We start from the raw sequence: 127,648 nt of genomic DNA on the forward strand, positions 1-127,648 counted from the left end.
GGCATACTTACAAAGTTAAAACAAAAGAAAACGGGAAAAATCCATCCCTATTTTTCCCTCATTATAAACGAACTAGACACCACGCCGTATTCTCATAGAATTCTCTGAGAGTCAGCATTCGGCCGTAATTTAATGAATCGAATAAATTACATTTCCGCTTGGGAAGTTTTATGAAAACGTGTCACGAGTGCTCAGCGCTAATGCGGGCACGACAAAAATGTTTAATCCAAAAAATACGAAAAACCAACGTTGTTTGTCGTTGTATCTTTTGAAACTGACGGCTTAGTGTTATAAAGGATAAAGGATGAAAGCGGACTCTAAAACTACAAGAGAAGTAGGTTAGTGGATTCAATGCACTGAAAATTCATAGCTCTACAAAGACGTCATCAAAGCAACTAAAGCCTCAAAGGCATTAATGAAACCAGCAGGTGTTACCGCACCCAGCGAAATATTCGAGTTAACAACTATTTGTACTATTCGACGTAACATAATAACGATGCAATCGACGGGTATACAAGCGACAGCACTTCAGACTATAAAGTTTCGTCGCAAAATCGCTCCTATTCCAACTGGAATAAGATGAGTGTTCAGTTTCATGTGCTGTCATCTGTACTTGCAATCCGACTACGACGAACACTTTGAATTCATTGAACAAGTACGAGTATCCGAGTTTCCGTATAAATTAATTTTCTCAGAAATAATGATCGTGGTATTTCAATGAAAATCCTAATCAGCTCCATGTTTTTGTGTCGTTACATTGGCTTTTTAGTTTCCAAAGGCCTGAGAGACTAACGTCCGTATTCACAAATATGACTATGAGGTCTCACAGTGCGCGTGGACGCATAGGGACACACACGAACCAATCACAAAGCTCTATTCAACGCTGTGCGTTCGATTTGCTGCTTCACTTAAGCAAGCATCGTTTGTGAATACGGGCGTAAGATGAAAGCATTTCTTCGGCCATCCATCTTCCATTGCATGGGGTAAAAGTTTCTTAACTTCTATGATCGATTGTGGCACGGACATAAACAAAAGATTGTACACACGGTTTTTTGTTAGGCTTTATTGTTATTGATGCCAATTTTACGAACAAGACAGCTTACTAGATTTTTCTCTCGGCTTATCTTACCATCACTCTTGTTGATTTTGTTTGTATAAGTATTTATGTTTATGATTTTCTTTTATTTCGAACTTTTTCGTAAAATGTCTTCTCCCAACTAACCTTTGGGTCAAATGGAATTTAAATGAAGTGATGCATGAAATTGCCGATCTTTGATTTGAAGATTTACGATTTGAATAACGAAATTGCACGATGCTACTCGTATTGTTAGGGGAACATTATCAATGGGCACGTTGCAGTTTCGTTTGACTTTCATAAAATAAAAATGACTGCTCATCAAACTAAACAATAGGTAATGTTTGTAGAAAATCACTTTTATTGCAACTAGGTTATTTAAGATGCCTTATTATATATCAGTAATATGTAAGTATAGTAATATTTTAAAGTCTCCATACAAAACATTAAGGCTGAGTTGCACCACCTAACTTTGACCGTAACTGGTGTTTTTTGTATGCAGTTTTACAGATTTTACGTTTGTCAAAGTTAAAGTAAGATAGTGCAACCCAGCCTTAGTATCAAATAAATATTGTACTATCTAAATACTGTCTGTTTACCAGGTTCAGCGCGCGAGTCCTGGAGCGCACGTGCTCCGCTCTGGGCGGGCGGCGCGTGGCAGTTCTGCTGGTGTGCGGCGGCGGCTCCGCGGCGGCCGCCGTGGTATCCGCCGCCGCTCGTGCCGGCGTCCCCGTCCTGCGCACCTCGCCTTCGCACCTGCATCTCTCTTACACCATCGCCAATGTGAGTGAGACAGCTAGTTGTCGTTTTCTCCGCTCTGGGAGCCGCCGTGGTGTCCGCCGCCGCCCGCGCCGGGGTCCCCGTCCTGCGCACCTGCATCTCTCTTACACCATCGCCAATGTGAGTGAGACAGCTAGCAGTCTGGGTGGGCGGCATGTGGCAGTCCTGCTTGCGGCTGCTGCCGTGGTGTCGGTCATCGCCCGCGCCGAAGTCCCAATCCTGCGCACCTCGCCTTCGCACCTGCATCTCTCTTATACCATCGCCAATGTGAGTGAGAGAGGACATCATCGTATCAGGTCATTTAGTTCGCTATGGCAGTTGCACGACACTCTGTACCATGCCAATGAAGGATTTCTGAGTTTGAATACGCTGCCCAGATGGCGTATTCGTCTAGTCGTCCTAATTTAACCCAAATGGTTGGAGAATCTCTCCCACCCAGTACACCACTGTACCTTATACTCTCTCTATGACTCTCATGAGATTATAGCTTGTACAATTAAAATCACTGTACAATCATCACTGTATCCGTCATGATAATCTGTTTTGTATTTTTTTTGTATTTACAAGTTTTTATCCAAGACACTATTATCTATCAGATACCACTTTATTGGAACTTAGTTGAAGTAGTAGTAGTGCTAAAGTTTATTCAAAGGGCCTCAATCTTCATTTTCCATTACAGTGATCGACAATTGCCCACGTTGCGGCTCCGAAACCACATCGTCACGTGCCGTCACGTGTGAAATTCCATAAGGGATTAGCTAGCGTGCGATAAATAACCCTTGATGTAGGTAGCTTAAACTAAACGACCAGAGATTAAACTATACTGGTAGAGAAATTTAAAAGGTAGTGTTCAACGCTTGACGTGCTTTAAGAAAAGTGCAGAAATGCATGAAAATTGAGATTCGTAAAAGACCTTTCACCGTCCAAAGAGTAAGGTATACTTATTCAAATTTTTCAAAGTACACGAACTAAAAGCTTTTGTCTGGATGCCGTAGGATAAAAACGTAACTTAATCTCGCTTGCCCTATTGCCCTTAATTTATGGTCTTCATTGGCCATTTGTTTGTCAAGATCTGTCAAGAAAAACAGTTGGGTTTGCCCCGGGGACCGTAATATATTGCTGTTTTGGTTTCCCTATGGCAGGCATATCAGGAGCATGCCTTCTGTTGCGAAGGTCAGCCAGTAAAGATACTGAATAAAGTGGGGCTATGCATTGTGTGAACTTAATATGTACTTTAATAACAGGAAACTGTGTATTATTCTTACAGCATATTCGACTACACATTTTTTTTACAAAATAGTATCTATTTGGATCCGCATAGGATGCTTCAGTATTAAGCTTGACGTGCTGTCGTACATAATTATGGATCGAACATGATCGCAGGTTTATGTTTGGACAGTGATAATCTCCTTTGCGAGTTGATTAATCCAACTTTCAATCGGATACAACCTAATTTAATTTGACAACCCGTTAATGGCTATTTGGAAGAGAAACGGGAATTCAATACATGGACCTTCAATAGCTCTGTACATCAAATCAATGGCGACTAATTTACTCGTACACTACGTGTACCGTGTCTAACTTACTCATGTGAGTAAATCAAAATAAGCGAGAGAGATAGATAGAACCGCAGTATTGAAATCGTTAAGAGGAATTTGTGGCGAATTTCAGGATTCATGCCATAGATTTAGTTACTAATCCCCAAGATTAAGCTGAATAGAGACGAAGACTGATGTGAGCTGTCCAGTGACGAACACTCCAGACGAAACAAGTTGAACAGACGCTTTGTCTTTGTAATGTTGATAAAAGTAAATACAAGAATGTTGGTAAAGCGAATAGACCTAAGTACTTTCCATAACTCATCTCCTGGGCAGACTAAAGTTTTAAGAGAAAAGTTCCCTAAACGACCGCTCAGTGAAACTCTGATATAAATATTACCAAATATAAATAAATTGGGGGTTTGATCCCTTGTGATAGCCCAAGCTACGGATGCCTCGAGTTATGTTAGCACGTTTTACATCTTATTTTCATATGGAAATGTGTTATCCTTGACGGGTTATTCTTAAAAGAAGTATTCCAATAAGGAATGAAAACAATACAGAAAAGTTAAAACTTTTGCTTCGCTATGAAAGTCATCGTTTGGTATCAATTAACTTACCCATTAAATAGTAGTTCAATCTAGGTCACTAAAGAAAATTATTATTAAATACAGCTTAGAAGCTAACATATTCTTTCCGCCTGACCTATTTCCAAGATGGCTAACCAATAAATCTGAAATCGCTCCCCTGATTACCGTCCTACATTTATGTGTGAAGAAAAAATGGTCGGGTCACATTTACGGAGTGAATTAATGGTTTTCCAGATGATATAAAATTTGCATAACCATCAATTGGACTTTAGCCTTTAACTGGTGACCTGCCCGTCTCTCAGACACCGCGTTTCGTTTTTTTGATTTATCTCCCCGCCTTTTTGTCGCTTCTCCCCGTGCGTTTTAGTACCTTCCGCGTTTGCCATACACCTTCGCTCAGTAGGAGGCGCACGAGCTCAGGGTCTCCTGTGTTGCCTGTGTGGAGCTTTCGCCGTCTCACAGACGTCAGGTCAGTGCTAATGTGTATTTTACCTATGTGTCTGTTGTTCGTCACCTCACAGTTAGTTTACACAACTTCATAGTGTTTGAGGGACATCACAGCGGTGGTAATGTATTGTTATTATCTTTTATAGAATGTCTCACGATAAACAAAAGAGGTCTGCCAAAAGAAGAAGGGTTCTTAGTCAGCGAGGTATAATACAGGAGCTTCTAACAGAGAACGACGACGAGTGTAGTAGTTTTGACGACGATATAGGCGATCCTGACTTCGTTTTAGAAAGTCTGCATGTTACCAATTCTGAGCAATCTGGAGATGAAATCAACACCTCCACCATTGAATAACAGTGTCCTGACGAAATAGGAGGGGTTGATGGATGAGATGGAACAAAGTGTTTCAACTATTCAACATCCTTATTGGCCTATGTATAATCATATTCTATAGCTTAGTCGATATTTTTCAGGAATAAATTCTTACGTCTTAAACAGTGATTGCGACAATACTAACAAGGTAACTAGGGGCAGCTTCTTATTATCATTGGATAGCTCTTTAGTTATACCTCAATTGAAACTCGAGGCTTATAATGACTACCCTACCCCGCGAGCTGCGTTCATTTGGTGTTGATGAAGTACCACCTAGACCGACTTCTGCCTCGTCCCAAAACCATCCTGGGGTTAAAAGAACATGTGCCATTTGTCTTAGCCATGTAATAAAATGTACTAGGTTCACTAGAACTTATTATGATAAACCTATGTGCCTAAATTGCTGCAAGCAAAATTGTGATGTCTGTAGACATGAACGTTTCTAGTAAGTGATGTTTGATGATTGTAGTTTTTTTAATTTCTTATCTTAGGATAGCTTTACCTGCTGAGTTTTGTTGATTAGTATCTAAACTATCTAAAAATTATGATTAAGAAGGTCCCAAAGTGTATTTCTGGGGGCTAGTATGCCCATTTTAGGTGTCTAACTTTTTTTTAAATGAAAAGTACGTTGCTCAAATAAAGACTGCTTTTGTACCAAAAACTAATGTTTTTTTGAACCATGTTTTTATATTATTTGGACAACTATATAAGTTACTAAATTCTTGGCCTCAAACTTATTTTACGTTAGCCAATTTTTTTGTACATTCGTTTTTCTTTGACGTCTCTTAAACGTCACCTCACCAAATACGCACTGTTGACTTCAGGTCACCAGTTAAAGGTTAGTACAATAAAGGATAACAAGCAATTGATTTGTTTGTTTACCACGTGAATGCGTGACTAAGTTTTGCTAGTGACTCTGTTCGCGTGGGTTTCGGCTTATCTTTGAAGTTTGAAATTAAAAAATGAAGAAAACAAAATGGCTGAAACACAGTCGGCATAAGCGACGTCACTCATCGCGGCAGTTTGTGTACTAATGGTAGCTTTGTATCACAAAAAGCGGGTTGTCGCCGGATAGTGACTTGCCAAGGATTCCATTCATAAATGCCATTAATCATGCACTGATAAAGCCAGAATAGTCAGCCACCCTATGATGTAACGGTTGTACGTGCCTTTCAATGGTTACAAGAAAGCCTCCTAATAAATTAATAAGGATCAATTGGTTTCCGACAGTTTGGTTTAGTACAAAAATTTGTACTAACGTCCTTTTGCAATGAAGTATGCTTGTCTTTTTTTATTCTGATGCTATTTTATACAAATCACTATTCAAAATAATGATTAAAATTTCATTTAATTTAAGCTGAACTTTAAATTTTTGCTGATTCTGAATAATCAAGTATAAATAACTCAATCATGGCTCGAACCAAAATCATCCTTAATTGTTTCGAACTAAAAACATAACTTCAATTGTTTTTATAATCGGTCGGATCAATAAAATTAATCAGAAATTATTTTCACTACACACAACTTTGCCAAGGGCACAGAAATGCAATCATTTCGAAGTTTTCAAACTGTCCCATATAATTTACTCATCACTATATTCTCGGCACGATGATACGTTGACGGATTAAACCTTGGTAATGTGGGAACAAATGGATGCAAGTCAACTCATTAACCCGGTAAGTCTCCCGTGGGAACTGCGAATGTCATTTGTTTCATTTCCCTTTAGGAAATCCAATCCTAGACTTCGTTCCATTTGAATTGTTGTGCGTATTTATGTAATGTTCATTTAGATTGGTTAGACGTCGATATTCCTTTTTTTTTTTATAATCCCTTAATCTACTAACCTACCTTAAAAAAATCATGGATTCAGAAAATCAGGTTCGAAAACTTTTTCGCTTGAAACTTGAAACTCCCATATGTTTCAGTTTTGGGAAGGCTATTTGCCGTAAGTGGGGTCAAAATTGATTCTGATTCATTCAGGAGTCGTGGATACTTTGCGTATCACTGTGATTTGTATTTGTACCCTTGTGTACTTAACTATCTCAACTATCCATTCAAAGTCCAGTGATTTTGACAAATTTTGAAGGTGAATTAGGCATCAAGAGATGAGACTGTGTATTTTTAGAAACATCATCATAAGTTCTCAGAGGTAACAAATAATTTTGTAACAAAATACTTTTTGTTTAACGAAGGTAAAGAATGTTTACTTTAAATAAAGTAATGCGGCTGAAAGCTCTCAAATTTAAGTTTCACTTCAATATAATCCTCGCCGAGGCACTCCCATTAAAATAAGCCAAACAAAATGAAGGAAGGCTTTATTCACGGTTTACTTTAATCATTTTGTATTCAATTAATACACCAAATTGAAAACGGAGGGAGCAAACATGACAAGTCCCATTTTAAGTCACATGGCTCGTCATTTTTTAAATAGAATATGGTAGGAAGGAATACACTTAGTCTTATAGAACTATAGTTACTATTCATTCAGGGACGCGACATCGAATAATAACTGAGGCCTATATTAAAAGTGACTACACATGTGTAATATCAAGCATGTACAAAAATGCCGAATACTAAGCAGACAAGCATGATAATAGTTACGCCCATACATCATCTTCGCGGCTACCGCGGTTATGCCTAGTAATAACACCGTTGACACGTCCGCATAATATATTACGCGATGTGACGCCTCAGTGCCAAGTCATGTAATTAAACTTCACATTTAAGAATCCTGCCAAATAGTAGCAACGTAATTTTCTTAACTACACAAAATCGGTATCTTTGAATCGCCTTAAGCAAGCATCCTGGTGGATTTAAACAACATTAAATGCTTGCTTTCCTGTCAAATTCAAATTACGTTATTCAACTTTGTTACCAACATCGCCACAGAGAGCCTGTTGTTGTTCTTTAAACAAATTGAGGTAGAAATTGGATCACGAAAAGTAAAAAGGTGAAGATGTCTCAGACCACTGAAGTATGCTTATGTAAGAATAGGGAAAGAACAGCGGAATTTGTTATGCGTGAGATGAATCAGATTTTACGATGTGCATAATATCTCAGAACTTGAGGACATTTCTCGTTTTGACGGCAACTTTTTTGAAGCGATATTCAGGACATTTCTTTTTACTCGAAATGCGAGCGCGGGGTTGGTGTCTCGGAAAATGATGGTCATTTATAACTCACTTTAGCACCGATTACGGTGGGACGTGAACTAATAACGCTCTTTAAAAGCAGGACATGACCGGGACATTACTATTACGATCGCCCATATATTTTCTAAATTTATAAATCAATACAATATTGTTCGCAGGACCTGCTCCCTCTTGAGATCCGATTAGAAATTACAGCGAGGGAAACTTTACACGCATTACGGTACGCATTTGAAATTATTTAATATTATTCACCTTAATGAAAGCTAGTTTCAAAATAGGTATAACATTTTTTTCTTTGTTTTTTCCACAGGGCAACTCTTATGCATACCCATTGGCATACCTTCACCTTGCTCGCCGTGGAAGATATTTATTCAACATTGTCACTAAGAAAAGACCTTTCTTCCATTCTTACCGCGCAACCGCTTAATCCTAAATGGCTTTCACTCCCAACAAAATACTCTCGCCATGCTCTTTTCAGGTATTTATTACACTTTTATTATTTTCTTATTGTAATTTGTTGCAATCACATTTCTATTTATACGCCAGTACAAAAAGGGTTGCCAATATTTTAGATAGGTATTTACTTTTCACTTTGAATTAAGTATGTTTTATATTTACAGACGGCTTGCTGAGGTTTCAAGACTTACACGAGGTGTTATCGTTTTGATATGTGACATCCATTACGCCAAGCTTGTAATGGATGAAGCGAGACGTCTAAACATGCTTGATGGCCATTTTTTCTGGTTATGGATCGATGCTTCCAAGGAGCTTGACGTCTTCCACACTGTCAGCAACAAAATACAAGACGATAACCATGAAGATTTCGATAGCTTCAGCGATAAAGACGAGGCTTTTAGGGGCGACCTTATAGAGCGCCGTAAACGAGATGATGCAGACAATAATACAGTAAAAGATATAAGTCGTAATACAGAAGAACAGCGGGAAATAAATTTTAAAGAAAATATTAATAAAAGTATTGAAGATAGCATAAATAGTTCAATAAAATTGAGTTTACTTCGTATTAGTAGGGATATAAATAAGTCGGAAGCGCACAGTGTTAATAACAAATTATTAAGTATAAATTTTAGTGAAAATTTGAATAGTAGTCGCAATATTAGTTCAGAGGATGTAAGGAATTATAATTATGTAAATAATAAAGGCGTTGAAACTTCTAAAATCGAAAAGAATTCAATTGAGAAGGGAAAGATGTCCTTCCTATATAGAGATAGTAGTAGAACAACTAGCTACAGTAAGACGAAAAATGAATCCTTTAATAAGTATGTAAATAGCATAAATATAGGAAGCGTTACCGCTGAAAATAATTTACTTAAGCAAGAACTCATTCATAGTAGAGATGAAATTAGAAATTTGAAAGATAGGCTATTATATTCAAGTGATATTAGTGATTTTCTAATGAATCCCACGGTGCATATGGCTAAAATGCATAATGTTAGAGATACTATTGAAAAAAGAAAAAAATACCCGTTTGTTGAGGAATATGATGAGATTACCAAAGAGGATAACGTGACTGCAATTATAGATAATCTTCCTATAGGACTGTTAGCACTCCATCCACAGCCAATGAAAATCGGTGAGTATTAACAATGTTGTATAAAATTAGTATTTAATAGTCATACCAATTTGATTAGATTTACATAATAGGCTAACGACAGACAACAGCAAAACAGAGAAAGATTTTTGTAGCAAAATCACCACTTTAACTTCTAAAGATGCCATAGTTCTTAGCATGATTTACCTAGGTACCGTCGGCTAAGAAGAAATAAATCTAAATTTAATGCAAATCAAGTGCTATTATAATTGTAATGGTGTAAAAAATAGACACTTGGCTGTGTTGCACCACCTAACTTTGAACTTTGACCTAACTACCTATATAAATACTATACTAACCTAAATACCTAACCTAACCTAACCTAACCTAACCTAACGATAACCGGCGTTTTTTGTATGGAATTTGACAGATTTTTGACGTTTGTCAAAGTTAAAATAAGATGGTGCAACCCAGCCTTAGTTACTTATGAGATATTGTATTGTAAAAAAAACAGCTACAAGATGTTAATTTACTATTGTTTTTAGATCGCGCATTCGTACAAGCGGCAGTGCGCATGGCAGTGGGAGCGCTACGCAGAGTTTTACACGCGTGTGACGCTTGGTCGGCGCAGGCGCAGTTTTTCAGCGACGCTGCTGCATCTTGCTGGGACGAGCCGAGCGATCCAGCGACTGATTTTTCTTTGGAGTTCGTCAGGTAAGTACCTAGTTACTAATTTTACTACTGTAAGCAACAGAAGTTTATTGTCTAATGAGATAAAATTGTTCTAAAAATGTTAAAATAAGTCCGTGTTATAAGCTCGAGCATAATAATTATAATTAGTTACTATAATTAAAATATACAAATGTGTAATAACTATCGAATTCACAATCAATCACCACTTCTGTATCTGACTGAATATTCTTTGCGTTCTAATTTATTTTTCGTATAAATTTTAGCAACGAGCATTACAAAGCTTTCCTATTTTGGATAGCCATACACTCTTTTATCTATTCAAAGTAAAAATTTGCCATTATTATTACTACTACTACTACTATGCTGGTCTGAATGTGCAGTCTAGAAACCAGTATAATAGAGGCCATTAAAGCAATTTACATTTTAAAAGTTAGAACCGCATTCAAACTAGAGACGATAATAGAATGGTAACAAGCGGAGAGCATCACCATAAAAACAAATTGACTGGCGACTCGGAGAACGGTGCGAGATTACTTTTATGCCCTTCTATCTGGAAGACGAAGCTTGCTCGGCTTATACCAGCCCACATAATGGTTGATCAACATTTGGCTATGTAATGTTTAAAGAAATACAAGATGTACAAATCCAATGAAATACAGCTTACTTGGAAATCTTAAATTAAAGTTTATTGCAAAAATAAAACATAGTAGACATGTATCAACAAACAAATATCTTTAGTTTTTAGTGTATCACTAATGCATTTCAGCGCAGTACTCATTTCAATTAGATTGCCTAATCTAATTGATTTTTTTAATATTCAAGAATTTGGTAAACAAATTAATTGCTTGCTTTTTACGATTGATATTAGCAACACTACAATATTTTCTGAAGCGTTGACGGCCCTTTTTGAGAAAATTGTAAGTACGGTCTTTTTCTGTAGACCCATCAAACATTGTATTTTGACAATCCATTGTAACTATGTTTGGCATTTCAATGTGGCCAACACAATGCACATAATTAGTTACAACTTAATTTACATACCTACTTATTATTTAGCATCAAAATTGTTGTCAATTTGCCAAACATGCGGTTTGCAGCTGGTTGGCTCGATTATATGCGTAGGGGAGAGGGGGGCAGCTTTGAACAATTTTCATACTTTATTAAATATCTTCCAAATTTGAACGATTTCATTAATTTTTTCTTCCTAGATAGAGGTCATGGTTATCACACAACAAAATAATGATGTTCTTCTTAATTATTCATGAACGCTTATTAAGATATTTAGATTTTTGCACAGACCTGTAAACGTTCAAAACTGCCCCGTAGTCGGGGCAGCCTTGAACACGCCTGGGGCAGTTTTGAATTAGTATTTTTTTCAATGAAATAAAACTGAATATTTATGAATGTGTATTTTTAAAATAATTAATAAACAATATTTTAAATGATCAGTGTCATTTGGGATCAATTTAACATGTTTATTTTATTTTACATCACTCTGTAAAGTAACACAAAACTTAGTGATATTATTTAAAAAAAAAGTAAATATAAGATTATCAATTAACTAAATACTAATAAACTTTCTGTTTAATGACACATCAAAGACAAAACTCCATAATTTAAAAAATATCAATCAACTACTAAAACTAGCTTTTGCCCGGACTTCACCCAGCTTGAAATTTTATCTGTCACAGTAAAGCAATCTGCTTATTTTTTATGTAAAAACCTTCTACGAAGTATTAGAAAACTTAAGGTTTCATAATACCACTTAAAAAAGAAAATTTATAAAGTTCAAAGGTGCCCCAACCATTTCGTTCAAAGCTGCCCCATGGATATATTTCCAGAAAAAAAAACAAATTTAATAACGGAACATACTTTTATATCGCAATTTCTTATCAAATCTTCATTGAAACTATTTAAACTTCCATATAGTAAACAAACCACTCACTATTTTATAAAACTACGTCCACAAAATCCTTAGAACCAAAATAAAAAAGTGCGAAATTGGCAGTCAAAAACAAAAAACCACTTTTTCCGGTTAACCTACAGTTAGATATTAAAAATGAGATGTGACGGCTATGCGCATCAGTGCTGGCAATATAAATTATGATTTATACCATTGTAGCCTAAACCAGTGATTTTTAAATTCATTTGTTCTAAGCTGCCCCTGTCCAAAGCTGCCCCCCTCTCCCCTACTGATGTCCAGCTTGGTGACAACTTGTCAAACAAACCTACACGCCATATAAAGTTAGATACGAATTATCAAAATGGTACTAGTTCAGAGTAAAATTATTACCCAGTGCAACGTTTCCCGTTTCAAACCAATAAAATGTGGCGTCCCAGTTATACTTTTGATTGCTTACCACAAACATGTGGTGTGCAAAAAAGAAAATACAAAATTGTTTGCAACTGTTGATAGGATTTGAGGCTGTAGTGCGCACTTGCTCTAAAACGAAACTTTAGAATCGTTTGCCTTCTAGATTAAAATTGATAACGTGTTAATTTCATCCTTAAAATAATATAGTCGTAATTTGCAATTTCATTATTTGCAGTAACATCATCATTCATCAGCTAATTTCACACAAAAATTCTTTTTGGCGCCATAACGTGCGAACAATTCCATGAGGTCGTCGTGAGGATTGACGTCTGTCAATCTCAAGTTGACAGCTATGAGGCACAGTTTATTGGCCGCAAATCTGAAAAATAAAACGCTGGATTTTTCAGTAATAAAATAAAAGCGTGTAATTTTACAATCAAGCTTATTGTAAACATTTAAAATTCTTTCATTTGTAAATCTAAAACCAGTTAAATGTAAATCAACCCTTACACATCATAAAACCTTATCAAGCTCAGTTGGTCACAAAATCTCCTTCGGACTTCGCCGGAGGCTTACATACAAAATACTATAGACATAGTATCTTATCTCATAACAAGATTAATTACGACCGTTGTAACGACGATTGTTTATCTACTTAATACATAACCTCTAATAACTATTATGGGCTAGTAAAATTTATCTTGTTCCAATACATTGATGTTTCATGGCAGTTTTCATAGAGGAATAAAATATGTACTTAGTACGTCCAATAATATTTCGAGTAGGTATCTACTTATCTGACAAAGTCAATTACGATCATTATTGAGATGTTTTAAGTCCACTTTCAAAATAAATTAATTGTATTTAGTTTAACCGGTATGCATGTCGATAAAATTATAACTCTTAATGATTGTTTATCTGAAAAATTAATCCATTAACACAATTTAGACCACTTTTATGCAATTAGAACTGAAAATTGCGAATGGTATCGTTAATGAAATTGAACTAAACCACTTTTTATGAGTCTTCAAACCGTGCTTTAATAGCCCCAAAATAATCTAATCACGCGATTTTTAATCTAAATGTAATAAAAAAGAAACAAAATTATGAGTTTTGACAAGGGTGATGTAAAAAAATTAATCACATAGGTTTATGGCGTTCGATCGCTTTAGTTTATTTATTGGTGCGGACCGCAGATCGCCATCGAGCGTGCGACTTTGACAAGGGTTTGCCGCTCTGTGTCGCTTCGTTGCAAATCACAGATCGTTGCGTGCGGCTTACTGATAAAATCTGATAGTGATAACGTTTCCGTGATAGTGGTAGTGGTAAGACTACCTGTACTCAGAATTCGATTCCTAGGTGTAGGTAACCAACTTACTTTTTGGCGAGAACTTTAATGGTCACCTGTGTTTATAAATACAACGTAGCAAAGAAGAAACATATGATGAAATGATCACTGATGTACGGCTTAGAGATTCGCGATTGACATGAGACGCCGTAAATGGTTCTTCTCTAATAATGGATTCTTAACTGGTGTGAAATCCGTTATCTTAATTTTTTAATCAGACGTTTACTAAAAGACTCAAACCTAGAACGTTTAAGTTGGTTGTCTAACTATCATGAACTATAATGAGGAACCACATAGAATAAACGCGCGTTTATTTATTGACGAGGTCGCGCGCCGCCGCGCCGTCGCGTCGGGTCACGACCGGTAACTCTGATGGATGGGCATCCTTCAGCTGTAAGCAGGGGCTTAGTCCAAAAACCTTACGTATCTAATATTATCCTACTAAAATCTATGAGTATATTTATTACATGGTGTAACAAAAACAATGATTAACCTTGCACCTAATTATTGTAAGCCTCACTATGGTTTACCTAACAAATAGAAAATGTTCACCTGCGATTGCGATGCGGGATTACGAATTAAATTTTCTTTTTATTTTTAATTTTTTATTTTTTTAAATACTTTGGAACATAACTAGTTTGTTCAATTTCATGAGAAAATCTAATCAGAGATGGTAGGTAATTTCCAAAAAAAAAATCTTTAAATCTGTGATATTTTTACTAAGGTCAAAATTTTGATATTATAGAGATCTTGAGGAGCCTATCGATAGATGTAAGGTTATCCATTGTTTTTGGGACACCTGTAATATTTTGATGTTAAGTACAAAGTGTTTTGCATCAAAACGTAGGTACTTTTTTATGAATATAGGCATAATGCAGTCTGACTCTGAGGTTTCTCTTTTGTTCTGACTTATCTCTGAAACGGATGAGCCGATTAGGAGGGGCAGTGTCATGTCAGAGCGTTATCGACCAGTGTGGGCATAATCGGAGCTCATGAGTGTTTGATGCGATAAAAAAGTTACATCGCATCGCACAACCCGCGGTGCATAAATTTTCCTTATTATAAAAAAGGTTCAGTTAAACCTACTAAAAAATTCAGTTTATCCTACTAAAAAATTCAGTTTATCCTACTAAAAAATCCAACTGTTATTTTACTTCTTTGTGAGTAAAATATCATGTAATATTCAATATGAATTAAAATGTTCAGAGAAAAATGAAATAAAAATTTTAACTTCCCATTTCTACCAACATTTATTCGCGAGCAGAAATAAAACACCACTATTTTTCACTCGCCATTCGGTAGTATTTTCGAAACCTCGGTTTTTTATCGAATAAACATGTGCCCGCGGGTAAAAGCGACCCTAAAAAAGTCGATGAAACTGTCAGATGTTATCTCTTGGAAAAACAGCCTCACGAGATAATATAAAATTGGAACCGGAAAATAAGGATGAACATGGAAAGCCTATCATGTCAGATACTTCAATCTAAATTTCTTTAGCCCAAAGTTTGGGTTTATCCATAAGAAGAAGAGAAATGTGAAAAATTGTAAGAGAACCATTTTTACAATTTTATTACAGGTATTTTTTGGGATAATAAGACAATGTTACATAATATCAAGTTGTCTTATTAACATACAGATTACGATTCTCCTCACGTCTAAGTAGTTGAATCAATTTTGTTAACTACTTATTTGTGGAAGGGATGAACCAATCCTAGGGCTGGTGCTCATTGGCACCTACATAGGTGTACTTATTTTGAAAAATAACAAATTTTCTAAAAGTTGTAAAAAGAATAGTTACGTAAACAAAATCGCGGTGAAAGTAAACAAAATAGTAAAATAAAAAAAATATTTCAACTAACGACACCTCTGCCTAATTACCATAATAAATCCCCATGTAACACCATAACTCAACCAAAAGTGTTTCAAAATAAATTATTTTAATTATTATGCCCGTCGTACATAATCCGCGCAATCTCCCGTTTATTCAACAAGGAACTTAATACACGCGTTGCGTACCAAAACACTTTGCCCCACTCCAACCGATCTCGTAACGAAACCGTTTACAAAATTGGAAAAGTGCGAAAGTGGTTTCGGTGCTCGGTACAGCTGGAATAAAGCAAACAGAGCAGCACTCGAAAAAGTTTAATTGAGCTATTATAAAGATTATGTAATACAAATAACAACAACTTAGTCGAGTTTCCTCAATATTCGTTTAAGGATACTGATTGGCCGAGAAAAGCACCAACTTCCGCGCGAATCGTACCACAGACAAACCAAATAACAACATAAACGTTATCGCTCGCGTGTGATGAATAACGTTACCGCGTTATACAACGTTATTTTAATATAGTGATCGATAGTTATGACACGCGGTGGCTAGCAGTTAGAAAATCAGGGCTACTCGTATTTTGTACCCACTAATATAAAGTTTGTAAGCATTATAAGTTTTTTTTTCTGTTTTTCACAACGAAAGAAAAAACAAACTTACAAAAAGGAAAGTGCAGAAAATAATCCCGAATTATTAAAGCAACCTGGTTCTGGTTATACTATACATCCTACCAATAAATTCAATACAGTCACAAAACTCACCTTTTTTCCTTTATTTCTACTTTTTATGAAATAGAACACTTCCTTACTAATACAAGTTATACACGCGTTGAACAGTAGTATAAAATGACATTTCCATACTAAACGTCGCTTTAAAACTAGAGTTCAACGCGCGTGTAACTTTTATTAGAAAGGAGTCAAATGTGTAGCTATAGCTAGATAACGTGTGTTCCTGCCATAACACGTTGCTAGTTACCTCTACTCAGTTTTCACTGTTCGTTTTCCTACACGTGCTTCCATAAATATTACGTTTGAATATGTACTAACGAGCTGGACACCTACACAGAGGATGGGGCGGAACCGTTTGTAATATTTTCAAAGGCAAAACGTGCTTTGCATCGGTACTAGGTTTATAACAGACGGCTTTATTGTATAGATACCGCTTAAAAAGCTGTATGTTCAAATTAGAGTTCAACTTCGGAGTGGCTAGACGATCCTCTGGTGGGACATGAAAACTGATTATGAAATAACTTTGCGTTGGTCCCTGGTTTGGTTAAGGCAATAAATTGGTTTATCTGTTGCTCCGTTATCTAAAACTCGTTAAATTTCTGTGTTTAGACTTAGTAGATCATATTGTCATCTGTCATCAGCCTTCTAATATAATGTATGTTAATTAGGTAATAAATAAAGTTCCAAAAATATTCAAGCTTAATTTTTAAATATCACTATCCATTTCTTATTTACCGAACACTACCTCTAGCGCAATAATTTACATACTAACGAAATTAGCACAACGAAGCTTCTATGGTGCTAATTTGTGTTATGAAGCGATAAAACTTCTAAACCATTTTCAAACTCTACTCTCGCGTCGAAAGCATAAACAAAATTGGCAATGTGCGAAAGCGTTCTGAAGCTCCATCCAATATGTGCTAAGCTAAAAACGTACCAGTATGTCGGGACTGTATCCCCATTTACCCCGTGAATCGAAGACTCACACATTATTACTTCTGCTTTCCTGAGATAATAAATTCTGAGCTTGGAGATATCTCCCGAGATTGTCGGGAGCGTGGTAAGATTCCCGTCCAATTGCCCGACTTACTTTTTTAACTCACTTTTCCGCTACATTACGACTTGTTTTTGCGTTTTTGTTCGCAATAGACGATGGTTCGATGAGCCCAAAAATAAAGATTAGGAGTTTGTTGTCAAGTTGTCAGAGAATTTCGTTTCTTAAAGTACGACTTTTTATTGTGATTTCAAACTTTTATCACAATTTATTGGTGAAACATGAGTTCAACGTTCTCTTTGAAAAGGTCTAGCTTTTGACATACAAGGACATCGAACCCATGTTTTGCTTGTTCTACTGTTTTCCGGATTACAATACCCTTTGACCTCATCTCCGGTGGGCTCAAAGAAATTCTATTTGTCCATCCCTTGAGTGCTGTGTATCCTTAGGATGAAAGTAGCCCGTGCCACTCAAATATTATTTTTTAATTGTATCCAACGGTGGGCTTAATAGCACCATAACGGGCATTAGCGCGTTCCAGGGGTCGCTGCTAATAAAGTATGCAGGAGCGTCCCTTGTCACGAGGAACTTCACAACTCGGGTGCGTCGCTAAAACTAAGCGGAATGTACAAATAAATACGCCACACGAAGTTTTGTGAAATTAATGAAAGGTCACGTTTCATTATGTCTTATTCATGACCGTTTTGTGATACAAATATTGTTATTTAAAACGTATTGTTTGGGCGGTGACATAGATGATGTAACTGGCAACTGTACATTGTAATGATCAATAACATCTGTGATTTCAGTTCAAAATAAACAATCAAAGCACGGTGAATGACTGTTCGACAGCAGGCAGAAGACGGAAATATTACCGAATCTTTTTACCAAAAAACCTTAAGAATCACAATGAAACCATTTGTTCCCAAACTCTATTGCAACTAGCTTATCTAAATTGTAGTCGGTTTCGCAGACTCGAGAACTGGAGAAGTGCGCTCTTGACCTCTATTATAATGCTATCTAAACGCACACGTTCTTCAGGCGTTATTCAATAAGATACGTGATCGGCATAAAAAGCCATCCATATAGGGATGGGCAGTGAGTCTACTGTAGCTACGAACTGCAAACGGGACTCGACGTGGACAAATACTGGAAGTCACGGAGTTTTCATCTTGACTGATGAAGAGTGTATTTAGAATGGCGTTGTTATATCAACAGACATAAAGCTACCCAACAGCAGGTCGAACGAAGTTACTTTGCTGGAGCGTGTCCATTAAACAACACTTGAGTTTACAAATCTGCTGTTATTGTTTGAACTGAATTAAATTAATAAGAGATGGCAGTTTTGGCGTTCATGGAACTAAATATCATGCTAACATAATATCCATTACTTGTATATAAATTTTACATATACCTATCCAATATTTTAAACGCGCTATGTATTTACGATCATAACAATACATACCTACCTACCCACTTTTACCATAGATTTTATTCTACCTAATCTTTGCACCCCACTTTGTGTGCCTACTGTCAGTCCCTGCGGTGTCTTAATCCGAGGGTAGTCGTGTATCCAGAGTAAAACTGTGTAAACGAGGATTCCGGCTATTAATGAAACTACTATCAAATCCATTCCGCCTGTTAGGGTCCACTATGATACTGTTATTGCGACCCCATCGCAGATTTTGGGTGTGATACATTTTTGCGGTTACATATACATAATTTCGGCAATGTTTTGTTGTAAGAGATCTGGGATTAATGAAACGTATTCTCTTGATACACATTTCAGTGTGATTTTAACATGATTTGTTGTTGTTCTGCCGTTTTGTGTTAAAGCGCAACACCCTTTTTCATTTGTTCCAAGGTTACAAGTTTCTTACAAATTTACTTCGGCTTCCTTCTGGGATAGATTCCACAGTTACTTGGGTATATTTGATCTATTATAATTAAAAATAACCTCTCTGAGTCAACGCTATATATCAAGTATACACTTGCTAATAAATGTTAAGTAAATCTCACGGAATTCAAGCTGAATTGCAAGTTCAATAGTTCCATGATCTGCCTCAATTAATTCGAGTGATAGCACCATGATCGTGGGCTTACCTACTATTATTAATTGCCGTCCATAGTTATGGGAATCAATTTTTTTTTTTTTTTTTTTTTTTTTTAATAATCTTTGGACAATTTCACACAGCGCCAGCTAGCCCCAAAGTAAGCAACTCAATGCTTGTGTTATGGGTGCTAGCTTAACGGATATATTTGACAATTGAGGCTTGGCTTTCCTGGATTCCACAAAGGATTTGCGATCTTGATCTTTGGATTTTGCTAATGGTACCTTAGCTATTCTAAAGATAAATTCTATCCTACGATCAATAAATAGGTCGCCAAGTAAACCCCTTTATGAATAAAAGTTATTACGTGCATTGAAACCTAGTTTAAAGTGACGTTTAGTATGAAAATTACATTTTAAAGTTCTGTTCAACGTACGTCTAACTTTTTATTAGTGACGGAAAGGGGCCATATTTAACGCATACAGGGACTGCTCAAATAAAATAAAATTGCCTTTTTATTCCTCAAGTTTCTACGAAAAATTCGCGTTTTCCATAATAAAAATATGAGATGTTGCTAGCAATTTGTTGACACAATATTTCACGGACCCCCCACGGGAACTACTTGTGCAGAAGAGATAAAAAGTTCCGTGCCTACGACGACGTTGTCCTTATGAAATTTATGAAGGTTGCATCGTTAAAACTTGATACACGGGCAGAATGAACTTAGCCATGCTGGATGGACAGGTACGATTTGTTAACTTTGCCAGTTTAATTGAGAACTAAGATACTAAGACACAGTTCGAAGGAATAGTTTTAAAGATCTTCAGTGTGTTTAAGGTTTAATTTAGTCACAATTGTATAGGTTAACTCTTAGCGCTTCTTGTCATCTAATATTCGATACTGTTTCAAATAACGCCTTGATCATAATGATATTTATTTTAGCAATATTAGTATCTAGAAATAAAAAAAACTGTAAGTCTACATTGTATTTAACAATGAAACTAAAACAGCAACAATTCACCTTTTACCTACAAAGACACTGATTATTGTAACAAGATTGGGGAAGAAAAATTGAATTCATTACATTTAAAATCTCATTTCGAATAGCTCACCTTAATCGGTTTAAAATAAACCTGGACCTCAGAACGGGGTTAAGCAAAAGTAGATTGAAAAGAAATTACTTAACCCACTTACTCCTACCAGGCGTTATAACACCGCTAAAAAGTAGTTCGGAATATCCTCAGGTAAATTATAAAAATATCGAGAATTTGTTTACTGTTCCTTGTATTTTCTTTTCATTACGAATCAAGCTGTAATTGAGTATGTTCGATATCGCATATTTGCATTATTTTGTTAGATTTTTATTATTTTGAATTCTGTTATTTAGTTTTGTGCAAAACCGACTAATAAATGGTAAGATATTTCATAAACTTGCTAGTAATACCTCAGATTATACTAGTTATTATTTTATGTACTACTGTTAGCTACAAAACTATAAACATATGTTTTTGAAAAGCTTTACATTTTTGAGACTTTTTATGACAAAATTACGATCGGTGTTTTAACACCTGGTCGCATAATCCACGTCTAACCTGTATATTCATTAAAAGTTTAGGCCACGATATAAAAGACCGCTGTGACTTCACGAAATTGTGGACGTATTAGAAAACATTGACGACGATGCTCAGATACCGAATCACATAGCAATTTTACCACCAGAAAATGCTAATGCAGAAGCAACGGATGGATATTCTGGTGAAGAAGACCACGTTACCTTACAAAATCTTCCAGGTTAGCCTGGTTCCGTTTATCTTACTATAACCTGGAAGATTTTGTAAGGTAATGTGGTTCTTCACCAGAATATTCATCCGTTGCTTCTGCATTACTACTTATAGCGTGTAAGTTTTCTATTGCTATTTTTCCTGAACTTCCAGGTTCGCAATTTAGAGCCTAGGCAGAAGTACTGTACGACAATTAGTCTTCTTTAGATAAAGATGATAACATCCCGCTGTCTGATTTTTTTAAGTAAGACGAAATGAATCTAATGATGCCTCCAATGCAGTTAGTTCTTCTGCCATGAAAGTACCTACCGGAATCACAATTACGACAATGCAATATAGTGCAAGTACCTTCTGTGAAAGTTCTGTGCCAAAATGTCTAAAATATAGATGGCAAAGCAGTCATACTCCTAAACAATATTTATGAAGAATGGCACCACAACCAGGGTCCACGGAGCTTACATCCCTCCCTGTGTACAACTTTACTTACGAGTACTACACGCAACTGACATGTAAAATTTGCAAGAAAAAATCAATTTAGTGTAAAAAATGCGCCACGTACTAAAGCATCCTAGGCTATGATTTATGTCTTACCATATACCATAGCTCTGAATAAGATTTTGGTATTTTTTTAGTCAATGAGTATAACTTACAACTCGTTTTTAACTCTTAAACCTAACAAAATCGTATGTTTTTTTCTCATAGTAGTAGTTGTATGGTAGTAGTCCATTCTCCGACCAGGTGTTAAAACACCACCCATTTTCCGGCTTTTCCAGTTGACCAAGAATTTTTCTAATATTTTTCTGTGGACATTTGACCTCTATTTAGAAACATACTAAAAATTTATAAAAATTGACAAGTATAAAAAGTTTCAGGAGTATCTGGGTATAAAGCTACAGAATTACTTTATTCCCTAGAGGTTGATCCTAATGATGCTTATTTAAAAAGTCAGCCTAAAAATACTCCAAGTTCTACGGCGAAAGATTAATTAATTTGTACGCCTTTTTCATTAAAATTCGCTTTATTTCCGAGGTAATTTAAAGGGTTTATGAACTGTGTGTTAATGTTGTCCCGGCTTTCCTTACATTATAAATTGAAGTTGTTTATCAGTTTATGTTCTTCAGGTTCGGGTGTACCAGGATTTTGGATAATTTTGGTAATTGTGTTCTTTGTGTAGGAGACAATGAAGTGTCTTTGTCATAGCAATTAGCGACCAAACCTTTTCGCTTACCTTTAGCTTAGTAAACATTAATTAAGTTACGTTTACAATGTCGAAACATATTATTCAGATATTAAAAAGTTTTTTAATAGTTTTAATTGAAATATCGATATTACTTTATAAAAAATATGTATTTCTTGGTCTAAAATAGGAAATATACGAGTATTTATCTTTTCATAATATCTTTTACCAGTTTCGTTCAAAGTAACAAGAAAATTAGCGAGAAATGGGAAGTCGTTAGTTATTCCGTTAAATATAAGAAAACATCAATCTTTTCTTTTTTATGCTCAAGGTAATTTGCTTCATAAAGAACTTTATGAAATAAAGACGTAAACATTTACATACACTACAAAATCCGAGAAGATTTCTTTTAGTTACGAAAAACATCTAATAAAATGTAACTTAGTAGATCTACGAGTACAAAGAAGTAAAATAAGCTCTCCAGAAAAACGGTCCTAATAAGAGCTGTAAAAAAGAGCTAAAAAATAATCTAATTGTATTAGCTTCGGAATATTTTGGGCAAAATCCAAGTCGATAGCATTAACATAAATTGGTAGCAACTGCATGAAGCGGTTGGCAGCCGGCCAAGCGGCCCGCGAAGTGATACCGCCTATTGACATGACTTGACGTAGATAGTTCCTTTTTAGTTCATTCAGAAATTAGGACAGCTATATAGGTCAGCCAGTGAATACAGTTTTACGCACTCGGTTTAGCTGCCATTAAGCCTTCGCGTCCGCAATCATCTCTTTTATTACGTGCCTTGATTTTTATTTTGCCTAATGCGTCCTCGTTAAAACTGGACTCTACGCAAATAAGCCCTAAAGGGTTTTATTGCTTCCAGTAACTAAACCTTAATAGCCACTGAAAATAACATTTTTTAAGGTTATATTAATTTGAATAATATAGATAGATAGATTGTTTTTAACCTTGACTCATGCCCATTTTCACCATCAATCCCTAATTTTTAAGTGACCCCTTTGAAAACAAAATTCCTGTTATATGTTACCGTAGGGGTCGCTTAAAAATTAGGGATTAATAGTGAAAACGGGCATCAATCTCTCTTTTAGAGTTTCTAAAAGTTTCTTTAATTGAAGCTACTCGTTAGTTTCTAAACTAAACTATGCAGTGGATGCACGCTGGAAAATAAACAACTGAAATTCTTGTAACTCCTTTACACCGAAACCGCGAAGTCCTTGGCAAATTAAACTTGTGAAACTTTTCCTTATCTCCACCCATATGGTTGGCGTAGTTCGTCTCGAAGTATGTGTACCTGCCGAAAACAGTTTTAAGTTAAGCCAGTCTCTGTCTTATCGGGTTTCTTGTCCTGAAAGCTTTAACACGATTTGAATCTTCTTGTTGAATGTTCACTACACTTAACACTCATATAACTTAGTTTTTGAAATCAATTCTACGAAGAATCAGCTATACCCGCGACTTCGTACGCGTGAAAACAGTTTGATTAATTTTCCCGTTTTCCAACATTTTTATTGATGCTCTGCTTCTATTGATCGTAGCGTGATGGTATAAATAACCTACTTAAATGGGCCATCCAACACAAAAATATTTTGTTATTGGGCCAGGGTTTCTGGAATTAGCGTGTTCAACGAAACAAACTTTTCAGCTTTATAATATTAGTTTCTGTTTCACGAGAATCACTAGCCCTGGTGGCAAAAATATCCTGGATTGGTCCTCAATAAAAGCGTGATTACTGCTCATAATACTCGTGTGGGAGTTACAACCTTGATGCCAGAGTTTTATTGCTCATACTCGCGTGCAGTGACCGGAGCTGACTTAACCCTTTCACGCATATGGGACACATTTGTCCCCGCTTAATTTTTACGATTTACAGTAATACTAGTTAAGTTAAACCCTTTGTAGTTTAATATTCTTTAATTTTATTATTATCTTTTATGTTTATGCGCTATAAATAATAAAAAACGCGATTCCTTTTGTAAAAAAATACTGGCACAAAATGTGAAAAAAAAATTCGTTAGACGTCAAAATTAAAAAATATTTTAATATTACTTAGCAGCTTTTTAGCCATTATTTTTCTTCCGACTTACATTCACTAATAAGTATAATTATCGTTTTATTACATATTTTCGATTTTCTTCGTATGCATAATGAATATTATGTAAAAATCTGTATTGGGACACGGGTGTCCCTATGTGCGTCAAAGGCAACTTGGTTCTTACTAAGGATATTGTTTGCCTCATTATAATTTGTATGTTTATATTGATGTTTTATTTATAATTCATACGTATTTTTGTAAATAATTTGTCTTCAAATCGACTTAAGAAATTTCGCTCAAGAAAGACCAAATTTAGAAGTCATGATGACTGACAATAGTGACAACGAGGATGGTTTCCTCCTTGATGAAAGGGTGTCTACTGTTGGACAGAGGCTTCCCTGAGGATTTCCACAACAATCGTTCCTGTGCTGTTCATATACATGAATGTATATGAGCAGCACAGGAAAATGAGGCCTGCCACACTGCGTCTTCCTATCCGTGGGCGCCACTCGAGAAATTTTCTGCCCAAACGGCCATCTCTTCTGCGAGCTATGTCCCCTGCCCATTGCCGCGAAAGTTTGGTAATTATGCGGGCTACGTCTGTTACTTTGAGTCTCCTGCGGACTTCCTCATCACCCTTTGGGTGACTTTGAGCCTTCTCATAAGGCCCGTAGTAGTAAGGAACACGTCTTCGTTCCGTGCGTCATCACGCCAAGCCAACACACATTGGTCAAAGACTTTCAGTCAAAGGTCTGAGACTTTCAGACACTGCAGTATTTTGGATAAGAAGATGTCGCGAAGCCTCTCGGATGCTGTCCCCCAAGTAAGATTCAACGATTGTAGTCACGCTCTATGGTCTCAGTAGAGGCTCTCAATAAATGGGATTCAAAATAAACATGGACAAGACGAAAAATTATGTCAAATATCCGTGTTACACGCACTCCTCTATAAGCTGGAGACTCTACACTCAAAGTTGTTCTTGAAACAAATAGTCTAGTTAGGTAGGTCTAACTTCAAGAAAGAGGTCTATGATGAGATGAGGATCAAATATAAAAATACGTAAGATATTATGATGCTATCTATTTGAAATTTCTTATTCTAAATATTAAAAATAAGCTTATTGATTAAATTTGATGTGAATTTTTAGTGTGATTTGTATTTATTTTGCAATAAAAGCGTTGAAGTATTTTATTTTCAATATATGAGGCAATGTATACCTTGACGCATATAGGGACATATGTGTCCCCGACTGAAAAACACTGAAATACATAGCACTTATACTTTATGTACTACTTTTATGTTAAATTAGACTAAAATAAGTAGATATAGCTAAAGAAAAAATAATTTTATGGTCTGGAATAGTTATAAGCGTGTAAGGGTTAATGTACCCTTTGAAACGGACTTGTCTTTGAAGACAATCGGGTCAAGCCGACGAATAAAACTGGTTCACCTCTCCAAGGATTTCTTGACCACTTTTTGTATGTCTAGTAAGACAATCAAACTATGGAAAGTTAGGAACAATCTTTATTAGCAGGAATCTATATACAGTGTGAGTCACGTTAAAGTGTACATATGAAAATAGATGAAACTAGACTTGTTTTTATCGACAAAAAAGAGGTCAAAAAATTTTTGAATTTTTTTTTTAATTTTTTATAGAATTTTTTTTCTTCCAATTACTTATTGTAAAGAAAACGTAATAACTTTTAAACTAAGCGGTATATCCTGATAAAATAAAAACAGTAATAATTCTAAATAACAGGAAATACTAAAAAAATACATAAAATACACAAAAAAGGCCAACAAATAATAAAAAATAATACTTTTTGAAAAAAATCTGCTTAAAAATTCGTGTTTTTTTGGTTATTTGATAAATTTCTCCAAAAAATGCCCCTATAACCGGTGGTTTTTATTACTTTGTATTATTCTCTATCGTATTATCTTTGTAAAACCAAAAATCGCATGTCTCTATCCCTATCACAACATTTGCTATGATCGTTTGAACAAAGGCCTGCCACAACATTATTCTCCGCTACAGGTAGAGACAATTTTAATTTTAACTAAAATGCTTATTTTACTTCGAAATTTTTTGTTTTTATTTGAAATCTAACTTGTCTTTTTCAAAATTACAAATCTAGAGCCTTTTTCAGTTTTGTTGTTAACGAAGCGTTGAATGGCGCGCCCGGAGAGGCTTAGTTCAAACGATCATTGCAAACGTTATGATAGGGATAGAGACTTGCGAGTTTTGGTTTTACGAAGGTAATACGATAGAGAATAATACAAAGTAACAAAAACTACCGGTTATAGGAGCATTTTTTGGAGAAATTTATCAAATAACCAAAAAAACACGAATTTTTAAGCAATTTTTTTTCAAAAAGTATCATTTTTTATTATTTGTTGGCCTTTTTTGTGTATTTTATGTATTTTTTTAGTATTGCCTGTTATTTAGAATTATTACTGTTTTTATTTTATCAGGATATACCGCTTAGTATAAAAGTTATTACGTTTTCTTTACAATAAGTAATTGGAAGAATAAAAATTCTATAAAAAATAAAAAAAAATAAAAAAAATTTTTGACCTCTTTTTTTGTCGATAAAAATAGGTCTAGTTTCATCTATTTTCATATGTACACTTTAACGTGACTCACACTGTATACACATAGGTATACAGAAAATATATTTTTCTCACTCAAATCAAATTTTATTCGAAAAGTTTTCTATAAAGGGATATTTTGTTTTCATTAAACAATTTATCTATAAAATGTAGGTATAAAAATGTTAAATATGTAGCATTACGGTGCACTATACATTTCGCTTACATGCTTGCGTTATCGCGTATTTTAGTAATCCTAAAAATAGCTGTACCAATCGATTGCTCCAGTTTAAGTGTTATCTTTGAATAGAGCAATGACAAAAACCCTAGTACAGTCAGCTTCAAATAGTTCATGACACCCAAAGTGGCCAAAAAGACAACACAACCTTATTCCAATTGTAACAAAGACGTGTTGCAAACTTATTGGCTACTTTGGGCGTCACGAACTACTTGATGCTGACTGTACCTATCCATTGTTATCTTATAATCTTACCCTAATCATGAAAATGGAAAACGGTCAAGAGTGACTAGAAATTGGCTAGTGGGGTAAAGCCTTAATCGAAAATGGAAAACAAGCGACCCGTCTGATTGGCAATACTCATTGTGATTGTTACGAACTACGAGTTAAATGAAACAGAGTGTGTTTAACGTGTTTATTTATTAATGTTTGTGTTTGTTCATGCATCATTCAAATTGAACGGGCTATTTAGTAGCATACAGTCATTCTATGTGCTACGATTTTAAATGAAATAATTGCTATGAGAGATTTGATGTGTGTAATCAAAACAATAAAGTGGTTCTGATCTTTTGATATTTCTAAAGCTGATCAACAATAATAAAAATTACAGACAATGGAATTAGATTTTACAGTTTAGGCAATAATTGAGTGCTGGAGTCCCACACACGATTAGAGGATCATCATTTATTTGCTTCCCAAGGCTGGACGCAAGTCCTAAGGAGCACGATGAAGAGTCTGTATTGGGGTGTACTAAACCTTACTTTATATTATTTCATCATAGTACTAATTCTATACTTATTTAATAAATGCGAAAGTAACTCTGTTTGAAAGGGGACCCTTTACGCATAAACCACTGAACCAATTTAGATGAAACTTCGTCTATACCTACCAGGCTGCGTCACTAACATGTCTTTATTAGTCTCTTTTGTCTATTGAAATTGTGATCCCAGTTTTTCAACCCGATTTAAGTTACTTTTGATCCTGTCTTTCTCTGACAGCGAAATCCATGCAGGGAAAATCGCAGGTCAATGCTATTTTTAAATAAAGCAACATAACAGGTGGGTATCGGCCGGCGCACGTACACTCCACCTGCTTCCCTTCCGGGGCCGGCCGCATAATTATCGGATAGCTGTATAAAGTACGCTCCAGCGATTTGTCAAGCGGACTCTGACGTACCGTTAAGCTGCGGTCTGATATTTTTGGGAAAATGATAAACGAGTTGCGTAAAAAAGAAATTGGGGACACTATTTTGAACTGAATTATACTTTTTGCTTGGATACTATTTTTGCTCTTGTAAATTGTTTACAGTTTTCCCGATCTCATAGTTCATGCTTCGAAAATATCTACAAAGTGTCCCGACAGGAAATTATATTTGACTACAATGCACGCACTATCGCTAAAATATTCTTAGAACCTGAAATACGTAAGTAGGTAATAGTTTATAAGAATTCAAAAGACAGTCTCAAAGACATAATAGAGCAGTCAAACTCAATATTTCATAAGACGTCCTGAAAAACATGGATATTAAAAGAGAGGGAGAGTTTAAAAATATTCATAGAGTCAACATCTTTATTCTTTATACAGCCTCTCATAATTCGGTTTACTAATTTTTGGAGCTCTCCAGCGATTTGTCAAGCGGACAGTGACGGCCCGTCATTCTGTGGTTTGATATTTTCGCGAACCGGCTTTGTAACTGAAAATGCGGAAACCACCCTCGAGCATTCGAGATTATTGTGATGGAATAATGCTGTGTCATTTTATGGTTCGATTCAGTGATGGAAATTAACTGAATTATGATTAAGCAATCATTTAAAGTTATTCATTGCATACAATATAATATTAAATATGCACTTTGGGCAATGAATTCATAATTTTTTAACTTTCGAACCCGTTACTTTCGAATTGACAAAAATTTTTTTTCAGGACTATTAAGTACCTACCACTAATAATTTAATGAAATTTGTATACGGTAACATTAAAACTAGAACAAAATTGTAGAAGTCATTTACAATTTCGTATTCTATTTGTATCTTTTTATTCTATTGGGATTGCGGAAAATGAGGATGAAGTGGAATACAAATCTACTTACTTGATTTATAGCGACACTGTCGATACAAAAGATTTCCGTGAACTGAGAGAACTTATTAAATTCACTGAACCTAACGCCACCACTGCCAACTAAGTCACAAGTGCAATAAAGCTAATAATCCTCTATAGAATGCAATCGACTAACGGCAGATGTGACACCGTTCCCATTTGCAATTTAAATGTAACTTATTTTGCACTTATAACGTTTGTGACAGAGCAGCACCTACACATTCCACCATTCAAAATACTTCAAAGTACCTAGTGAAATATTCAGTCAGTATACACCTGGGGTGCTGTAAGTGAACTAAGCTGGAAGATTTAGCGGTTTTCTGCCGGTTCCCACTTCCGTCGCGGTAAAAGCGAAGTTACACAAACGTCGAAAAGTTACGCAGCAATTTGATAAAGAGGTCTAGAAATTTTACGTTCCTGCAAGCTTGAGATTACAACTTTAATCCTCTGAATTAACGTTGTATGTTTAATCCAATGCTTCAGACGGAACCGTAAAATTAGAGTTAATGAATCTTCTAAAGTAACATTAATTGTTTGCAGGGAAACAAGAATTTCCGCTGCAGCCGCGCTAGCTGGGGGGACTGAGAGACCCGAAAAAGCATTAACAGCTTCATTTGCTTTATTAAACCTTGTGCCAGGATTTGACGGGGGTAACTCATGGAGGCAAGTGGGACGCATACAAGGACGCAGCGTCAAATTGCATACCATCGTGTGGCCTGGAGGACGTCTCGTCGCTCACGGCCAATCTGATGGCGCTCGTACCATATTTCGAATAGTCACAGCTCTAGCGCCACCTTTTGTAATGGAAGGAGAACTGGATGAAGATGGTCAATGTCTCAGAGGGCTTCCATGCCATCGACCTCGAACCTCCGACCGGGATAATCTCACTCTTGCTTTCAACGACTTGGACAGAGATAACGATCAAGAAGCCGATGATTTCTTTTTTCCAACACCTAAACCTGTTTTTTCACGAATGGCCACACACTGTTGCTATGGGTTAGCTATGGATCTCCTCGAAAATATTGCACAAGAACTGGAATTTGATTTTCATTTATACATAGTAGAAGACGGCCTTTACGGCTCCAGAAAGCTTGTTAGGCCATTTCATAAATTGAATGAGTACAGAAGTGTTGCTAATGATTATTTATTGAATCAACAGAGCTATCGCTCGCAGTATCGCAATGGTTATAAAAGCTTAGACGAGGATTACGTGTATGAAGATGACCCGGATGAAGATTTCGAGAAATGGAACGGCATTATTGGAGATTTAGTATCGGGAGCTGCCCATATGTCTTTTGCGGCACTTAGTGTGTCTGCAGCAAGAGCCGAAGTAATTGATTATAGCCAACCATATTTTTTCAGTGGAATATCCATATTAGCAGCACCGAATCAAAGACCTGATATCCCGTTGCTAGCTTTTCTTTTGCCATTTTCCCCTGAATTATGGATTGCAGTTTTTACGTCACTAAATGTGACTGCTATTGCTGTAGCGATATACGAATGGTTGTCACCTTTTGGTTTGAATCCATGGGGACGGCAGAGGTCAAAGAACTTTAGTATTTCAAGTGCTTTATGGGTGATGTGGGGTCTATTGTGTGGCCATTTAGTTGCCTTCAAGGCTCCAAAGAGCTGGCCTAACAAGTTCCTCATAAACGTTTGGGGTGGATTTTCTGTGATATTTGTTGCAAGTTATACTGCCAATATTGCCGCTCTCATAGCAGGACTGTTTTTTCATAACGCCGTAGATGATTATCAAGGAAGAAGTAATGTAAGTATCTTAATGATCTTTCTAAAATGTATGTGTATAATAAGTAACAAATGTATTTAATAAATTGTATTTGTCCAAAGTATTGAACGACGAATGAACCTTTTTGTAGAAATTCAAACATTTTACAGCAAGAACTAAATCAAAAAGAACCAAACAACAAATTCATTTCACAGCTCCACCATTCCCAGCTTATCTAGAAATGTCTTCTTTGTTTCATTATAATTAAAATGTCCAATATACTTTTAGTGGCTTTCTCTAAGAGTGGGAACCGCCAGGTCGTCGGTGTCGGAGTATTATGTCCAAAGGAATAATCCACAGCTGGCTCAACAGATGCGACGTTACGCCCTCCAAGACATTGAGGAGGGCATTCAGAGGCTTAGGTAAGGGAAGTTAATATAAAATGAATGATGCTTGGAGAAAAATTGTATTACTTTCAGACCACACTGCACAGAAATAAAAACGGTTTAAACTTTCCATTGAAATATTTAAATTAAAAAGTGAATTGGTGATTGAATTCTTTCATATCAATATTGATTGACGTTCATAAAATATCGGTACATTATTTTAACGAGTTTCATCCGTTGCCCGAAATATTATTAACTGTCCCAACCGGCTCAAATTACCAACACGTTTCCCGTTCGATTATAATGGAAATAATCCGTTTTTGCGGGCCAACCTCGGATAAAGTGTCAATAAAAACCGAATTCGATGAAATCCCTCGAAATACACGTTGAGTGTCAATTATTTATGATTTACTTGATTGTTTCCTGTTAAATGACGCTTAAAAACGCAGTTAAGGGAGTTAATTTAACCCTCACTAGCTTCTTTTTATACTGTCTCCGTTAAAAAGGTCACTTTCTTTGTTTATTTTCAAAATAAACTCATCCTCATTAAGTAATAAACCGCTAGTCAAAGTGTTGGCACATTTTTTTACAAAAAGCATTATTGAAATGTTTGCACTTCCCATTCCGTTAGATGATTGTGTGCCTTATTTAATGTCCCATTCAGCTTAAATTTGCTTGCAAGGAGCAAGCTTTTATTGTTCTTTTTATTGTGGTGGTGGTATATATTTATATTCCACTCCCAGCTTCAGGGTCCCACCCGCTTACGGGTTAACACTTCGGGTTTACGAGGGCTCGTGCTATACGTTTGCTTTGTAAATATTGCGTTTCTTTTTACTCTCATAACATTTTGACATGATAATCTTTGTGCATTATGAAAATGTTATCTCATGTGGAGGAATGTTCGCTAAACTGTTGACGATGGTCTGGTCTAGACACAATGTATTTAACATTTTCTCGTTTTATTTAGGGTTTCCACAAATTGCATTAGCTACTTGGGGGTTGCTGTAGATTTATTCAGTGATTGCTTTTGTAGGAATGGAACATTGGATCTTCTGATAGCGGACACGCCAGTTTTAGACTACTACCGAGCCACGGACCACGGGTGCAAGTTACAGAGAGTTGGAGACCACGCACTTGCCGAAGACACGTACGCTATTGGTATGTCTAAAGGATTCCCACTAAAGGTAAACATCAATTTTGAAACTTAATAAGCTACATTGAAATAAAAAACATAAACACACATAAAGAATGAAAACAACATCCGTGCCAGTTAAATTAAGCCGATGATTAATTCAGGCGGCTGTCATCGGCATGGATAAACCAACAAATATCTCACAGGTGACGTGCGCAAAACAGACATTTTAAGAGCAGCGTCTAAGTAACGTTGCGAAGTAACATATATTTCCATAAGGAGAGCCCTGGAAGGGCGGCGCGGCGGGGGAACGATTCCGGATCTTTGTAAGGCAAGATTGATGGATGACGCACCAGTCTCCTAATGTTGTGATCGATAGTCGGGTGTCATGTAGCCCAGACTCTGCCGATTATAAGTCATTTTATCTTGACGGTGTTCAATACCACGGTCGTCAGCCAGCCACATAAATCAACGGATAATAAAAAGTTTTGTTTTCCCGTGACGCAGCGACACAGAGCTTCGTTTTTTGACGCCTTTCTGAACACGACAAAACGGTCGCAGATGTGGAGCCATTGTTTTCAACGTGATTCGGACGAGTGACATTTACAAATACGTCCACTTATCTCCCAGCGCAAAAAACATTTGTGTACATTCGTTAGAAATTCTTTTTTTATTTGCAGGACAGCGTTTCGGCAGTTATAGCGAAATATTCGTCGAATGGCTATATGGATATTTTAACTGAGAAGTGGTACGGAGGTCTGCCCTGTTTCAAATTGAGTCCTGATTACGGAATCCAGCCGAAGCCTCTTGGTAAGAACTTTTCTTGTTAAACATGTTCTTGTAACTTTCGGCTTTGTAAACAAAATTATGATAGGTAATTCTGAGAAAATGAGCTACTCAAAGAATTTAGTCTGATTTATGTCAGCAAATCTGAGATTTACGAGCAGCACGTGTAAACTAAATCCTGGATACGTTTTGCAATAGTGTAATAAGGATGGTTATTAATTTAATGTGTATTCGTAAGTGATTTGGCTCGTCTCTGGCGGAAATTTCATTAGAATTTATCGCCACCCCCTTTTAATCCAACCCGCAGAGGCGCACGGCGGGGAGAGGTATTACCACCAGTCGACCTAAAGATTAAACATTGGATTTATCGTTGAAAAAAATGGATGTGTGTGAAGCATATAATTTCTTTTTTTGATAATATTATATTATATTGAATAATGATGGTGTTTCGGACAGTATTAATTACCATTCAGTCGCTATGCTTTGCTGGTCACGCGTGGTCAAAAGCGGTCATGGGTTCCAAACCCGTTGGGAGTTAGGTATACCTCTTGAGTTATGAACGTCTACTATACATTCATGTGTATCTTACTACGTCTATCTTGACTAGGTATATGATGATGAGAGCATATATAAATAGTTTGTTATTTAGACCAAAAAGAAAATTTGTTTGTTTCTTGCGTGACCATGCATACTAAGACGCTGCACTTAGTACCGTGTAGTACCTTTTCCTCACTTTGACCGCTTTTTCCTCATGCAACAAAGTAATGTGTGTCTATTTTTGTAGTCTTGAATTGTATGACATTTGATTTCTAGACAAATAACAAACTTGATACGACTTTCGAGATTGAGTTTTAGGATATGAAGAGGTATTATTGTCTTACTTATCCAAAAAAGTAATAATTGTAAAGTTTGCTTAAAACAGGTAAATAAAATATCAACAGTAGTAGATAAAAATATAGTGTTGCAAGCAGTCGACTTTATAGAAGCCAATAACAATTCACTAGCAACAAAAACAGTATCACACCAAACTGCTACCGTAAAAGCGAATCTCGGGAGCGAAGTTGACGCGGCCTAATACGTAAATATTGCCGGCCGCAACTTTTCGTATCTGTTGCCAATATTGCCAAAGTTTCCGCAACAAATGGACTGTTCTGTAAAATTTCAGTCAGTTGGAGAAACGGTAATGGTACTAATGGAATCCTTGTAATTAAGAATGACTTACCGGTTATTGGAAAGTAATTATGATTGATTGTTTTATTTAATTTGTCTGTTCCAAAACATAAATTGGAAGGAATGGCATTTTAAAAAAATCTATTAAAACGGTATCCAATCAATAAATGATACAGAACGAATAATGACGAATTTTAAACACGACAGTTATTTTAAACATATCAGTAACTTGATATGCTTTATGACATACTCGTATGACTTATGAATTAATGTATTTCCCGAAGACTATAATCCGGGCCTTTTAAAGACGAGAGAGAATAGGCACTTACAGGGCAGATATGTACCTACCATCCTACATTGCCTCTCACGTAACACCAGGTGCGATTGTGGTCAAATACCTCCCTTGTAGCGCTGGACGCAGGCCGCTACCAATCGATCAACATGGAAAGCATTGGGGGAGGCCTATGTTCAGCAGTGGACGTCCTATGGCTGAAATGATGATGATGATGATGATGACCTGCCTTGTTACGCATAAAAAAATTGCGTTAGATAGTTGCAGACCAAGAGTTCAGTTACCACCCGCTTAGAGATAGTGTAAAATACCTCTCTCTCATCCTTGCTCTCTATGGAAAGTCTTATTAAGGCTGTACAGTCACTAATTACATTAATGACTTTTTAGCCTCTTAAACAAGTGCCTAAACAGTTCGAATGTTGTTTATCAATCCTGTCATTAGCTAGGCATGAGAGTGATCAATCAATTTAACAACCGCTCGTTTGGACATCAGCAAATTGCTCTCTTGATAGATCGCGTAATGCGATAACACACTGCGGACATAAATACCAGATTTATTTTCTCCTATAAATATCACGTCGTTTGTCATTTGTTGATGAATTATAAAAGCCTAGCTGATATTTTTTTGGATGTCTCTACCCATATTTCTCAAAAAGCTTATTTCTGTTAGCAATTTGTCAAGGAGAGTTAGTGTTTGAATATGAACTATTATAGTCACAAATATAACGGCAACTATCACAGTCCGTGAATACAATAGTCTGAAATCAGATTTTGCTACATACTCGTACATGCATAGGTAATATTAGTGGATGACAATTAAACACAAGAGACTTAATTATGTAATGTGTAGTTGTACGGTCACATTGACTTACGCATCTATGATTAAATTATTATACAAGTATTGTCTCCACACCAAATGTCCTAGCATTTAGTTAATTCAATACTAAGGTTGCAGATTAGTTTCAAAGTGTTGACAAGGATTTTAAACAGAATAGCCACTAATACTAATTAACACATTTGGTACTAATTGAAATTAGAAACCAAAAAACGTAAATCAGTCTCAAGTTTAATGTTGTTAGAATTATCCCAAAATGCGTTTTACGACTTACATTCTGCTGGGTTACATCATAAATTTGATCTTATCATTTTCAGTAATTTAATTAAGAGCTCGTGCAAATTTTAATTAATTTTATGTTTCGTTGAAGGTGTGGCGGCTGTCGCTGGAGTCTTCATACTGCTGGGAGTGGGAATGGTTGTTGGCTGCCTTATATTGATTCTAGAGCACCTGTTTTATAAATACACGCTGCCTGTGCTACGTCACCAGCCCAAAGGAACGATATGGAGGAGTCGCAATATTATGTTTTTTAGTCAGGTAAGATGTGTTTTATATTGATTATGTGTTTTAGGGGTGTTGACGGAATTTGACGGTATCCACTTAACTTTACTGACTTATTCGATGTATCAAGTATAATACTGTTCCATCTTTTGTGGTGGTGGATTTTACCAAAATAGTTGCTATGTTGTAACACAAATGTAGGTATACTTACGCTAAGCTGCACCACCTAACTTTAACGGTAACTATATCGGTAATTGGTGCTTTTTGTATGGAGTTTGACAGATTTTTGACGTTTGTTAAAGCTAAATTAAGATGGTGCAACCCAGCCTTAGTTTTATGTACTGGCAAACTGCAAGTAAAGTCATACAAATACTTCATCATCTTTTCAGCAATATTTTGTTGTGTTAACTCATGAATCATGATATCTGAAATCACATTCTATAAAATTACCATAAGACCTCATGGCTTACTGATTTGAAATGATATGGATTAGCTGCACCGTCCCATACACTAAGCTCGCAGCCATTGATCAAAGTTAGTAACGGACTGTAAACAAACTGAACTGAAACTGAAAATAGAACGTGTAATATGAAAGATGACAACTAGCGGAACAAACGCAATTCAGAAAGATTACGCGTTGCCCAGAGACAAGTGCTCGCTCAGCTCTAAAAGCCGCAGTGAACTGTGGCTTGGCTGACATAATCCGCCCCCCGTCTTGGCTCACGCTTGAGTAGGGCAAACAAAGTGCCTCAGTGTGCCGGACGCCCGTAGGCAAAGTTGCGGCGAGCGATTGCCTTTGACTTCAAATACTTTAATGCCTCATTTTAATACCGGTGCTTACACCGGAGTGACGTGATTACGCTCGACTTTATGGAATATTCAAATTTTACGCCCATTTTTCACCTCAGGTTAAAGGCGTTTTTAGAAAGGCTTATAAACATCAGCCGTTAAAGCAATAACCCTGAAGTTGTGGTAAATCAAGATTCTTTATGCTGTAATTTTACTGAGATTCTTGCTGTAACAGCACACTTATGAACGCATTATCAGATTCATTGCCAATTTAAATTATGTATTTTCATTGTAACACAGAAAATACATGTACTACACTGTAACTAGTTCTACATGCGTGCTCCGCATAATAATATAGAATTGTCAAACAAACGGTGTGTTATGTAAATCGTTGGTTTGAAATTTGTTAGTACCTCGAAATTATAAACTAATATCCTCCACGCGTAGATAATGTTCTATTTGTAATGAAATGGGATTCTCTAGGTACACAAACAAATGTTTCCCAGAACAGCCAATGAGGTGAAACAAAATTATAACTTGGGTTCTCAGTTTAAGGACTATGATTTGAATGTTAAATTTTCACAGTTATGTATTTGGATTTTTCAAATTAATATACGCTCCAGCAGACATTATTATTATCTATCTGTATAAATATAAATCATCACACTAATATTATAAAGGCGAAAGTTTGTGAGTGTGTATGTTTGTTACTTCTTCACGTCTAGACGGCTGCAGCGATTTTAATAAAATATAGTATGGAGTTACCTGACACCCTGGATTAACACATAGGCTACTATTTACCGCGGGTAACACCGCGGGACACAGCTGGTAATATATAAAGTAAGCCGTATTTTATTGCGCCTTATTCGATAATACAACACTTGTTACGACCTAGTGACTAAAATTTAACGAATGTCGTTGAGCATCAACCTGCATCAAAGTGCAATATAAACTAGTTATTTCATTAAATCGTTCCGTCTGATCTGCTGTCGACTGTACTTCATTAGATTTATTAGCGGTTGCAAACGTAGGCGTAAAAGCAGCTATACTACGATTTACTCGATCTACTTTACTGAATTCGTGTAGGTACGGCTCGGAACGTTCAAACTAACTTTTAGACTTTGAAAACTTCACTTTAACGAGTTTAATTTCTATTGAATAATTCTGTAACAAAAGGAAAGTTTTCTCTTCACTGTTCCTTTTATTTTCAATGTGACTGTGTAATAGAATTATGTAAATATTTAACAGTCAAAGATTTATCACAGCATTGTGACTACAAACCAAAAGCATTAAGAAGAACAAAACTATTAAACAATTACAAAGTTTCAGACATCGTAAATACGCGCCCTATTAATTCCAGTGCCGTTATGATATTCGTATGTAACTTATTCTGCTTTCTCCACGCGTACATAATCTTAATATGTTTGTTTCAGAAACTGTACAGATTCATAAATTGTGTGGAGCTAGTCTCCCCACACCACGCGGCTAGAGAGCTTGTCAACACTATTCGACAAGGACATTTCACTTCGCTGTTCCAGAAAAGTGTCAAAAGGGTAATTGTCTGTTCTATTTAACTCCCATAAATAATGTATGCTCCCAACTTGTAAATGAACATTTTTGAGTTATTGTAAAATGATTGAAGTAATAAGTTTTTGGCAGATTACGATAGGAATCCACGTTTGTTTCAGAAGGAACATGAACAGCGTAGAAGAAGAAAGAGTAAAGCACAATTATACGAGATGATACAAGCAATACGAAGGTGAGTGATTAAATTATATGCAATGCACATAATAGGTTTGCCGATTTATGTTTTCTAACATGTAAAATTCTTATCAGGGTGCAACAACGGGACCATTCGTTAGGTTCTATCAAAGAACAAGAACCAGTTGAAACATCTGCAGATGTAACAGAAGAGGTGACTGAATCAAAGTTTCTATATACATCGCCGGACGTCTCTTCGCGGTCCCCGCGCCAAGGCCGGTCACCAAGACAACTGCGCTCGCCCAGGGGACGACGGAAAAGATGCAGTCTTGCCGGACTCAACGTACGAAGATTTAGCACAGACTCGGTTTTAGGTTCAGATTCGATTTCGAATATCTACGAAAGAACTAGCCATAACATCGGAAGAAGACTCAGCAGAGATGTCAATTGTCTAACCAGTTCACCTCCTGATATAAACACCCGTCTCCGGACACCGTCGCCCATGGTTCGTCGCGCTGAAGGCTCGTCCACAAGAAGTTACCAAGACGTATCTGATAGATCTGACAATTACCTCAGTACAGACGTCCCAACTTCTCGAGCGAGCGTGGAAATTCTTGTGTCCGAAGATTTAGACGTACCACCTGCACCGCCCTACCCTAGAGTGTCACCGACGGGCGGACGGTCGGAGTTATCTCTGCTATCTGAAGACGAACTAATAAGATTATGGCGAAGTTCCGAAAGGGAAGTCCGGGAAGCTTTACTGGCAGCGTTGCAGGAGAGGCGGGCTAATTTAGATCCGAAACAAGATCCCGGATGAACGAGACTTATTGCCACATATTTGGGAAGAAATTGGTCAGTAGATTCACTTAGGATCTATTTTCGCTGCACGGCGTGAGAACGATAAGGAGTATCGATGAATCAAGCGCAGTGGTTGAGTTAGTGCCTTTTTACATTGTTTGATGCGGACGTCTTTCAGGCGTTAGATAGACAATCGGTGTTCATTTTAGTGTCTTGATATTATTATCATATTTGAACGGCTGCCTTATTTTATATTTAATTGCTTCATCAATCGGAATCCGCGTCAAACAATTTAAATAATGGTACATGTAGGTACTATACAATATGGAGATGTTTACGTCCAGAAATCAAATTAATCTTATTATTAGCAACTAACAAAATGTAGACGTCATAAAGTACGAGTATATTGTATGTATGTATAAATATTAAGATAGCTGACCACAACATAAAGTGCTTTATCCTATCTATGTCTATGTAGATGATGATAGATATTTCATTGATTGTAATGAGCTACTTTAATGATTTTGATGATTCTAGAATTTATATGTTAAGTCCTTGCCTCATTCGTTGAACGATCCTTCAGAAAATGATTTATTATCACCTAGGGCTGATTTGTTCTTTACCCAGGTGACTCGCCTAGTGGGTCAATATTATAATAAATGTGGACTATTTTTCCTCCTTCCTTGTCTTAGTATACACGTATTAATTTCTTCTTCTCACTACTGCAAATTGAACAAGAAGCAGTGAATCTTTAATAAACAAAAGGATTGGTGTTGTTCCTATAAATTCATTGCATTGAGTAAATTGTGTATGAAAATAAAGCGCGCTCGAGATAATTGGACCAGTGCAGTAGAATCCAGCATGCAGTATAATTGGATAGCGAATACGATATTTGACATTTAATGGCTAGCTTATAAAATAAAAAGACACAACAACTGAGCAGTAGCATGCTTCGACGGAATTGAAATAAAACGGCGCTGTTTAATCCTTATAAAATGGTGCATTTCTTTTATTCTTCTAGCTCTTTCTTCCTTCGCTTTCTATCCCTTCGTACTTTAGTAGAGCATGCATGTCTTTCTTAATTTTTTACTCAAAAGTATTAGTTTCAAATGCTATAGATACCAGAAAATTAGATCTTAATCTTGCCATTAGAGTAGGTACAATATCTATCAGAATTATAATCAAAACAAAAACAAAAGTTAAAAATTTTAGTTTCGCGCATTCGGGAAATTGAAGTCAAGTAAATAATCTCAAATTAAATTACCTACCTCGAGCGGAAAAAAATCTCTACCATATTAAAACGTTAAAGAGATTATTACAGTTGGATTAAAACATCACAAGAAAATTGTTTTCTTAATTGAATTATGTATAACGGTAACTAAAGATATTATTAACGTAAGCATATAAAGTCGGTTAAAGAATGATAAATACTGCCAAACGTATCTGAATAGATAGAATAACCTAGCATCTAACACTTTCTTAGACCTTGCACCCTAGTAGATTTAGTTTAGATTTTTTTCTCTCTATCATATCCTATCTATATTCTTCGAAAAATCCCTAATTAAGTAGGTAACTTAACGAGAAATTAAAGAGAAGCAATATTTTTCCCTATACATTTTATACTACGAGTCGCCTATAATTTTATTGTTAAAAGCAGCGTGAGTTCTAATGGTGCGATAGTTCTTACTTTGAAATGGTTTTCAAAACAAATAATATTATACTTATTCAACAGAAAAAAAACCCTTACCTACCTTTTTATTGTCTTCTGACTTACCTATGTATGATGCATATTAAATTTTATTTACAATGCATGTAACTACACTTTCTTCACGTTCTTAGAACCCAGTTGAGTTATTTTCCATGACCCATTTTTCCAATTTTGGACCAAACTACAAACTTTAAGTTGTAATAATAACTTATTAAAATTCGATTGGATGTGAGTCATCTAGTGATATTTAAAGTCTTATGCATTTCTCTCTCTAATGTCGTCGTATAACAATACTATGATAGGTAGACATTATAAAATTGCTGTATAAGTAGTAGGTATTAAACATTAGGAGTAGAGATAATGTTAATATTTAAATGCCAGTTTCTACTTGTAAATTTTGCCAGATGTTTTTGACCTCGCCTTAGTTCATTGATGTTTTTTTTGCTCTATGAACACAACCAGTTGCATTAAAGATTCTTTCCACCAACCAATAAATACTACGTGCCATTATCTGTAGCTTAAGTCCGGACAAATGTTGAATGTCACAACATGCGCATTTTATTGTTTTTTTTTAACAAATTCATCGTGTTTTTTTGTATGATGAAATGTGTTGATTTCGTCATAATTATTTTATCTACTATGTTAAGTTGCAGTATTTTGATGACTAGAAGAACTAAGCTATGACGTAGGTTATTCTGGTGAATATACGAATGTCATTTTACCCATTACACTTGTTAGTATGGATTGATAGTTCTAAAATGAAAATGTGTATTGCTTACTTATTACTGTAAACTAATATTTGACAGATTTATAAGGAGGTTTTACTCTATAGGTATCAAAGATACCATGTATTATTTACTAGCTAGTTATTAACTAAAATATTAATAAACTCATTAGTAACACTTTAGCATTTACTTATTTTTATCATAATTGATATGAAAAAGACGCCAATTTTAAAATTAGTGACGAAATAAAAATGTACTTGATATTTTACCTGTAAATTATTGTACATAATGCAAATGACTTTATTGGTATTGAAGTAAAAGTATTAATGATCTCGTGAACTGTCATAAGAAAAATAACAGTCCTAAAAGTTAATGTAAAGCCATTTTTAAATAAGTTCTAAAGCACTCATGTTTGATGAATACCTAAATAAGTTATTAAAAAAAATTGTTTCTTTTGAAAACTAGGGAAAACTCCTGTTTTTCTTATGTATTGAAATGAAAAATAGGCTCTCCTTCAAATCTGAACGTTTTGAATCTACGAGTAGCAACGTCAATGCAAAGCGTCCTCTCAATTAAAAAAAAACATTGTAATCAAATTACGAGTACATGCTATAATTAAATACCTAATTATTACATTTCACAGTATTACGTTTGCTATCCGATATTAAACCTTAAGTGTACCTAAAATGTAAGCTCGCGACTGTACCTATTCAATGTGATACATGTTTGAGGATTTCATAATAATATGATTATGTTACATTTCATTTAAGAATTTAGAAGGTGTTTTGCTTGTTATGTTTTGGAAACTACCTACTTAGTCAATAAACATGGCTGAACCTCTACTTTATTGTGGTTATATGTTACTTTACTTAAAACATTAATTTATTCATATAACAAAAGGAATTGAAATCTAGATCTGTATTGATGACAGTCACGGCGATGATAGTTGAAAAAAATAAATATTTGTGCCAAATCGTTCGTTTTATTCAATTACTTCACCTAATTCATCATTATGGACTTTTGGAATAACTAAAACAAAAAAAGCTTTCACAGATGAAATCATAATTACTTTTCACACGGTTGATAAATGCAAAAGTTTGTGAACAATCATTCGTCGCGCGAGAAAAATACCTAAGTTTAATGTTTAATTGAATGATTTTTAGGGTTCCGTAGCCCTGACGTGGAACCTTTATTAGTATTAGTTAGTGTAGGTACGCTTACCAAAAGTTGTAACGATTTTACAGGGTTTTAATTATTTCCATTTCAACTCATTGTTTTTGTCTCATATTTGGCGAGAGTCTTACTTTAAAAGGAACGAAAGCCAACGATTTCAATTCCACCCTGTATAATACTCGTATTATGATGACTAATATTCTTGCAACACCAAACAAATAAATTCTTGCAAGTCATTAATCCTAAATAAGAGAAGTCGAAATTCCGAGTAATCGTTTAAGATGTTATTGTTGACTTTTGTGTTTAAATTAATTCGAACTGGAATCCCCAAAGTGCCCTTGGGTAAATCCTAACAACCGGTATGCCGAGAGAATTATTTATCGATGTCTGATAAAATTTCGACTCAGTCTTTTACAGACAGTCGAAGCTTAGCACCAAATTAGTTAAAAATGGCTTATTTTAGACTAAATTTATTAATCTCTTGTTTCATTATATGTTTCACAAGTTCAGTGAATTCATCAGTGTGTTTCTGGAACAGTGGTTGTCCCTACAAATATTTTGCGGGCAAAACACCATACAATTCAGTGAGGGGCGATATAAGGGACTCAGTCATAAATGTGAAAGGTAAGTTGATTTTCCCTTTTGTCAGCATATTTACTAAGCCTTTTGTATGTTCAAGTACACCATAAATCGTGGTTACACTCAAGCTTCAACCCACTTTTGGTCATGGGCAGAGTTAATTATAATTCTTGCGAATAATTAACAAGATTAATGAGTCGATGTTCCGTAAATTGTAAGGGATTTTGTAATCTTAACAGCTTTTTAGTAAGCCACTGGATGTTAGGTAAATAAAATTAAATAATGACTTTACATTAAAATATTATTTGCTTGATTCTACTAATATTATACCTATATGTGAAAGGTTCTGAGAATGTATGGATATTCGCAAAAAATACTGAAGGAATTTTGATGAAACGACAATATTATAAGTACCTATATAAATATTAGAATAACGTAGGTCATTTATAACGATCTGTGACCAACTGAATTTTACGCGTGCGAAGCTAGAAACAAGAATGACTTTATTTTATTTTTAGTGGAATGAAACTACAGTAGATGGCTCATTAAATAATCATCAAATGTCAATTAAGCCAAATTCTAATATAATATTTATAGCTAAATTTAAAATTATTAGATAAGGAAAATCTGCTCTATTACTTCGGTACAGTTAATAAAAAAATATCCATCTTCTATGAGAATTAATTTCTACAGGCTGTGAAGCAGTAAGCATTTGGGGACTCTACAAACATGGAAAAAGTTACCCCAATAATCACTACGCAGCAAAAATGGAGGGTGCGGTGATTATAAGAAATTATTTGCAAGACAGCCAAGCTAAAGGGACGTGTTCTCTCTGCGCCCAAGACGTTGAAAATTTAAAGAACTGGCCTATAGATAAGAAAGTTTTTAAAGGACTTAATGAACTTTCTGATGAGGGCTATCAAGAAATGGTCGGCCTCGGGAGGAGGTTGAGGGCAGTGTTTCCGAATTTATTGGGTAATCTTGAGCAAGGGGAGTACTCTTTTCGACCTACAAGTGTTGACAAAATAGAGGACAGTGCTAAAGCGTTTATTGAAGGAATTGTTAATAAGGGCCTCGAACTGGATAAAGAAAAAGATTATGTTATGGCTGTAAGTATTTTTAATTATTGGCTGTGTAATTTATTGATGCATTATCCCTTTTAGCTGTATTCTCTCAATTTTATTTATAAAACACATTCTACTGAAAGTAATGTCCACTTAATGAGTAAAAGTTATTAACATTCTACAACTTAATCCTGAATAACAAATGGGCTAATAACGATTGCACGAAAAAAGTGTCCATAAGAGAAATTACCGTTCTTGTTTTTCATATTGTGATCACCTTTATTTACAGTCACACACAACATGTGAAAAGTACGAAAAAGAAGTTAAATCTAATTCAAAAACGTACGAGGAGGTTGTTAAATATCAAAAATCTTCGGAATTTTTGGTGGTAAGTTAGTTCACGTATTACATCATTCAGTTTTACTTCAATATAAATACCATTCCCATTCTATACATTGAAATATCTTTTGGATTACACAGAAACTACGAAACTAATCTGACTGAAACTATAAAACAAATTTTGAAGCTGGAGATCGTGTTGATTTAGGTTTGGACGGTATCCATAATTTATTATTCCTTTTCAAATTACAGACTAAGGATAGAATACAGAGACGAGCTGGTTTAGACGTTGCGTTAACGGATGACAATGTGACGGCATTATACGACTTATGTCGGTATACTTGGTCAGAAATCGACAATAAACCTAGCCCATGGTGTGCCATTTTTACTTCGGACGACCTACAAGTACTAGAGTACTTGGAAGACCTGAAAACCTACTACAGAAGTGGGTACGGCACTCCAATGAACAAAATATTCGGGAATATCCCCTTAACAGATCTCCTAAAGGGATTTCAAGAGGCTAAAGAAGCGAAAGGCAAGAAAATTACAGCGTATTTCAGCCGCGGTACTGCAGTTGATATGACGATTACAGCTCTGGGAATATTCAAGGATGAGAAACCTTTGACTGGTGCAAAAAGGAATCGAGATAGGAAATGGAGGAGCAGTAAATTGTCGAACTTTGGGGCGAATATCATGGCAGTTTTGAGCAAGTGAGTAACTTTCTGAAGAGTTTATTAAAATCTTTATTAAGATGTTGAATTAGGATGAGGTTTAGCAGTATATTATATTAATTAAGCCAAAATAATTTTGATATTTAGTATAATAATGTATTAGGATTTAGGAGTAATATGTTTATTAATCCTCCAGAATATTCTTAAAAATGTTTTTTATGTTCTAAAGTACAATTAATGCAAATTGTTGTGCTAATTAAGACAAAAAATATCATACCAAACAGAATGAGCTAGGTGTATGATCGTATTATGTTTCATAATGCATAATCCCTAAAATAGATAGGTACTAAAACCAACTACCATTGTAAAACTGTTTTAATTTTTCGTTTCACAGATGTGAAAAAGAAGGTGCAACGGACTACAACGTTGTGTTCTATTTGAACGAAGAGCCAATAAAGGCGATTTGTAACGAAGCTATTTGCCCCTGGACAGAGTTTGAGGAGAAAATGAAGGAATACAGCGACACTAAACTCGATTTTTGTAAAACCGACTAAAGTTTGTAAAGTAGAATAGATACTTATAAATATTTATAAATATGTAATGTACAATCAATAAGAGATTCATTAAGCTTGTTCATTTGTGCCATTATTTGGAAATAGAAAATAAAAACGAAAACAAAATTACGCGTGTTCACAAAATTTCGTTCGTTCGTTTCAGCCAAATGACGTCCACTGCTGGACAAAGGCCTCCCCCCTCACAAAATTTACTTCATTTAAATAACACTTCAGAAATAAAACCTGTAGCTTTCGCAATAAACTTCTTTTGAGCATATCGCTTAGTCAAAAGTACTTTGAAGAGTTTATTCTAACGTTTTAGAAGGCTGATTCTTGTGTAGAACAACAATGAACAAAGAAGTTAACAAATCCGATAAAGATCCTCTCTTCCACAGAACAATACGGATTGTCCCAACTTGGTAACATTGATGAATAATAAAATTCTCGCGCAGGTAGCGAGAGTTCTGCGATATAAAAGCTGTGGCTACTTTCATATATTTGTACTGATATTATTTGAACAGAATATAAATTGGCATGTTTTTAACTCTTATGTAGTAAACATAGAAGATTCATTTATAAACAAAGTAAACTTTAGAGTTATGACATAAATGAGGGATGCAAACTAGATAGTAACTATACCTATCTACTACTATTATAGGTATAGGCTTAGTTTCGGATTTAAAGCCTAAATTACATGAGTATTAAATTGAATAACTGTAGTATTAAAACAATAACACTTACTTTGAGGCAATGGCAATAGGTAGGTATAATTCACACCATTTTGACCTTATTTCAATGATTTAAGGTTGGCCAATAAGGAAAATTTAATCTTAAGGTTACTAAAGATAAACTGTCTTAGCCACGAATCCACGATGCGTTTTATAAACAAAAAAGACATTTCTCATACATCACCCAATACGCATGGCGGATACAAAAGGAATTCAATGACCTCTTCCTTTGGAGTGCAAATTAATGTGCCTTATAATTATTCACTTTGTTAATGTCATTTTATCTACTGTTTATTTTATTTTATTCCTTGACTTTGACTTTTTTCGTATAACTTTTGTTTTTTATTGGAAATATTGGAATTTTACCTGCTCTGAGACACACTATAAGTTTAATAACACGTTATCTATACATCAAGCAATTAGTCATTATGGAATGAAATATCTTGTAGCTCTCGCAAACATTTTTGGTGTTCTAAAACTAGGTAAGTATACCTACTTAAAACTGGATTCAAATCCAAGCTTAGATTCAATATAAAAACATTGAAATCTAAACAATCAGAGACTTGATAGTAGTCGTTAAAAATTGAGTATGTCTGTAATCAAGGCTTAAATTAAGACCTAACAGACTATGTCAATAAATAAATTACCGATCTTCCAAAATCCTGTTTTGATTTGACGAAGCCAAGTAGGTGCTACGAAGGCTAAAGCTGAATTTTAAACTAGACAGCGCTAAATCCAGGGAATTATTAGATTACCCCGGCTATAAGTCTAATCTAGCGCGCGGCTTTGCGCTGTTCGCTTTGTGAAAAATCAATTGGAGGTTGCCCCACATGCATTATAGCGGTCGACGAGCCGTTTCAACCGTAACTGGAAATGTAATGGGACAAAGGTAATTTGAGGGACGCAATATCGGATTAAAGGATGCATTTACAGATAGAAAAGGATGAGATCGAACAAGTGTGAGTGGTGTCGCACCACTGTATATTAGTTATCACTATGTAATTTGTTATTGATACTTATGATTAAAAGAAAACGCCTAAAACTCAATTTGAATATGAGGGGCTAGAGTATAGATACTTAAAAATATCTGCTTAAATTAGAGTTAGGCATTCGATTTTTTCAAGTTATTAATTTTCAAATTAATTAGAGTTATCAATTCGTAATATCATTTTTTTTTCACTGTCTACAGTTTAAAAGATAGATAGGTACAGACTTGTCTTTGACCTTAGAAATAAAGAAAACTAACCAGGAGGAATATCTGTCACGATAATTTATTACCACAAGCAAATACGTACAGATGAAAATAAGATTAATTAATAAAATAAATAATCTCTCGATCCACAGTGTTCTTTTTTTGATTTGTAAGAATCGCGTGCCAACAAATATAAGAATTAATTAAAACAGATCTCAGGTTGAACGGAAATTTATTTTTAGCTGTAAGGTAATGCATCTCTCACTCCGTAAACATAAACCGGTAAAGTGGGAATACTCGTGTCGTTTTAGTCGGTAGGATTCCGTACCTACTTATAACTTTGGAATGTTTTCTTCCTCAAAACACGTATTATATTATTAGGTACCATATATTTATGAAAATAAACTGCATCATGTGTATTAATAATATGATTAACGCCCGTATTCACAAACGATGCATGCTTAAGTGAAGCAGCAAATCGAACGCACAGCATTACACAGGCACGCGCAGGATTATTATCTGTACCCTCCGTAGGTAGCATTGAGTGACACATCACTGATTAACCCCGCCACGGGCGAAGACTACGTGACCAAAAACAAAGGCTCGTAATTTATGAAATTGGATTTTCTAACGTCGTTTTTGTACATTTTGGATTTACGCAGATTTTTGATAAGAGCTTTCGTGGCATATAAATACTTGCTGCTAATACCGTCACATCTACTATTTGAAAAGAAATTAAGAATTCTCTAGTGTGATATTTTACTTTTTTGAACCTCAAAGGGAGAGCTCTTGGCACTGGAAGATCAGAACAAAGAATCTTCAACTACTTACACGGGAAGGAGGTATTTTAACCTGTAGGTTATATTAGTTCATGTGTGATTTAGTTTAATCAATGAATTGACATGAAACCAAAGAGTTTTAAGTTACAAGTAACGTTTTACTGCACAATATTTATTTTTATAAAAAAATAATATAATTATAATAGTAGGGTTGCCAGACTAGAGTTTACAAAACTTAAACCTTGCTTAAGTTATGAGTGGCATAATTAATTAGGCTAAAACAAGGGAAATAGCAAGACCGCGCGGCGACTACACAAACACACTGATTTCACTCCGCGCTAACAAACAAGATGGACAAATATTAGAGGGAAGTGGGAACTACACAATTATATTCTAGGAATTAACAACCGGCTCGTGGGCAAAGAAAAAGTGTACGCCCTGAAAAAAATACTGCTTACTGAACAATAATTTTTTAGATAATAATCCTACTAATATTATTAATGCGAAAGTTTGGATGTCTGGATGTCTGGATATTTGTTACTCTTTCACGCAAAAAGTACTGAACGGATTTTGTAGAAACTTTACGGTATTATTGTAACCCAGAATAACATATAGGCTATAAATTCTGCCGATCTGTGACACTAAATTTCACGCGGGTGAAGCCGTGGGCAAAAGCTAGTGAATTATCTTGCTAGAAGCTTTGATCTAGTTTTCCATTGTTTGGCATGTTGATACTGAAAGTATTTGGCAACAGTGATCTTGATGAAGTTGTTTCAAGGCCCCAAAATGCCTTTACTTACCTATGTGTTTTTTATCAATAATAATAGGTTTCAAATTCTATGTTACTTTAGTTCTGTGTAGTCTGCGACAGCGCGCAATTACAAATTTTGATTTTCGCAGTTTTTTAACCATTTATTTAAAAAATATAGGACTTTCGGAAAATAAACAAAAATAATGCTTTTCTTTTTAGTGGAATAGAAACCAACAAGCAACAGTGACATAATACAACATTTGATAACGATGCGTTAACTAGAACATGCTCCAAAGTTATTATCCTGTCCTACATAACACGTAACGTTACATTTCGCAGTAACATCTTCTTACTCCGTGACGTCACGATTGTCTCCTTACTGGTTGGCAAAATTGCCAATAAAAATTTGATCGCAGTCCGGGGGCTCTTTTGCTTTTGATAGATCATTTTCCATTCCCTTTGATCATTGGCGCAAATTGAAATTGTGGAATTAAATTGACTAGATGCTTTGTGAGTGGAGGTGCGAATGTGTAAGATTGAATTGGTTTTGCTATTATGTAAATGAGATTCATTTGATAAGACTAAGTATCGATACTAATAACAACATTTTAAAAATTAGCTCGACGTTTTTACACTGTAAAGGGCTGAAGCTATCAACTGATAGGTATTAAGTAACAGAGACAGAATCACATTTTATAGTTAAAATTAAACTTATTTCATCATCATCATTATCTCCCCCAATGCTTTCCATGTTGCCCGGTTGGTAGCGGCCTGTGTCCAGCGCCTTCTACAGCTACCTTTACTTTATTTATTAAAGTTAATTTAGTAAACATCATTTAGTAAAGTACATTTCGCCGCTAACCATTGTATATTACATAATATCTACCTTCCAATAATTGTGTCTAATTAAATACCTATGAGACTAAAGCTTTTGCAGTTTCTTACATGTAAGTATTATCACCAAGATTAATTTCTTTGATAATTTTCATTTCCAAGTAAACCTCGAGGAAACAACATACCACGTGTATGTAAAACTTTTTGTTTATAATGTAAGCGGATTGCTAATCGGAAAAGTTCGCTGTGAAATGTGAAATTCACGACTTTGTTTGCTACGGAATGATTTACCTGCTACGCTTAATGGGTTTGGCGCGTGTAGCCGTTAGCTAATACGTTTATATGTAGATATATGTTATGCAGATCACGAATGGTCAGGAATTCTTGTTAATCTGTTTAAATTACCTATAAGCAGCTCAAACCTTTGAACAGATTGAGCTAAAAGGCACGCAGATAGACAATGTGACGTAGGCATTCGTTAAGAAAGGATTTTCCAAAGTTCACCCATTATGAGGATGAAAATGGGAGTCCAAATTTTAACGCAAGCGAAGCAGCGGCTAAAGCTAGTTAAATTCACTACTCACTCACTCAGTCTACTGACAAGGCAGAAGAAGATCGGTATCTTTTTTGGTGTGATTTGCATAAAGACAGAAACCTTGAAACAAAACCCTGCTTAGGCCCTCACACAGGCTATTTACAAATTCCGAGGGTCGAAATTGTTTATTTTTGTATCAAACCTAAATTCACGCGATCGGATCCAGGAAATAAACGCTGGCATAAAACGAAAACTCAGTGCAATTTTTCTCCTCTGACACTGGCTTTTGACCCACTAAAAGCATGAAAATCGCGAAAATTTGGAACAAAACACGTAAAATAGTTCGAAAGATAGGTCAAACCCATTTCGTAACCCGGCCTACTTCGTTAGGGGTCCGTAATACGCAACCTATGTTTATTTGTGATATTTTGTTGTCGGTTTACGAGTTTAGTTTTTTTTTTCTTTCATTTTAATCGCATCTTTATGGAGCATTTTTTAAAATATGAGCAGGAAATTAATATATTTTGTAATGAAGATGGGATAACGATTATCTATATATATAAAAGAAAGTCGTGTTAGTTACTTCGCTTATAACTCAAGAACGGCTGAACCGATTTAGCTGAAAATTATCAGGGAGGTAGTTTAGAGCCAGGAGAAGGACATAGGATACTTTTTATCCCGTTCGAAATAAAAAAAAAGTCTGCTTATTTATTGCCATTAAGGCGGAACAAAGTTCGCCGGGTCAGCTAGTTTTTAATATAACCTCATGAAAAGTTTTATTCGTTTCTTACTATAAATGATATTGTGTCATCATACGTTTAGCTTTTATAAATTGTTGAAGATCACGTTGTAAAATACTAATTATGAAATGGTTGGTTGTAATATTCTTAATTAATAACTTATTTGGATATTGAAATCTATTTTACTTTTCCCGGAACGGAATTGCAATTGGCTTTTCGGAGAAACTCATTTCAACTGCTCTCCAAACTTTTATATTCGGTCCAAACGAACCAACAGTGCTGTAATCGATTTTTTCACACAGGATTTTTTACGGTTTTCTGCCAAAAAAACTGCTGTCTGTTGAATGCAAATTCATGCAAATGTGCTCGACTTCGAGACGTCAGTCTGTACGAGTTTTAGTTAGTAATTGTTTGTAACTAACTTTTCAGTTGGTTTTATTCGAACAGTTTTAAAACTTCTTAATTTTGGAAAATCTTCCTTTTGTTTACCTACTGCTTAGGTAAATGGGTATTATTGTCGAACATCCGATGTCTGATAATTTGATACATGTTACCTAACAACCTAGGCCCGTATTAAGAAAACAAGTTCCATTCTAAGGTTTGCTTGTTAATACATAAAAGCGGAAGATCGTGCTCCTTGATAATGACGATGATAGTGATAAGATAAGTGATACTTAAGTGTTATTATTTTGGTTAGATTAGCACAACGTTCTCTAGGTTTCGCTCAGCCTTCATTGGTCGGGTTTTTTGTTATTCAAAATGTAAAACCTAGATACACAGGAGTAAGTGGTGAAAAAGAGCGTTTGATTTCATTATTACAACGTTTGAATTTTCCGCCTAAAATGTGGGTACGCCGAATTTTTCCTTCTAGCGCCATCTACACGGTGTTCAGTGTTATACCTACGAATTGGTTCTGTAAAATTACTCAGCTTTTCTTGCTATTTGAAAATCATTTTCTACAACGTTGCCGAGTTTTCATCACCTGGAGTGTTCCAGAGATGGCGTGAATACGGATAAACCGTAAGTACACCAGTACTCATACTTATTTTAAGAATAAATAAGGACTCTTAAACAAATTAATCAGATAGGTACCAAACACTACTACTTAGTACTTGAGCAAGTTATTTTTGTATAATTTTATTTTCAAAAAGGAATAGTTTTCATTGCAAGTGACCTTATCTCGTCCTTGACCCAATCGATTGTTTTAACGACCCAGTTCTGTCTGTCTGTGTGGTACCTACTTTTGGTGACCATGATGAATAATTTATGATAGCACCACTATCGCCATAATCAATGAAACGTTGCATTTGTTGTCGTTGTAATGGCATACGATTGCAGAGTTAGTGCTCATCAAACAAAGTTATCTAAATGAATATGAATCGAATATGAATAATTTAAAGCTACTGGACGATCCATCTAAGTCTGCTCTTCTTCTTTCAATGATTTAACACTCTTTTCTTTTCTTCTTGTATTAAGCAATCAGAAGAAAAAAACGAAAATATACTCGTAAATTTTAAAAGGATTGATTTTAAAGTAAAGTAAGTGATTAAAACAAAAACTTGATTAGAATTTATAAACAGGACAAGGCTAGAAATTAATAAAAACAGCACTTAATATGTTATAATATATATTCGTGAATCTTTTACATGGGTGTACTTTAAATAATTCCTTTATTTTAACACACAACAAATATACAAATAACATACAATATATCCATGAAGGACAGCTAATGGATTACAAATTCCGCTTTTAGTGAGCCAAAGCTTGCCAAACGTTTGCCTAGTGCGGCAAATGTTGGAACAGAAATGGAAAACAATTGAAAGTTTAAAAATTACAATTGTGTAGATTCTATGTTTTGCTAAACAACACTCTACCTAAAGCCCGTCACTACGATATGCTTCTTTCATGCCCTTCTATGGGACCCACAAACACTGCTAATACGCTATATTACAACTTCTGTATAGATTTTATATTAGACGGAGCCCACGATCTTATATCATTAATAAAGTAATGCTTGTTTTTCTATTGTTTTTTCAGCACTTACTTTATCCCACCTGAAGCATCTTTTGGTATTTTGACTGTTGAATAATAATTATGTGCTTTTTAGATATTGGTAAGTATGTTTAATCTCACTTAAACTAACATTTATTAATACTGGCAAGAAATCACACACACCAACACAATGTTTTGCTAAAGCTGAGTTGCACCATCTAACCTTAAACGTAACTTTAACGAAAACCGGTGTTCATGGTACGGAATTTGATAGATTTTTGACGTTTGTCAAAGTTAAAGTAAGTAGTGGTAACGTCAAAACTCTGTTAGAATCCATACAAAAAACTTTGGTTATCTTCATAGTTACGGTCAAAGTTAGGTGGTGTAACCCAGCCTAAGTGTCTCTTTGTGATAATCATGAGACAAATATAGGCCTTTTTAGTTAGATTTTTACAAGTGTCAAGTTTTAGACTCGAGTTATTTCGGAGCTGCAGGAGGAAATCCTGAAATAAATAGGGCTGATTTAATGATTATAAGATCGTCATCATTCCCTTCCTGGTGACGTTGTGTCCACGCTATTTAATTGATTTCGTCAAATTGACATTTAAAGAAGTCCAACGACTCATATCTTGAAGTACCAAAACTTTAAATTTAAACCGGCTCAACATTTCATAGCATACAAACAGAATTAAATTCGGCTACATATCCATAATGCCAATATTTTAAATATTTAGTTAGTATATTCAATAATCTTTATATTCTGTATTTATAAATTTGGCGTCATAAGTATTCTTCATAAACTTGTTAACTTCTTTAGGTACTTGTAAATATCTATATGAAGCGACATCACAAAAGACGTGAGAATGACAATATAATTATGAGAGCGTACGTATTTATTTTGAATGTCCCATCCGTAAGATGCCAACACATGTCTTAACTAATTTTCCTAATAATTAGTTCCTAAAAAAATAATGTGCTCATGTCTCAACAGAATTTGATATAAATTGTATTGTCTATGTCTTCTACAGATAATAGATCTAGTGATCCCATACAGGGTACACGTAGAATATAATTTTACTCAATAATACGTACTGAGATGATGCTCAAATTAAATTTTAGTTACAATAGTATAATTTTACTTATCCTAACGACTGCGGTTAGACAACACCTATCGTTAGATTTAACATAGCGTAGTAGGTAACAAGAATACAAACTGATTTATATGTAGGTAGATATAATACTATACAATTGTTTATTTAATTTTATACACACGTAAACGTATTTACAAACATTTCGGGTCATTTACTGTACCCGTTAGAACATTAGTTTGCAGGCCAAGTCGTTAAGCGTTAATATAGGTAGGTACTTACCAATGCATGCAATTTTACAAACACTGAATATAACGTTAATAACTCCAAGGTACACATAGAATACGCCAAAGTATAACAATCGATCAACTACCTTATTTAAGAAGCAAATCGTCATAATACTAATCGAGAGTCGAATAATAATGCCAATTAAATGAAGAAGAAAACCAGTAAATTGCTAAACGTTATGTATTTACTATTTGCGCCATGAAATTGGTTATTGCGGAGACTAATATTGGTCCGAATCGCAATGGAGATAAAAACATTGGAAAAGACCAATCGATAAGAAAATGCATGGAAATAATATTAAAACAATGAAGAATCCAAAGAAACTAGACGCTAGAATTTCTACATGTAACTAATTTAAATTAAATCGTTGTCTTCAAAATATACTAATTATGACTCTAATAAATATTGAAAAAAAAGAGCCGTAATGAAACTGTAAGCAAACGAAACAAAACCATGATCTCATCATACGTTATAATAAAGATAAAAATATTAACAACTATTAGAAGTACATATCAGATCCCTACTCCAGCTCGCAATATACATAGACATAGCTATCTAACACCTATATAGAATAGTACTAATACATAATTTCCATTTATTGTTACACAAGTTTAACAACGTTCAATTTTTTCTTAAATTATTTTATGCTTGACATCGTAACGATTAACATAAATAACTATACCGTTATTTTTTAGTTTAGTAAACTATAAACACTAATGATTAAATAAATTTCTCTGAACTGCATCAGGAATAATATCCAAGTCAAGGAACATCAAAATTATAGGTAATTGAGTCTACGCTTAGGTATCTCTATAAAGCAAGTGTAGGTAATACTTGAAAACGTACAAACTTATTGCTAAGTAACAAAAATGCAGTTCAGTCCCATTCCGTTAAAAAAGAGAGTTCAAAATCGTCGTCGAAAATTTTCAGAAAAATAAATTAGTAAGGAAATAAATATTAAAAGACCGTTTTCTTGTCAGGGAAATTTGAACCTTATTAACAGTTGCAGTTAGGGCTGCTGTTGCCTTGCGGCTGCTCTGTAAGGCGTTGCCCGCGCGCTCCACCTGCCAGCATTGCTGGTTCGGAGTCCAGACTTTCTGACATCTTGTCGCAAATGATGTCCACCAGCCGCTCGAATACAGCCTGTAAAGAAATATAACCAAACGTCAAGAAAGACCAGTAAAAAATCTAACAGAAGATAGGCAAGATTATGGTCGTCTTCGACTATAGTCTTATAACGTAGGGACATGAACTACAGCTTGAATCCACAAACTACCGTTAGCCGGTTTTTTCTTAAAAATAAAATTTAAATACAAAATTCGAATTCCTAAACCAAAACTAAAGGTCTTCTAATCTATTATACCGAACTTCGAGACTTTTAACAAAGTTGATGATGAAAGTCTATTTTTATTTGTACACAAAATAACATAGTGTTTGATTATAATCATAACATTCACAACATAAAAAGTTTTCTGGGATTGAGCTTTAGTTTTATTTTTATCAAATCTTTTCACGTCGCGCATATCTCTTGAATAATTTGTTAAAGTTTTGCGACTAATATTATCTTTTGATTACTTTTATGTTGATGTTTCCCAGAAATATGGAATAAAACTTGTTTCTTGCGTGGCATAATGTTGTTATTTCTTAGTTCTATATTAAGAGCCATTTCACAAAAATATTCCGCGCGAATTTAGCTACAAACTGTCAACGCAACGACAAAAGAGTAAAAAGAACGCCGAAATGGACAAAAAAATCTTGAGCCGTGACCGTATTAAGACTTGATATAAGTTATTAATTTTAAGGTAGAATAAGGTATTAAAACATGATAAATTAATTTAAAATTTTAATAGAGTTTATTTAGTCTTTTAAAGATTTTTATACTTATTTCGATTAATAATGAAACACGAATAGGTATAATATGTAAAATATATTATATTAAGTACAAAATAAAGACAGTCACATAGTGAAAAAAAATCTGCCCCCTTGCAGCTCCATCATCGGACCCTGGATATCATTTACCTAGACGAAGTATTCGTCAAGGCGAATTACACAAGCCCAAACTCCATAGGGTTCTATTGTTTTGTTATGGAGTTGCAATGGAGGTGGCCATTGCAACTCCTCCAGATCCATTATCAGACAGAGCTAAGAAATAAATAAATATTATTATTATTTAACAAATAACTAAAATAAATTCATCTTACTATCTTTCTTCTTACAAGTCTTACTAATATTATAAATACGAAAGTTTGTATGGATGTTTCGATGTTTGTTACTCTTTCACGCAAAAACTACTGAACAAATTTTGATGAAGCTTTACAGTACAGTACAGCAGTACTAGGCAGTTTGTGTTCAACTATCACTCGGGTCGGACGTTCCTATCGCAAGACCGTTGGTTCACTCAGTTCCGATACGACTCTAGTGCTGTGTGTAATTATTCTCGTGTATATGTTACGGTTAATGTGATAAATTGAAAATTATTAATAATAACCGGTTATTATGAATAATTACCGACAGTCGCGGTAAAAGTGATAAATTAATCACATTTAACAGTGATTATTTGATAATTCAACCTTAGTACTAACAAATTTCATAAAAGAGAACAACATCTTGTGTACGTGCTCGTGTACAGCCAAACTTTTGAACGTTTTGATATCATATATTAATATAATTAGGCATAATAAGTTTGGAATGTTTCTTGCATAATATTACTTTTCCATGATGCCTATAACACAATGTTTTGATTTAAAGTGAAAAATAGGTTAAGGTGCGGCGGGGGTGGCCCTTGGGCCACCCCTAAGCCGCCTATTTAGTTTTATACACACATAAATGACCTCATATTAATTACATTTACCAAATCATGCGGTAATTATTCATAATAACCGGCGATTATTCATAATTTTCACATTTATCACTTTGACCGTAACATATACACTAAGTTTATTAATTTCTATGAGTGGATTTCATTTTGCCTGAGAACTACGTCATGAACCCTTAACCAGAAGACCCTGTCGCCAGCGACAGCGATGCTCATCCATCCCTGGCGTCGACCAGAATAACAATATATTTATGACGATCTGTAGCAAACTAAATTTCACGCGAGTAAAGCCGCGGGCAATACTACATATTCCATACTAGCTTTTTGCCCGCGACTTTTTCCGCGAAGAAGTGGAAACTGGTTCTGATAAAACTAAATTATTCTAAGAAATTATTAATTTTGTTATATGATAATATTTTTTAATATAAAACCTACAAATTATTAGGTATGTTTAAATATCTGAATACTTACAAAATTATGATATCTTTCTACAACAAAATTGAAACATTTCCTTCGGGTGCTAAAATCACCAGGCTATTGTGTGCACACTCTCGAGCATACAACTTACAACTGGCCGTCGGAGAAGCATAGATTTCCCTTAAGTCTACTCCCGCTACCACATGGAACTCCGCTAAAACTCGTGAGCCAACACTTGTTTTTGTATCGAAAATTAGTATGAGCAGCGCACGCGGTTGCCCGTTGCAGGCTCTATGCAACCACGCTATTTTAAACCGTGGCGGCCCTAAGCATGAGATGGGAAACTGCACTCTCTAGAATTCTCTTGAATTTGATGGTGTTAGGGGAATCCTAGGAATGAATACAGACTTTCCAATGGAATCTCCTCATCAATATTGAAACATTGCAATTTGCAATGCAATGTTTCGTTTTCATTTGTTGTATTATTGACTATTTCTTGATTTTACAAACACGTGTCAAAATAAAAAAAATAATTTAAATCAAAAGCACTAAGGAATATTTAATTGATATCAACTTCGAAGCAAGCACAGATCACAGAAACTAAAGGGAAATGTGATAAGGGGGCGGAGCCGGTGTCGCAACAATATGCCCAAAAACAGAACATATTGCTTGTGATAGCAATGATGACAGCAGCGACGTTATAATGTAAACAGTTTACATTGCTTGCATACTACTAAAGATTATTCGAACGTTGAATACTGACACCGCAGTGGATAATGAGCACATATTTTGATTTCTTTGACACTGAGTATCGAACTCAGCGCATTACTTAGCATCTTTCTATATCTCTATGGAAGCAAGTTATCTTCAAAATAACATTCTACACCTTTTTAACCAAATACGAAGCACGTCATCTATCAATAGGGAATATATTTTAGAAGTTAATAAATTATGCATAAAATAACACTTTAGTTAAATCATAGAATTTCTAAAAACTAGTACTGAAATCGTACTGGAAACAATAAAAAAATATTAATATGTTATCTAATTTATTTATTAAACGACCAATTATCGAAGATTTTGGAGTAAAGTTTTTGAAAATATTTTATAGCCAACATAGGAAACATTTAGTGAAAGAATTTCTTTTCGGAGCCTATTGCCTTCAAACAAACAAATAATCAAATCTTTCCTCTTTTATTACTATTGATTTAACAACAAAACTTCCCTCTCGAAACAAAACGGTTCTTTTTCTTCTTCACGAAACAAAACTCAAAGCGGATAAATAAATAAATCTTTGGACAATTTCACAATGCCATCAAGTCCCAAAATAAGCAACTAATATACTTGTGTTAAGGGTGCTAGCTTAATGGATATACTATGTACTTACAACCTTTTTTATAATTTATTTATTAAATTAAATTCATACATAAATACATAGTTACTCCCAGTCCCGTCAAAGAAATTAAATTTCATCATTTCAATTTCTGCTCGGCCGGGAATCGAACCCGGGACCTCTCGGCATATTAGTCCGTTTCGAACCACCAAACGGCCGACTCAAAACGGACCTCCCGGCATAGTATCAAAAGTATTTGGTCGCCGTATAAATCTCCGCTTCATGACACGAACACACGTAAACGTCATGGCGGGAAAAATGACACAGGTCCTGCCTTGACGGGCGCTCGCGCCGTACTAATCAATGTCGGCTTCCGCATTGTAATTTATACTGATATTCACATCAATATTTTGACAAAGTAGTTACTAATATTTAAACAATAACTGTGGAAATCAATTCTCCAATGAATATTCTTTATTTTGGGATACTTTTATTGCTGTTATTGCTGTGTATTAAAACCAAAAATCACGATCAAAATGTGACGTAAATCTTAAAAATTTGCCAAAATATTTTTAGATTTTACTCAATAATGGTAATGAAATTCAAGAATCCGTTTGATTATTGGACTACAAGAATATATGTCCGATGATTTCTATATATTTTTAAGCTTATTATACGAGCATAAATAATAGATACAGGACTTTGAAATTGAGTCTGCGGCAATTTTTCCGTAAAATGGTTGTGGGAGATGGGGCACTGAGAATTAATCAAAAGAGTTTTAGTTAATCCGTTACATTATTGGTCAACAACAAGGATTGAACTATCTTTCGCAGTAATTAAATAATCTCTGGGTGTTGCTTAAGATAGTAATTCATGCTTCCAAAATCTTAGAAATTTGCACGAAAATGTAAAATGGCTCTTAATATTAAAACCAAACCACTAACAACTCTGCAAGTTTTCACTTCTAAGTTACTTGAACCACTTACGCTGAAAAAATAGCTAAATGTATCGAGATAACCTTAGAGAAGGATACGATTTTTTTAATGTGGCCAGCATTTACATTCTCGATTATTACACCCGTATTCACAAACATTACTATGAGGTCGACAGTGCGCGTGGATGCACAGGGTGACATACGAACCAATCACAGAGCTCTATTCAACGCTATGCGTTCGATTTTCTGCTTCACTTAAGTAAGCATCGTTTGTGAATACGGGTGTTACATTTTGGAAAATCCTGTGCTACTTTTATAACACTTGCATTGGGCTTACTTCTGATATGGTGGGTAGGTTTTGCGGAAAAAATATTGTGGCCAAATGCTACAGACGCAATAGAATAGGCAACTTCCACTCTTCTCGTGGTCCTAAAAGGCGACAGAGACACGTCACGAGGCGAACACCAGTTCTCCCCAACCAGTCTGGCTGTATACATATTTTCCTTGGTAAATTAGAGCCCAATGACGTCCACAGCTGGACAAGTCTTCCCCCAAGGATTTCCACAAAGACCGATCCTGCGCTCACATCTAGGCACTTCCCGCAATCTTCACCTGATTGTCGTTCCACCTAGTGGGAGGCCTGCCCACCAAATTAGAAATTAGAGAGGGTCGTACTCTTGCAGTGGATGCTAAATGATCCGAAGATGATGATGAATTTTTTTATGCATGACAAGGCAGATATTTGGCCGCAATCGCACCTGGTGTTAACTGAGATGCAGTCTAGGATGGTACATATCTACCCTGTAAGTGCCTGTTCACTCTCGAATTATAATGTCCGGGAAAGACAGCAGCAGGCAGCGAATTCCAGTCCCTAGCTAGACTTAGGGACAAATGCTAACAACTCTCCTCCCCAAATGGGCTGGCGTACATTTTCCTAGGTAAATTAAAGAGGGTCGTGTTCTTGAAGTGGAGCCTAAAGAAATGACCTGAAGATGGTAATGATAATTTGCTGCAACTTACCTTAACATTGATGTTCTCTTTAGCGCTGGTCTCATAGAACTCGACTCCAAGTTGCTCAGCCAGCTGCCTCCCGCGCTCTTGGCTGACCACGCGTTCCTCCTCCATGTCACACTTGTTGCCCACCAGGATCACCTGCGCGTTGTCCCAGGAGTACGTCTTGATCTGTGTCACCCTGGAAATAGAGGTAATTTTAAATATTCAGGTAGGTTTATGACGCATGATTTTCATAGAGAAAAGCCACACGGTGCGGTGCGGCGCCGCAGCCGCACCGCAAACATTTTGCCGCATCGCTGTACACAAATGTGGTATATGCGGCGCTGCAATACGGCATCGTCCCGCTCAGTTGAAGTGCTGTGTGCTTGCGGTGCGGCGTCGAAACGCACCGTTTGGCATATCATTGATTTTTATATTCACGACGCCGCAGCGACGTCGCTCTGGCGCCGCGCCGCGACCAGTCCGCACCGTGTGGCTTCTCCCTTATTTGTAACAAAGATAAACTGCACAGGGAAAAATATACCTAGGTATTACCTACTACAGAAATAAGGCTAAAGTGACTAACGCCCGTATTCACAGACATTACTATGAGGTCTCACAGTGCGCGTGGACGCACAGGGTCACACACGAACCAATTACAGAGCTCTATTCAACGCTGTGCGTTCGATTTGTTGCTTCACTTAAGCAAGCATCGTTTCTGAATACGGGTGTAATTCATGAATGAATTATTGTCTAATTTCTACATTAATCATTTTATTATTGTTTAGTTATTCGTATAAGTATGTTTTCATAAAAACATTTTACAGAGCAATTAATTGTAATCACAATGTCAATTTTATGTGATTGTTGTTCATGATGTCAGGATGTCAGCTATCTAGTCATGCGAGGTTGCTATTGTTTTACAAATAACCTTGTTTATATTTTGAGTACCTATTCATTAATTTTAAACTTTCGCGTTGCATAATTGTACCGCCGCCGTTTGTTACCTATCCTATACTACTTTTATTTGCCCTACGAGGTAAAAAAAAACTCCCCCATTACTAATTGGTATGCTCCACTGACCCGCCGAGAGTTGGTTAGATTAATAGGCTCACCAAACTTGGCTGTAACTTCAGGCATAAGACAGGAGCGAACCTGGTCCTACTTAAAATGCTGCTCGCACCGCGGGAGCTCAATATCAGAACGACCGAGGATATCTCATAATTTGGTGTTATTATTACTGCCCAAATACTGACACTAAATTTCGGTATTTTTATAGCCAGAACAATATTTTTGGGGATGTATTTTTCCGATTCCTTACTGAGTCCATAGTTCTAGTTTTTTGGTAACCAGAACTGGCTGTACATACATTCTATATTTTGATAGCTATATTTTGAATGTGACTTTTATACTGTTTATTTATATCTGTCACTTCACATCTCTCTCTAAAAATACACGGTCTATCTCTCATCACTATCTTCTTTTTCTCTAAATCTTAATTCTATCAGCACTCTGCAATTCTACTGGTGTTTCTACACTCGACATCAAATAAATCGCACCTCCCGCGACAAGCATTTTCAAACGTATGCATCCCCACTTCCCACCAATATTGGCACCATTTAAAAGCCTAGTTCTAACCTTCATTTCATTAAAGGAAAGGTTTTTACCCCAAAAATGTGTCTTTAGAAGGATCCAGAGTCACTTCTTCAAAAAATAGGTAGTTACGCTAAAGCCAACTTTTATGGCTATAAAACTGTTAAGTTGCGATTAATCGCTATCCATCTGTTAAAGAGGACACGTGAGATCATTATTTGGTTTTATAACCATAAAAATTGGTCTAATTGATCCCATAGTGGGCCCAAAGTGAGGTATTTTTTCAAGTCACATTTATGGTATATGTTAATCATTTATTAAGAAATTAAATATGTTTTTCTTTAAGGATATTTATTGGGCTTTCATAACACCAATATTGTTGGGGCACCATGATTGTGTCAGAAGAAAATCGTTAAAGTTCGCGTCGCGGAAGGTGCGGTTTATTTGATGTTGAGTATAGTTACTAGAGTTCCTAGAATAGTCCATTTAATGGGCCTGTAGCCATCAAAAGTTTCCCACACGCCTAAATCGGGAAAACTTATTGTCTCTTCTGGAGTTGTTTCACTAGATAATAATATGCCTGTGATTCCTTTTGCTTCAAACTTGTTTCCAATTCACGAAGATATCCCATTTTTGTATAAATTAAAAAAAACATCAAACTATTAAATTCTAGTGCTCCTAAATTTTAATAAGACATTCAACATCTATTATCGTCATAGTTAAGTATTTACTAAGAAATGTACAGAATGCCATTTTTCAAAGCATCATTTACCAAGAAATACGAAAAATTACGCAAATAAAGAAAGATTTGATTTGATTTCCTATTTCTAAACAGACAGAAATTATAATAAATTGATTTCTTTTTAGGTATTTTGTGAGCCCTAAATTCTGTCTGTCGGGATTTGATTTATCGTAAGCTGGCCTTTTTGGCACGAAAGAACATGCTGTTGTCTGTATTATGTTCATCGTTTTTTGTGTCTAGTACATAAATCTATTCATGGTCTTCTTCTTATTCGAGTTGTTCTTTTTACGTCTTAATCACAGAGATGTTTCTACTAAAGAACGAATATAGCGAATCAATTTATGTGTAGTATTACTACTATCTTGAAGCGGAACGGTGAAAATGTCGGACTGGCCGACTCGAGATCTGAGGAACGCTGGCTAGTTCGAACCCCATCGTTGCTTGACTGATGTGGTGGCCCACTCGTAACGCAAGCATATTTAGCATAGTGGTGAGTTTGTGTAATAAGTAGGTACAAATTACTAATATTCTTAAAAAAAAACTCACCAATCCTGGACACTGTTGAAGCTTTCCTCGTTGGTGATGTCGTACATTAAGATGAAGCCCATCGCCCCCCGATAGTAAGCAGTTGTGATGGTCCGGTAGCGCTCCTGGCCGGCGGTATCCTGGAATATCAGTTGGTATTACAAATTATCAAGCTTCAGTCTTATTGCCTTATAATAAGGTCTTAAAATACGCTCAAATCTAGATGGATACTAAAGCACAGTGATGTGACTGGAACCACATAGAAATCACACCGGTAGGCACACCGAAATCAAACGCGTTTTGTAAGAAAGTGATAAAAAATTAAAGGTACGAAATATTGCAAGACGTTATGACGATTTTCCTAAGAGTAAAGCAAACCTACAGATCTATCAGTAATAATGACATCAATATTACTTTTATTTCTTCCTTCTGTAATCTCCCTAAATAGCCTTGTCACACTAACTAGAACCATCATTCCTTCATTTCAACCACTATACTCTCTGGTCTTCTTGTAATAGTCACGGTTCTTTATGTGCAGTTTAGCTTTTCAAGGAAAATCTCAAGCTAGAATGGCGGAAAACCAATAACTAATCTAATTTATGTGACGCCAAAACTTTCCCGTGACATAAAAAGCGTAAATAACGTTACAGACTATAAATGACATTGTTATCGGCGACCTAGGGAAAACTTATCTCATTTCCAACCAAGCTGGCTAAGTCCTTGCTCTACTAAACTAGTTGCATAGGAAATTGGAAGAACTTCAGGCATTTACCGATGTGGCCTATGTAAGTTATTGCTTTGCGATTAAATATTTTCCGCCATCTTCCTTTCCGATTGCAAAGAATTCTAGCAATAAGATCAACTTCATTTCAGTAACTGATTGTGTGAACCATTTATTAATTCTCTAAGCAAAATGCATAGCATCACAACGCTGCGATAATGCGATAGGTAGAGATGTGCTGCAGACAATTTGATTCTGTTACAGAATCAGCCTTAAGAGCATCCCGTACTCAGAAGCTCTGCTTGACAATAATAACCGTCAAACTGAAACGCATTCTGGCTATTGAGTGGTGTCAAGATGCGGTGTTGTAGCACTCTAAGGCTGGGTTGCACCATCTTACTTTAACTTCGACAAACGTCAAAAATCTGTTAAACTACATACAAAAAGCACCGGTTATCGTCATAGTTGCCGTTAAAGTTGGGTAGTGCAACTCAGCCTAAAAGTATCAGAAACACGTTCTAATTAGGTATATGAGAAACGACAAGCATCACGAGTCCTCTTTAACCCTTAACCACTGACGTACGTACGTGGTACGTCGGTCAAACGGTTTTTCGTTCAAAACTTCATATTGTGCGGGAATTTCTGCGTGTCCTTTTTGGTAGTATCCTAGTGGCCAGAGATGCGTGTGCGACGGGAGAAAATAGATGGGTAGCACGTGTTATCGAATACTTTTGTGTTGATTTTTTTTTTAAATGCCTGTCTAACTTTTATTACATCTGGAGGATTTCACCAATATCATACTATTCTATTAATGTTACTATGTTTTTTTTTTCTATCTCTGTTTAATATAAACATGTGTAAATAATTTAAATTCAAATTTCACCAAAGTTACTCTCTATTGATACATCAGGAGGTCTTCAAAGTTACGTACGTATGCCGTACGTACGTCAGTGTTAGTGTAACAAAATGACAGGTCAGTGGTTAAGGGTTAATTCCTTTGAACATCAGCACTATAGGGTTCTGATGTGTCCTACATACATTTTCTTAAACTACTGGAAACAACATACATTTAAATTAAGTATAATAGAAAAGTTCATACCCATATCTGAAGCTTCACGCGTTTGTCGTGACGAAAGACTGTCTTCACCTTGAAGTCGATACCCACGGTGGAGACGAAGGCCGACGTGAACGAGTCGTCCGCGTATCGGAAAAGGAAACTGAAAGAGATGAAAGATGCCATTATATGAAACAGTTCGGAAGAATATAACATTTCTTATAAGGAATCCTGCTTCAAAGAAATTGTGGGAGCGGAGATATTCCTATTTAAAAATACCTCAGGACTCTGCGTGCCCACTATGTGCGTGTGTTATTATAAATTGAAGAAAAAGAAAATGAGTGTGTTTGTAATTTAATTTTCTCTCTAAAATCGTTTTTTTTTTTTAGATCTTTTATAAGAAAGTAAAAGCCATATTTCAAAAAGTACCTACAAAGAAAAACGCGGACGGAAATTTTGAAAGCTTTTTGAGGAGCAATGTGGAAATCTTTAAGTACTTTACTTGTACCAGCTTTACGAGAAAGTAATTTCAAAGTTTTTACAAGGCGAAACGTGAATGCCTGTCTAATATGTGTTTTGAAGACACTGGTTCCTAAAATAGCTCTTATGTTACCAGTTTTAGGTTCAAAATGCAGTATGTATGTTACGTATGCGTTCATTTCAAATTACAATTTATATCTAAATGTTTTTTTTTTTATATTAGGTATAATCGCGTTCGGTTTACATAAATTTTGCGACGGAAGAATGACAACGCAATATCCACCCACAGTACCATCCACCCCTTGGATATAATGCAAATACATATTAAGGGCGTTGAGAGCTATGTTATACAATTAAGTATTAATGATGCTGAGTGATGGATATATTGACGATGTATTTGCATTCCCCTTTTATCCACCCGAACATAAAAGCAATAGCGATATTTTAATGAATGCTTTGTCACTTTCAGTTTAACTCAATATCGTTGTGATGAGATAAAGAAAGAAATAGATATTATAATTTTAGTTAAACCGAGCTTTTATGACGTCTCTGATTTACTTTCAATGTTTATTGTACATCAAGACACGAGGTAGAGTGTCAAGCCAAGTTCAAGTAACAGAACTGACGAGCAGCACCGTGTGTAATATACACGAACCATTTGGAGCCACGTCTGACCTCCTCATAACTCATACAGTTGACAGCATTACACTTGGTATTTGTTTTTTGTTGCACAATGTCATCTATTACAACGACATAAGATGCCACAGTCACACACAGTAAACAAATAAATAAATAATATTTATTACAATTATTATTAATACAGTATTTAGCTAGTTTATTAATATCATCTGTAAAGTGAAAATAAATGGGAACTCACCTAGTCTTTCCTACAGAACTGTTTCCTATAATGAGGAGCTTGAACATGTAGTCGAAGTTTTGGTCCGCCGCATCCTTTTGCCATTTTGGATCGCCGCCACCAGCCATCTGGAATGATTCAAGTATTACTTCTTACTGAAGTCAATTTGTACACTTATACTCGTATTGAAGAAGATTCTAGAATATTGGTGACTATAATCAGATATCAACTCAAATGAAACCTACTTTATGGGGACGTGTTTTAACTTGTAAGTACCTAATTAAAATAAAACTCTGCTCAGTATACTTATTTGATATTTAAAAATTACATTTCCAAAATTAGAAGATATTCTTCCTTTTTCAAGAAAATATAAAATGTAGCGCATTTTATTGACATGCTAGCCATATATTTTAAGGTAATATAATATTAGTTATGTATTGTAGAGAAAGTTAAAAAGACCTGGAGATGATTTGCTTTGAAATTACTCATAAATCTACTGCTGAATTAATTTAACATTTTTATTGACAGCAAAATATATTTTTAAAATTTCTTTTGTCAGTTTTCAGTAATAGTTATTGTCGTTTACTTATTTATTTTTGCGTTATTTCACTAGCGTTAACGTTAATATTTTTACTGTAACTACCTCTGTGTGCTCTTCATTGTTGTTAAGCGCAGGTTCGTTATTTTTCATCACGTAAACAAATACACGCTCAAACAAACATTATTAACACGACCACCTTTTCAATTCGCTATGTTTGACTACGGAAAATATCACAAAGTACGCTTCAAAAGCATTATATTCCCAGTTACAAAGGCAACTTAGACCCTACGGCTCTTACTTTACAATTTAAAATGCGTTGAGAAAAACTCGTGGCGCATGTTATTAGCCACGCTCCTTATCTCTCAAAGGACAAAAGAAATTCACTCTTATTTTCAGGACTACAAAGACCAGTTCATCATCGTGTTTTTTTATATTCTTTACATGGGACCAAAGCAAAATGAATTCCAGATAATTTTCCATAATATATTATCACCACATCCTACACACATTATTTTTATTACTAAATTATTTTGATTGTATCTTTTGTTGATACTCATAAGAGTGATAATAATATAATGTGCTCCTACTCTTACCTACTCGTAAATAAATTTTAAATTATTTTTATGCGTAAGTATAATCATTCACACATTCTTGTTCTTTATTTTATTTCTCTTGTAAATTGTACCAGACATTTGGTACATTATTTTACCTTTTTAAATCAGAGTGGAAATCAAAACGTCACTTACTAAGTAGTTCGCTGGGTTAGACGACAGAAATTAATGGTTTGTTAAAGCCTCAGATCATAGAATCTGAGGTTAAAGCATTGTTAACGTATCATTGCTGCCGCGATTGCTTGATGAGCTGTTAACAATAGCTTAACAAGTCGTTAAATGTCGTCTAGTGCCCCACTGGGAATTAGGTTTTTACTAAGTACCTTTTATAATAAGTACTATCACACAACTCTACCAAAACCATTTTTAATTGTTTGAGTAATAAGTTTGATTACTATAATGATAATAAATAAATAATAACAAACAGATTTATAATGCAGCAAAACCTTTTTCAAAATGCAATACCCACACCAATACATAGCCATAAGGTTTATTGATGTCTATCTATTTATAGCACCAATCAAAGATCCCGATTCCAGGATTTACGAGCATTAGATCTAAGAAGGTTTTAGTCCTTGAAATATATTTACCTTTTTTCAGTCTTCTATGTAGCAGATCAAAAACGGGACGTTAGTATCACTATTTATTTTTTATCACTGAAAATCGTTTGAGCTGTGTAACAGTAGAGAACACCACCTATGGCTATCTCTTTCACATTCACACCACGCAACGAGAGGCCAACTGACAGAGTTTTACGCGTTTATCGATTTCTTGTAGCTGTTTTGCAGACCTCACAACACCTATACCACTTTTTGAAACCTTACAAAACCAGCTCCATCGAACACAGCGTCGAACTAAGCACCGATGCTTTCGCAATTTCGAACAGAAAATCGATAACTTGGTAGTTATTTCGTAACTCACTATCACTCGCTGCTATTTAGTATTCACTGGTACAGCCACGACTTCTAATTTGAGTAATCCGTATGTGCGTATTCCTTTGGCCTAAATATTCAGTAATAAAAAAAATAACTATAGGGACAGATAAAAGAGTGAGTGATGTTTCGCGCTCACAGCTGTTACCTCCTGCGAGCTCCCCACAGATTAAGTAGAGATACTCAGATGGACATCTATGGTACATTCGATTTGTTCTATGAGCAAAATAGAATATGACAGGTTTTTTTTTTTTAATCGCAATCAAGGTGAACTTTTTTTTTTTTAATTCATGGCAAAGGAATTTCCGTTTTACTGCCTATATTAACTGGGTTCCTACCCCTTGTAGTCAAAATTAGATAAATTAATAAGTTTGTGAAAAAAATAAATAAAAGACAATTTTTTATTTATTAAATGATTTATTTTTTAATTTCTTTTTATATTTATTTAACACTTTTTTCTGCATTGGTGGCAGAGTTCTTTTCTCTAGCCTGATGATGTCAGTACCTTTCAAAATCCTATTGATGATGTTACACCAGTTGTAAATACATAATTTAATAGACAATTGAATAAAATATTCTAGTACAAGAGCTTTGTGATCGTTACATTTCAGGAAATCAAATGGATACTTGGCTAATATATGATTTTTAATTTTAGTTGAAATATTTTCTTCTTGGCCATTACATTCCAAGTATCCATTTGATTCCTGAATTACATAACCAAAGTGCCTCACGGCATATTCCGATGGATAGATCAGCTTTCTTTTTTTTATATTTTGAAATTCTCTGTGTGAGATCCATCTATGCACATCGTTATCCTCATTTGTACATAGATGGGTCTCACATTCTTTACATTTTATTTTATTGATAATTTTTTTAACTACCCATCCAGCAGTATATGCCCTCGAGTGTACATTCAATCTTTCACGAGCCGCTTGTACGCGAATATTTTCTGAAGACAGATCCTCAACACATACAATATTTTCATGAATATTTGAATCAATATTGGATGTGTTGCATCTGTCCTCAGTGCGTTTTACAAATAATGACTGTACTTTAATTAACTGGCTGCAAGCATCATCCTCACAATTATAAGTTTGATTGTGGAATTTCATAAATCCCGTTATTAATAAAGATCTAAATGTACTAGTGAAGGTGTGGCAAGTCGGATCATTGTTCCTAAAATTATACGCCCTCACCCGACCAAAAAAGTTTTCTATGGGGTCTGAGTTGAAGTAGCGAGGGCGCATAACTTTAATATTATTATTGTTCAATACATGCCACACCCTCTGGTAACTCTTTAAAGTTGTTACCCAGTTTTTTAAAGTAGGCACTGACTTTTCGCTACTCCCATCAACAAATTTAATTGTTTTTATTTTATTAATGGCGTCTTGCCAGAAACCATGGTTCGGGGAGTTCGCAGTTACTGCTTTTCTTAGAGGTTTTCCTTTGTTATTTTTATGTGCTAAAGTAGAGCCATTAACACTGTCAAAAAGATTGTCGAAGAATGCTACTGTGTCCGCAGTATTTTGCAGCGTATCACTGACAGGTCTGCCATCCGAGTAGTGAGCTGAAAAAAATAATTTGGACAATCAATATAAATACTAAAGGCACCAGGCACAAACACGGTGTTAATTCAAAAATAATATTAATTGACGTTGCTGCAACTATTGTGACTTTCATTCCTAATAGGCAAACATTATGCGAATTGTTATTATTCAATATTGTATGAATATTACTTACAGAATTCAGCTGTATACGACAAGGCAGCCGCCATAGTTTTCGATAGAACCCGAACGCAGTTTTTCACCTGTAAAATTAAAAAAAAAGTACATTAAGTATGGTTTATTCAATGCTGAAAACAAAGAACTGAGTAAAGAAGTGATTTTCTTTCCTTACCTTCATTTTTTTCACTTTTTCGGGAATGACGTGTTCGTCGTTTATTTTGTGTAGTAAGCGACTTTGAGTGTGTTTGCAGTCGGTCTGGTATACGTCGACTATGTCTTGCCACTTTGATATTTTTCCATTCATTTTTATATTTTTCGTTATAAAATTATTACGTAGCCCTTTTATCAAATGTGGTGGATCGAAAATGACACTTAGTGAAGCACCAGAAATATTAATAGTATCATCTGTAAATAAAGGACAATAATTTATTCTCTTTTTTATTGTCATCTACACTAATATTATAAAGAGAAAAACTTTGTTTGTTTGTGTATAATAAATAAGTCTTTATTTACTGTGTGTAAATGAATTATATATTAAAATCAATTGACTAGATGCTGACCTGTCTCTATACCAGCACGTATTTGTTCACCTCTGGTATTTTCCTGCAGGGTTTTTAATGCCGATTGAAACGAAGACCCTTGGTCACTCACAAGGGCAATGGGGAGGAGGCCAGTTTCGACAACGGCATTTACAATTTCCTTCAAAATTATTTGTAAATTTTGTGATGAAACTGCTCCTTCTGTAAAATAAAACGCCACAGGCTGTTGCCATTTGCAGACGGCACCTCTAGCCATAAATACGAGAGCATGGTCTGCCAGGTTATTAATTTTTTTGTTGAGCTCGACGAATCCTGAGATATTGTCATTCTTGTTTGAATAAAAAAGAGCCGGTTCAAGAGCCATTTCGTCAAACATAATGGTGCAATACTTTTTTTTTTCTTCCCAGCAACTGACCTGAAACAACAATGTAAAAAATATGAAATCGGATAAATAATTTATGACTGTAATATGGATTCTGTTTTACCCCCTAAGGGGTTGAATTTTGTAAAATCCCTTCTTAGTAAGCACCTTTCTGAGATTTCGCGATGAGCGAGTGATAATCCAAAAAAAAAAAACAGAAACAATTAGCATTTACATACCTCATCTTTAATTACTGCAAACAATTGCTTGTTTATGCCTGTCTTTATATCTAGCCCAGCTATTAATTTCTTCAGCGTGGTGTTAGATGGCAGAATAAAAATTTTTTGGAGAAATCTGTAGGCTTTGGGGCTCTGTTTATAAATAGATAGAGCAATCAATTTCTCTTCCAATTTAAATCTTCGCCCTTTTTTTGCTTTAGTGCAAATATTTATTTGCATAGCAAACATTTTTTTTGCTATCGGATTCATATTTTTGGTCATTTCTTCAAAATTATTTTTCTTCGAAAAAGCCAATGCTCTCTTGGCCCGGACATTATAATTCAGTTGTCTCTTTGATTTTTTAAATATTTTATATAATTGCTTGCATTTTGGTGTAAGCTGCTCAAAATTACGAATAAGCCTCTTCTTTCTGGGTGGTGATATCAGAATACCTAAACAAAAAAAAATCATTTAAAATTTTAATTAAAACTAAATTAATTTAAGAGGGTTTTTCAGTCGAAAAACTCACTATTCGCAGATGCAGGCTCATTATTTGCAACAGAAGAGGATGAAGCAACCATAGTATCTGAAAATATATTATATACAATTAATATTAGAGTAAATAATAAATTCACTTCACTTTATTTAATTCATTTTTACTTGTAGATAATATAATTTATTTTCTAATTATGATAGAACATAATAAATTACCAGCAGTTATGTCCATATGTCCCTCATATTCAAGTGTACTAGTGGATGTTGATGGCATATTGGTTAAATCTGTGAACACAAATTTTAAATTTATTTGTTTGTTATTAAAATGTTTAAAAATACATAAATTTAAATTGATTAACTAGCTTTATAAAATATACAGTGTGTTGAGGGAAGTAATGATCAAACTTTAAGGCATGAATTCCTGTTCTTTTTTCACATATTTTCCAGTTATTTTAAAATATAAAAACCAGAGGTGGAATTGTGTACAGCAATCGTAATCATTAAACAGTTCATAACGTATGATTAAGTCAGTTAAACAAAGCATTTGACAGCATAATCATATGTTATGAACTGTCAATTAATGATAATGATTGCTTTACACAATTCCACCTCAGGTTATTAAAGTATGTTTAATTTGCATTGTATTACATAGTATTTAAGCTATTCTATAATTCTATAATATAAAATGAGAGCAAAAAAATTACTCTACAAGCTTTTGCCCACAACTTCACCGTGAAATTTAGGATGTCACAGATTGTCATAAATTACAACCTATATGTTATTCTATAGGTTATAAACAATCATACTAGAAAGTTTCAAAAAAATCCGTTCAGTAGTTTTTGGGTGAAAAAGTAACAGTTATCCATACAAACTTTCGCATTTATAATATTAGTAAGATGTCTATTACTTCCGATGCTATTGTTGAAATAAGGGACAAATTCATTCTGTTTTCATACTTTATTTGACAAGATGATAAAAAAATAAATTGTGCAAAATCCCTGATTAAAGTATTTTCATCTATAAAATTTTATTGTCCATATATCACACCCTTCCAGTTTGATCACTACTTCCTCAGACACTGTATTTACTTATCTGTAGGGTATTTTTAATTTTTGATCATAATATATTAAACTACATAACATAAAAAATTACCAGCCAGTATCTCCATATTCCCCTCATATTCAATTGTACTAGTGGATGTTGATGGCATATTGGTTAAATCAGTAAACACATATTTTTGTGTTTTGCAGTATGAATGATCAAAGTGCCTTTTACGTGTATAAGTGTGATCAACATGTTTATTATCTGAAAAAAACAACCGAAAAATATTTACTTTAACTAAACATAAGTACTTTTTAACCTTGCAAATACTTGTTCTTAATAAACTGCTAAAAGAATAATGTGAACAAAGTAACTGGAGTTATTTTATAGTCTTAGGCTGGGTTGCACCATCTTACTTTTACTTTGACAAACATCAAAAATCGCTGAAAATCCATACAAAAAACGTTATAGTTACGGTCAAAGTTTGGTGGTGCAACTCAGCCTTAGTAGTACTTATTCTGTGGTAGTATTTATAGTGCTAGTTACCTTTATCAAAGAATGACTTTGATGGAATGCCATCCTCAATTTCCTTGACAGTAAAAAGGGTTGGATAGGCAGATTTCTTAATTCCAGATTTAGTTGTATGAAATCTTTTTTCAAAATGCTTGTGGCAAACAAGCAATTTGTCGACGTTAACTGACTTCAAACTATCGCTGTTTATACAGTCGAGCCACTTGTTCTTCTGATCTTCATCAGTAGGAAACTTGTGGAGTTTAACGTCCTTTCGTTTACTACCACAATTTGTTATACAACACTTGAAATACATTTTAACCAAAGAAAACGTCCTGTCGTAACTATCGCACTAAAACATCCATATTGTACACTATCACTATAAAACGTCCTGTCGTAACTTAGCACTAATAATTTAAACGTCCTTGCGTAAATTAGCACTAAATAAAAACGTCCTTTTTCGCAAATTATCGATAGAAGATAATTATTACAGATTTACAGCGGGGAACATACAACGTTCAACGCGCGCAAGCAAAACTGTAATGTCGAACTGTCAGTCACTCACTGTCAGTGTCAACTTCACGTCAGAACAATCTGTGGTCAAAAGATGAAGGGCGAGGGGTGAAGCGAGGGGGGTGCAGTATGTCAGTTAATGGATTGCTCCCACAGATTATATAGGTATTTTATAAGGACAACATTTTTTGTTCTATGATTACCAGCCGTGGAGCTCCCTCTCAGTGAAATGGGGATGGGAGAAAAATTCAAGATGGCGGAACGTTGCGCGCGCATTTCCCACGCAACCTGTCAAACTTGGGCGGCGATAAATCTGGCTGTAATCTTTGTGAAAGAATATCACTTTAGCTTTTTTCTTGATTAAAATTAAGAAATATATTGCGTTTCACTAAAAGATTTGGAAAAACTATTTACTTATGCTGTAAAATTGACTCTATAATGAAACTATTTTCAATGTAATCCTTCCTAACTGTACAATATCAACAAATAAGTCAACTTGTACGCAGATTGGTTTCAAGTAGCGACGATGAAAATCTGAAATTTGGAAGGGTATTTGTTATATTTATTTCATATAAGTAATATAAAATATATAACATTGAAGGCTATTTTTGGATACGACCATCTTCAAAGTCGACAGCTATTAGGTTTATCTCTTTTATCATTGTCGGGGGAAAATACTTAGGTTTGTTGAAAAGGCGATTTTTCTTTGCCTCGCTTAGCAGTATTAATGAAAAGGTACTGAGTGTTACAATTCGATTCGAATAATAGAAATAAAAATGATACAAAAAGATAAATCTGACCATTGAAATTATCTGCAGCAGATTTCAAAATGAAAGTTTAAAACTTGATTAAACCTATTAGAGGGTTTGATTTCCATTGATATGAGGGTTAAATACCATGTTTGAAAAATAATTATTATTTTAAAATATTTCGTATTTTTTTCCCATTTAGTGTCATTATATCTGTAATGACACTGTTTATTTTTTTTAAGTTAACCCTTTGTGACAAAAGTAGTCTCCCCTTTGCCTGAGGTTCATCTATGTATCGGTACCAAAATTCATCAAAAACGATTCAGCAGTTTCGAGCATAAGCAGTATTATTTTGTTATATTTTTTTTTAAATTGACATTGGCCTTATACGAAATGTAAGTTGAATTTGAGTTCTATCAAGCCTTTTTGCTTGATTAACTAAAAATAATACTCTCTCTGTATCTAATCTAAGCACGGATGCTCTATTGTTCTACATTTTAATGTGTAACATATGAATTATTGACTCACTTGACACAAATATTGCATTGTACAATGTTGGCTTGGAATTACTCGGGCTGTGTTAAGAGCCTTGACCCCGGTGACCCAATTACAAGTACATGCAACCAGCTTCCGACCGTTCAATCGTTTGCTCCTGTGGATTCAATGAAGTCGTATATTTCAGTCTTTTTACATGTCTTACACGTCTGTATAATGCCAGTTTTCATCTTCAATCCCTAATTTAAGTGACCCCTATGGTAACACATAACAGGAATTTTGATTTCATAGGGGTCACTTAAAAATTAGGGATTGATAGAGAAAACGGGCATAAGAGTTCCTTTGGACAATACCTGTACCTTCAATGAAGATCGAGATTACTTATTTCAGTCTTTTTTGAAAGCTTCGAAACGTATGGTCAATTTTGACGACCCAATAAATGTTGTGTTTTGTTATTAAAGGACTATTGTTAATTTTAATGGCAACAGCTAATAAATGCCCAGATAGCAAGCGAACTTGCTGCAAACATGATTTTTATTTGAAATTAGATTGTCACGTCAAATATGACAAATCAAGTTTGTGGCAATATTGCTGTAAGCTTTTTGATTTAGGTATGATGTTTCAAGGCTTTTTTAATTTTGAAGCAAGTTTGCATTTTGCGCTATGTTTCAAAGATGAAGTATCAAGTTTGTTTTTTGTTTGTTACAAACTTGCGTTAAACTGTCATACGCATGGAGCAAATAATCAGTGTTGCCAGAAGGTTACTTTTGTAACCTTTTAGGTTACTTTTGAACTGCATTGGTTACACTAATGAAAAGGTTACTTTTAGGTGATTTTTCAGAAATTGTAGAATTAACTTTTACAGGTTATTCAGTAAAAATATTAATAGTGACAATTTAAAAATTATGTCATAAACTGCATTTAAACATGAATTTGATTTATTATTTGTTAAAGACAATGAGTTTTAGCAAATGTTTTTTTGATAATAAAACGCAAATCCATGAAACGGTTTTATACGACCGGTCACTTTTCGGTCTTCATGGAATGGTCAAAATTTCGAATTTAGGTAAACATGAACCATCCATGAACAACCTTACACAATCGCTCCGCACCCCCCCCCCCCCCCGTATGAAGGTTACTTTTTATTCAAAAAGGTTACATTTTTTTATATTTCTGGTAATTTCTGACAAGACCCGACTGGCAACACTGCAAATAATCACTAGTGGTCATACGCCAACGTCACTCGCCCGAAGCCATAAAAAAGAAAACAAAAACTTCCGGTTCCGGAAGAAAAAACAGCCAAGTGTTTTGCACTTTTGCAGCATACTCTCTTCTAATCTGTGTTTTGCAGTGCACAAAATCAGTGGTAGAACGTAGAACCTACAAGTTTTTTTGTTTTGCACGGTGTTTTATTTAATAAACGCTTCTGTTGTGCGAATTGGACGCTTGACGTGCTGAAGATTAAAGGTTAGTTCATTTATTTTTACTTTTACAAACAGAATTAATGATAATATGTAGTTCATATCTATCCCTTAAACCTTATTTACCTACTTTCAAACCCAGGCAACGTGTTCCAAGTGTTCCTAACCCTAAATAGTTCCTGCATGTTCGATCCTGTTTAGTTATGCATATTACTCAATATCTATTTCTAATCTATGTGTAACAGAAAGGTGTTATTGTAAGTTGTAAATGTACATCGTGGACCCTGTCTTGCACTGCAATTGGAAAATAATACATAAATAGAACGTCTAAAATTAACAAATATCCTCAAATAAAATAAATTAATTGCTGTACAGTGACTGACATTGATGGAGAAATTGAAGGAAAAACTATGACAGTTTTTCCTTTCAATAATTATCATGTTGCTATGAAAATGCTACACTCATAGCACTTCAAAATTGTAAATGTAAATATAAAATACCCCCTAAACATCCTATCCACCTTATCATGTACTTTTATCCTACCTCGTTTAATTCTTAAAATTGTTAGTTATGTCTTAGCAAAGGTAACATAAATTTCCTCCTACATACCTATCTATTATTATATAATATAATTATAATTAATAGTGTTATTTGGTTTCAGACTTTGCATAATGGAATCAAAAAAATTTTTTTTGGTTACATTTTTAGATGAAGATGATGCTCCTGGCATAGTTTCATCAAAGTGGTTAAGATACCAACACTTGTTATTACCCTAATGTATGCACTGAAGAAATCAAAAACAAACTTGAAGAAGATGCCTGCACCTGAAGCAACATGGTCACAATATCAAATAAAAATACTTAAAAGTTATGGTAAAATAATTTTCTTTATTTTTGTATTGCTAAGTTATAACTAGATTCTACTATTGTGAGACTTTTTTATTTATTTCAGAAACTTATGGCGAAGCACGATTACATTTAAAAAAAGCGGAAGAAACCTGAAATTTGGACTCAGACGAAGCAGAAAATGATGTTACAAATGAAGTGACAGTGGACATAATGTCTGCTGTAAATTACCCAGTCACCTCCGGTTCTAAAGAGGCCAAGCAAACACAACTCAAAGCTGTTAACTGCCAATCAGGTAACAGGTTTTTATAACATGCAATGAGCTTCTCTCGTCAAAGATGCAATGCGACAAAATTTCATATTTTCACTTGTTTTAGTTATGACTTTTCCATGTTTTTTTATTTGTTACAGAGTGCATTACAAACAAGCAATATGCTATACAGCAGAGTCATATGATTCAGATTGTGTCAGACCTAGCTAACCAAATGGCTGAAATCAATAGAAAATTGGATTTACCGTTAGCTAGGTCCGAAGAAACATTTTCACCAACAGATGACAATGCAGGTCTTTCAGAACTTTTGGCAAGTCTACCAGTAAAGATATTGCAAGTTTTAATAATTTCGATGACCATTTAAAAATAAACAAGAATACAGGCAATAGTATGTATAAATTAAATACTTAAACACAGGGCAAATTTTATTATTCTATGAAAACATTCTAATGCTACTTTAATTAAATTTCAGATGTCATTTTTGTCTGGTATTGGCGGCAGAAATGTAAGAAGCCTTACGACTAATATGTTGAGACGAATAATTCTAGATGATGTAGCCGAGTTGTATTCGTTAACTGGGAAACAGATGAAAAATTCGAATAAAAAGTCATTTATGAGTACAGAAACCTATAAATTAATCTTTCGTAAGTACCTTTATTTTATTACAAACTTATACAGGGTGTAAATGAATTCATAGGCAACCTTGCAGGGGGTGGCTCAGACCATCATTATGAACTTTTCCTATGACCAATTTTTCCTGTTTTCATACAAAAACTGATCACGAAAATAAAGTTGTTCATAATGATGGTCTGAGCTTCCCCCTGCAAGGTTGCCAATGAATTCATTAAGATACACCTGTATATCTCTCAATATACCTACTACTATTATTTTCTGAATCATTCGTGTTTGTTAGTGTTAATTATTTCTATTTTATTTTTCAGAAATATGTAGAAAAATCAACGAAGATGTAACTGAAGACAGTCTAAAAGAAATTATAAGTGATTGGCTAAATCAAGCTAAAGTTAGACTTTCAAGAAGGTAAGATTTAATTTATTTACATTAGATGTATTTTATTTTACACTAGCGACCCGCCCCGGCTTCACACGGGTACATGTATTATACATATGTATAAAACAAAGTTGCTGTCGCTGTCTGTTCCTATATACATATGCTTAAATCTTTAAAACTATGCAACGGATTTTGATGCGGTTTTCAACAATAGTTAGAGGGATTTATGAGAAAGGTTATATAATAGAACCCCATACGAATCCGGGGCGGGTCGCTAGTTATACATATATTACATTATTATTACACAAGGGACAGACAGACAGCGACTTTCTTTTATACTATGTACCTAGTGATTTACAAATTTTAGATGTGCTCCTTTCAGAATTTTAACTAATAACCCCTTACCCTTATAGTAGTTTTTAAGGATTACTATAAATATATTTATTTCAGACATAGTTCATAATTTTGTTAGTAGTACAGAAACTTATACAATTAAATGTAAAATAATGTCTTAACCTGTGGTAAATATACTTGTTTCTTTTTGTTTCAGAGCAGAAACACAAAATAAAGGAAAAAAACCAATAGCGGCGACCATGAAACCGATTTTTTCTCATTTAAAGTAAGATAAGATAAAAGTATAAATAATAAAAAAATATATGTTATGTTTGTTGTTTTATTTAATGTCAAACATGCATATTCATTGCAAGTTTGTTAAGGCAAACTTACATATTATTTATACAGGGTGTTAGGTAAATGGGTATATGAGCCGACACTAGCCCATGATGTTAACATGGGCATATAAATGGTATGGTGAAGTCAGAAATTTGATGTCATCATTTTATTTTTTTACATTTTCATACAAAATAAATTTTATAAAATCCGATTTGTATGAAAATTAAAATAATTAAAATGAAGATATCAATTTTCTGACTTCACCATACCATTTATATGCTCATGTTAACATGGGCTAGTGTCGGCTCATATACCCATTTACCTAACACCCTGTAGAAGCAGACATAATGCAAGTTTGTTAAGGCAAACTTACATATAATTTATAGAAGCAGACATAATGCAAGTTTGTTAAGGCAAACTTACATATAATTTATAGAAGCAGACATAATGCAAGTTTGTTAAGGCAAACTTGCATATACTTTATAGAAACACATTAATGCAAGTTTGTCGCTCGGAAACTAGAAAGTTTGATTTAAACTTGCCTCAAGTTTATATACTTGCCATGGCAAATTTGAAACAAAGCTTCATTTTTGATACATCAAACTTACTGCAAGTCAGATTCAAGTTTAAATTGTTATCTGGGTGTTATCAAAGATTTATGAATATTGGTTAATAAAAAATAATTAGTGAAATGCTTATTAAACATTTAATTAAAAACCAAGCCTGTTGAAAAAAATAAAAAAAATATTGGTCCATTAAATTGTTTTTCAAGTTGGCACCTACTGGACATATTTGATGCCAACAGCAATAAGTACCTACCTACCGAAAACAATGAGTTTTTTTCTTCGCATTTTATATTAGCTCTCAATTTAAAAAACAAACTTCCGATATCAAGGAGATTATACTCACACTCGACAATCGATAGCCAATTAAAATTCCACTTTGAGAGTTTGTCATCTCCATGTAGAAGAAAATTAGGTCGAGCGGGTTCTTTTGTTTGAATAGATCAAACTGGAGATAAGTTCGAAAATTGATTCAACGGATTTTCAAGTTGGATGTTTTTTTTTAAAGATAATAATTTATGTTGTGCCAAACATAAAACATTCAGTTTTTGTAAAAAAATATTTATAGCCCGACCAGGAACATAAAAACCCTCGCCATGTTGCGGAAAACTAATGGTACTAATTTCTTTTAATGGCAACAGTAACTGAAAACTTCATTGACATGTCACCTTGCATGTCAGTCTATTGCTGTCAAAGTGTAAACAAACTTTATTTTAAATGTACGCAACTGATTTTGTGAATTAAATTGCTAAAATCTTTTTATAGTCGTGAAAGAAAAGTGGTTAACAATGTGTTAAAGTATTTGTCGAAGAGAAATACTAAGGGTTCGGACAATATTTTCATTGAATAATGTTTCCGACAAAGGTTGTCAAATTGACTGACATGTTTATCGTATAGTACAGTCCACTATGAAAATTAGCTGTGGTTTGTTTCAACAACCTATTCTAAAAATTTTTGTAACTTTCTAAGTGTTGAATTTTATGGAATTGGGAAAGAAGTACCGCGTTTGAAGCGTTCATGAGCAGACATTGCGGTTGAATATTCAAGTTCGGAATTTGATTATTGATGAATAATAAAATAAATCCTACTAGCTCGATTGATGGTTTCATTTAATTTATTTAAACCAGGTTACCTATAATAATATTTTTTCGTTAATTTATGAAAATATCAAATTAACCCGTAATCCTAAATCCTGATACATAAAGTTAGCCTATTAATTTAACACAGGTACGACTGTACTCAGTGTTGCACTATCAAATGCAATTGCCGCGCCTCTATGCCAGGGTTTTTATGTTCCTGGTCAGGCTATACTATCACTATTGTTTTAATTTTTTTTTATTCACTACGAGGAATCTCTTGTCCTGTATCTGTTAGTTATTAGTAGATGTTTTACAGAGTGTCTATCGTTTGTATTTCAAATACCATTATATTTTAACTAAATTGCAGCAAGAAATGTGTAATGGTTACCATTAGGAAATATGTATTTGTAGCGCTTTGTGAGAAGAGTTAGATGAATATTAGATAAGTTAGCGGATATTAATTTCTTAAATTGCAGATAACATTATTTTTTGTAAATTATGTAAATAAACATTGATTGGTGTTACTCAAAGAATAGTAGGTACCTACAAAATATTAATTTATCAATGTTCTTCAGGCAAACTTTCAGTCGCCATCTGTTATTTTCCCCCAGAACTAACATACAAGATTCTATATCGCTGCTTATTTACAGCTAAGCGTTTGAATACCACGAGTTTCCCGCCGCTGTCCATAGAGGACGTTGAAAGCTAGCCATACCACAGAATAATAATAAGTATGGCCATACCTACTACAAGCTTACTACCAAATACTAATCACGTTATTAATTAATGTTTTATTTGAAAATGTATAAACGTATTACCTACCTGCCTATTTTAAATTGACGATAAACAAGACCAAAAGAAATCGTTTAGAGATTTTTCAGAAGCCACGGGCCAACTATGAATAGGCACTAGAACACTAAGTACAAAAATTATAATAAAATAATAAAACACAATTCAACAATACCTACATCACAACTTAAATAAAATAAGTATAAGTATAAATCTGTAAATACGAGTAGCTTAGGAAAATTCGTACACATCAGTTTTCTCGTTCCTCTATAAACATGAATGCCTCTCAATAATGGAAACCGCGAATATAGCAACCTCTCAGAGAGGCGATCCCTCACGTTTCATAGTAGGCTGTGATCTTTTGATCCACGAGTACATTTCTTATTTGTTTTGTTTTTAACGGATCATATATTTTCTCTCTGCTTCACGATACTTGAGTCGAGTGATTTAAAAATAATAACTCTAATTGGTAGGTATTGAAAAACGATTAATTATTCTCGTTTCCAAACGAACCGTTTTTGGGGTTCTGTAGGAATGTGAAATATTTGTCTTATCAGGATGCTATTTCCACCTACCAATTACCTACATACACTGGTCATCACAAAAATCGGCCCACCTACGTTTTACAGGAAAACTCGTTTCTACTGACACAATCATGGTGCCCCAACAATATTGGTGTTATTTGAAAGCCTAATAAATATATCCTTAAAGAAAAACACATTTAATTTCTTAATAAACGATTAACATATACAATAAATGTGACTTGAAAAAAGACCTCACTTTGGGCTCACCTCTGGGATCAATTAGACCAATTTTTATGGTTATAATACCAAATAATGATCTCACGTGTCCTCTTTAACAGATGGATAGCGATTAATCCAAACTTAACAGTTTTATAGCCATAAAAGTTGGCTGAAGCGTTACTATTTATTTTTTGAAGAAGTGACTCTGGATTTTTCTACAGACTTCTGAAACCTTTCCTTTAGTGAAATGAACTTTAGAAGTAGGCTTTTAAATGGTGCCAATATTGATGGGAAATGGGGATGCATTTTTTTGTTTGAAAGTGCTTGTCGCGGAAGGGTTGATTTTTGTGATGACCAGTGTATTTTTTTTATTTGAACTTAAGTCACTACACCGAATGATATTGAGCTTTCCTTGAAAACATACTTTTGTGGTTGTAGGGCGTGACATCCGCGGCAGGCGTCTTGGTTCTTTCAATTAGTCTTTCTAGTTCTAGTACCCAAGGCGCCGACCACTAAGTGGAAGAGGGAACACCCCAGGTTTTAGTAGGTTCAAACCGGCCATTTTCCTGCACCACGTATGCCTTTGCAAAATGCGCACAGTCTAGGAGTGAAATTAACTACCAGTCTGCATTAGTGCTCTAGAGCTCTGTGATTGGTTCGTGTGTGACCCTGTGCGTCCACGCGCACTGTGAGACCTCAAAGTAATGTTTGTGAATAGGCTTATTTTTCAGCCCACTGCTGGACATGGATCTTACGAGCATCCCCTGTTTTTTCATCAGATAACCTATAAGATCTAAGACAGAGCAGGGATGTTCTGCTCTATGTTTGTTAATTTATAGAGAACCATGTTATTAAACTTTATTCCCACTGTTCAGACACTATAGGTAAGTATGCGGTCGTTATTTAGGTCTAGCTGGTCTCAAACATAAATTGACCTAATTATTTGCGGTCACAGAAGAGGGACTTTTTTACATAACTCAGGTAAAAAAAGATAACTGTTATGATACGATTGTTTTGTTAACGGAACAAAAAAGGCACACTTTATTTGGTTCTTGGTAATAAAAGTTTAACTTTTATTAAACGAAACGAAAGTCGATCAATTTTGTTCTCATCGGAAAAAACTTTTCTACAAATAACTATATTGAACCTATAAATACCTACCTTTTTATAGCTTTACAATAAAACAGTGATCTAAAAAAGTGTATTAACTACATTCAAAAGGTTTCATCATTGTAAAGAAATTTCAAACCCTTTGAAACTCAAAAATAATTCAAACCATACCGCTTATTTTAATTATTTAACCTTTTCTTTTAAATTTGAAACCTTACTCACAATGTTTCGTCCCTCGCTCTGCAATAGAACAATGTTCTATCAAAGAGCCTGTCATTTATCCTGAGGCTATATTTAAATACGATATTCAAGTCTTAACAAATCCGATTAAATTTTAAACAAAGCGTGAATAAATATAATTTAAGTTGCTAGTATTATTCCATTAGCAATACATTCGTCATTTAATTTCGCTAATTGACACTATAATTAATTAATTGAGTATAATACCTAGGGTTTTAGCGGCTGGGAATGAACACGTTTGTGATAATCTCACACACCCTTTTAGTGTCCAACGTTTTAATGTCCAATGTATGTAAATCTATACTAATATTATAAATGCGAAAGTAACTCTGTCTGTATGTCTGTCTGTCTCGCTTTCACGCCTAAACCACTGAACCGATTTTGATGAAAGGCATAGAGATAGGTTGAGTCCCGGGTAAGGACATAGGATAGTTTTTATCCCGGTTTTTGAAAGAGGGACGCGCGCGATAAAGTTTTTCTGTGACAGACAAAATTCCACGCGGGCGGAAAGCTAGTAATAAATAATATCCGATTGTCAAACGAAGTAAAGCTTTATCTGTGGCTATATCTACCCAATTAAACATAGTTATTATTACATGTTTCAAAAACCTAGACGAATCAAAGTGACCATAACACCAAATGTTACCTAATATAGGTCGGAAATCAAACTGGCGACTTTTTATACCTAAACTTCCAAGTAGGTAGGTACATAATTAGTTGCTGATGACAGATTAGGCAAAGAGAACAATTTCAAAGTTTTCATCTTCATCTTTTGAAAGAGTCAGTATGGTAGCGTAAACAGACTTTAATCCCTTATCATTTCAAATATCTAAGTTATTGACTAGCAGATAATTATTACTATCTACTAAAGACATTGAAAATTAAAGTACACCCGACCTTTGGGTGTCGTCAAATATTTCTGTGCCAAAGACACGGGCGTATACGTTATCCGCGGAAATGTCGCCCGCCCGAAATAGATGTCGCGTCGACAGGGCGCGTGACGTCACCGCGCGTCAGATGTTTGCGCCGGAGTGGCAGCGTGGAACAATTATACAATACTCGACGCTGGACCATTTAAATTGTCGCGTTTCAGAACATTAGCTACACTTTCTCGAATTAGCTTAAGCCGGGCTTTGAGCGACATGGTAAAATCTTATCGTGGCCGATTTCAGACGACAAACATATGAGATTAACGTCTAAAATTGATAAAATGCCTCAAAATTTTTTATCGTGGAGCTTAATCTGACTTTGCTTGTTACAGACTAACAGGTTCGTCAAATCAGTTGATGGAGATCAAGGTTTGGTTAGACATTCATTTTCTTCATAAATGGGCGTGGCAAAATTTTAAGTAGGTAGGTAAGTATATTTTATACTTATACTTTTCTAGTAATTTGATGGTGACTGAATTCTGATGCAAGCAATAAATTAAAATGCTAGGGATTGTGTGGAAGAAACTCCTTCACTCCAACCTGAAAACCACTCAGCCAGTTAAACTAAGAGGTAGGCTTCGGCTGAGGGAGCGTGATTAGATAGGGTTAAACCACAGGGTTAAATGGATAGTTAAGGCTAGGCATAAGTACCATCGAGTACAAAGAGTTGGAGAATTGATGTAGAATAGGAATGAAACCATTTGCCCAGATGTGGGCTGATTACAATAATAATAATGAGGGTATCCACCGTCAAATTGCATTCTATGCTCTAATACCCGCGTGCAGGAATATCTAAATGGGGTCACAGTCAATGCGTTTCCTTCTCCACTATTGTGATCGATCGATTTAAGATGAGAAATATGTTTATATTTGGCTTTTAACCGTAATAAGCCAATAAGAAAAGTATTATTAATAAAACTAAGCTATTTCTCCTTGACAAAGATCAAAATTTTGAATAAAATACAACTTCGGTTTTTATAAGCGAAGCAGTCAAGATTTACGGAAACAGTAGGTAAACCTATACATTGAGAAATGAAAAGCAAAGAAAAATAAAACGAAGAGAAATACGGGTACTGTTCGTATTATTTTTTACTGTTTTAACGTGTTTTCTATATCAACAATCTTCTCGTTGAAAAAACACGTAGGTATGTGTCACTTTAGAATGACCTATATTTTAATATTAGTTTGTTGTAGGTAATTATTTTCAGCACGCAACGGTCTTTAACATAAAAAATAAATTGTTCTGTAACAATTAACTACCGAGAATCAGTCTAATTGGTGTGTTCTGTTGATAAAATGTCTAGTACAATTACTAGGCGATTATTGATTGACTCAACTGGGTTAATGAGCGAAACATATTGGCGACAGAACAAAAATACGGCGGCCTTTCAAAATTGCAGAGCGTTTGCATGTTGGGCGGCGGTGCATAGGGCTGCCGCTTGGCACGGCACGAACTTTGGCGCTCAGTCCGCCCTGAGACCGCGCGCTCGCCGCCCGCCGCGACTCCGCGCCGCCCTACGCGCCCATCGCAAATGGACTACGATCGACACTACGAAAATTATCATCACCTATCTTTATTTCACGCGAACAAAAACAACCCAATATCGAACGACCGTGCGAGCTTCAAAAAATGACTTAACTTTTTCCCACTTTTAAAAACTTTATTTAGATACCCCCTTTTCAAAATCACCACTCACACACCATGCGTCATCGAGGAAAGTCACACCGAAACCAATTTATACACAAAAAACGACTGAAACTTTCTGATTGCAACCTTTAAAAAGTTTACATACGATTTATAATAATATTTACACTGTTTTACAAATGGTTTTGGACATTATTTTATCCTTCAGACCCTTAGAAGTTTAAGTGTGACCAAAGACAATTAAATAATAATAAAGTTTAAATAGAGTAGAACTTTAAAAGTGTGTTTTAGCTCAAGTGTTATAAAGACAAAACAGTAAGTGTGTTAATAACTAGTTCATAGTATCACATTAATATAGTAAAGTATTTAGTGAGTGTTTAGTGTTTTTGTGTATTCGTAATCCGAAGTCATCAAATTCTGAGTTGGTAAGTTTATTTTGTTTACATTTTATTTTAAAATATTAAGACATTCGTGTATATTAAGATTCTTAAATATGAAATTATGGGCAATAACACATATTTTATAAAATGAGTTCGAAGAACTTTCGTCAAAAGAATCTGAAGGACATAATAATATGCTCTCATCTCGGCAATAACTCGCAAACTTGGGCGGAAATCAAAATTTTACAATTGTATCTCAAAATAAAATGTCTTCGAGTGCCAGTGCTCCACTTTTATTTCTTTAAGAATGGGGACATTTTATATTTACAGTTTTAAAATGTTACAGTACATTTTTACTGCTTCATCTCACATTTCGTCCAGTAAAGTCTAAATGCACTATTTTTATGACTCGAACTCTTCTTAGCTGTAAGCTTTTTATAGCTGTTTGTTTATTTGAAGTTGATACAAACAAAACGTTATAATAAGAAATAAAAGTCAAATTTTAGGCTGTTATTGACTATTTTATCAAAGCTTTTAAATTCAACTCGATGTTATAAGACAGTCTCGTTGAAAATAGTTAGTACTGTTAACTGCTCTTAGCAATCTATAAACTATAGCTACGAAACTTGTGCCAAGTCCAATGACATCGCTAGGTATTTATAAAACGAATTTACAATGCCAAACGCCTTCCGTGAAGGTAACACTAGCGTTATTTAATACATCCCTACTGTAAATTAATAGTTGGTTATCATAATACTAGAATTATGTGTCATAATATAGTATTATAATACTACAAGTTCCTGGTTCTATCATAAATAAGTACATATATTATATTCTGTAGGTAGCTGGATGTCCACCTTCAAAACTTTTATAACTTTGTAGGAATAAAATGCGAACATAATAATAAACAATAGGAAACGATAACAATAGGAGAAACGATAGGAAAACATAGCACAATTTTACATTAACTTAGGTAGTACTTGGACAATCATACCAAATGATGTTAATAGTAGACACCATTTATGAAAATTATACTTAATTCTTTACTTATTACGTGACAAAATTGTAAGAAAAATGTGTTAAAACAACCAATTAAAACACTATATTTACTATACTCACTTTTGCAGTAGTCAATGTAACTCGCATACAAAAATAATCGATCCTCGTTATCAGATAAAACATGTTACGCACTGTTTATCAATCAACTGTCTAATTTACCAAATACATCCTACGCAATTCCTGGTTTTTGTGGAAATGTTCAAAAACATATTATTATGCACCTTAATGAACTGTCTAATTTATCAAATACATCCTACAACACCTGTTTTTTTATGGAAATTTTCAATAACATGGTCTACTGTCTAATTTATCAAATACATCCTGAAACACCTGGTTTTTATGAAAATGTTCAAAAACATGTGATTAAGCACCTCAATAAACTGTCTAATTTGTCAAATACATCCTACACAACAGCTGGATTTTATAGCAATGTTCAAAAACATGTCATTTGCACCTTTAGAAAAAGACAAATTTATCAAATACATCCTGCACAACACCTGGTTTTTATGGAAATGTTCAGAAACATATTATTATTATGCACCTTAATGAACTGTCTAATTTATCAAATACATCCTACAACACCTGGATTTTATGAAAATTTTCAAAAACATGTGATTATGCACCTTAATAAACTGTCTAATTTGTCAAATACATCCTACATAACAGCTGGTTTTATGGACATTTTCAAAAACTTGTCATTATGCTCCTTAATGAACTATCTAAGCTAGCAAATAAATAAGAACAACTGGTTTGTACGGACAAAAACATTATTTTAAAACTTTCTAATTCATCAAACATTCTGCACAACACCTGTTCTTTATGGAAATGTTCAAAAACATGTTATTATGCACCGTAAATCAGGTATACTCAGATGGCCAAGTTAATATTAATGAGCCTCAATTTCCTTGGGGAAACACTCGTGTTCCTGAAAAAAGAGGAAAATGTCCCTGCTTATGACAGCCCGAGAAGGTATTAAACGTTCGAGACTTTATGTTAGGTGTGCGAATTTTGCATTAATCCGGGTTCCGAGTAAAATTTGCCTAAAAGATGTTTAGTTTATGTCCCACCCACTTTTGCCCAGCTTTCGTAATGTGTTCAAAGAAAAGCATGACTTTGTTGCAACTTGGGAGTTGGGAGTGAATAAGCCTATTAAATTTATTTTTAAAGGATGAGTAGTATTTCCTCTGTTGGATTTCTAGATGGATTTAACAAGAATTTGTAGTCATACTTGCTGTGCTCCGCGGTGTTACCCGCGGTAAAAAGTAGCCTATGTGGTAAAATCGCTCCAGCCGTTTAGAGGTGAAGAAGTAACAAACATACACACTCACAAACTTTCGCCTTTATAATATTAGTGTGATGTGATTTGTAATTTTAACAACTTAGGACCCATCAACATTTTACTTGTAAGAATAGTTTTATTTTTTTATAAGCCATTTATGAATGTGAAAAGACAACATAAGTAATAACAACATAACCAAAATAATTAATTTACCGTTAAAATAGATATTGTTGCAATAAATCCCGTGAAGTGATAATTTTAACATAAAATACTTGCTCGTATTTTAAAGTGAAATTCGTGGATGCGAGCAAACGTATTAAAATACATTCCCAGTACATTTGAATACCTGTCAAGAAAACAATAAACAACAAAAACTAAAAAGCAATTAAGTAATGGACATAACGACTGCCCAAAACAACTCAAAACAACTTTTATATTTGCACCGCGTTATGGAAAAGGTACTCGTACAAATCAATACGTCTGATCTAAAGTCGGAGCCACTCTGCAAATGTGGAGTCAAAAGTGGGTTTGATTTATGTGCGACGGCTATTTCAGGAATACCGGATCACAATATGTGACCCGAATAGGCTAAACCAATTTAATCTGCTTCAGATTTAAAACGTTTTAGGAGATAGATTTTAAAAGTAAATTGAAATAGAAACACTCTAGGCACATGGCATAGATTCTAGATGTTATAAAACACAGATAGTTTCAGACATTTTGTATGCACATTGCACATGTCACTGTAATTTCCCTAATTCTAAAGACTATCATTAGTTTACTTAACTACATTATTAAAATAATAACAATAACAATGTCTTGATAATGCTTTATGGAATAAAATAAAACAAGACACACAATTTGAAAAACATTTGTCAGTCCTTAACATGAAATTGATACGCATAATGTTTTTTAGTTTAGTAAATTATTTATTCTGCATCACAAGAACTTGTCAAAATATGGTTGTTGATTATACCTACACTACACACTATGAATTTTGACTTTTTCACTGTTTATTGTCTCAATTCTATTCCCATAAATATTACAATTTTATCATTCTGCTAAACTTCCTATTACTGTCAGCGCTAAGATGATCACCACTATAACATCGACATGATAATCACGTCCCCACACTTAGTGCGAACTATATTTCAGGCAATTTACAACCATTAATCATGTACTTAATATTCATTGACGAAGTTTCGTACAATGGATCTAATTTTCGCCCGAGAGACCCCAACTTTAGCGGGACCACGCGGAGCTCTTGTGTCTAAAACTTAAAGCAAATTAATTTGTATGTATAATCCCCACTTGTTACTGGGACTTTTGGAAATCAAAAAAATCCTTAAGCTGAATAAAGTTAATTACACCTAAACATTTTAGTTTGACTGTACATATTTTGATTTCAGTATCATTTACGAGTGGTCCCAGTTGCCGGAAGAAAATTGTTTATTTTTTACGGATCCGGCGACTGGGACCGTGGTCCCAGTTAATTGCGGTCCCAGTCGCCGGAAGCCTCATTAAGTTTATTAAGATAAACAATACTTACGGTGTATATAAAAATAACAAACTCATACTAAGTACTCGTAAGACTTAGTTTCTTGCGTTGCTTCTTCTTAGCACTAGCCCATTTATTGTCCCGAAGCAATGGTAGGGTTAATACTGGCGTATTTTTACATGAATACCGTGCTTTTTGTAGGTAATCCTATTTTGCGAAAATAGGTACATAAATGAGTTTTATGACTAAGTAAGTATTTTTATGAGTTTTTACTTTATTTTGGGAACAGCTATAGCAGTTGCAAGAAAGTCACAACAAGACTAGAATACTGTATTGTAACGTGTAACACCTTATTATCAGTTAATCTACTTTTTGACAATTTTCAAAATTTTCATGTTACAAGACATAAATAATACTCAAGAGAGAATCAAAAATCGACCCGTTTATATTTGGGCAAATATTTATAATCCTATTCTATAATTAAATTTTAAAATTGAAATCTCTCGAGGTCTATTGTACATGATTCGACTTTGTGAATCACTCAGGTGCAAATTAATGAAGACAATGTCGTGCATTTTGGATTCAGTCTCGATGTTGAGACAGCAAAACAATTCAAATTACCAAACGAAGTCGTTGTAATAAGATAACATGAAACACAAAACTGTCTATTTTTTTTTATTAGAGTTATCTTACTAGTATTAGGTATTACATAGCAACCTCAAAGTTTACGCCAGTACTACGAATAGATGTATTAAAAGTTTATTATTTTCTTTAAATTGCTGGAGAAAACGATTAAATTCGGTGAAAGCTGAAAAAAAATAACGCATAAAATGCAGGTGTTGATAACAGTACAATTACTTTATAATTGACAGTGGAACATGTTAAAGTGTTTCAAATGGCTTACCTTTGGTTTTCCTTTACCTACCCCTTTACATTATTTAGACTATAAACTGACACGTGTAAGGGTACTTATAACAAGCTTATCAAACTAGTACCGTCTCAAACACAGTAGGTAATTATAGGAATCAAAGCCAGAACCAGACTAGTTCAACTGTATAACCGCTAAGCCATGGAAAGCCACTTAATTGAATTGCTGTAAACTACACACCTAAACTACAAGCCTTCAGAATAATCATATTAGTAAGACCTGAGTTATTCCAAATTCAGTGACTTCACCCGCGCTTAAGTAAAGGTGCCTACCGACTATAATCTTGTTACGTTTGAGCGACCGCACTTCAGTAATTATGCTGTTAGCTTATGTCGCCGACTGAATAACTAAGTAGCAGTATTATAGCCGTGCAGCCGGCAGGGTGGAATTATATCCTGTAAATGTAAGAAGCATAAGGGAGAAATATGCGTAAATCATGCCTGTTTTCACCATCAATCCCTAATTTTTAAGTGACCCCTATAGTAACAAATAACAGGAATAATTTTTACATAGGGGTCACTTCTAAAATAGGGATTGATGGTGAAAACGGGCATCAGGCCTATCAAACTCCTCTGGCTAGCATGAAGAGTGCAGACAAAATCCTACAATAGGATAGTTTCCTAAAAAAAACTTTTACTCCGTCAATTATAGTACCAAAATAATATTGGACACACATTTTTTTTAAGTTATGTTGCGTTGAAGTTCCCCGTGACGTCACAAGCTACTACTCTTTTAAGCACTCCTTGACGTCACAGGGCTCTTCCTTTGAACTTTGGCGCCCTTTATCTCTTTCAATTTTCATTAGTTTGAAAAAGTGAAAAATACGTGTCGAGTATTTTTCGAAACGTTAACTGACGGACTAATTAAAATTCTTGCTTTTACCCAGGAAAAATCCATATTCCCAAGATCTCCCCACGCGATCGCGATGCACGATCTTCATTTTAATTTGAGCTACTCTGATTCAATCTCTGAGTCCTAATATTACATACTGCAACTAGTGTCGGTATAATTATTGTGATCGCTGCTATGTTACATTCGCCTCTAAATCCAACATCTATTAAATACGAGTATCTTTTGAGCGTCCAAAGGTGGTATGTTTTAGAACCTCTAGGTCTAGGATTTCTCGGATGTAAATAACTTTTGCGCTTCATGAGTATGTAGATAAAGGAGTTTTGTCCGCCTCGTAGCATGAGGGATTCGTAAATTTCCTCGAAGTTCGGAATGTGATACCTATTTACCGCGCAACATTCTATACAAAAATACCAGAAATCTGGAAGATCGAAGTATTTGCTACCGTAATTTTATCGAAATTCTTGTTTGATGACTTACCTACATCACAATATATTACGAGAAAACTTTCATGTCTTGAATGATAAAATTGTTATAGGTACGTAAGAATATGAAAGTTCCTAAGTAGTAGATGTTATAAGTATTCAGATTTCACACATCATAAACAGGTTTTCACAAAATTTCAAAATGTGACATGGTTTCCATCTACGGTCGACTTACGACTCTCATACTTACCTTAAGACACGACAATTTAGCTACAGGAACCAAAGTTCCTTCAAACTCACAAGATTGATGTCCAAGAGCGTATTCTGCATTTTGATCGTCAAAGTACTGGCATTAGGTAGGGGAAACGAGGGCTAACTGTAACGGGGGTGTGGTATTAACTGAATTCTTTCCTAATAAACTAATATTTTTTTATTACGACATATTTTTGGGCCGATATTTGAACGCAGGAATGTCCCATAGTAGTTATTAACTACTGTGCTTTATATAGAACTACAAATTACAAAGTATTAACTATTGTTACAGAGCTTAATTAAATTGAAGCTTAAATTAAACGTCTCCGTAAAATGATTGGACGAGCAATTTATTATGCAGTTGATATCCTTAGATGTTTATGAGAGAAATATCCATCATAACCTTTGCTCTATTCCTTTAGCTATCAAAGTTAATAATTGGATTCTTTTCAGGCAGAAATAGTAATAATACCCACTGGAACGTAGGACGTAATCTAATTAGTACCCAGTTCGATTGCCTTCAACATTTCACGCACACAGATTCATTGGCTGTGATCAATAAACGACAAAGTCTACGGACTAATAATTAATTAATGTTATTTGTACAGCAACGTCACATCGGACTGTTGGAAAATAGAACCTATTACGACTGTATAAGATACAATGTTCAGATTGATCCACCTGTATGACAATTATTAAACGTACTTGCAGAGTAACGTTAACTACCCGTAAAGGAAGCAATGACGTGTGATCATTGATGTTCATTTGTAATTTACATAATGTATTTACATACTATCTGTTACTCATGACTTCACATAATGTGGATTTAAATATAATAATATAACTAAACATTATAGTAATATGCATCAACGTAGATTAATTTTATCACATTCATAACAACAGACCAATAGTTTGATAGTATAAAAATTCGAACATACTTTGCAGTTACTTTGCTTGATTTTACTTACAACCAAATAGTCATTGTTTTGTCCCCCCATTTTCCTAATTAAGTCTATAGGCTAAACGACAAAATTTCAATTATTTGTCCGTCAGACAGTTAATTACAAAATTAGACTCGTATTTTTTATTTTCTTTCATAATTAAATAATAACAGTGTTACATCGACTTCAAATGGCGCGTTAGGTCACGCCTAAGTAGATTTTTTACTTCACGCGACATTTCAACTCAATTTTCAATTATGAGAAAATGAACAAATACGCGTCCAATATTGTTTTATTATCTGTCTGACGGACTAAATAGAATTTGTATTTCATTACCCAGTCATCATCCCAATTTTAATAAAATTGCTTGTTAAAATAATGTGTTTTATTTTCCTTACTAGGCAGATGGCCTGCTTTCTTTACAATATATCTATCAAAGGAAGGAAGCAACCGACAGTTAGATTTTATACAAAATTTAGGTAGGTAATACAAATGGCCTCAGGCTTTAATTTGAAAGTTATCGGAACTTTCCGAAATTGAATCCCTGTTACTTTCCAAATCACTTCTTCCTAATTTGATTCTCATTAATACTGCAAAGTTATCGGCATAAAAGTCGTCGGTCGGTAAATTACTCAAAACTTCGATGGGAAGGTAGACTTTAAGTAACTTACAAAATCTAAAAACGTGTTTAAATTTCGTCAGGGTAATGTGAAAATTCCGTTGTACGCGCCGAACCGGAAGTCGATGGCGTCGGGCGTTAAAAATTACGGAGGTCGGTAGTGCTGCCAGGTGGCCTGCTTTCCACCGGATATCCCGTTCTTAGTTAATAATGTGAACTATAAAACTTACCTGTAGATGAATAATTGAAAACTGTTATTAATTTTAGTATTCAAAAGGTTACGAGTATACGAGACCGTTCTAAAATTAATTTCATTTGATATAAAAGACCCAATTAAGTTCTGAACCACTTTTAAAAGTGTCAATTGGAAAAGTTATTGGGGCTGTAATACAAATTAATTGTCAACTCAAACGTTAAATTAAAAGTCATTGAAAAGTTAAGGAGTCCTTGCTAACAAAAAATCCCTAATCACAATACTTGTACAGATACAAATATTTGTTTCTAACTTCCTGTTATGTTTTGCTTAAATCTTAGCTCTAGTTGCTCCACCTTAACATTAACGGTAACTTTAACTTGCCCAGTGTTTTTGTATGGATTTTGACAGATATTTGACATTAGCTATAGTTGCAGTAAGATGGTGCAACCCAGCCCTATATTTGTACCTATCTATTCATGGCTCTATAATCGTAGTTTATCAGACAGATCCAACTATTACTTGTATTATAAGCCGTTTGTCTGCATTCACTAAATCACTAGTCTAGGAAATTGCCTGAGACGCGTCACACGAACAGCTGACTTGAGTCCCGGTCGCAGGTGGATGCGCAAGTAAAATTAGATTGAGTCGTAGCCCGTTCATTGTCACCGCGTTCGCCAAGGCCCAACAACAAATTGTTGGCCCATACGTTCGCGAAACAAGCGGTTTGCGTTACGTAAAATTAGCAGTGCGAAAACTAAGACACATCACTAGTGAACGGTTCATAGCTGAACTCTTTCGAAGCATGCTCTCGATTGCATGCTGTACTTTGATGATATTATGTCTTCAATACACTTTTAAAGATTTGAGTTATAAAATTGTAAAATATGTCCCAGCACTAGTGACTGAGAGTTGAGCTCTTTCGAAGCATGCCTCTCGATTGCAAACTGCAGGTTTAAAGCAAATATTGTCAATGTATCTTACAAATTATAGCGTATAGGTTTAATTGGCTTTATTAACCACCTTGGAATATGGGCGTGTCTGAGAAAGTTTGATAAAGCCAGTCACTTATAAAAAATTTGAGATTACTTAATTTATGCCTAAAACTTTCATTTTATCATTTCTATGCTACCTATCTGTAAAATCTAGAACAATATTGTTATTTTATCTCAACTACGTATATTGAACTAAATCTTCATAATAAACATTAGTTAAATAGGTGCACTTAACTGAAAAAAAAACTGAAGCGTTCTTTGTCGCTTTTTTTAAGACGTTAGTTTTTAATTTCAATAGGAACAATAATATGAATGCTGAAAATTTTGAATATTCGATAAGGCACTGCGTCATCCGTGTCATGAGTTGATATTATAATAGTCCTATGACGTAAAAGTCACTCTACATAATATCTTGCTTTTCTCAATGAAATTATTAGAATTTTGATTTCTTGGACAGTCAGGCCAAAAATTCCTTCTGACGGCCATGTGGCGTGCAGTTATGGGCGTGAATGTTAATGCGTCTATGCGTATAGATTTTATTACTATGCGTGTAGAATCTATTTGGATTTGTCATATAATAAGGCGTACCTACCTATAGAGAGTTGTCATTTAAATAGAATAAAATGTAATAAACTTAACCTATTTATTTGTTTCAAACCGGTTGCAATTATAGCACAGTATGCACAGTTTCCTGTCTAGTAGGAAATCAAATCGAATCAAAGATTTCAAATTCAAATTTGAAATCTTTGATTCTTTGATTTGACTGTTAGCCTGACAAACGTAAAAATATATCAGTGTTATAGATCTTCTATTTATATATCGATACCGCTATATGTTAGAAGAAGTAGAACCTCATCCACTTTGAGCTATTACGATACTCGTTTGTGATGCTAATAAAATCTCTTATAAATCCTTTGTGAACTCTTTTACATTATAAAGTCAAGATGAAGCGATTGATAGAGCCTTAATCATCTTCCAAGCCTTTATCCCATCTTACGGGAGCCTTTAATATACAATGAACATGGTGCCCTACAAAATTGCATCAAGATGATAAAATGATGAATTCCTAGAAAATTGAATATCCACCCCTTCTTCAGTAATGTTATTTTCGCATACGAAAGTAACTTGTTCTGGGTTTTTCCCGAGAGATTGGAAATTCTTATCATATTGTACATTTGTTGTGCTGAGACGTTTAATACAAGTAGTAAAGGTCGATAAAGGCTCGTAAAGGTCAAAGTAAACTCCCTAAAACTATTATAAACTATTAGTTTTTGCCCGCGGCTTCACCCGCGTGAAATTTAGTGTCATAAATCGGCATAAATTATAACAAATATGTTAATCTGGATTACTAACAATAATACTGTAAAATGTCAACAAAATCCGATAGTAGTTTTTGCGTGAAGGAGTAACAAACATGCATCCTAACATCCATACTTTCGCATTTATAATATTTAGTAGGATAGAAGTAACTTTACATTTTTCTTCTCGTAAAAAAACAAAAGAACATCAAGCTGATATCTATAGCATCTGTGCTTGTAATAAGTATTGACTAATTTGTAATATTATAGAGTTATCGACTGTACCTGACCACGTGTCTCTATTGATATCCCTAAAGTTATTTCAGAAGTGCCGTCACTTCCAAATAGGCTCCTAGTCAGTATATTTAGTTTACGCCAATAGAAACTGTCAGTTTTGTAAAAGCATTACGATAAAATTCAACTCAACTGTCTCACGCCCGTATTCACAAACGATGCTTGCTTAAGTGAAGCAGCAAATCGAACGCACAGCGTTGAATAGAGCTCTATGATTCCAAGTTCACGCGAATTGTGGGACCTCATAGTAATGTTTGTTAATACGGACGTCAGTTCAGTATTCAAGGATACTTATCTGAACTCTATAGATAAAGTATCTGAATTGACAGTCTAAAACTGACTGACGTATCTGAATGAAGACATTACTAGACTTTGTAATCAAGAATAGTTTCATTTATATCACTAGATACATAAATATCGGTACGAATGTTTTAGCTTTAGGGTGAGGTGTTTAGTAACCGAAACTGTTATAATATTAATCCTATATCCGTAACCGTATCCATAACCGAAACTACATATCCATAACATCCCTAATTCAAACTCCTTGTTGAGTGTAGATATTTATTACTTGATTACGTATAAAGGTACAATAATTGATTAACGAGAGTCGTGGCCACTTGTTTGCACCGTACAACCTTACTTTACTGTGGCGTCTGTGTCGCCAACTGGTGGACGCTAAGGGCTATATTTCACCGGGACACCATGGCGGCGCAACCAGTCGCCACTACCAACAAAATGTATACGGCTCTATAGAGAGCTACTCACCTGGTGTCCGTTTGGTTGCGCAAAGCTGAAGCGCCCTCATTGAATAAATTTGATTTATCTGTTACAAACATTGCCAGTTACTATTAGCGCGAACTACAGACACTGCTACTATTGACTTTCGTAAGTAACACAAGCCCGAAACTACAGCAGGGCACACAACTGGATTACACGGGTCACTGGCGTTGTTTGCCGTACTAATCTCGCCCGAATGTTTTGACACGATAGATTTTGATTGTGACAAGGAAACTGTGAAATTGTCTCTCACACCTTTATAGAGATCTGAACCCGAGGAATTTGAGGTTTATCGTGTGACGTAAAACTCGAAGCATCTGGATATGGGTATACTTATACGAGTATGTATAAGTATAGGGAATAAAGGATATACTGGTAAAATTCAATCAGTAGGTACCTATGTACTTAATAATATAACATTATGCAACTGTGTTATATTGGAAAATGTAGACACAAAACTAAGGGGGTTCGGGACTATTAGCTGCCTAATTTTTAATTACAAATTAATTTAAGACAGCTGCATACCTAAGCGTTATTTTTAGTATAATTTTGAAAAAGTTTAGACGTCACTTTAAACCTCTTTAGCTTTTATTTATTTCATGAAATCAGATAGCGAAAATGCATCATTATTAAATATTAAGAAATATAATTGTTTATTATGCATCATGTGCAAATAATAGATGTTATATTTTTAGCCATACCGGGAATAAGTTGGACTAAACAAAAGTTTTCATATTAGCGCTTACGCTGTAATGAAAATCTAAATTACAGCATAAAACAGCGGGGTGCGGTGAGCAGTAAGTAGGTAGGGAAATATAGGTTCAGTTTAAAATTTGTACAAACCTCTGTTTACTCATCCTAATGCGTAATTTATGTTTTGTAATTTAATTTTAAAAATAAAATTCCCAAGAAGGTTTTTATTCCATGAGTTTAAGTCAGTAATCTGTTTCTTATTTTCATTTGAAAAAAAGTTACACGAATGAAATCATAACAATTTTTGTCTTCCTAGGTTACATGCGCTTTCCTTAACCTTAGCGTAAAAGCGATTATTAATAAAATAAAACAATAAATAATAATATTTTTATTACACGTGAATTGATCGATTAAGCCCATGCATGTTAAGAGCCATTTCACAAAAAAGTTCCGCGCGAATTTAGGTACAAACTGTCAACGCAACGTAAAAAGAGTAAAAAGAACGCCGAAATGGACAAAAAAATCTTGAGCCGTGACCGTATTAATACTTGATATAAGTTATTAATATTAAGGTAGAATAAGGTATTAAAACTTGATAAATTAATTTAAAATTTTAATAGAGTTAATGTAATCTTTCAAAAATTTTTATATTTCGATTAATAATAATGAAACACGAATAGGTATAATATGTAAAATATATATTAAGTACAAAATAAAGACAGTCACATAGTGAAAAAAAAATGCCCTCTTACAGCTCTATCATCGGACCCTGGATATCATTTAGGGACGAAGTATTCGTCAAGGCGAATCACACAAGCCCAAACTCCATGGGGTTCTATTGTTTTGTTACGGAGTTGCAATGGAGGTGGCCATTGCAACTCCTCCAGATCCATTATCAGACAGACCTAAGAAATAAATAAATAAATAATAATAATTATTATTAAACAAAAACTAAAATATTTCATCTAACTATCTTACTTCTTACTAGTCTTACTAATATTATAAATACGAAAGTTTGAATGGATGTCTGGATGTTTGTTACTCTTTCACGCAAAAACTACTGAACAGATTTTGATGAAACTTTACAGTACAGCACAGCACTACTAGGCAGTCTGTGTTCAACTATCACTCGGGTCGGACGTTCCTATCGCAAAACCGTTGGTTCACTCAGTTCCAATACGACTCTAGTGCTGTGTGTAATTATTCTCGTGAATACACTGAGTTTATTAATTTCTACGAGTGGATTTCATTTTGCCTGAGACCTACGCCATGAACCCTGAACAAGAAGACTCTGTCGCCAGCGACAGCGACACTTATCCATCCCTAGCGTTGACCAGAATTGTGCGCATACTCTGGAGCATGCTACATACAACTGGCCGTCGGAGAAGCATAGATTTCCCTTAAGTCTACTCCCGCTACCATATGGCACTCCGCTAAAACTCGTGAGGGCGCCAACACTTGCTTTTGTATCGAAAATTAGTATGAGCAGCGCACGTGGTTGCCCGTTGTAGGCTATATGCAACCACGCTATTTTAAACCGTGGCCCCTAAGCATGAGATGGGAAACTGCACTCTCTTGAATTATCTTTAATTTGATGGTATTAGGGGAATCCTAGGAACGAATACAGACTTTACAATCGAGTTGCAATGTTACGTTTTCTTGCAATCTGACCTTGATTTTTCAAACACGTGTCAAAATAAAAAAATAATTTAAATCAAAAGCTATAAGGACTATTTAATTGACATCAATTTCGAAGCAAGCACAGATCACAGAAACTAAAGGGAGATGTGACAAGAGCCGCCCCCTTGAGCCTTGAGCCGGTGTCGCAACAATATGCCCAAAAACAGAACATATTGCTTGTGAAAGCAATGATGACAGCAGCGACGTCATAATGTAAACAGTTTACATTGCTTGCATAGTACTAAAGATTATTCGAACGTTAAATACTAATACCAGAGTGGATAATGAGCACATATTTTGATTTCTTTGTGTGTGTGAATTTCTAATGCGACACTGAGTTTCGAACTCAGCGCATTACTTAGCATCTCTCTCTATGGAAGCAAGTTATCTCCAAAATAACATTCTGCACCTTTTTAACCTAGTCAGGTAATAATTTTATTAAAATACGAAGCACTTCATCTACACTGGTCATCATAAAAATCGGCCCACCTACGTTTTACAGGAAAACTCGTTTCTACTGACACAATCATGGTTCCCCAACAATATTGGTGTTATTTGAAAGCCCAATAAATATCCTTAAAGAAAAACACATTTAATTTCCTAATAAACGATTGACATATACAATAAATGTGACTTGAAAAACTTGAAAAAAGACCTCACTTTGGGCTCACCTCTGGGATCAATTAGACCAATTTTTATGGTTATAAAACCAAATAATGATCTCACGTGTCCTCTTTAGCAGATGGATAGCGATTAATCCTAACTTAACAGTTTTATAGCCATAAAAGTTGTCTCAAGCGTAACTACCTATTTTTTGAAGAAGTGACTCTGGATTCTTCTACAGACACATTTTTGGGGTTAAATCCTTTCCTTTAATGAAATGAAGTTTAGAACTAGGCTTTTAAATAGTAATATAGTATAGTAATATTGGTGGGAAGTGGGGATGCATACGTTTGAAAGTGCTTGTCGCGGGTGGGTATGATGACCAGTGTATTAATAGGATATAAAATATATTTTAGAAGTTAATAAATTAATTATGCATAAAATATAAATGTTACGGTAAATATGATAAATGTGAAAATTATGAATAATCGCCGGTTATTATGAATAATTACCTCATGATTTGGTAAATGTGATTAATATGAGATCATTTATGTGTGTATAAATCTAAATAGGCGGCTTAGGGGTGGCCCAAGGGCCACCCCCGCCGCTCCTTAACTTATTTTTCACTTTAAATCAAAACAATGTTTTATAGGCATTATGGGAAAGTAACGTTACGCAAAAAACAGTCCAAACTCACTATGCCAAATTATATTAATAAATGATATCAAAATGTTCAAAATGTGAGGCTGTACATGAGCGCCGTACACGAGCCGGTGTTCTCTTTTATGATATTTGTTAGTATTAAGATTACATGATAAAATAATCACTTATAAATGTGATTAATTTATCACTTTACCTCGCCTGTCGGTAATTATTCATAATAACCAGCGATTATTCATAATTTTCAATTTATCACATTAACCGTAACAGATAAGTATACCACTTACATACTTTTTTTTATAATTTATTTATTAAAATAAATACATACATAATACACATAGTTACACCCAGACCCGTCAAAAAAAATCATCCTTTCAGTTTCTGCTCGGCCGGGAATCGAACCCGGGACCTCTCGACATATTAGTCCGTTTCGAACCACTACACCAAACGGCCGACTTGAAACAGGGACCTCTCGGCATAGTATCAAATGTATTTGGTCGCCGTATAAATCACCGTTTCACGACACGAACGCACGTAAACGTCATGGCGGGAAAAGTGACACAGGTCCTGCCTTGACGGGCGCTCGCGCCATACTAATCGATGTCGGCTTGCGTATTGTAATTTATACTGATATTCACATCAATATTTTGACAAAGTGGTTACTAATATTTAAACAATAACTGTAGAAATCTATTCTACAATGCATATTCTTTATTTTGGGATACTTTTATTGCAGTTATTGCTGTGTTTTTAAACCAAAAACCACGATCAAAATGTGACGTTAATCTTCAAATTTGCCAAATTATTTTTAAATTTTACTCAATAATGGTAGTGAAATTCAAGAATCCATTTCATTAATGGACAACAAGAATATATGTCCGATGATTACAATATATTTTTAAGCTTATTATATGAGCATAAATAATAGATACAGGACTTTGAAATTGAGTCTGCGGCAATTTTTCCGTAAAATGGTTGTGGGAGATGGGGCACTGACAATTAAGCAAAAGAGTTTTAGTAAATCCGTTTCATTAATGGTCAACACTAAGGATTGACCTATCTTTCGCAGTTATTCAATAATATCTGGGTGTTGCTTAAGATAGTAATTCATGCTTCCAAAATCTTAGAAATTCGCACGAAAATGTAAAATGGCTCTTAAGTCGTTGACTGCCGAGACACCAGACACAAAAGGAATTTTATGAATAATAAAATTGGCTCACAGCTGCACAGGTGAGCCGCGTGACGCCCAATGTGGTTTCGCAAAGTTTTATTAGAGTCAATTCTTTGCAACAACTTTACACTTTAAAAAAGCAGTCTGCAAGTTAGTTACATCTATATCTATATTCTACATGAGTAAAGTTCATTATCCTTCAACAATAGTCTGTGGAATTTAGGGACATCGATCGTCCATTTATACTGTCTGGTGTATAATTGAACTAATCCTGTTTGGTGGCCAGCTGTTGATTAGGGCATTGTAAGTTGCTAATGTTTCCAAGTAGTTTGAAATGGGTTCAGAAATAGAGCATTCAGTTAAACTAGGCTTGATAATATCTCTATTAAAACTAGGAATAATAGAGTTCCTAAACTTCTGGCCTCGACCAAATAGAGACAATGTTAATACCTACACTAAATATCAAGACTGTGTTAATACATTAAACAATAAGACTTTGAAATAAATGGACATTTACACAAAGCTGACCATTAGCATTATTTAAATACAGATATTCCAATTAAAAGATTTAATTGTGTTATATTGTCTCTATTTATATTACACTAGCTGACCCGGCGAAGTTTGTTCCGCCTTAATGGCAATAAATAAGCAGACTTTTTTTTAATTTCGAACGGGATAAAAAGTATCCTATGTCCTTCTCCTGGCTCTAAACTACCTCCCTGACAATTTTCAGCTAAATCGGTTCAGCCGTTCTTGAGTTATAAGTGGTGTAACTAACACGACTTTTATATATGTATATAGATTACTATTAAGTATATCCCTCATTGACTTACTTGGATTTATCTACTTACATTACCTCAATGTTGATTTAGCTTATTAGATTGTTTCAATAATAATAATTTGCCTTGTGAAAACGGCTTTTCTCTTAATGTCTACTTTTTCGTTATCTTCAAACCCAGTATAATAAAATCGTATCTTTATACTCGTACCTTTAATGCCTACTTATAATACAATTTAATAATTTCGTAAATTCTAAGTATAAACATTAAATTATGTATTTGTAGAAGCCGTCTGAGCTTTGAGGTTTATAATAGAATATTTTGCATAAATCATGAATTAATCTCTACGCAACAGTGTAGTCCTTTCGGACCTGGGTTTATTGGATTACCTTCGATAGATTCAATTTTGGGGCCGTTTTTACAAATATAGGGTTGCTATTCATCCCCCTTAAATCATATTACAAAATAAGCCAAAGTATAATAAGAAATAAAATATCTTATCAAATCCAGAGGACGTCCTTTTTTAGCAGATTTCATTTTATTAATATGGTAACATATGTTGTGTGGCGATTTGTCGAGAAACGTTATCGAATTTCCTATTCATTAAAAGAAAAGGACTTTCATTACCAAGTGTAGCTGATTTATTTCGGTAATATATCATTTGAGAAGTGAAAAGAAGGATCTAATAAAATGTATAGCGTTCGCTCTACACGTTTATGTAACACGAAATACTTTTTCTTTCATTAAGTAAGAGTAAAATTTTAATGTATAAGTTAGCCATGGGCTGTTGCCTGTAGGTACTTATCTTAATTTTGTATGGTTATTGGTAAATTGCACCACCTAACTTAAACAGTAACTATAACGATAACCGGTGTGTTTTGTATGGAGTTTGACAGATTTCTGACGTTTGTTAAAGTTAAAGTAAGATGGTGCAACTCAGCCTTACTGTTTAGTAACCCTTATTCATCAAAATAAATATCATTATTATCATTACTATCTGGTGATAAGCTCACAAGTTAACAGGGTCCCGTATCGGAACACGGCTTATAAACTGAGTCATCTACAATAATGATCTCGTACAAAAAATATTTATGAGAGCGATTTTTATTAGCTGGCCCACTGTCAAGTGTCACGGCGTCCGATCAAATTCCTAGCTCAGTGCCAAGTACTAGTGCGGAACTCGGAACATGCGTTTACGATCGTACTTTCTCGGCGGTTCATCTATTCGTAGATTTTGTCATTAAAAATATTGACATCTACAATAATTATTTAATTTGTCATGAATTGAATATTGAATTTGTAAAGATGTAATATTTTTTATGTTGAAGACGTCTTCCCGTCTACCTAAAACTGTTGAATAAAAGTCTGCCAAGAAAAAAATTTAAAGGGTGTGTCAAAATGAATTTATAACTTATCAATCATCATCTATGACTTCAGCGAATTGCATTTCACTGTTGGACGTACTTTAAAGCGTATGATCTTCCGCTTTTTCATCCAGCCGATTTTTCATACTGCCCGCTAAGTCTTTTTGAGGTCACAAGTCAATCCTATAGGTGAGCGTCCTATAATATACTACAGTTTTCCAAAACGCTGTTTCCACTCAAGAACTCATTTTCTCCAACAGTTCTTATACCACAATTTAAACAACGTCAATTTATTTAACAGTAAATGTTTCTCAAATGTATAAAAACTTAAACGTTGTGAACTTTATTATTCAAAACGTTTGCATATAAACTACACACTTGCAGACTTCAAAGAAGACGGGTCACCGTACATTTTCTTGGTTGGATGATCACACAAGTATACAACCTAAAATATACGAAAGTACAGTTGAAAGCACATCAAGCTTTTCTATATTAATAGTATTTCTGCAAAATAACACTTTAGTAACAAGTTCATAAGATTCCGTTGTGATGTTTTTGATGTGCCGTCACCTGTAATACCTACCACATAGACTCGTAAGTTTTTTCATTTAACCCAAAAAACTTTGTTAACCCAGAAATAAAGAAAACACTTCTGAACGAAACTATAAACTCCCAAGTATGCAAACTCTTGTTGGTAAGCAATACGACCTTTACATGAAAGCATACATACTGTGGAATCTTGTGAAATTATTAGTAACTAGCTTTCCGCCCGCGGCTTCGCCCGCGTGGAATTTTTTCTGTCACAGAAAAATTTTATCGCGCGCGTCCCTGTTTCAAAAACCGGGATAAAAACTATCCTATGTTCTTTCCCGGGACTCAAACTATCTCTATGCCAAATTTCATCAAAATCGGTTGCGAGGTTTAAGCGGGAAAGCGTAACAGACAGACAGACAGACAGACAGACAGACAGACAGACAGACAGACAGACAGACAGACAGACAGACAGACAGACAGACAGACAGACAGACAGACAGAGTTACTTTCGCATTTATAATATTAGTTGGGATTAGTTGGGATAAGAGCGATTTTCCTACATAAATGTGTAACCTGATCTGCCGTTGACTGTACGAACTCAGTTGGTAAAAATAAGTCAAAATCCGTCGGGATTGAATTAAATGGCTTTCATTGCATAATTGCCTAATCCCTAATTCGTTTTTGAGAGCTTCAATAGTATTTACTCGCGTAATCCGTTAAAACGAGGAACTCGATTTCTTGACTTAACTTGATTAAAGGGAAAATACTCTTACGTATGTTGCCTAAAACCTTACAAAGAGCTAAACACCTGTTAATATGGATTAGCAGAAGATGTGTCAGTTTATGTAACATAGACGTTGCAAATCGGTCACAATCAAGAATGGAGGATCTAGGTGTAAAAATACTAGCTTATTTCTACGGCATTGCTAGTGGCATTCGCCGTTATTCTGATGTATAAACAATAATACTGTTAAGTTTCATCGAAATTCGTTGGGCAATTTTTGCGTAACAGAGTAACACAAGTTACGTTTATAACCAGACAATACTGTCAGTCAAGAGTGATTAAACAAACAAAAAATATGTAAATAAACAGATTAATATACGATTAGGGAAAAATACCTACATAGTCAATACTATGAATATCGCAACACAATGTAATATCACCCTATTTATTACGGTGGATAACGGGGCTTATTTACTTGCACATAATAACATTCTAAACATCTACTTCTTCCAATTTAGGAATGTATTTTATTTCCTATCTCGTGATAAAAACGAGGTGGATTGTGTTACTCGGAACGGTGGCATCGATAACATGGGACAAATTCATCCGCTTTTGGTAGTAAAAACGAATGTTTCATAAATAACCATTCTCGTAGACATGTAAGTAGAGTCCGCGCCAGTAGACATTTGCAATTTCTCTAACAGTTAAATTCGATTAAAATTTACACATAACTGTGTTAATATGTTTAAGGAAGTAAGAGTGAGTAAGATTTCAAAGTGAAGAAATATTAAGGGTACTGAGACTTTTAAATCTCTGTTTGAGTCGATATCACTGTAGTCACATTGCCAGATTCTTCCAGTACCTAGCCTACCTAGGTAGAAACTCAGAGAGCTAATGCCTAAGATAGATAGAATTGAAGGGATCGGAGGCTAATGCTTATATTAATATGATCCTATTTTCAGAATTTTTAGAGCTTAAACAATGTTGTAAATAAGACCTCAATCTCAAAATACATATTTTCAATTTTCAAATAAAGATACCAGGGATAAACAGTTTGATATCAATGTTAAGGCATATTAGATCGCAAGTTTGCCAAAGTCTTTTGACGTGTAACCGTTTTATTAGACGAATTCTCATAATTTTATTTAATCCAGGATTGGCTTTCCCAGAACCGCTACAATGGCTTCTCATAACCGTTCCCCAAAGAGGATTGGTGTCAAACTCAGCCTTATTTGTATCAATCAAACAAGTCACTGTCACGTCTAACTTCCTCGACCCAAGTATGTAGGTACCTTAATTATGTTCCATATAGATAGGGTAAACCAGAGAGTAATTGCCCACTGGTGTGATTAAATTAATTAAATTAAGTTTAAAGTCTATTTTGTTTTAAGATACTGGGCAATTACTGTGCTGTGATGTGGGCAATTAGTATAAGTAATGGGCAATGACTGTACTTTTTAGAGGATTTTAAATTAATTTCATTATTTTCGTGTAAGTTTTAACTAAAAACTGTTAAATTCTGTTTAACAGTTTATTGGGTTATAAGAAAAAAGTCATAAATGGTCGATAATTAAAATACTTTCTTAAATTTTTCATGTCAATGTGTTTGAAATCCTTAAGTGGGCAATAGCTATATGGTTTACCCAATATGTGTAGATATTTTATGGAATACTATAATACTACGAGTAGGTATATTTATCTGCAACTTACTTCATTGGTAACTATTAAATGGACCATTAAAATTATTTTAAAACTAGCTTTTGCCCGCGGTTTCACCCGCGTGAAATTTAGTGTCACAGATCGGCATAAATTGTAGCCTATAGGTATGTTAATCTGGGTTATAAACAATAATACTGTAAAGTTTCAACCAAATCCGTTCAGTAGGTAGTTTTTGCGTCAAGGAGTAACAAACATCATCATAACATCCAGACATTCTCAGAAACGAAGTGTATATTAGTAGACTTTTTACCAATAAATGTACACAAGGAAACCAAAAAACACGTTGATTGCCAAAATTAGACCAACGAATATGGGATAATTTAATTTGCCAGTCCCGACGTTAATTTAGGCTTGTAACTTATTTTTAAACGAAATCTGATTTCTCGGGCAGTTAGAGAGACCCCAACCTGATTTTAAATTAGAAGGCAGGAATATGTTTATCAAGGCTTATTTTATTAAACTTGACGAAGTTATATTAAACGCCTTGACAAGTCTAAGGTTCATTGCACGGTATCCTTCCGTTTGGCCAAATTACTTTTCGCCAAATTTCACTTCGCAAACAACTTATCGCCAAAGTTTCATTTCCCAAATAAACTTTTAGCAATTGTACTTTTCGCAACTAATTCAGTTGGTCAAATTAACATATGGGCAAATTTTACTTGGCAAATGTTTATATAGCAAATGTTTTATTTTGCCAAATATTATATCCCAAATAATTTGCTTCGTCAAATTGACACTTCACATACTTACGAGTACCCACCGTTACCCACAAATCAAAGCATAAGGCACATGGTCATGGTTTTCACAAGAATTTTATGTAAAACAGAGAGATTGCAGAAAATAGTATGGTTGCAAAAAGTAGGTATTGTAGAAAATAGTAGGTTAGGTTAGGTTAGAACAGTGACCCTTAATGCGCGAAGGCGAGCGAAGCGTGCCGCGGCAGCGGCCGCCGAGCGCTAGAATCATCTCTATTGTTAATGAATCATTTGGAAATTCCGATAAAAAGAATGAAATATGAAAATTTATTTAGAAAAAATTTTATATTAACTACCCACTAAAGAAAATAATAACCACAAGCTAATTTGTATTCCATTCTATGCACCAATCAAATTGTTTTGTAAATAGTTTATCGTGAAACATTTTTGCCAAATGAAACATTTGGCAAAACATACTTTGCCAAACAATAATTTGCTAAACAATAATATGCCAAAAACGACATTTGCGAATTAAAAGTTTGCAATAAGTTGTTTTGCCAAATGAGAATTTGCCAAATGAAAATTTGCGAAACGTTGTTTGCGATGTGATAATTTGGGAAACGTTTTTTGGCCAAACATTAGTAATCCTTCATTGCACATAATTCTTTTATGTGCAAATAAGTTACAAAATAAAAGTATCTCCCAGTCAACCTTTTAGTCAAGCAAATTGATTAGATCGTACATGAATGTGTATTAGGTACTTAATGTTTATTAAGAGCGTTGTAGCAAAAAGTTGGCGTTCGAATTTTAGGTTTTTATTGCTTGACGTCGCGTAGTGAGTGCGCAAACTGCATTTATCTGTACAATTTTAACGCTGCGTCGACTAAACGATCTTAATCCGTAGTTGTATCGTACCTAAGACAGTACATCATACATAATAATAAAGAAATAAAATGTATAATTTACCTATTTGATTTTTTCTCAGATCAGACTTTTAGCAAAATCAAGTTACGTAATTAATGTATTTTTTACACTAGTAAATCCCGCGACAAGTTTTTAATCTTTAAATTGAGTAAAGTAATAAGCTGATGGGTTTGAAAGAATTTATGTTTTATTTTATTCTTTTTACAGCATCAAATGTTGCATGTTTATGAAAAATATTTACTATTTAAATTTTACTTTTGACTTTTTAGTTTTTATGATGCGGGATGGAAAAATTAAAATTTATTCTGATTTTGTGACGTTTCCGCACATAAATATGGAAAGGTTAAATAAATAGAATGAAATGTATGAAAACGAGCGTGCCATTTTTTAAACGTTATCTATAATATCTGTGTCCATCAAAGAGCTCGTAACTAAACATCGTAAGCGCCATTCAAATTATTATCTAAAAGTTAATAATAAATATTTAGTTTTTGTAAATCTAAACAAGTCAGGAAATCAAAGAGGTAAATACTGATATCATTGTGATTTTATAGAATTTATTATTATAAACCACGGTCGTATAATGCTAAAAAATCAGAGGTAACTTTAAGATTTTTATCCATAGAGCAAAATTTATCTAATCGTGTTTTTAAACAGTTATCCCATTAGGTACTTACACATGCGTTCTGTAATACAAACCCATCAAAAACAATACTTGTCAAAAAACCAAGTCTCACTACTCAGTTGTTCTACGGTAAAAAGTTGTGAGATCCATGTACCTAATACCAAGTCCAGTCCAGGAAATCATTAACGTTTTACATAAATATATTGACTTGGCCATCGCATGAAAACACGTGTAAATTAAATTATTTAGTGCGAAATGAAACGAAATTTTGCATGCCTGTGTAGACATGCAAAATTTCAGCCCAATGGGAACGGGAAGTAAGTAAATTTTAAGTTGCAAGATTTTACAACTCCAGATGTCAAAGAAAATAAATGCTTGTAGATAGCTTTACAAAGAAAAGAAAGATTTATGAAGAAAATAAAAAGTACTGTCTACGACACATTTGTTAGGCCGTGTTGCACCGTCTTACTTTAACATTGACATCAAAATTTTGGATGTCAAAAATCTGTCTAACATAAAACACCGGTTATTGTCACTTAGGGTCAAAGTTAGGTGGTGCAATTCAGCCTTAGTGTATTTTAATTAAATTTAATACAAATAAGGATGACGAAAATAATCGATAAGTGATCTCATTCGAATATTTCTTATAGTAGGTATACAAGATGTCGAACAAATGGTTACTTACTGAAAAAGTGCTTCATGAGACCTAGCAAACGGCATCAATAATGTTTAAGAACGAACTGAATCTATTCAAAAAACCTATAATATTTCCAGCTTTCATACATTTAATACAGTTACAAACAAACACGAAATCAAAGGTTTCTGAGAATTCTGAGTGCCTTAATGCCGTCCCCTTTATCTGTTTATTTAGTATTTATTAATTAGTATCTCTTGATGATATTGTAGCAAGTTAAACCTAAAATCATGTTTTCCGTAAATAATTTAAATAAGAATGCAATTTACGAGTTTGTTGTTTGATTAATATATATTACTCAATTAAAAATTTAAATTTAAAAAATTAACACTTCTAATATGGTAGGTATGGCTGGCGGCATACATTTAGTATGAAATTCGGAAACATTGAATTTTCGCATAGATCCAGTTTATTCTTTGACCTATTTATTGTTATTGTTTTAAAGAGCTCATGAAGCACTTACAGGAACAGTAAACATTTTCTCGATATCTTTTATAATTAAAAATCAAGTGAAATCACTTATCGTTTCCACCCTGTACCTATACTTTTAAAAATAAACTCATTTTATACGTTCATTTGTATATAAGTATCTACAATACAAATACCTAACCAACTTAGTTGACGTTTTATAAAACTATTTGTCTAAGTGTCATCGAGCGACCGCTGGTGGATTTGCCATTTACCTGACCTACCCCTTTATTACTAAACGTTTAATATCAGATGAATAGTTACGCACCAATTTCTTTCATTCAGTCGTCAGTAATTAGACTTTCGGAAAAACATGACGAAGAGTTGTGTGACCATACAGACGCTATTCAACTTTTATTAGTAAGGAAGAGTATATTTTATGTTGGTAGAAACACAATAGCATATACTAATGTTTTGACACCCTGTTAAAAATTTTATCAGTTATTTATTTTTTCCTGACCAAACAGATACCATAATAATATCTTATATCTATTCTACCCATATTCTGTAAGTAAAATAATAAAAAGTTTGAAAAGAAAGAAATTACAAGTCCGATTTACCTAAACAAATAAATTAAAAATACTTGCGGATCAAAAGTACTCAATCATACTACAATTTACGAAAAAATCACGCGTGACGCATATACGTCAGTGGCACAGAATACATAATAGTAGCAACAGAAATCGCACTCCTTTGTGTAGGATCAGATGCCGACATTTTAACGGTAATAATAATAATGCAAAATATCCAACGCACATGGTGCATTCGAAATCGCACCTTACTACTACGCTCACAAGAGCGCATTTTTTTTGTGTTTAGAATTGATCTACGTCACCGCTCAAGCGTCAGGGTTGTATGAGCAAAGTAAAATAAATAAAAACTTAATTTTAAGAAGCATTTATTGTATTTACGATTAGAAAACTTTAATCTAGTGGAGTTTGTATAATCGTACCATCTCTAAAGTACCTATTAATAAACTTCAGTGTTGCGATAATTCGAAATTAAACAAGCAGTTTTAAAAGGTGTAGTGTCGGAAAATAGACACGGTGAAGTAAAGTTAATGTTTTTATTAGCTAAAATAATTTTTTTGCTATAGTTTTTTGTCATAAGTATTTCAAAATAATTTATTATTTAAAAAGTGTAGTTTTTTTTTATTATTTAAATCACTACAGTTAATTATTATTCCTAAATATTAAAATTTTTCATTAAAGAAGAATAACAGTGCTGTTGGAACAATAAACTTTGATTGCGACTATGATCGACCGAGCGTGTATAGATACGCGTGTGCAAACAGGCGCGTGGCGGCCCGGACTGATTTGCAACTTGAAGTTGTCGCGCGCTGTAGGTAATTATCTCGGCCGACATAGGCGAGTGACGGAGGCCTGTCAGTGGGCAGTCAACTGACATAGACCCGGCGTCTACGAGTGCCAAAGCACGACTGATTTATGCCATTTGATGCACCCGATTTTATAGTATTTTCAAATTAATTTTTCATTTGAAAATTGAAGATAGATATTTTTTCTTTTTCACACAATAATAGTACTATGTTTCTTCTTAAGTATAAAGTAGTTTATGTTGCCAAATGACTTTTAGATTATGAGATGTGACCTGTTTTCTTGCAGTAATTTTCTCGAATTTTGACTATCTTAGACATGATAAAAATGCATTTTAATGAATTAAACATCAAAATTTTCTCAATACACTTTCTTTTTCAGGGTATGCTTATTCTAATGAATACATTCTATCTTCTTACTTAGAAATAAATTTGTTGTAATATTAGTTCAAAGTTGTGCCTTCGCGAGTTACCTGGAAATCGGGCTTTCGAAATTCGCTGTTTTCGTAGGCAAAAATCCAATTTGAACGAGATTTTGTCAATAGACATTCCGTAAAAATGTATGATAATTACGATGATATAAGTCAAAAGAAGCTATAACAATAAATTATATGACTAAAATCATTTTGAAATCTGCCAAATTCTCGATTTCTGCATGAAAAATGTGACAACGCTCTTAAGTTACACATTACCTCGTTTGCCTCCTGTCACATAAAAAAACACTCTTTTTAAATTAGTTTGAGATGCAACTTTTAACGCTAAAAATTAAATAACTACATTACCACCCACTCCTTGCGTCGTGCAGTCGGGTAAAAACTATCGAAATAACAAAAACAGTTCAGTTATAGTATTTCATTCAGATTCAATGTTGTGCAGGTATATTCATAAATATCTTTACCCAAATAAAAACATGAAGGTTAACAAGATTGTCTACACATCTTACATTCTTCACACCTACAGACACCTTTTAACTTCGTACCTAAAATTATTGAAAAATTGCGCGTTATTTTGTGTCGTCCTCTATTTGAGAAAGATTTTGATACGAGTACTTATTTCTAAAAAGGTTTTCATACTATTTTAAGATTCATAAGCGGCTTTTAGTGTCTGTCAATGTAAGTAGTTTGGGTTTCTAATATTGACCAAATCTTTTTCTAGACAAAACAAAGATACCCAAACAGATGGGGCACTTTGTTTTGTTTTCTTTAGTTGTTTCTACATCGGTTAACATAGAAATAGAACAAACTTTCCCTGAGAACTTCATTCATTATTTAGGAGGCACTGTCGTTAAGGTCTGCCTCAGTATCTACATTTCAAATGTATGACTTAGGCAGCCCTTTGGAAGTATTGATGTATGAAAAATAAATGCGATCTGAACACGAAAGTTGGACGCATGGGGGCAGGGCAAGTATGCCTGTGAGGACAATCATTTATTAATGGAACGAATGCGTGTCATGTGGAATTATTTATTCGCAACGGACTCCGTCACCTTGACACAGCTCGTAAGAATACGTGTTTCAGTGTCTATGAATATTAGCGAGCAGAATCTGAAGGATTATTTTGATTCTTCAGGTGCACTACAAGTAATTCGGACCGCGGTGCGAATTAAAATACCCAACTGTTATTGAACTTTCTTACTGTAAACTTTCGAGTGGTGCGAATAGCCCCAGGAATCATTTTGTAACGGGTCCACGATTTTATGTGGGGAAATCCACCATAGATGGTAATCTTCTATCAGATTAATTTAAACTGCTAATAATAATATCAGATGATGACTTACCGTAATAAATAAGAGAAAAGGTCTAGCCTAATATTCTATTAATTGTTCGTTAAAATCCGCAAATATTTTATTACAAAACCTCTAATGCATAGCCGAGTAGATTTTTGCAGTGGTGCGGGAGGATATTTTTGTTACCTGTAGAAACTGTTGAATTTTTTTTACCTGGCTGTTCTATTTCACGTATGCCTAAGCGGGTAACTCCACTCGTGGCGTGATGGGTCGAGCGCCGTATGTTCGTACCTACTTTATTTGATCTACAGCTTTTAGCTGGTCTATTTTATGACTAGCCAAACTATCTGCTCTGGTTCTCTGCAAATTCTTTGCTTTTTAGGCACCTTTAATTTTTAATTATTGCCATCATCATGGCATACTCCTGTGTGACGCACCAATATGCTACCTAAGATTTTTAAATTCTTAACAAATATCTTTGCCTTTAATACAGTTTTATTTAAGGACTGTCAAAAATAACAAGTGTATTAATTTACATTTTAATTGCAGAACTGTAACACACCATCATTAAAGGGGGGGTTGATCCATATGTGTTTAATTGCAGGAATTCGGGATAGGGATCGGACCAGTAGGGTTTTGCTGTATTATTGAATATATTAATCGAAATAAATAGAACCATTTTCAGTTAAACAGAGGAATCTCGCAAATTGTAGTCTGTAGGTATACTCTTCAGACAGCCTTAATTCAATTTTCTCGTCGGCCGAAAGCACAAAGGTGCAAGACCTTTATAAACATTCATTAAAATTCTTAAATCTACTCATAGCTGTGCTAAAAGTAAAAAGTATCTCTTCTTTGAAAGAAATGTAATAAGTGAAGGTACATTTATTTCAGACGTATACGAGTAATACTGGGCGTAAAAAATGCATCAAGCCAGAAATTATGTATCACTTTTATTTTTGACTAAAAAGTATACATTTTTTCTGTCACGCACAGTTAAACGCTAAATCAAATTCAAACATGTTACAGAAGGAACGATTAAAAATACGTGATTTTTAAATATTTTTTAAAACCATTTTTTTTTATTTGCCCTTCAATAATATCTCCAAAAACAGGTTCGCAAATGTTCGGCAAGATTTAAAAAAAATACATTCGGCATTGTCTGACTTTTTCACACCCGTTATTGTTTAGGGTGAAATCACCTTAAAAGATTACGCTACAAACTGTACAGAACTTCCTTTGAAGACGATACATCTTAAAACTTGAACACTGAGCGAATGTTTGATCTTCAGCATTCAACTGTGACTCCAAATTATTCGCTTGTTAAAATGTAATTAATTAGACTGTTTTGAAACTTTATTAATCTAAAACCTCTCAGCACTCGAAAGGCCTGTACTTAAAGTTTTGAATAATATCACCTCTAAAAGACAAAGGGGGTTAAATTAATCTACATGTTTTTATGAATACAATTTCGCTCCATATGTTCTAGATTTAGAACACACCATTATGTTCTACGAGTAGAACAAAGTATCAACTCGAGTCTGTAAATGAATCGATTTTAGGTTGAATATTAAATTAATTAAATACAGCTACAGTAGAGTTGGGTGCTCTTGAAAGGGTTTCGAATACACTCCCGGGGCGGTATGCGCTAACTGAACATCAGTTACATACTCCCGTAGTAGTAGTTAAATGTACGAGTTTAGGGAAGCTTTGAAATACTCGTATTATCGGAGCTTTGCTGAATAACGTGTAATGTTATCGTGAAACCGTTCGCTTTGAAGCCTTTTGACTGCGTTTGATTTTGGAAGCGAAGATTTTTGGTATGAACTATACATACAGGGTGGAAACTGTATAAAATTTTTGGATAAATCTAGTTTATTTGTTTGAAAGAGCTTGTGAAGCACTTTCAGGATTAGTAAACAGTTTTTCGATGTCTTGTGATGTTTTTCGATACTTAGTTAAGAAATATTCGAGTGAGATCACTCCATCGACATCGACTCATAGCATCGACCCTTTATTATTCTTATAATACAAAAAATATTGATTTCTTTTTTTGAATGTTTGTAACGAATAAACTGAAAACCTACTAAACTACCTAATATTAAAAATTATTTTACGACTAGAAAGGTACATTATGCCTTAGTAACATAGAATATCGCAGACCAACATTCACGAGGCTAAAGTTGAGTGAAAAAGCTAGTATGAAACTAAAACCAGACAAGTAAAATATTTGTTTGTGTCAATTCAATGGATTCCAAAAATAAGTACATAATGTCTGAACCTTAACCTTTTGAATAAATAAACAGCACTTTGCTCAAAATATAAGTGTAAGTGTTCTGCATTTTATGATCTGACATCGAAAACGACTGGCGTTGCCTAAGGATCGGTTTTCAGCCACGTGGGAGTAGAAATATTTGCAGGCAAATATTCATTGACATTTTTATACTAGGTATTTCGCAAGTAAAGTAATACTCCTTAAGGGTTCGGACAAACCAACGCGATCACACCGCGATCAGCCGGCGTGCAGCGATGGCGACCAGAACTTAATGCATTGATCGCCATCGCTGCACGCCGGTTGATCGCGTTGGTTTGGCCGAACCTTAACTGACTGAAATAGGGGTCATCAATTCATCATCATTATTATAATTGGCAAGGAAAACTCACAATTATGGCAATACAAAACTTTTTTTTTATTGAAATCGTACCTATGCTTTTGGTAATCGACTGAAATCTCTCTAATCACGTGGTTAATAAGACAGCTAAGCTGAGTAGTCTTTATCTTAGCTCATATTTAATTTTAAAATGCCAGACTTATGCCCGTTGTCACCATCAATCCCTAATTTTTAAGTGAACCCTATGTAAACAAAATTCCTGTTATTTGTTACCATAGGAGTCACTTAAAAATTAGGGATTGATGGTGAAAACGGGCATAAAACTTCTAACTTAATTTCTAGATAAAAAGTAAATGGTTTAATGTCACACAAAATAAGTATTTCTTTACCCACATAATCAGTTTTGTTGGCACTTAGAGTAATGGGGCCCAAATTAGGAACGTGAATTGTCGCCTTTAATATCTATGTGGGTTGTATCTTTTGCAACCCCAATCCCCGATAATTGTTGTGTCCAAGGGACACGATGTCAGTTAATCTCCCGGAGCGTTCACAAAATGGCTGCGACGTCATACAACCAACATCCAGGGATAATTCGCTTTTGGGATCTGATGTAGGTATTTTGAAAGGCCCTTTATTCGCAATTCCAATGCTTTTCTATAAGAAAACAGCATTATGAAAATGGGTTTGTGATAATAATATCTTAATAAATAAAATTGGCAATATTACTAATGCGTTTTGGCAATGCTTGGATTGAATAAAATTGACTATTTCAAGTCTAAACTAGGTACTTAAAACTTTGACATAATTATTATGAAAGAAACAAAAGAGTGAGTGAGAGAGATAGATCCTTGCAAAGGCTCACTTTCAGATATGAACTGCTAGACTCGTTCAAAAATGATGATACTTATGATAAAACTAGTTTTATGCCTCAAATTTTTTGCACTCAAGAAAGGAGTGATTTTATTCCAGTATAATTTATTTCGTATTAATAAAACAGTTAAATACCAATTAGCCCCATGAATAATATGCGTAATAAAACAACACGCGGTTAGAGCCAAGCGGATTGGAAGCCGGAGTCATAAATCTTAAGAAACAACTCTTTCAACAACCAAACAAAAAAAACATACATACAGTCGAACATATAACCTCCTCCTTTTTTGAAGTCGGTTAAAAATACGTTAACGCCTATATTCACAAACATTACTATGAGGTCTCACAGTGCGCGTGGATGTACAGGGTGACACACGAACCAATCACAGAGCTCTATTCAACGCTGTGCGTTCGATTTGCTGCGTCACTTATGCAAGCATCGTTTGTGAATACGAGTGTGAGTTATCTCTCTATCTATTGGTGTCACATGTTTATTCTAATTTGAGACAGCGTTTGGAATGAAATTTATTTTTAACTCGTCATTGATTTAATTTGATAGACCAAATTGAAGGACAAAAATGTGACCCAGTGTAAAGAAAGAGCAGCTGTTAAGAAACACTTTATTTTGCTAGTTTTGCGAAGTCCTTTAAAATAATTTCATCGAAACAGTAACAAATTCCTTGTGTCATATGGTACTTATACTGTGTAATTTCATTATCACCTACCGTGATACCTACCTACCGTTTACCTTTATCACTCAGTACTCAGTAGTAACCCTACTAAGGCTGGGTTTCACCATCTTACTTTAACTTTGACAAACGTCAAAAATCTGTCAAACTCCATACAAAATACACCGGTGATCGTTATAGTTACGGTCAAAGTTATGTGGTGCAACTCAGCCTAAGTCATTTTCGTTTATCTCGACACACTGTTAAATGCCAAACTGGCTAGTCGATTCTATTGTTCCACCATTAGCCAGTTCCGAACCCATAAAACACCGATAAATGGTAATTACGGCATCAACAAGTGCTCACGGCGAGCGATTAGGCGTTCTCACACTTGGCCGACATTCGCAGATCTTGGCCCAGTGGCAAATTGCAGTACTACTGTACACAGCACAATGAGTACAGTAAGCTCGCTGGTTATAGTAGTACTTTCAGAATTAATGTTGGCCAACATAAACGAAGTTCGAAATCAAAAAATAAAGCAATAATACTGTGACTTCGACAGTTGTAGTGATAGTTGAAGCTATTATTTGGTAATATCTTTTAAAAAACTTGATATTGTAAGTGACCTCCTAACATCACCCTACCTACGCATACTTAGTTCGTATGAGTAAAATACTACGAATGAGTTTTTGACTCATTACAACAATATTTTTAAGAATGTTAAAAAAGATCAAGCCCTACAAATATTCAGAGGTAAAATGCTGTGAAAACACCAAGTCTAAAGAAATTTTAAAACTTATCCCATAACTGTCTGTACTAGACAGCCTGTGACAGGTCGACCACACGGATTCACGCGTCTATTTTGGCAAAACGCGGCATGTTTGTGCCAGAAGTCGCGTGGATTCAACAATCGTCATCAACATTTCACGATTACAAGCTTAGTTCTCGTATTAAACGCGCATCTTAGCCCTACTGGATAATTATCAGGTGTAGAAATAAGTTTTCTTTTAGATTTTGGTATTGGTCACATACAAAAATAATGTAGGTAATCTGAGCACTAACAACTAAAGCTTCCTGTGTAAAATAAAATTGATCAGGTTTTTTCGTACGATGTAAATAAACAGTTGTGATTAATTTAATTTCCTTTATGATCTGTATTTCGGGGAAATGATGTAATTAAGTTTTCAACGTCGTATTTAACGGAGCCTATCAATAAAATGAGCGTATTTAACGAGCGTTCGGAGCACTTGTCCATTATTATGCATTCCGCTGTACAGTCGACCGCATATCAGCAGTTATATTTATTGAAAAAAAAGCACGTATTACAGCTTACAGAAGATGCCATAGTGTTTGTCTTGATGTGCCGTCGACTATACAAACATTGGAATTAATTCTAGAAAGGGAGTTCTCGTGCAAACATTTATCTTTATAATAATGTATAGAAATAATAAATTATTTTAAGCGTATTATCGAAGTTTTTAACATGTTTAAGAACGGTTTTATTAAATTGTTATTTGTAAAAGAGCTTTCGATTTACTTTGTTACAGACATGATAAATTATTTAAATCTGGACCCTTAAAATTTTTCTTTTGTATTATTTGTTTTTAAACAGAACTTTTTACGTAAATATTCAGGCCTTTTATAACTTGCGAAAAAAGACATCCTCAGGTGTAAAATTCGGAACTAACCCTAAAATATCACAATCATATTGTTATACAAGCAACTTGCTCCAATCCCCTCAATACAATATTGCAGAAAAATATTAACACTAAAATGCCGCGACCCACGCCAGTATTACAGCCGACAGCAATTTTTCAAGCTGACTTAACCGTCTCATTAGGTCGAAGATGGGTGAGTACAGCCGGTCTATCCGACCACGGTTCTGACCGCCATATAAATTTTCATTAACGTGCCCCGTAGGGAATTCCTTCATTCGTAATAAACACAGGTTACGTGGACATATTTTTGTACCCCGAGGAACGCACTCGTGAACGGCTAAATGAAGGTTAATTTGATATATCACTTTTTGACAGGTTTTAATTTTATTATGGCTGTTCGTGGAAGGGTGTGTACAATGTACCTGCTATTTTAATACTCTTTGACCTTACTTTTTGACGCAGGCCGCTACCAATCGATCAACATGGAAAGCACTGGGGGAGGCCTATGTTCAGCAGTGGACGTCCTATGGCTGAAATGATGATGATGATGACCTTAATTTGAACAGGCACATCAGACTGTAGGAATTCGTTGCAAACTAGCCTCTATTACAACAACACAAATACCACCGTGTTTAGATTGATGTTCTGTAATATAATATACTTATACGAAGTGCTTCTCGTTAGACATTTCGATTCGATATAAAATGTAAGCTTAGATAAGAGATATGAATTATTATCTACCATCTGATTTCAATTATTCCACTGGTGGCTTGATCAGAATTTGTGGTCAGTCTAGCAGATTACACAAACTGCCAGTCGCGATTTGCGGTTTCGAATCCCGCTAGGGCCAAATTGTAGTGTAATGGGGACTAGAGTAAGTTTAAGTGTATGTGTTGGTATCCTTTATCTAGTCCCCATAGAAGATGTCACTTTTATGAAAGTTGTAGTAAAATCAATATAGAAACGTAAGCATGCCATACTTCCAAAGAAAATGCTATTACAAAGTACGACTAACAACATCAATTAGACTATGAAATAAGTATGGGGTATTATGGTGTCTGTAATTTGAAGAAACATAGGTACTCAAGATAATAATAACTACTTCCAACTACAATTTGAAACAATAACGACCTCCAATACCTATAATTAAATTTCAATACCGTTCAGTTTTCTACGAATTCATCTTTCTATCGGTACTTAGTGCAGCAATTGGAAATGGGAATAGTTCAACATTGTGAGGGCTCTTCTTGATTACAATCTCACTCACGCAATGTAGGTACGTCATATACCTATGATAGAGCGAGTTTTCCTAGAAGATTCGTCCTTGTTTTGAACGCTTTCAGCTATATTAATTCTGGAAACAGACGCGTAGACGTAGGCAGCAAGTTCTCTCCCACACTGTGCGGATTTAGGATAGATCGATTTATTGTTTTAGAAAGACTTTAGCTAATAATGATAACAAAATTAGAAATATTGAGCCAATCACTCATACAAGCGTGTGATCTAATTTTATCTACATTTCAGATCGTCAGCGATAGATCAATTATGTAGATTTGAGATGTTTATTGAAAACTGCGTGTATTTATAATGAGAGATGTTGATTGATAGGAAATGAAATGAATCCCCAGTTTTATATTATCTGTATTTATACGCATACGAGTTTCAGATAAAGGAAATTTTGCTATTGGCTGGCTTTCCATAATGACCGGCCCTGCGCTGCCGCATCCAGGTTCTTCCCGCGACCTTCACCAGATCCTCGGTCCACCTAGTAGGAGGCCTGCCCACGCTACGTCTTCCGACCCGTGGTTGCCACCCGAGAACTTTTCTGCTCCAACGGCCATCGTCTTTACGAGCTATGTGCCCCGCCCACTGCCAATTAATTTTAGCAATTCTGCGAGCTATGTCGTTTATTATAATTATAAATAAAGTATAAGTAAAGTAGTTTACTATAAATAAAACTAGATAGATACACGGATAGGTGGTGATAAAAACAACGTGTACATATTCCCGGTAGCCGGCTATATTTACGTTCCGTAAATAGTCGCCGAAAGTTCGCCGCCGTATGTGGCTCGTCAGTAAATATTGGACTTGCTCAGTTCGCGGTTTATCGGATATCAACTTTGTTTGTAGCGGCTGAGTTTCGTTTTATAATGTGGAACTAACTCCACATTGGACAGTGTTACTTTTACAAAAACAAAGGAAAACATTTCCTAAATATCCTACGTTGAATAACTCGTTTGTAGAACGATCTGCCTGCCAACATCGCATCAGTTTTTCCTACCCTACAATGCCTACAATACTGGGTCATCAAAGAAAAATCGCACGCTTATCTTCGTCCGAAAAAGGTAAAAAACGCCTCGGTAACATTTTGATCACCGATTATTATTTACCATTACATAAATGACCCGTTTATCCCTTCATAGGATAGGGTTGCACCATCTTACTTTAACAAACGTCAGAAATCTGTCAAATACACCGGTTACCGAAAAGACACACCGGTTATCGTCATAGTTACTGTTAAAGTAAGGTGGTGCCACTGAGCATTAGATATAGGTACAGTAAAAACCGTTAGGCTCTAATTTTGAAAACCAAGATGCATAATAGCAAATTCGAATAGTACACTTTCATATAATTAGCAAGCGCAACAAACAAATACCTACAAAAATGTATTACAGTTACCAATTTGGAAATAAAGTGTCCATTACAAACATTTTCACTATACCAAATTTTCAACCGCCGTCCAAATAAAATCACTCCGAAGATTGATCCAACCCATTTGCCCGTAGACATTCGTAAATAAACGAAAAGAAAACGATTTTCGGTTTTATTCTACTGTTTGCTTCGTGCTCGAACATAACTGTGGAAAAGATAGGACAGTATCATCGATAATGGACTGGGCGAAAATGGGAGGTCTTGCTAGCCCAGTAAATGCAATTTCTACGGTTATCGAATTTGTCACCTGCGGCAATTTTTCGATGTGACCGATATTTTTAGAGCACGCGATGCGATAGTCTTTTAACAAAATGTTTATAGATTTTGCGATTTTTAAAGCTGGGTTTTTTTTTCGTCGGGAAATGCTTTGCGCGCACCTAGTCTATGGGGACGGCCAGTGGGGTATGTGGGACTCTCCCCGCCTACCGGACCAAACGGAGCCGCGAGTTATTGTCCAGGTTGGACTGGACATTCGTCCGCAGCTCCGCCTCAGGCTAGAGGCTCGCTCACGAGCGAGCCTCTCTGGCTTCGAGGGAACCCCCAATCCCCTCCTCCAGTTGTTTTTATATCTCCCGGCCCTGGTACAACAGGACCCCCGGCCCGCCGTAGCGGGTTACGGTCTGCTCTATGCCGCTGCTCGGTCAGCTCTGCTGATCAGAGAAGTACCGAGAGCGGCCCTCCAAAGAATGGGCCCGGGCAAATGCCTCGACGACCCCCGGCCCACTCAATTGTGGGTTACGGGTTGCCCGACAGGCGCCGAGTTGACGAGACCTGCCGCGTAGGTGAGAAGTTAGCCGCCCGCGTGAACAGACCACGCGGACGTTGCCCAGGGTGCACCACGAGGAGGTCCCTCACCATAGCACCCCAAGCTGGGTTGCACCATCTTACTTTAACTTTGACAAACGTCAAAAATCATTCAAACTCCACACAAAAAACACCGGTTATCGTTATTGTTACGGTTAAAATAAGGTCTCTCAATATCAACTTTAAATCCCACAACTCAGTTTCTGGGTTCCATTTGTATAGACTTGTACTTCTGCTAAAGGAACGCTAAGTCATCAGTCGGGTTAGGTTTACTTGGCCTTATAACTACTTAGAATTGCTGACACCAGAGTAAAGTTTTCGCCTCACAAGAATTAAACAATTTAATTAACAATTAGCATCGGTTTTTGAAGAATCAACACACCGCACCGTTCTTATAAAATATTTAGCGTTTATTAATCAATTTCGGAAGTTTTGTGTTTTCTTTCGACGGGTTCATCCAGTGTCTAAGTAGCTCAGATGGAAGAGCAGTCGCCCGGCAAACGAAAGTTCCTGGGTTCAATTCCCGCCTTAGGCGGTTTGATTTTTTCAAGTTATTTATGTGTAATTTACAATTTAGTTTGAGATGCAACTCTTAACGACAAAAATTAAATAATAATGACGGTGCAACTTAGCCTTAGTTCTTATTGAAAGTCAAATCCCAAATCAGCTAATGTAAAACGGCCATAGTGGAATTATGTGCTTTGTTGTAAACGATGATAAATTGTATTACTTTACTAAATTACTTTACAGAATGAGAGCTCTTGTAAGTGGCCATTATTTTGTCGTAATTTTATTACTAGTAGATAAAATTGCTTCAAATACTGTAAATTAATTTGTGTAAAATGGTGATCAAAGAGATACGGTCTATGTTTTACGGCCGTATTCACAAACGATGCTCGCTAACCCTTTAACTGGTACCTAAATAGAGTAAAATATTTTTCATTAGTTTTGAACCTTATGTTTTTTCAATAAGGTTCAAATATGGTGGCAACAATTCTGCCACTACCAGGTAGAGGTTTAAGTGTTGAATAGAATGATTGTGTGATTGGTTCGTGTGTCACCCCGTGCGTCCACGCGCACTGTGAGACCTCATAGTAACGTTTGTGAATACGGGAGTTAGTTGGTTACCTAAGTCTCTACTTCATCTTTAACCAAATGTTGCTAGCGTCACTGTTTTAAGGTTCCTTACACAAAAGGTAATTTTAAAATTTTGATTAAACTCAGGTTTTAAACAAATCTGAAGTAATTGTAAATAGAATCAAAAATTTTTTTTTTCTTTTTGTGCGTAAGTTTATTTTATAATAAATCTAAGTATAACAAAACATATGCCATAGCAAAACAAACAAACAGAACCTTTATGTAAACAGCGACTCCATGTTCTACCGACATGACGTTTAACTGTGGTTTTACTAAGGCAGCAACGAAACCACAGCGTTGATTCGTAGAGATTAACCATATTCACGTGTGTGGTGTGTTGACGGCTCTTTGATGCTGATATTAAATTACTTCACAGTTACTTATGATGTTAAATACAAACCTGATGATATGCCAACATGATCCTTATCGCTTATTATAACACCTAGATTCTGGAGGAAATTGCTCGTCAAGGCTTTCATGTACAAGGCTACAGGGCTTATTTATGTCACTGTGATTTGTAAACGAGGTATTAACGGATAAGTATGTCTGGGACGTGAAGACTTATCAGGCCATCATAGGATATTACACTTGGTCTACTCGCTTGACACGCTTTAAATTGTTTAGACATATAATAAAGTAATGTCACTTTATGAGAAAATTACGTTCAGTCAGATTTTCCACTTAAAGAGGTTTGGTTACCACAAAAACGACGCTTAATCATGATTTTAATATATTAATTATACAATGACGTAACCAATACCACATGTTACAAGAACCAAACTAATTCGGAATGAAATCATAAATCTAGTAAACTTCTTTATAATAAACCCGTTTTTACGTCGACTATACCCTAGTAAACGCTTGTTAAATTATTAACACGTTAAATAAACATTAATCAAACTCAACCTATGTTTTCTTTGCTCGGCACAAATGTATAATAGCTAAATAATATTTCCATTAAATGGTCTGACTGACGTCGAGGTTGTTTCAGTAGAAGCAAACAAATTAACGTAAATTTCTATTATTAATGCAACAACATTATTATATCTGATAGATTGATGCGATAAGCAAAGTGTTATTTATGTACGAGTATACATAGATTGAACACAGATTAAATTATTATTTGAAAGTAAAATAAAGCGTAACTCTACAAGTAAGAAAGCAGACAGAGGTATAACCTGAATGAGTTAACTACGCACCTGGTAGCTGTGACGTTAAATCGACGTTGTGGTACCCGACGGGGCCAAAGCGAGTCCA

The 127,648-nt window shown here is 34.8% G+C and overlaps 4 protein-coding genes and 1 long non-coding RNA gene across 10 annotated transcripts; 3 read left to right on the top strand and 2 right to left on the bottom strand.

Annotated features, from left to right (window-relative positions):
- Positions 1-1,804: 1,804 nt before the first annotated feature.
- LOC135071095 (glutamate receptor ionotropic, NMDA 3A-like) lies at positions 1,805-42,913 on the top strand. Of its 3 annotated transcripts, none has more exons than XM_063964852.1 (13): positions 1,805-1,858; positions 8,113-8,174; positions 8,265-8,432; positions 8,575-9,545; positions 10,049-10,217; positions 29,932-31,159; positions 31,406-31,539; positions 32,537-32,687; positions 33,316-33,445; positions 36,089-36,255; positions 38,442-38,561; positions 38,697-38,767; positions 38,845-42,913. In XM_063964852.1, exons 3-13 carry the CDS (start codon positions 8,275-8,277, stop codon positions 39,524-39,526), a joined length of 3,981 nt encoding a protein of 1,326 aa, XP_063820922.1. In that variant the 5' UTR covers positions 1,805-1,858; positions 8,113-8,174; positions 8,265-8,274; the 3' UTR covers positions 39,527-42,913. The 3 variants fall into 3 exon arrangements, with proteins under 3 accessions (XP_063820922.1, XP_063820924.1, XP_063820923.1); XM_063964854.1 differs by having other exon boundaries at positions 38,700-38,767; XM_063964853.1 differs by lacking the exon at positions 1,805-1,858 and adding an exon at positions 1,961-1,975.
- Positions 42,914-43,534: 621 nt separating this feature from the next.
- On the top strand, positions 43,535-46,788 carry LOC135071510 (multiple inositol polyphosphate phosphatase 1-like). Its single transcript, XM_063965292.1, has 5 exons — positions 43,535-43,737; positions 44,386-44,801; positions 45,046-45,144; positions 45,348-45,805; positions 46,161-46,788. The coding sequence occupies exons 1-5, from the start codon at positions 43,563-43,565 to the stop codon at positions 46,318-46,320; spliced, it is 1,308 nt and encodes a 435-aa protein (XP_063821362.1). The 5' UTR covers positions 43,535-43,562; the 3' UTR covers positions 46,321-46,788.
- A 6,701-nt stretch (positions 46,789-53,489) lies between these two features.
- LOC135071079 (ras-related protein Rab-3) lies at positions 53,490-76,885 on the bottom strand. 3 transcript variants are annotated; one of them, XM_063964831.1, is made up of 7 exons: positions 76,799-76,885; positions 76,473-76,596; positions 67,732-67,838; positions 66,420-66,537; positions 64,621-64,739; positions 61,767-61,938; positions 53,490-56,390 (listed from the first exon to the last, which is right to left on the bottom strand). In XM_063964831.1, exons 2-7 carry the CDS (start codon positions 76,488-76,490, stop codon positions 56,244-56,246), a joined length of 681 nt encoding a protein of 226 aa, XP_063820901.1. In that variant the 5' UTR covers positions 76,491-76,596; positions 76,799-76,885; the 3' UTR covers positions 53,490-56,243. The 3 variants fall into 3 exon arrangements, with proteins under 3 accessions (XP_063820901.1, XP_063820903.1, XP_063820900.1); XM_063964833.1 differs by lacking the exons at positions 76,473-76,596; positions 76,799-76,885 and adding an exon at positions 69,453-69,951; XM_063964830.1 differs by lacking the exons at positions 76,473-76,596; positions 76,799-76,885 and adding an exon at positions 68,354-68,455.
- Positions 70,196-75,348, bottom strand: LOC135071511 (uncharacterized). The gene is made up of 9 exons (XM_063965293.1): positions 74,719-75,348; positions 74,284-74,436; positions 73,348-73,416; positions 73,166-73,222; positions 72,658-73,088; positions 72,079-72,472; positions 71,691-71,923; positions 71,535-71,601; positions 70,196-71,361 (listed from the first exon to the last, which is right to left on the bottom strand). Exons 1-9 carry the CDS (start codon positions 74,996-74,998, stop codon positions 70,196-70,198), a joined length of 2,850 nt encoding a protein of 949 aa, XP_063821363.1. The 5' UTR covers positions 74,999-75,348.
- Positions 76,886-77,613: 728 nt separating the features above from the next.
- On the top strand, positions 77,614-80,646 carry LOC135071080 (uncharacterized). Of its 2 annotated transcripts, none has more exons than XR_010257205.1 (7): positions 77,614-77,906; positions 78,522-78,732; positions 78,812-79,000; positions 79,117-79,364; positions 79,449-79,620; positions 79,918-80,014; positions 80,535-80,646. It is a non-coding gene; the product is annotated as an uncharacterized LOC135071080 (long non-coding RNA). The 2 variants fall into 2 exon arrangements; XR_010257206.1 differs by lacking the exon at positions 77,614-77,906 and adding an exon at positions 78,291-78,444.
- The last annotated feature ends 47,002 nt before the right edge of the window (positions 80,647-127,648 follow it).

This window comes from Ostrinia nubilalis, chromosome 4 (genome assembly GCF_963855985.1).
Source record: "Ostrinia nubilalis chromosome 4, ilOstNubi1.1, whole genome shotgun sequence".
NCBI lineage: Eukaryota > Metazoa > Arthropoda > Insecta > Lepidoptera > Crambidae > Ostrinia > Ostrinia nubilalis.

Coding starts and splice junctions, on each gene's coding strand:
- LOC135071095 (XM_063964852.1), top strand. CDS start 8,275: ATGCATACCCATTGGCATACCTTCACCTTGCTCGCCGTGGAAGATATT. Junction 8,433..8,574: donor TCTCGCCATGCTCTTTTCAG/GTATTTATTACA, acceptor TTATATTTACAG/ACGGCTTGCTGAGGTTTCAA. Junction 31,540..32,536: donor GAGGGCATTCAGAGGCTTAG/GTAAGGGAAGTT, acceptor TTGCTTTTGTAG/GAATGGAACATTGGATCTTC.
- LOC135071510 (XM_063965292.1), top strand. CDS start 43,563: ATGGCTTATTTTAGACTAAATTTATTAATCTCTTGTTTCATTATATGT. Junction 45,145..45,347: donor AATCTTCGGAATTTTTGGTG/GTAAGTTAGTTC, acceptor TTCAAATTACAG/ACTAAGGATAGAATACAGAG. Junction 45,806..46,160: donor ATCATGGCAGTTTTGAGCAA/GTGAGTAACTTT, acceptor TTCGTTTCACAG/ATGTGAAAAAGAAGGTGCAA.
- LOC135071079 (XM_063964830.1), bottom strand. CDS start 68,401: ATGAAAAATAACGAACCTGCGCTTAACAACAATGAAGAGCACACAGAG. Junction 67,839..68,353: donor ACAATGAAGAGCACACAGAG/GTAGTTACAGTA, acceptor GAATCATTCCAG/ATGGCTGGTGGCGGCGATCC. Junction 61,939..64,620: donor TTCAACAGTGTCCAGGATTG/GTGAGTTTTTTT, acceptor CTCTATTTCCAG/GGTGACACAGATCAAGACGT.
- LOC135071511 (XM_063965293.1), bottom strand. CDS start 74,998: ATGTATTTCAAGTGTTGTATAACAAATTGTGGTAGTAAACGAAAGGAC. Junction 73,223..73,347: donor ACATATGGACATAACTGCTG/GTAATTTATTAT, acceptor ATATATTTTCAG/ATACTATGGTTGCTTCATCC. Junction 73,089..73,165: donor TGAGCCTGCATCTGCGAATA/GTGAGTTTTTCG, acceptor TTTTTTGTTTAG/GTATTCTGATATCACCACCC.